General features: G+C 35.9%; 3 protein-coding genes across 4 annotated transcripts; all 3 read left to right on the top strand.

Annotated features, from left to right (window-relative positions):
- The first annotated feature begins 311 nt into the window (after window positions 1-311).
- Window positions 312-51378, top strand: LOC122106841 (transmembrane protease serine 11D-like). Its single transcript, XM_042678370.1, has 12 exons — window positions 312-319; window positions 10815-11052; window positions 20705-20796; window positions 26349-26470; window positions 28412-28530; window positions 32569-32636; window positions 36441-36598; window positions 41332-41370; window positions 43625-43802; window positions 45725-45984; window positions 46396-46538; window positions 51217-51378. Exons 1-12 carry the CDS (start codon window positions 312-314, stop codon window positions 51376-51378), a joined length of 1587 nt encoding a protein of 528 aa, XP_042534304.1.
- Window positions 51379-65536: 14158 nt separating this feature from the next.
- Window positions 65537-108003, top strand: LOC122106931 (transmembrane protease serine 11C-like). The gene is made up of 10 exons (XM_042678499.1): window positions 65537-65592; window positions 73318-73433; window positions 76811-76929; window positions 79830-79897; window positions 83563-83726; window positions 96230-96268; window positions 99929-100100; window positions 101342-101601; window positions 103431-103573; window positions 107842-108003. Exons 1-10 carry the CDS (start codon window positions 65537-65539, stop codon window positions 108001-108003), a joined length of 1299 nt encoding a protein of 432 aa, XP_042534433.1.
- Window positions 108004-113532: 5529 nt separating this feature from the next.
- Gnrhr (gonadotropin releasing hormone receptor) lies at window positions 113533-128829 on the top strand. 2 transcript variants are annotated; one of them, XM_042678347.1, is made up of 3 exons: window positions 113533-114054; window positions 123387-123606; window positions 128585-128829. In XM_042678347.1, exons 1-3 carry the CDS (start codon window positions 113536-113538, stop codon window positions 128827-128829), a joined length of 984 nt encoding a protein of 327 aa, XP_042534281.1. In that variant the 5' UTR covers window positions 113533-113535. The 2 variants fall into 2 exon arrangements, with proteins under 2 accessions (XP_042534281.1, XP_042534282.1); XM_042678348.1 differs by having other exon boundaries at window positions 123515-123606; window positions 128585-128720.
- Window positions 128830-137162: the final 8333 nt, after the last annotated feature.

Raw genomic sequence — 137162 nt, 5'->3', positions numbered from 1 at the left:
GAAACAGTCCTAGAATTTTGCAGAATGCTTACCATGTACATTTGTGCTTATTTACTAGAATGCATGAAATCCTTACTGATTTGTGAGATACCCTGTCTGTTTCTGTTTTGGATCTACAAGTCATCCTATTGGTTTAAGTTGACTCCTTCAGACTTGTTTAACAAGTTAGATTTTAATTATGTGGGATTTCCTCCTGTGACTGCATTTCCTTCAAAGGTACACCTAAGACATAAGAGTGGTTCATTTGAGTGGGAATCTCAAAGCAGTTGGACAGGCAGAGAAAAAGGATCACGTTGTTATTTGGGGTTAAGATGTATCGGTAAGTTCTAAAGTTTTTTTCCTGTGTAGCTTTAGATTTACTGTACCTTAGAACATGTAAAAACTGTTTAAAAATGTTAGCTGTATCCAGGAATTACTTTTTTGAAAATTTCACAGAAACTCCTAGATATTGTTTAAATAGTATTTTCTTATTTGAAGTTGCCTAAATAAGGTACTGGGCTGCTCAGCTGAATATTTTATGAAATAAACAATATTAAAGAGATGGATTAGTATTGTAACATATCTTTAAGGAAGTGTTTTGCTTCTTAAGGTTTCACTTTTCAAGAAGTGATTTGTGGGTACTTTAAGATGTAATCAGTACAAAAATTCCTTTTTTGTTTAAGAACTTTTTCATAACTGTATTTTCATGTCTATTATTGTATCTCTATTGGCTATTAAATATGATGTAAATCCCAAAGTCTTCTTTAAGAAAGTAAAGACAGTATTTCTCTATATTTTATACAGTTATAGAAATGTACTCACTACCTTACTTAGGTAACTGTAACTCTTATGTACATCACCTTGGCAATAAAATTTAAATTTAAAAATTAACTTTTCATACTTTTTTTTTTTGGGGGGTCTGGTCATGGGGCCTGAACTCTGGGCCTGGGCGCTGTCCCTCAGATCTTCAGCTCAAGGCTAGCGCTCTACTACTTGAACCACAGCGCCACTTCCGGCTTTTTTCTTTTTGCTTATGTGGTGCTGAGGAATCGAACCCAGGGCCTCATGCATGCAAGGCAAGCGCTCTATCACTGAGCCACCTTCCCAGCCCAACTTTTCATACTTTTGCATAAAAAGGAAACACTGTGGTGTAAGGCAACATCAGATGACACAAAACATGAAACACATGAAAATCATCACATAATGTGATGTGTTGATATGGGAAACTGAGTGTGTGTTGTATGCATTGTTTTTCTATAAACATAGCAAAACAAGATACTGGTAAGTTGTGCTGAAAGAGAGATAACTAAAAGCAAGGACAATGTGAGGATATGGTATAGCTGAATTTTATTTAAAATTTCCTATACATTAGAAATTATGGAATCAAAATTTAAGCCATTAAAAACATAAACATCTATGTGATAAGCTCATTTGAGTAGATATTTAATACCATGTGACAGTCTAAGTTTTTATCAATGGCATAAAATAAGCTAAATAACTTCATATTCATAAAGTAGGCCAGAGTATACTGCTAAAATTTATGAAGGAGTATATATACAATGCATTTGTTTTCATTTTACATGCAGAAAAAGATGCTACAAAGTTGGAACTGACTGATCTATTTTCAACTTGCAAAGACATACATGTAAAAATGCTTGATAAGGAATACAAAAAACTGATAAGTTTTTGGTTACAAAGTAGTACTTCTGAATTACATTCTATTATTTATGAATTGTGAATTACATTTAAGAATATTATATTTGTTAATATTTATTATGGATATTACATATATTTAATGAATATTATTCCTAAAATTTTATTGCAGTAATCTTCTTTTAGTAATCATTACATTTTGAAATATAAATGCTGAAATATTTTCATTTAAAGAAAATTTCTCTGACTCTTAAAACAAATGGATACATGTATGCAGCTAAATGTACCCCTAAAGTCATTAAAGGAAAATAATGGAATATATAAGTAATGAAATAGTAAAGGAGATTAGCAACTTTAGCTGTCCTCAGTCAATCTAATTTGGCCAGTCACAAAGGTCATTTCTTTAGTATTCTGTTTACTGAAGACTTTTTAGTACATTTTAACTTGTAGGCTACTACCACTAATAATAACCAGATTTCTTATTTTTGTTAATCCAAAACATCTACGATGCTTGATTCCTTTTTATAGTCTGAGTCACTAATTTTTCTGAGAACAATATAGTGAAACTTTGAAAATGATTTCTCCAATAATCTTAACACTATGACTGAGAAATGATGTATTCTATCAACCTAAATCAGAGTCAGAATTTCCAATGGGAAAGGAAGGAGCACATTCCAATGCCCTGAAAAGTGTTTTCAAGTTTCAACTCTTCCCAATTCTTCAACATCAGCGTACCTAAACCAGGCAGGGGAAACAAGCATGGAATTGTAATGTATGAAATTTACATAATTCTAGGTGATGTATGTCTAATTTTCCTTAAAGCTGAAATAACTTTAATTCAGAATGGGCTCCCTTGAATGGTTCAATTGCTTTTCTATCAAAACTTCTGGGCTTCTTTCAAGTTGTCCACTCTTAAAAGTTTCCACAAAAAAGTATGTTCCTTTCCTTATCCACCTTATTCTCCTCTTTTCTGAAGATAGATAGTCTACCACAAGACTCAGAGACATGTTATGGTATGATAATTATTCACCTGAAAATCCTGAAGGAGTTCAGAATTTCTCGGGTACACCAACAAAATATCCTTATCTACCATATTACACTAAAAATATGTGGCAAAAGTTTGAGAAATACAACTGAGATTCATAAGCTAAAATTGAGAATGCCGATTAAAAAAAGATTTAAAGTGACTGAGCATATCTCAGTTCTGAGACAAACCTAAGCATGTCTCCTCCTACCACAACAAACCTGATTTCTACTTTCTCCCCTTTGGTCTGTGTTTAAGAAATGATTAACTGATAATAGAAGCCATGCCTCAGACTATCAGATGCCCTGCCTTGCAAAAGCCCAAAACAAGAAGAAACAACAGTTTAAAGGAAAAGCCATCACTGTCAAAATAGGTATCCCAAGCAAACAGTCCTGCTGTTTCAAGCTTGATATTTAGATTATTTTGTCCCTCAAAAAATGTTTAAAATTGAAATCATTAAGTAAAGGATATAGATCTTCATGGGAAAATCAGATGGCATCGATATATCTTCATAGTCCAAAATAATGCATCTAAAGTACTACCTTGCTAAGTCCACAATGGTTTTATCCATACTGAACATACATCGACTTTGTTTTTCTTGTTGTTCCCTAAGAAATACAGTATAATAGCTACTTAATAGCATTTACATTGTATTAGGTATTATAAGTAATCCAGGGATCATTTAAAGCATACCAGAGAGGATTGCATAGGTTATATGAAATATTAAACCATTTACTTAAGGGACTTGAGCATCTATGGATTTTTGTCATGCTCATGGGACTTGGATTGCATAGGTTATATGAAATATTAAACCATTTACTTAAGGGACTTGTGCATCTATGGATTTTGTCATGCTCATGGGACTTGGGAACCAATCTCCCTCAGGTACTAAGGAATAACTGTGCATGTTCTCGCCTACGTGCACCTGAGACCACAGGCACTACATTCGACTAAGATATTTTTTTTTCTAGTAGTGGGATGGATGCAGGGAGTGAGGATGTCATTATAAATCAGGAAGACTGCATGTCATCTATCATCTGAGGTTACATGTTTCTAGCACATATTCTCAAATCCACGGTCAACTTGTCCACCAGAAAGCATGTCCAAGTTATCTTCTCAGAGATTTATTATTTTCCTAAATATTATTCTGCTCCCAACTGGACTATGGCTAGCACCCTTAAAATAAGTCATGAAGAAAAAAAAATACAACATCTACTGTTGTAAGGAAATATAAAGCCATCCAATCTGAAAAGGCACTGCTCATATTCAAAGGATCCTGTTCTCTTGAGGAAAGATTCATCATAATTTCAGTTTTTAAGATGTTTAGTTTTAGATCTATATTTTTATTGTTATTATAAGAGTAATGTACAGATGGGTTATAGTTACATAAGTTAGGTAATGGGTGCATTTATTTTTTAACAATGTCACCTCTTCTTAAGTATCTCCCAGTTTTTCCCTCCTGTCCCCACCCTTAAGTTGCATAGTTCATTGTTAACATAGTGCCTAGTGAGTATCACTGCTGCCTTTGTTCACAGTGTGTCCAACCCTTTCTGTGACTCCCACCTTGCCCTACCAAAAATAAAACAACATCAACAAAGAAAACAAAACAAAAAACACTCGTTTCCATTTCTTGGAGTTCATTTTGATAAATATTTATTTAGCACATAGCTATTGAGACATTGTGATCCTCTCCTATGAATATCCCCCTTTGGCCTCATTGTGTGTCTAGAGACTTGTATAATTTATCATGTCCCAGTGTATTTTTTGTCCTTTAGCATCCACGTATTTTACTTGAGGATTTATAGTCACATTCTAGCTACCACAAATAAAGGAAACTATGCAGCTTATGTTTCTTTGTGTCTGTGTTTCTTCACTTAACATACTTTGTTCCAAGTCTTTCTTTATGAAAAACTTTTTTAAAAAACTGTAAAAGAAATAGAAGCAGATCTAAGGAAATGGAAAATTCTTCCATGCTCTTGGTGTGTGTTTTTTAATATTTTTATTGTAAAGGTGATAAACTGGAGGGGGTACAATTACATAAGTAAGGTAATGAGTACATTTCTTTTTTATGATTTTTATTTTTTTATTGTGAAAATACTGTACAGAGGGGTTACAATTACATGGGCAAGATAATGAGTACATTTCTTATCAAGCATTGTAGCCTCCTTCTTTGTTTCCCCTTCCCATCCCTTCCCATCTTCCCCCCTGCCCCCCCAATCCTCCCCGCCCTCCTCACCCTCCCCCAACCAAAGTTGTAAAGTTTGTTTTTGACATAACGACTTGTACATCTCATTGTTGCAATGGGTCCACCTGTATCCCTATTTAAACGATTTGTTTTTCCCTTTCCCCTCCACAAATTATACCGACATCAAATTTCTTTTTAAGCAATGTTACCCCCTCCCTCATTTTTCTCCCACTTGCCCCTTTCATACTCCCCTCTCCCCCAAGTTATAAAGTTCATTTCCAACATAGTGTCTAGTGGTTATCATTGTTGCATTAGTTAATCCTTCGTTCTGCTGTTTCTGTGATTCCCTTTCCTTTTCACAGATAAGAAAAACTTATATACAAGACAAAGGGTACAAAAAATTATAACAGAAAAAAAGAAATAACTGTATACAGGGCATAATAAGAACCTCTTGTTTCCAATTCGTGGAGTTCATTTTGATACATTTTATTATATATGGTCCTATGCACATAGCAACTGAACTATTATCATTGCATGTTAAGAATATCATAGACATATTCTAGTTATTACAAATGAGGGAAAACATGCAGCCTACTTTTCTTTGGGCCTGGCTTGTTTTGCTTAATATAATTTTTTCTAGGTAATTCCATTTCCTTACAGATGGGGCAATGCCATTCTTTCTGGTGGAAGCATAGAACTCCATTGTGTACATATACCACATCTTTGTGATCCATTCAGCAACTGAGGGGCATCTGGGATGATTTCATATCTTAGCTATGGTAAATAATGTTGCAATGAATATGCTTGTACTAATAATTAAGGAGAGCCTTATTTGTGGTCTTTGGATAAATGTCCAGGAGTGGAATTGCTGGGTCATAGGGGAGCTCTATGTTTAGTCTTTTGAGGAACCTCCACACTGCTTTCCAGAGGAGCTGAACAAGTTTACATGCCCACCAACAGTGTAGTAGTGTTCCCTTTTGGCAACATTCCTGTCAGAATCTGTTGTTACTAGATTTTTGATAATGGCCATTCTAACTATAATGAAGTGAAATCTCAATGTGGTTTTGACTTATATTTCTTTTATGGCCAGAGAAGTTGAGCATTTCTTCATGTGTCTATTGGCCATTCTTGTATCCTCTTCAGAGAAGTCTTTCTTTAAGTCTTTAGCCCACTTGTCCATGGAGTGGTTGTTTCTTTGAGTATTTGTTTGGGGGATATTTAATTTTTTTAGCCTTGACCCTTGTCCATTGTATGGCCAGTAAAGGTCTTTTCCCAATCTGTGGGCTTTCTATTGATCTTACTAGATATGTCCTTTGCATGCAGAAGTTCTGCAGTTTAATGCAATCCCATTTATCCAACCTTTCTTCGATTTGTTGTGTTTCTGTGTCTTTTCTTAGGAAGTTTTGATCTGTGCCAAAGAGTTCTAGTGTTTCCTCTATTCCTTCCTATAATATTTTTAGGGTATCTGCTTTTGCTTTGAGATCTTTGATCCATTTGGAATTGATTCTGGTGCAAGGTGATAGATAAGGATCTAACTTCAGTTTTCTACATGTGTATAGCTAATCTGCCAGCACCATTTGTTGAAGAGGCTGTCTATCTTCCATCCTGTTTATTTTTGCTCCTTTTAAGGGTATTCTTGGAGTCTAACATTAGAACATACTCAGTGCATGTAAAATACAGTCACTATCTCAAGCTTGAAGTCATTCACTGGGTAACATTCTAAAATGGTTGGAAATAGAACTGACTTCTTAAAAAGTACATACTGATGAATAATTCCACAGAGAGGCAATGGTAGGTCCCATTGTATATTTATATCTTTGCTAGAGGTACGAAGAAATGTGTCAGCATCAATAATAGGATATTTAACTCACAGATTAAGTCTGCGGATCAAAAAAAGCCACTGGATATATTTTTCTTAGCCTAGACAAGTTTTTAGTCTAGTACTACTAGATCTTTGGCAAGGTACTTGTCTGACTGTAATATTTGCAATGAATAGGCCAGGTGTGATGATTTATACCTAAAATATGTAGTATCAGCTACTTAGAGACATAGAAGGATTGTTGTCTAAGTCCCACCTGGGCAAAAACATAGGACCTTATCTGAAAACAAAAGCAAAGAAGGCTAGTTGGCTAGTTTAAGTAGTAGAGCACCTATCTTACATGCACAAGGACATGAGTTCATATCTCCATTATATATATACATTTATATTCATATATATGTATATATGCTTATGACCATATATGTACATATGTGCATATTCTTCTCTTGAATATTATTCCTTTTCTAACTGTATTGCCTCACTTCTGTTTTCCTTTTCCTAACAGAGAGCACTCTTATTTAATTTAAATTTTATTGTAAAAGTGATGTACAGAGGGGTTACAGTTATATAGCTCAGGTAATGAGTACATTTCTTTTCTGAACTGTGTTACTCCTCTTCCCCTCCCTCATTTTCTACTACTTTTTCCCTAAAACACTTTGACAGGTATTTTAAACCCATTATCTGTATTGTTAATTTTCTCTTTTCATCCTATCTTCTTTTCATGCCATTTTTATTAGCAACAACTCATTGCAAAAGAAGTTTCATTTTAGCATGTTCATTTATGCTTGAAACTTTAAAAATATCACAGGAAAAAATGTGAAAAACACTAGAACTTATTGGCATGGGCAGTAACTTTCTGAATAGAACTCTAATGTATCAACAAAAAGAAGTGCAGATTTACAAGAGGAATTGTATCAAGATCAAAAGCTTTCTGCTCTGTAAAGAAAGTAGCTAGCTTGAAAGTCACTAAACTTAAAAGACAGCCTCAGATTGCAAGATCTTTGCTCACGATTCATACGACAAGATACTAACAAGCAGAATATTCAGGGAGTCCAAACAACTAGAGTCAATGACCCAATTAGCATGTGTGTGAGCATGAATAAAACAACACTTCTCAAAAGAAGAAATGCACCAGGTACTGGTGGCTCATGCTTGTAATCCAAGCTACTCAGAAGGCTGAGATTTGGGGATAGCAGTTCAAAGCCAGCCTGGGCAGAAAAGTTTGTGAGACTATTATCTCCAATTAATCATCAGAGAACCAGAAGTGGCACTGTGGCTCAAGTGGTAGAATGCTTCTTGAACTCAGGGACAATGCCCAGGCCCAGAGTTCAAGCCCTATTACTGACAAAAAGAGGAAGGAAGGGGAAGGAGGAGAGGAGGAGGAGTTGGAGGAGGAGGAGGAGGGGCGAGGGGGAGGAGGAGCAAAGGAGGTGGAGGAGGAGGAGGAGGAGGAGAGGAGGAAGAAGAAGAGGAAGGAGAAGGAGAAAAGGGAGAAGAAGGAGAAGGAGGAGGAGGAGAAGGAGGAGAAGGAGGAGAGGAGGAGGAAGAAGGAGGAGGAGGAGGAGGAGAAGGGGGAAGGGGAAAGAGGAGAAGGAGAAAAAGAAGAAGAAGAAAAAGAAGAGGAGGGGGAAGAGGAGGAAGAAGGAGGAGACTAAAAACATATCTAGTTAAGATACAAACGAGCTACCTGCACACTCATGTTAGTCACAATAGGCATTTTTTTTTATAGAAACAGCCCACATGTCCTACCATTGATAAATGGATCAAGAATACACACACACACACACACACACACACACACACACACACACACACACACACACACACACACAAAGAATTGAGTATTATTTACAAATAAAGAAGAATGGGATTATGTCCTTGCAGCAAAGTGGATGGGTCTGAAACCCATCATATTAAGCAAAGTATATCAGGTTCCAATAAAAGGTCACATATTTTCTCTTCTATGCTTATAAAAGATAAACCTAAGCACATTCAAGATTGTTTCTTTGTGTGTATGTGTGATCAACTTGATTATATTTTGCTATGGTGAAATCATTTTAGACAATTAATATTCTCCTTAACAAAAATGAGTACTAGGATGCCGACACATGCCCTCTTGGGTATAGGTGCTAGGAGAGGCAGGAAGTGAAGAAAGAGGGTAAAGAAGGGCAAATAAGGTAAAAAGAATTCATGTACATGTGTGAAAGTGGAACAATAGAACTTCCCTCCCCTCATTGTATCTAAGGCAACTGCTCTCTAGCAAGGTAATCTTAATTCTTTTCACTTTTTTAAAGCAAAGTTGAGAACTACTGGTTTTAGACCAATAGCAATTTTTAGTAATTTTAGTAATTTTACAGGATGAGAACAGTTAGAGAAAACAAAAAGATAACATCCAGAGAGCTCACAGAAAAACCCTATGCACTATATTTTAAAGATTAAAAAGAGGAAAAAAATCAAACTAGGAGAGAGGGAAAAGGTGATATTGCCCAAAAAGAAATGTACTCTTACCTGACTTATGAAACTGTAACCCCTGGGTACATCACCTTTATAATAACAAGAAGTTTTTTAAATCAAAATAAAGGCTAAAAAGAGGAAATGCATCTAGCAAAAGATACTTAAATCCAAGTGCCAGTGACTCAGGTTTATAATCCTAGCTACACAGGAAGCTGAGATCTGAGTATCCGAATTCAAGGGTAACCCAGAAAGGAAATTCCATGAAACATTTATTTCCAGTGAAGCACCAAAAAGCCTTAAGTGAAGCTAAAGCTCAAATAGTAGAGTGCTAGCCTTGAGGAAAAATGCTCAGAGACTTTGCCCATGCTCTGAGTTCAAGCCCTAGGGTTCACACACACACACACACACACACACACAATTAATTGTTTCATACACCATGAAACTCTTCATTTCATTATGATACAGAATTATCCTGGGAAAAAGAATACTGAGTAATAGCTCAAGACTTTCTTCTACTTCTAAAAACAATTTGGGCAAGAAGCCACTGCTACATTCAGAAAGGGCTGAGTACAAGATGTTTTCATAAAAAAGATATTGATGCTACTAAATATTACCCAAGATCATTTGAAACAGCTAAGCTGAGGTTGGCCCATGATTCATTAGAAGCCACCTGTTCGTTCCTTCTGTGAGAACAATCATCATTTACTAGGCATAATAATTAAATAGAACTCTCCATGACGAGTAAGAATGGGGCACTGATTCAGTCTCCATTCCTCTCCACTAAGTTATTGGTAATAACCCTCAAACACTGGCCCTCACAGAATAGTTCCAGTACATTTCTGGATTCCCTTTTCTAACATCTTCTCTGACAGTTTCACCAAATATATGCTGAAATGTCTTTTGTGCTTTTAGGCTCTTTATAGTTAGGATTTTATTTCTAGAGCTTGTACATCTAGTGATCTACTTTTGTGTATTTTGACTCTATAACCTATAGAACCTCCCTTTTCACTTTTGTATTCTGTCTCCAACATTTAATATTAAAACTAACATTACAATCCTGGTAAATATCCTTTCTTTAGAATTGAATAGTCTTGTCTTTAGGGAAATTGTTATAACAATTTTTATCTTTAGGTATATACATAGCAATTAAATCAGACATGAGATGATGCACGTGTTTGGGGGGGGAAGAACCCTGAAAACCCACTTTTACTGCCTAGACATTAAGAAACAGAAGAACTGCTATACTTCAATAAAATCTTCTGTTTTATCTCTGAACTAGTGTAATTATATCTGAAACCTTTCCTATACAAAATGCTCTACTTGGACACCTGAGCGGTTGCTAAAGAAAAAGCTTCATAGAAATACAGACCCAGTCATTGAAAATTTGATTTCAACAATCTATATGTACATTAAAGTGTAAGAAGGTAATGAGTACTTCTCTTTTCAAGCATTGTTACTCTCTCCTTTGTTTTACTCCTTTATACCTTTTCATTATCTTACTGATGTAACTGTAACCTCTCTGTACAGCATTTTTACAAGAAAATATATTTTTAAGTGTAAGAAGTACCAGAATAAGTACTTGCAATATAAGGTATAAGGTAGTCTGCGAAGACTCCAAAATGGAAAGAGAGGAATACATCATGTAGGAGCTTGCTTGTGGATTTAGATGGGTTTTCAGTTTTCCTGTTGCTCTCCTACAGAAACAGTCACCACCTTGTGCCATCCCAGCTGGCACGGCAGCATTCCCTTGGGGTTCACAAATGCCATGTTCCTCGGAATGCCATGTACTTCACAATCGGACATTTCTGTACTCAGATGAGTTTGGGAAACAGTGCTATCTCATCAGTTCTGGCTGCAGATGGGAAAGGAAAAATAGGGGAACTGAGGAATGTGAAAAGAATGATGGGATTGTTGTTGTTGTTATCTAGCCGTTTGCAGGTAATCAAGAGTTATACACTAGGTCTGTCTGGACTTTTTTTCCACTCTGATGCATCTGATAAAAATATGTGATACATCTATATAGGAATATTTGGGTTTATAAACAATGCCCAAAGCACTATTTGTTACTCCACCCAGAAAAAGAAAATGCAAGTGAGTGGGAGGAACATTGTCCTAGATTTAAGTACCTTAAATTATATAAGAAATAAATCATTTCAAATCTCCCATGCTTCTATCATGGCTAACAAATTACTGGCCATCAATAGTAACATACCTCCTATTTAATGTTTCATTAAGAATTGCCTTGAGGGCTGGGAAGGTGGCTCAGTGGTAGAGCGCTTGCCTTGTATGCCTGAGGCTTTGGGTTCGATTCCTCAGCACCACATAAGCAAAAAGAAAAACAAGCCGGAAGTGGCGCTGTGGCCCAAGCGGTAGAGCACTAGCCTTGAGCTGAAGAGCTGAGGGACAATGCCCAGGCCCAGAGTTCAGGCCCCATGACCGGACCCCCCCAAAAAAAAAATTGCCTTGAAATGCCATCGAATACTGAACTGAATGGATTGTTGACTTTTTTCTTTTTTGTTTCTGGAAGTTGAAGGCCATCCTCACTGTCAATCACTCCCAGAAAGTTTGATAGTCTTATTTTTATAGTAAGTTAATATTTGCTAAAAGAAAAACTAAATTTTCACTAGCCTAGTGAAGTATATCTATAGGTCTTAAAGTGTGAGGTTTAATTGTGTTTGGTGTATCTATAGAAATGTGTACTACCATTAAAATCCAATTTCAAAACACTTCACCACAGAAGATATTCAAAAAACTTAAAACAAATCACTGGCACAAATTTTTTTGTATCTGTTCCAGGCCTGGGACTTGAACTCAGGGCTTGGGTGCTGTCTCTGAACTATTTTGCTCAAGGCTGTTTTTCTTGAGCCATAGCTTCACTTCCAGCCTTTTTTTTTTTTTTTTTTGGTGATTCATTAGAGAGAAGAGTCTCAGGGACTTTCCTGACCAGATGACTTCAAACTGCAATCCTCAAATCTCAGCTTCCTGAGTAGCTAGGATTACAAGCATGAGTCACTGTGCCTGGATACTGTCATTGATTTTTATTTGTAATTTATAAATACCCAGAAAAGTAATCTTGGTGACATAAAAGGTAAAAGAACATGTTTAGTTAAAAATAAAGAGGTATGCTAGAGGTATGGCTAAAATGTGGTGCAACTATCTAGAAAATTCCTCCAAAACTTTCAACAAAAGAGGGAGGAAGAGAGAGGAGAGAAAGAAAGAAGAAAATTCACCTATTAGGAAAGTAAGTCAGTCCTAGAAAGACAAAAGATGCATGTGTTTCCTTATATGTGGGAGCTAGATTTAGTTTATAAACTAAGTATGTTTACTCATTGGATGGCATACAAGTGTATACAAATGTACTAATCCAAATATGATAGATTAAAGGGAGAACTCAAGCAATGTCTTCCTTAGAAAAGTGAAGTCAAAATTTAACAACATAAACACAGGTACTTGAAAGGGGTACCGTAGATATCAGGGGGAAATGGGTAGATGAATGAAGAGAAGAGGGAGAGAATGCAGTCGAGAATTCAGTGTAAATGAGGGAAGAGGTATGTAGAGGAGAGGTGGGTGAGAGTGTTGAAAGGGGTGACATTGATAAGATGCTTCGTGGGCTGGGAAGGTGGCTCAGTGGTAGAGCGCTTGCCTTGCATGCTCGAGGCCCTGGGTTCGATTCCTCAGCACCACATAAGAAAAAAGAAAAAAGCCGGAAGTGGCGCTGTGGCCCAAGTGGTAGAGTGCTAGCCTTGAGCTGAAGAGCTGAGGGATAGTGCCCAGGCGCAGGCCCAGAGTTCAGGCCCCACGACAGGACCCCCCCCCATCCCCCCCAAAAAAGATGCTTCCTATTCATAAACTGCTTTGTTAAACGGCAACTACTAAAAGGTCATTTTAAAAAATAAAGAAAAACATAAATCCCAGTAGGAAAAATGCTACTTTATCTACCTTGAGGAAAACAGGAAAAGATAGTGTCATCAACTAATTAATTGTTTCTTACTTTGAAACTAGTATGGATTCCATGTCTATCAATAGCTACTTTCTAGAATTTACAAAGCATACTCACACTGAACAACAGTGCCCCCTAGAGTATGTACATACACTCCTCAAGCTTACAAGACTGATGGGCACGAAGATTCCAGGCATCTACAATCACCTCTTTATCTGTTATAATTGTTAGTATTAGAACATTGTATTGCCCCATCACTCTGAAAGCCTGATGACATCTAGAACATTTCTTTAAAACATTAGCATGCTAAATTTTCAGAAGAAATACATCTACTTGTTTTGCTGTTCTCAAATTGCCTAGGAAGGCTCACCTTTGTCAATGGTACCATCTTTGACCATAATTCCATTGTGACCATTTGCAGACAGGGAGGCTTCAAAAATCTGTTACAAAATTGAGGATCCACCCTATGTACAGCAGGACTGAGCCATTCAGTTGACGATTGTGTATTGAGGGTGACAAAAAATCAAAATATGCCTAGAAATCATTAACTACCCCTTCACAGAAATAAGTAGAGGTGTCTTCAGACACCTCTAATAATTATTACTTGAGGCTGAGTAATAAGTAGTCTTGAATAGGGGTACATGTTGAGTGTGGGGAAATTTGGCAAGCTTTGCTCAAGTGCATCAAACAGCATCCTTTAAACACTCTATGGCAGTCCATGCTATAACCTAGCTGTATTATTTACTTGCTGAGGCCTGAAGTGACACCACAGATATATCATCCCCATCCTTAAAGAGTGATATATTTGAGGTTAGTGTGAATGAGATTGTTTACCTAATTTCTTTTTCAGCCTGTTTGTTACTGACATAGAGAAAACTACTGTTTTGTTTTGTTTTGTTATATTTTGTCTTTGTTTTCTGCAATTTACCAAAAAGTTTGGACAGATCTAAGTAGAAGATCATGCCATCTACAAATATGGGAATTTTTACTTCATATTTTTTGTATCCCCTTTATGTCTTTCTCTCTATTGCTTTAAAAATTCAAGTACTAGAATGTGTAAGAGAGGAGAGGATGGACACCTTTTGTCTCATGGCTGACTTTAGAGGAAATGGTTTTTTCAGTTGGTGTGATGCTGTTTGTCATATACTGCCTTTACTGTTGAGACATGGTTCTTTTATCTCTTATTGTCTCAGATCTTTTATCATGAAATGTTGAAATCTGTCAAAACTATTTCTGTATCCCATAATTTTCCCCTTTACTCTGGAATATGCTATATTTGTTGATTCCAGTATATTGAATGGCCTTTGCATTTCTAGAAGGAAACCATGGTGAATGATGTTTTTACTGTACTAACTGGTAAACAAGTGTTTTATTAAAATATTTTCTGTCTATGTTCATCACAAAAATTGGTCTGTAATATTCACTTCTTATTGTTTCCTTATCTGCTTTAGAATGATCATAATGATGATTTTACAGAAGGTGTTGATAGAATTCTTTGTGTCATTCATTGACTAGTTTGAAGAAAATAAATCTTAAATGTTTTTTTAAAAAAAATTTCAGCACAACCATGTTCATTGCAGCACTACTCCCCAGCCAATATACAGAATCAGCTGTGATGCCCTTCAATGGATGAATGGATCAAGAAAATATTGCATATATACATAGTGGAATTTTATTCATCCATTAGAAAGAATGATATTGTACCATTTGTAAAGAAATGGAAAGGCTTGGGAAAAAATTACATTAAGTGAAGTAAGTCAGATCCCGAGAGACAAAGGATGCATGTTTTCTCTTATATGTGAAGTGAGATTCAACTTACAAATGCAAAAAGAAATACATTGGATGGTATGCAAGTGTATACAAATGTGTTAACTGAAATACAGTAGACTTAAGGGAGATCTCAAATACTATAATTCCTTAATAAAGCAAAATCAAAGTTCAGTAAAATAAAACCTAGAAAGTGGGTTCTCAAAAGGGGTGGAGTGTGATCCAGGGGAAGGGATATCTGAATGAAGAGAAGAGGAGGGAAATGCAGATGCGAATCCAAGGTATATCCTACAAAATTAAGAAGAGTGAGAGGAGGGATGGGGAAGGGAAGGAAGGGTGAGAATGTTGAAAAGGATGACAATGATTGCGATATATTGTATTCATAAATTACTTTGTTAAACAGAAACTCCTTTGTCCGACTACTTAAAGATAATTATTTAAAAAATTAACATAAAAAGAGAGAAAATGTCCAGTAGAATTTAACTGTGGACTTTCCAGTCCTGGCTCCCCACCCCTTTGGAATACTGCTAATCACGGCTTCAGTTTCATTGCTTGTCTGACAAAATACCAAAAAAATTAAATGTTCATATGTTCGTTAAGAATCACTTTATACCATAAGATACAATCTAATTTGAAGAACATCTCATGGGACACCAAGAAGAATGTGTGTTTATGTCATGGCTCTTGGATGCAATATTGTATATCAGTCTATTATATCCATCTAATATACAGTTTCTTTTAATTTTCAACTTTCATTATTATTTTGTGGACAACCTATTTATTGATGAGATTGATGTGTTAAAGTCACTCACTACTGTGGTGTTGGGGTATATTTGGGAGTTTTATGTGTAGTAGGTGTTTGTATATGAAATTATCATGGTACTGGTGCATATAGATTTATAATAGCTATATCCCCAGCTGGACCGTTGCTTTTTTTTTTAATTGTGAAAATACTTTACAGAGGGGTTACATTTACATGGGCAAGATAATGAGTACATTTCTTATCAAGCATTGTAGCCTCCTCCTTTGTTTCCCCTTCCCATCCCTTCCCATCCTTCCCCACCCCCACCCAATCCTCCCCCCAAACCCCCCCCCCCCCACCAAAGTTGTAAAGTTCGTTTTCGACAGAACGACTTGTACATCTCATTGTTGCAATCGGTCCACCTGTATCCCTATTTAAATGATTTGTTTTTCCCTTTCCCCTCCACAAATTATACCGACATCAAATACAGTGAAAGCAGGGGTTATACTGTGGGGGAGGGACATACAAAGCAACAAAGAAATAATCTTATAAATGTGTTAGAAACAATTGCATGAAAGAAAAAAAACATTTGAATACATATCTTAGGGTTCATTTCCCAACACATAAAATTATCTGACCTTTTCTGCTTGACTCAGACATATACTAGATATTGCAAATAAGGAAAACCATGGGACCTAAGTTTCTTTGGGCCTGGCTTACTTCACTTAATATAATTTTTTCCAAGCCTTTCCATTTCCTAACAAATGGGGCAATGTCATTCTTTCTGATGGAGGCATAGGATTCCATTGTGTATATATACCACATTTTCTTGATCCGTTCACCTACTGAGGGGCATCTGGGTTGGTTCCATTTCTTAGCTATGGTAAATAATGCAGCAATAAACATAGTTGTGCTGGTAGCTTTTGTGTGGTCTTGTTTGTGATCATTTGGGTAAATGCCCAAAAGTGGGATTGCTGGGTAATAGGGGAGCAGGACCGTTGCTTTTATCAATACAAGTGATTCCTTTATCTCTTCTGACTAATTTTGGTTTAACCTATACTTGTCAGATAAAAAATCTAGCTCCTACACTTGTTTTTATGATGCTGTTTGCTTGTAAAACATTTTTCTGTCCTTTCAGCTTTAAGCCTGTGTTTGTCTTTACCACCCAGCACACCAAATGGTTGGGTCTTGCTTTCAGTCCAATATGTCTTCTAATTCAATAACTGAGATTACTTTCTAAAGCGGAAGATTGTCTCTCCTCTGCTACCTGACACTTATTCATGGATGAGTCAAAACAGTGGATGCTTGTAATCTACCATTCTGCCCTGCCCCCAAACTCTCTGCCACTTCTTTTTTTTGTTTTTCTTTTTTGTTTTTTGTTTTTTGGTCCAGTCGTGGGGCCTGAACTCTGGGCCTGGGCACTGTCCCTCAGCTTTTCAGCTCAAGGCTAGCGCTCTACCACTTGAGCCATAGCGCCACTTCTGGCTTTTTTCTTTTTTCTTAGGTGGTGCTGAGGAATCAAACCCAGGGTCTCAGGCATGCAAGGCAAGCACTCTACCACTGAGCCACCTTCCCAGCCTCTCTGCCACTTCTTAATCCCTGGAGAAAGACACGTAATTTAGGAGGCTTTAATTCTCTGCAAAATAGTAAAGCCAATAATAATGGAACAGAAGGGGGATATACAACTTTAAATATACTAGATAGAAAGGTCTCACTGAGAAGATGTCAAGTGAATACAGAGGGAGCAAGCCCCGTGAAAATATTTTGAGAGAAGAGTATTCCAGGCAAAGGGAGCAACCAGCACAAATCCCTGAGCTAGGATTTGTTCCAGACCTCTTACGTTTGAAGAGTCACTAGGATACCAAGTCCTGGAGTAAAATAAGGAACTAGAGTAGAAAAATGCTAAGATTCAAGCCACAAGGAAATATTGGACCAAATTAGAAATTCCTGGAAGGACTATCAGCAGAATGTATGAGAATGTAAGGTGCAAAATTGTTACAAGATTGAGGTAGGCATGGTAGTACATGACTATAACACTGGGTTACTTAGTAAGCTCAAGGACTGTACCATAAATAAACAAGCAAACAAAACAAGAGAAATATCCGGCACTTTTCTAGATGTCTGGTAAATATTCTGTGTCAGTAATTTTATCCTTGTACATCTTAGTTAATGTCAGTATATGTCAAAAAAAGTTTCTCCTCAGCGTGATGCCCTAAGTAAGTAATATGGCTTTTTGCCAAGATCACTTTGTTTAATTAGATATTTCTATCTCTTTCTTTCTTTCTCTCTCGCTCTTTCTCTCTCTCTCTTTCTTTCTTTTTTTCTGATAGAAGAGGAAAAAAGACTACAAAAGGAAGGCATATTTGCAAAGGAAAATAAGGAAGTTCTCAACTTTAACTGTGAAGTAGTGAAAAAAAATATCTATCCAAAGTTAAACTTTTGACCTTAGTCTCATTAGACCACTCCCTATGTACCTGATGTAATCAACTACTGACTGATGCTTTAATGAAGCTGGTGTGGTCCTTCTACTAACTGTTTAACCACAAACTTAAGCACTCAGCATGAGTAATTATTAGCACTCAGCATGAGCAATTATTTAGAATGTTTTACCTCCACTTTTTAAAAGAATTACTATAAGCTAGAAAAACAAGTTCAGACCAAATTTTCTTTTTTCTTTTTTTTTAATTTTTATTTTTTGTGAACACACTGTACAGAGGGGTTACAATTACATGGGCAAGTTAATGCGTACATTTCTTTTTTTTTTAATTTAATTTAATTTTATTTGTGAACATACTGTACAGAGGGGTTACAATTACATGGGCAGGTTAATGCGTACATTTCTTATCAAGCATTGCAGCCTCCTCCTTTCTTTACCCTTCACATCCCTTCCCAGCCTCCCCCCCCCCCCCCCCCCGCCCTCCTCCCCTCCCAACATTGTAAAGCTCATTTTCGACATGACAACTTGTACTTCTCATTGTTGCAACAGATCCACTTGTATCCTTAAACGACCTGTTTTTCCCCATCTCCTCTACAAGTTATACTGACATCAAATATAGTGAAAGCAGGGGGTACTGTGAGGAAGGGACATACAAAGCTACAAAGAGATAATCTTATAAATGCGTTAGAAACAAATGCATGAAAGGAAAAAAAACATTAAAATACATATTTAAGGGTTCATTTTCCTAACATCACATTATCTGACCTTTTCGCTTGACTCATACATATACTAGATATTGCAAATAAGGGAAACCACGGGACCTATGTTTCTTTGGGCCTGGCTTACTTCACTTAATATAATTTTTTCCAAGTTTTTCCATTTCCTAACAAATGGGGCAATGTCATTCTTTCTGATGGAGGCATAGAATTCCATTGGGTATATATACCACATTTTCTTGATCCATTCATCTACTGAGGGGCATCTGGGCTGATTCCATATCTTAGCTATGGTAAATAATGCTGCAATAAACATAGTTGTGCTGGTAGCTTTAGTGTGGTCTTGTTTGTAAACATTTGGGTAAATGCCCAAAAGTGGGATTGCTGGGTCATAGGGGAGCTCTATGTGGAGTCTTTTGAGGAACCTCCATACTGCTTTCCAAAGTGGTTGAACAAGTTTACATTCCCACCAACAATGAAGTAAGGTTCCCTTCTGTCCACATCCCCTCCAGCATCTGTTATTGTTAGAGTTCTTGATTTTTGCCATTCTAACTGGGGTGAGATGGTATCTCAATGTTGTTTTGATTTGCATTTCTTTTATGACTAGGGATGTTGAGCATTTCTTCATGTGTCTATTGGCCATCCTTCTTTCTTCTTCAGAGAAGTTTCTCTTTAAGTCTTTAGCCCACTTATTTATTGGGCTGTTGTTTCTTTGAGGATTTGTTGTTGGGGGATTTAATTTTTTGAGTTCCAAGTATATTTTAGATATAAGACCCTTTTCTGTTGTATGGCTGGTGAAGATCTTATCCCAATCTGTGGGCTTTCTATTGATCTTGCTAGCTATGTCCTTTGCCATGCAGAAGCTCTGCAACTTCATGCAATCCCATTTGTCCAACCTTTCTTTGATTTGTTGTGCTTCCGGGTCTCTATTCAGAAAATTTCGGCCTGAGCCAAGGAGACCTAGGGTTTCTCCTATTCCATCCTGTAAGGTTTTCAGAGTGTCTGCTTTGACTTCGAGGTCTGTGATCCATTTGGAGTTGATTCTGGTGCAGGGTGATATATAAGGATCTAGCTTTAGTTTTCTACAAGTAGTTAACCAATTTTGCCAGCACCATTTACTGAAGAGGCTGTCTTTCTTCCATTTTATTGTTTTAGCTCCCTTATCGAAGATTAGATGGCTATAGGTCTGTAGGTTCATTTCTGGGTTTTCAATTCTATTCCATTGGTCCTGAGGTCTGTTCTTATGCCAATACCAAGCTGTTTTGATTACTATGGCTTTATAGTAGAGTTTGAAATTTGGTATTGATATTCCTCCAGCAGTGTTCTTTCCGTTGAGGAGCGTTTTTGCTATTCGGGGTCTTTTATTGTTCCATATGAATTTTTGGATTGCCTCTTCTATTTCCTTGAAGAATGAGGTTGGAATTTTGATAGGTATCGCGTTGAATTTGTAGATAGCCTTGGGAAGTATTGCTATTTTCACGGTGTCAATCTTTCCAATCCAGGAGCATGGGAGGTTTTGCCATTTTCTAAGTTCTGTTTTAATTTCCTTTTTCAAGCTTTTAAAGTTTTCATCATAGAGGTCCTTCACTTCTTTGGTAAAGTTAATTCCTAGGTATTTTATTTTTTGTGGGGCTATTACAAATGGAGTTGCTTTCCTAATTTCAGCCACACTTTTCTCATTGTTGGCATACAGAAAAGCCATTGATTTTGGGGGGTTAATTTTATACCCAGCTACTTTGCCAAAGTTTTGAATCAGCTTGAGTAATTTGGGAGTGGAGTCTATGGGATTCTTTAAATACAAGATCATGTCATTTGCAAAGAGGGAGAGTTTTATTTCTTCTTTCCCAGACCAAATTTTCTATTTCTTTCTCTTCTCCGTATAAGCCACAGTAAATTTCATTTTCCCTGCGTTATGAATCACAATAACCTAGAGTCCTTTTCTTCTCTAGTAATTGTTTAATATAACCTCATGTGTATCTCTTAAGTAGACGAATCCAGTAAAAATATTTTTAAGTCAAGGAGTAATTATTATAAAGCATCTTGAAACATCTTTTAATGATAACAATAATAAACAGGAGAAGTATGTTAGTGGAATTCATAATTAGAACGAATTAGCTAATATCAATGAAGTATCAATAGGCAAAGAACTTATCCATCTCCAAATGATACACAGGCATTTGTTCTACCATGGCCACACTATAAGCTTAAGTTCCAGAAAGGATAAAGCCAGCCTATAGAGCAATTGGGCTTACACTCAGGCTCACTGGCAACAGGTTTTCATGAAACATTATAAACTCTCCTTATCTTAACTAGTACACCTCACACATCCACACGCGCGCGCGCGCGCATACACACACACACACACACACACACACACACACACACACACACATAACTAGTCAATTCTTCACATAACTTCACAAACTTTATCAGATAGTAACCCTATGTTGGCTTTCCATACAAGCAGCACATTCCAAAACTTCAAAATCATTTCAGCCTTGCTATCTACAGTCTCACAGTTTGTGCAGTAATAATAATAATAAATGTGTGGCTCAAGGGAACACTGGGAACTGAGATGGAGTCATGCTTCCTGCCAAGCTACAGAGGTCCCAAGTGACACCATTTTTAAGGTCTCTGACCTTTTGTTTTTCCAGTCCTGGGGCTTGAACTCAGCCTGGGCACTATCCTTGAGCTTCTTTGGCTCAAGTCTAGAGCTCTACCACTTAAGCCACAGTGTCACTTCTGATTTTTGCCACCTCCGACTTTTTCTGAGTAGTTTATTAGAAATAAGAGTCTCCTGGACTTTCCTGCCCAGGCTGTGGGCGGGCTTTGAACAGAGATTCTCAGATCTCAGTCTCCTGAGTAGCTAGGATTCCAGGTGTGAGCCACTGGTGCCCGGCTCAAAGAGTTGCCTCTTTAAAGGTTTTCACAAAAGTTTGATATAAGCTAGCTCAATTCCCTTACCACATGCCCAACTTCTTTCTGTATCTACATGGACTATCGAGTGAGATAGATGGTCAAGAAAACTAAAATATAAATCTTAGCACTGTATAATCTCTACAGCCTGCTTAGTGGTAACAGTCTTCATAGAGTTAACAACACTGACAAAAATAGAATAAACTAGATTAAATTAGGAAACATTTTTATATACTTCATAATTCGAATATATGATGTTAATATACATATACTTAAATATGTTCATTTGTATATCTTGAAATACAAGCGCTATCATTTTTCTAATTTTCCCTTTTCCAATGTCAGCCATAAGGTAGTAATGTGATATGAATTAATAACATGAAATTAGAAGAAAATCTCATCCCACCTGATATATGCATTTGCAATGTGAACTTGTTGACATAGGAAAGTTCTGTCTCTAGCTGAGTAACTTAATTGCTAAGCCTCCCTGTTCTCATCTGTAAACCAGGGTTTTTATGAGGATTAAAGGAAGTGAGAAAGGAAGTGAAAAGGAAGTAGAAAAACTTAGCATGGTGCCAGGTATATGCTAAGTGTTTAATAGATGGCTAGAGATGACTTCTACTTGTCAGCATTTGAAGTAAGAACATACCATGTGAACTTTAATTTTAAAAAACTCTCTGAATTATTTTAAGTTATCTTAAAATCCCCTTTGGAGAGTAATCTATCAATGTTCCCATAATCTGGTGTGAATTCTGTCATGGGTCCTGTGCCAGTAATAGAGTACCAGTGACAGCATTAGCGCGTTGGGGGAAGGCTGCGGTCAAAAGACACCCAGTTCTCTTTTGAACTATTCATTTATAATAGTTATATAGCGTCAATAACATATTCAGTGAATAATTAAAAATGATATAGTGGACCTCAAACAAATATCTGTATTTGGGGCTGGGAAGGTGGCTCAGTGGTAACGCGCTTGCCTTGCATGCCTGAGGCCCTGGGTTTGATTCCTCAGCACCACATAAGCAAAAAGAAAAAGGCCGGAAGTGGTGCAGTGGCTCCAGTGGTAGAGCACTAGCTTTGAGCTGAAGAGCTGAGGGACAGCGCCCAGGCCCAGAGTTCAGGCCCCATGACCGGACCCAAAAAAAAAAAAAAAAAAAAAAGAAATATCTGTATTTTAGTAAGTGTGCTGTTTATGAGGATTATACCTATAGTCCTATCTATTCAGGAAGCTGAGATCTAAGGATGGTACTTCAAAGCCTGCTCAGATCTGAAAGTCCATGAGACCCTTATCTCCAATTAACCACTTCTCCACCCCCCCTCAAAAAAAAAGGCTGGAAGTACACCTGTGGCTCAAGTTGTAGAGTGCTAGGTTGGAGCACAAGAGTTCAGGTACAGTGTCCAGGCCCTTCATTCAAGTCCAAGTCTACACACACACACACACACACACACACACACACACACACACACACACACACACACACACACATTATTCTAGTTAGTATTAGGTCTGCCCAGGAGAATAGCCCTCCCCTGCTTCCTCTTCATGAAAGATAGCATGTAGCCTTACCTGAAACCATTAATCACCTGACTGTGAGTCAGCAAAGGACTCCAGACTCTGAGGTCACTTTCTGGTCTGCTGAGGTGACTTCCTGAACTACCTAGGTCAGGCCTCCTGGGGACAGTGAGAGGTTCCTCAGGCTCTGAGATCACTTCTGAATCTGTTGTGGTTACACCTCCTTCCTGCCTTTCCCTTATAATCCTGCGTAACCAAAAGACCTGGCTCATCTTCTTCCCTCTTTTTTTCTCTTCTCTCTCTGCATGACTCCATCTTGTGCTGGCTAGCAGTTTGCTCTCCCCCCAATAAACTCTTTTCTGCCTGAACCGTGTGGCAGTCTCCTTTCCCAGAACCCTGCACTTAGTGCTTGCTAAAACCATAGCAAAGAATAGGATCGTTGAAGAATACACAGCAAAAGAGGACTGTGACTAAATCTTTACAATAGCATACCTGAAATCTTACTTACCAAGATGCTCTAAAAGTCCTGAATACAGATTCTATGTGAATCTAAATGTATAATTACCCTGCCACTGATTCTTCACATTTTATAGATAATGGGATTTGTTGCCATTAATCAGTTGAAAATTATGTGTCACTCTGTATCAATCACAGAAGTCAAACGTGTCTATATAGATATTAAAGTATACTTTCAAATTAAAATAAAGCCACTGTTCATGTTATTGGAGTCTTAACATGTGTAAAACAAAAGCCGAGACATTTAAGAAGCATTCAGTAGGTTTCCACACCCATTCCATCTCCTAAGTGAAATGAGATAAAGACATGACCCCTAAAACTTCCTGTTCTCATAGCTAATGGCATCATTTGAGGAAGGATATGACAAAGACTTCATATTCCTTGATTCACACCTGTTTGGTGAGGTCAGCCCTGTCACACTTGATAATCATATATTACTTAGTCTCTTCGCCTCATTTTCTCATATTCAAAGCAAAATAATAACAAAGACTTTAATATTAACAAAGACCATTACTGGGGCTGGGAAGGTGGTTCAGTGGTAGAGCGCTTGCCTTGCATGCATGAGACCCTGGGTTCGATTCCTCAGCACCACATAAGCAAAAAGGAAAAAAGCCGGAAGTGGCACTGTAGCTCAAGTGGTAGAGCACTAGCCTTGAGCTGAAGAGCTGAGGGACAGCTCCCAGGCCCAGAGTTCAGGCCCACGACTGCACCCAAAAAGAAAAGGACCATTACTTTATGAAGATTGACAATATACACAATATACGTGTATAATGCCTGACACAGAATCCTTCAAAATAAAAGTTAGAGACAAACTCACCGTGCATGCAATGTTTTTAAAAAGGGGAGCAATAGGTTGGGGCAAACAAATTGCTTTTGTTATTTTAATACAAGCATGCAGAAAATCCCACTGATCAAGATTCTGCATTAAAAACAAAATGCTTTCTTGTGCAGTTTTCAACTGGGTTATGAAGTCAACATTCACTGTTTCCAGACACATTTTCTGTCATAGTTTACAAAGTACATAGTGTGCAGAATTTGGTTTTGTGTTAACATAAGCTTTATCATAAGGAACTAGGAAAGGTTTAATGTAAATTGCATGTCAACAAGAACAGCAGATATTTCCTCAGATGTTTTTATGGGGTGGAACAACAGATTCTTATGTAATTATAGCTTATGAGATTAAGGTAATTTAGGTTCCACACCCTTTGTTTACTGAGTCATACATCTCTTGGTGATTTTGAGCCATTGAGTTTAAGATATTTTCAGTGAACTGGAAACATAGTTGGCTGAAGAGTCATTCCTAGTGGGAGCACATCCCAAAAAAGCTTATGCTGACTCTCCCTTTTATTTTGTATTTCTGGGGAGATTTTTCACCTCCCATCTGAGTCTGTATTTTTCAGGACTTCAGAATGTCTCACTCCACATCAGATTTTATCTCTAGAAACATAACTAACCCTTCGTTACTCTTGAGAAGGTTGATCCATTGCAGACATATTTATCCCTTTGGGTTTTCCCTTACCTTCAACAGTGTCTCTCAACAACTCAGTAGGCACTAATGTTTACTGAACTGATAAATCAGACACTTGGCATTTTTTATGATGCCTAAAATTGGCACAACAACCACAAAAGAGCTAATGGAGACTCCAAAATTAGCAATTAGCAAAGTGCCAATTTTCTTCTGTGTGTTGGACTCTGGTCCATCAGAGAAAGTTAATTTTTACTAGTAGAGTCAATAAAAAAATAATGAAATAAAGCTAATGTAATATAAAGATATGATGGTTAAAATTGCTTAACTCATTTCTTTTTTATTCTACTTTCTATTTTATGAGCATGTTTGAGCAGGCTCACTATTTTTAATGTATAATATATTTTATGAAGCAACCCTTTTATGTAATGTCCAGTTGAAATTTTGTGAAATGTCTCCCCAAAAGTGCCTTTTATAGGTCTGTACGATGCGTAGAGTTCGAATATGAAAGATCTCACACCAGGCAACTCTGCAGACTACTGACTTTAAAACATTCCCATCTCACATCAAAATGTGGGCAACAGAAAGAATGAAAGTCCGATTATCCGGCTAAATGTAGCTGCTTCTAAACTCTGATAAGGCTTTAAATGCTCAAGTGTTAACACATAAGACAGATACTTATAAATATTATAAATAATTGCAGAATACCTACACATACCAGGTACTATGGTGCTACAGACACCAACATGAAAAGCATTTTTGGATTTGAGGTATTTGCAGCTTAGAGAATATCCTATATAACTAGAAATATTTACTTTGGGGTAAGGTGTTAAACTGTTATCCTAGATACTTGGGAGGCAGGGCAAAAGTGAGAGGCCCTCTCAAAAACAAACTGAAGTGAAAAAGACTGGAGGTATGGTATGTATGGCTCAAGGGGCAGAGTATCCACCTTGCAAGCTCAGAGCTCTGACACTGATCCCCAGTACTTCCCCAAACAAAAACCAAACCCAGAACTATTTGCTTTATGATGCCCAACTTAATCCTCAAAAGAGTCTTGTGAGGTAGAGGGGCTGGTTCAGTTCAGGCTCATTTCCAGGACTACTTTTTTATACTTATATCTATGTGCAAGCTGAGCAACCACAAAGACAGATAGATGACCAGGAATGGTAAAATGGTGGATTTTTCTAGTGAAGCGAGTCAATTTTACTTTTCTTCCTTTTCTCAGGCCAGCACGGGTGGTGTCAAATTCAAGATTTCTGAATCCATTTGTTGTCGCTTTTGTCGTGATTGCAGGGGTGGCGATTGTGGCAGTAGCCATAGGTTTACTTATTCATTTTCTAGCTTTTGGTAAGTATCAGTGATTATCACTTTTCAGATTAAAAAATCATAATTTCAGATTAAAATTTTGATCTTCTCCGTTGTGTTAGTACATTTATTTCTGAACATGAGGAGGTCATATTAGAGCTTTTCTTTGAATATATGTTCATATCTATTTATCCTTTCTATTGGTATATTATCCCTCTTTTGATATAAAAAACATACTTTCTAATAAGTCAAATATGGTTATCCTGGCAAAGACTATTGCAGACAAATGAAAAGTCTTTTTATTTCCTGCTCCTTGGCTGCTAATATTTGGTTACTATTGTTTTTGTTAATATTCTTGATTACTTCTTCATCCAATAAACTGACAAAATCAAGAGTAAAATATTTCAAAAACAAGCATGTTTCATAACTCAGAATTAGGAAATACCTAATTACTTGTTAATTCATGCTCATAATACTTAAAACACATATATTTTTACAGTGGTGAGAATAATCAATAGATAAATTTACACTTGAGAAGTAAAAATGGGTAATGCTGCAAATTTTGAAAAAGATTATGAGCTTTATTTGTTTCTCTTTTTAATTTTTCATATTGCCAATAAAATTGGAAAGCATAAACAGGAGAAAACAATATAAAGAGCTTATAACAAGGAAACAAGATAACATTTGTATTATTATTTATCTTATCTTATTATTTTTATTTTGGATATAATTATTTAGATCCTATGTATATGTGTGCCCTGTGATATGAGAATGTGAAGAGAAAAAAGAGAAAGAACAGAATTTTTAGAATGTCTTATTGTAAACAGGAAAAAATGACTAACCATATAAAGTTTGAAAATTTCCAATGGTACAATAAAAATACCAAGATAAGAGAAAAATAGTAATAAGGAAGCAACATCTAAACTGATCAAACGTTGAGAATTTGTCTAAATTTTACTTTTGATAACAGTTTGTGTTCTAATTACTTTAAAGTAACTATCCCTAAGATAAATTACAGAGTAGAAAAAATGAGGACATAGAGTTTGAGATTAATGGATTTATTCTGAATCACATTGTAACCTTCCAGTTAAATACAAGATAGAAGCCAAGTAAATCTTGCTCCAATTGTAGTCTATTGATCATTTGTGGACCAAAAATTACTTGTTTGCCCCTGCCCTAATAAAGAGGATCACCTTCCCCTTAGGGTTACCAACATCTTTCTTTAATTAGGATATTTTTATGCAAGTAAGTGATCAAATGAAAGCACGATCTACTAGTTTATGTCCATATTCATGATGCTTCTTAGTTGTGCACAAATGCATTTTAGGGATTTCTATCTCATTTGTCATGATGAAAAATAATTCATGATGTACAACCAGATTAAATATGTTGTCAGTTATTTTCTAGTTTAGTAAACTGACAACATATCTAATCTGAAAGAATACTATTTAGAATACTATTTAGAATAATTTTAACTATGACTTAAATTCTTCCTTAGTGATAAATGACTAATATATTACAGCTATTAATAAGTACTATTGAACCAATGAACCACAAATATCCCTAAGATGTAATGTGAATAAAATTAGAGCACTTCTGGACAGTTTTAATGTTTCAAATAATAGTATTACTAAGATTTTTTGCGCATTCTTAACAGGCCTCACTTTAGCAATAATTTTAAAAACTTAAAAGAAAAACCAGTGGGGTAGTGAATATTTGCAATCACAGCACTCAACAGACTAACTAGGGGAGTTGAAAGTACAGCCTGAGATAAACAGTGATATCTTGCCAAAAGAAAACTAAAACAAGACAGAGAGAGAGTTTTATTATACTTCCATTTCTGTTGAATATGAAATTTTCTTTTCTTTTCAGGAAAGCAAATTTAATTGTGCAGTATAACTTTCCACAATCCTGAGTATATGAAAGATTAAACTACTTAGTACTTAGTAATGAACACTAATCATACTTTTTCCTTTTTTTCAGATCGAAAAGCATGTTTTTACCGTAGCAGCTTTCAAATATTAAATGTTGAATATACTGATGAGTTAAGTTCACCAGCTACACAGGAATATAGAACTTTGAGTGAACAAATTGAGTCCATGGTACATTAATATTTGCCTTTATTTTTCCCTTATAACATTAATACAGTTATATACCTAGAAGTATAAGATATATTTTCAATTGGTAGAAGTTCTGCATGCTTTCTTCCTTTTTTATTATAATGATGATGTACAGAGGGGATACAATAACATAAATCAGTACTGTGTACATTTCTTTTGAACAGTATCATACCTTCCCTCATTTTTTCTCAGTTTTTCCTCCCTCCCTCCCCCCAGTAGTAAAGTTCTTTTCCAACACAGTGTCTAGTATCACTGCTGAATTACTTCACCCTTTGTCCCACAATTTCTATGTTTCCCCTTCTCTTCCTCAAATCAGATAAACTTAAGGTACAGAAATCAAATACAGTGAGAAAAGGGAAAAGAAATAGAAAAATGCAAAAGTAAGATGAAAAACTCTTATTTCTACTTATTGGGGTTCATTTTGATATGCATCATTTTTATATGACCATTTGCACATAGCTATCGAGCCCTTGTGATCCTCTCCTAAGAATATCCTCCTTTGGTCTCACTGTGTGAATGTTTAGAATTCTATTTAATTAGTCATATCCCAAGTGTGATTTTTTTTTTTTGCCTTTTATTATCCATTGGTTTACTTCCTCCTTTTGGGGTAGAAAAATGTTTTTCTCTGTACTTTTGCTATTGTAAAGGCAAGGAAGAGGGGGTTACAGTTACAAAAGTCAAGTAATGAGTACATTTCTTTTTGAACAGTATTATCTCATCTCTTGTTTTCTCCCAGTTTTTTCCCTCAAGAACCTCTCCCTCACAGGTTGTACAGTTCTTTTTAACACAGTGTCTAGTGAGTATCACTGCTACATTAGTCTCTGTACCTTTTCTTTGTCTTTTTATTTATTTAATTTAGTATACTCTCATTTGAACTCAAAGCCTTGGAACTTTCTTTTCTTTTCTTTCGTTCTTTCTTTCTTTTTCTTTCTATTTTTAGTAAGTTTTTATTGTGAAAATACTGTACAGAGGGGTTACAGTTACATGAGCAAGGTAATGAGTACATTTCTTATCAAGGATTGTTGCCTCCGCCTTTGTTTTTCCCCTACCATCCATTCCCTCCCACCTCCACAAATATACTCCCCCCTTGGGACTTTCTATGCTGATTCTCTACCACTTGAACTACACTTCAAGCCTGTTGGGTTTTTTTGTGATTAGTCTGGAAATAGAGCGCAATGGACTTCTCTTTCCTTCTCTCTCCAAGCTGTTCTCCAATGATGACCTTCCAAATCTCAGCCACTTGAGTACCTAGGATTAAAGACTTGAGCCACTGGTGCCTGGCTTCTCTGTACTTTTTCTGAGTCAGTTTTTCTTATTCACATTGTCTTATGCTATGAGTGAAAATGGTTAGCAGTGCTATGAATAAATATACATTTTATTTATTTAGGACTTCAAAATGGGATGTCTTTCTCTTTTCTTGATTTTTTTTTTTGTTAGTTTTCTGGTGACTTCAATTTAGGGCCTGAACACTGTCTCTGAACTTTTGTGCTCAAGTCTAGTGCTCTATCACAGCTCCACTTTCAACTTTTTGGGTGGTTAATTGGAGATAAGAGTCTCATGGACTTATGTCTGGCTTTGAACCCCACCCTCAAATCTTAGCCTCCTGATTAGTTAGGATTACAAGTGTGAACCACTGGTGCCCAGCTTGAGAAGTCTTTCTTAAAAACTGTCATTGATTAAATAACTGTTTGATTGTAATTGATTGAATGATCTGTGGGTCATCAAGGGAGTAACAGGAGTAGATAAAAAATTTCTAGAATTAATTGAAAATGGAAATATAACATATCATAACTTTGGGAATATAACACAAGTAGTACTAAGAAGCAAGCTTATATCTAAGAGTACCTGCAATTAAAAAAAGACAGATGAGGGGCTGGGAAGGTGGCTCAGTGGTAGAACGCTTGCCTTGCATGCATGAGGCCCTGGGTTCGATTCCTCAGCATCACATAAGCAAAAAAGAAAAAAGCCAGAAGTGGCACTGTGGCTCAAGTGGTAAAGTGCTAGCCTTGAGCTGAAAAGCTGAGGGACAGTGCCCAGGCCCAGAGTTCAGGCCCCACGACCAGACCCCCCCAAAAAATAATAATAAAATAATAAGTAATAAATACGGGAAAGGAAATAATGACAAATATGAAAATAAAGTCAGGTACCAAACAAGAGTGTCCACTCTTTTTGTTCTTATTCACTATAGTGCTTGAGTTCTTAGCAACAACAACAAGATGGAGGAATAACTAAAATGGAAAAAGAAGAAAACTAAATCTATTTTTGGATGTTATGAGGCTGTAAAGACCACCAAACATTCATAGATTCCTATGAATCTACAAAGAATCAATTAAACAAAATGTTAGTTCTTTGAAAAGATAAAACTGACAATGCCTTAGCCACATTAATCAAAAGGAAGGAAAAGATCAAAATTTTAAAAATTATAGATGATAACAAATACCAACGAAGAAGCTCATTACAGATTAATTTCCAGTATATTGTAATATACTGGAAACTCTAGAAGAAATAGAAAATATTTATGGATAAATTCGTGTCAACCACTTACACTGGCCTATAATAAGCAATGGCATTAAATTAGTTATATAGTCTCCAAACAAACAAAAGAAATCCCAGAACCGGATGGATACATTGCGAAATTCAAGCATTCAATGTATTATGATCAAATTTACCCCATCTATATTGCCATTCTTTCATTTTCCCCTTCCTTTTTAGCAAGTTTGTTAGGTTTTATTATGCTGTCTTTATACATATATATATATATATATACATATATATATATATAAAATGTACTTCTATAATATTGACCCTCAATAACTTTTCTATGTGCCAGAAACAAAGAGGCAGAGAAAGATATATATTTTTTTAAAAATCCCATTCATAATAGCTTCAAAAACAATTTCAAAGCTGGGCGCCGGTGGCTTACGCCTGTATTCCTAGCTAGTCAGGAAGCTGAGATTTGAGGATCATGGTTCAGCCCAGGCAGCCCAGGCAGGAAAGTCCGTGAGATTCTTATCTCTAATAAACAGCTAGAAAATTAGAAGTGGCACTGTGGCTCAAGCAGTAGAGTGCTCGCCTTGAGCTGAAGAGCACCGGGACAGCCCCACGACTGACAAAATAAAAACTTAAAAAACAAAACAAAAAACCAATTTCAGCTTCTATATTAGCTTCAGATTAGACATGAGCCACCAGCATCTGACTTGGTTTTATTAGTCTTATTTCTATTTAAGGTTTCTCCAGAAAAAAAAAATACTTTTCAAAGCAACTGATCTGATATTGGCCAACAAATTGGAATGGCTACTGATAAATTGTCATTTACTAAATATTGATAACCTTGACAATCTCAAGAAGAGCGAACTTAAAGTGCTATCTAAGTATAATATTCAGCACACTATTTAGTTCCCCAGTTTCCCATTTCATGACCATCTGATTCCACTCATCTTTATTTTATTTTCTGAAAATTATTATTTATTTTAAAGGTGATGAACAGGGGGGTTACAGTTACATAAAGTAATGAGTACATTTCTTTTTAAACAGTTATCCCCTCCCTCATTTTCTCCTGCTTACCACTCCCCTCGTTCCTCCCATCAAGTTGTAAAGTTCATTTCCAACGTTCTACTTATTTTTAAAGCATCTAGTGGAAATCACATTTATTGGATTGTATGAGTGGACTTTTCTTGTAGTGACGTGACTCTTGTCCCCAACCATCTTAGTAACTATCATTATGTGATATCACATAAACTCTTACATAGTAAAATACCTGATGCAGTTAGAATGGCTTCCAGTAAAGACTCATCTTGTCCAGGATCATCTCCACTTAATAGATGAAGAAATAGGCAGCAATTCAAGGGGTTATATAACCTGCTTGAATCAATCCCATGCTTTGTGATGAATCTGAGCTGAACTCAGCTGAAAACTTATTCTCTATTCTTCATTAAGAGAAGCCTCAGGTTGCAGAAAGCTGGGAGAAAAGAAAGGAGCAACTGTAATTACAGAGGTTTCTTCTCTTCCTTCTTTCCATAGATTACTAATGTATTCAAAGAATCAAATTTAAGAAAGCAGTTCATCAGAGCCCATGTTGTCAAACTGAGGTGAGTGAAACTATACTAAAAACTATGTAAGCATAGATGCAATTTGACACGCTTGACTTTGGTTCACAGCAATGATAATAAGTGACATGCTCATGCAATATAATATAATAGTATAAAATAACATGAAAATAGGGCACCTTAAAAAAATGTTAAGGGGCTGGGAAGGTAGCTCAATGGTAGAGTGCTTGCCTTGTATGCATGAGGCCCTGGGTTTGATTCCTCAGCACCACATAAGCAAAAAAGAAAAAAGCTGGAAGTGGCGCTGTGGCTCAAGTGGTAGAGCGCTAGCCTTGAGCTGAAGAGCTAAGGGACAGTGTCCAGGCACAGAGTTCAGGCCCCACGACCGGACCCCCCAAAAAAATGTTAAGCTGGACACTGATGATTTATGTCTGTAACTCAAACTAATCCAGAGGTTGAGATCTGAGGAAAGCAGTTTGAAGCCAGGTTGGGCAGGAAAGTCCATGAGATGCTTATCTCCAATTAAATACAACACACACACACACACACAACTGGACGTGGAGCTGTAGCTCAAGTGGTAGAGCACTAGCCATAAGCAAAAATGCTCAAGGACAGCACCCAGATTCTGAGTTCAAGCCCCAGGACCAGCACAAAAACAAATAACAACCAAAAATAATGTCAAAAATACCATGTACAAAATGAGGGAAGAGGTGACACTGTTCAAAAGGAAATGTACTCATTACTTTATTTATGTAACTGTAAGCCCTTTGTACATCACCTTTATAATAAAAGAAATCATGCATGATTTATTTGGCTACTAATGTAAATAATCATATATTATTTGAGTTCTTAATGGGAGAAAAAGCAGTGCAGGGAAAATTGAAGTGATCGCTTGGTAATAGAACCATTCTATTATATAAAACCAGTGGGTGTCACCCACAATGCTGTCTTTGTAACACTGCCTAGTGGAGTTGCACAATGCTCTGGCCTTGGGTGGTTTCATCCAAATCAGGACACCAGGGCCAACTCAAAAGCAGCTTTCAGATTTCATCTGCCTTGAATACTATAATAAAAGGACATATGGCTAAATCCTTGACACTAGTGATGGACTAATAATAGGAAGGAATAGTAGAATGAATTCCTTACAAGACTTTGCCATTCCTATGTTAATTAAATATATACTTGTTCATTTGATTTGATGAAATAATCCTTCTCAACTAAAATACTCACCTAGATTGAACCTCCCACAAATGTCCTAAATTTCCCACATTGTTTGATCTTTCAATTAAATTATGAAAAAGTTTTTTGGCCAAGAGTGGGATCATATTCTTTCTCAAGTATTAACACTACACACACAAAAAAAGTAGCTCTTGTCAAAATTCTGGTGAAAATTTATACAAATAGGAAGGATCTATGGGAAGATTGTTTTCTAAAACATATCAGTTCAATTCATATTCCATTTAGTACTTTACTGTGATTGGCTTTGTGCTAGCTCCTAAAGCTCAGTGGTTTAAATTTCCAAAACTTTAAGACCAAATGAGCTACTTGCATCTTCTTTCCTTTACTTCACTTCATATTTACCCTCCATCCATGACAATCTGGCATTTGATCACACTACAAAAAACAAACTGCTTTCATCTAGTTCAACAACAGCATCCAAAACACAAACCCAAAGAAGCCATATTAGTCCTCCTCTTAGATTTCTCAATAATATTTGGCACATTTGGTCTATCTTGGAAATATTTCTTGTTGGCTATGACAGCATACACCTCTAATCTAGCACTTAAGAGGCAATGACAAGAGACCTGCTAGTTTGAGGCCAGCCTGAGCTAAAGAGCATGTTCAAGATCAGAAAGAGCTACATATTGAGCCCTTCTTGCAGAAGAAAGAGGAAGGCAGAACGGCAGGAAAGCAGGAAGGCAGGAAAGCAGGAAGGCAGGAAGGCAGGAAGGCAGGAAGGAAGGCAGGAAGGAAGGCAGGAAGGAAGGAAGGAAGAAGGGAGGGAGGGAGGGAAGGAGGGAAAGAGGAAGGGAGTGGTCTCATGTTTTTAGGACACTATACGTGTTCCTCTTCTCTGGCTACTTTCTCAATTTCCTTGTGTTCTCTGTACATTCCTCAAATATTGAATATCAATGTATGTTGTGAGCCATACATATTCTCTCAGTTCACATTTTCTCTTCTCAGGAGTTTTACTCCATTTGGGGCCAGTCAGACAGTCCTCTTCGATCTCTAGATGTGACTCTACAGACCCATCTACTTGATAATCATCGTATGGATGCCTTTGAGATAGCTCAACTTTAATATATTCCTTAATATTTCCCAGCTCTGTAACTTTCTTATTGTACCATAATACCATCGTCCTTCTGTCTTCTGGGCCATAACAGCCTCCTAACAAATTTCCTTAACTCCAGTCTCACCCCATTTCACCTTCTACATAGCAGACAGAAATACTTTTTAAACAAACTCCACACAGAGCATCTTCCAGTAAGTTTGCTTAACATTTCTCTATGTGAATCCATGTTAATGTAGTTAAATCTAGGTGATTCATTTTAAAGACTGAATATTCATTTATTATTGAACAAACATACTGTTCATCTATTCAGCATTTTATTTTCAATACTCTACTTAATTGTCCAACATTCCTTACATGTGCACACACGAAAGGATTTATCATGAAGATATACCTAGAAGTACAATTCCTAGATCTTGAGATTTGAGAATCTTCAACTTTACTAGATATTGATAAAGTACTTTCCAAAGTAGTTATGAAAATTTACATTTCAATTGTAAAGACATTATTGCTCAGTATCCTCACTAATATTTAATATGTAAGCTGTGGCTTAATTCTAAACCTGCCAATAGGTGGTTTAGAATAAAGGATAAAGCATATACTCTTTGGAGTCAAACTGCTGAAAGCCCATTTTCAAGTGTTGATTCTCAAAATCTGTGTCACTATGGACAGGTTATTGACATTTTGTGCCTGAGTTTCTTCTAATATCACAGTGCCTCTTTGATGGGTCAATTGGTATTAACTGGTATAAAATAATACCACTTGAGCATTTATTTGTAATTTTTACCATTTGTTCTGAATCCCTCATCACATGTTCTCATCTTTTCTGTTTTTCTATTGTATACTAGTCTTTTCCTTATTTATTTATGGGAACTATGTACTTACTACAGGTTCTAATCTGAGTTGTGATTATATTTTTCTTGTGTGCAAGTCTTATTTATAGCATCAGTCATTATCAATTATAAAATTTCTTTTAAGAATCCTTTCTCCCCAAGTTTATTTTTGTTAGAATTGGCTGCTTTAGCTAGATAAATGGATCCATATACTAGAAATTTACCTCATTTCTTACTCATATTATTTGAAACCTCATCACATTATAAGTTTGTTTAGAGATGAGGATTTTTGTCAGATTGCCAAAGTCTAATACTAGCTAGAATTTATTGTAACTCTTATTGTATGCTATGCACTCTTCCCGCAAGTCATCTATATATTAATTCGTACAATCCTCATAACAATTCATTTTACATGTGAGAACACCCAAGAGCAGAGAGATTAATAAACTTGGTTACCTCAAAAAAATCAGAGGGTTAAAATGCTTGGGCGTCAAAGTCAGCTGTGCTGTATGATGGGTGGAGTACCATGTACACTGAAATCAAATTTGGGATATAGCACTGCGATCTAACATTGCAAATGCATACATCATTAGGTAGATCTGTTCTGCAGGTCAAGTCTTCTAGGGAATTCTTTTTTTTTGAGAAATGATTGAATCAAGAAGAAAACTTACAGAATAGAAAGCCATCATAATTATCCATTGCCTACATCTATACAATTGACAGACAGTCTGGCAGTGGGGTGACCGCAGATGTTGTCATGAAGTTCCGGTTCAGCAAACGTAACGATGGAAACTCAATGAAAGGCAGAGTTCAAGCTGTCTTACAGAAAATGCTGAATAACTCAGGAGGCCTGGAAATTCACTCCTCACCTGGGATAACAAGCAAGTATTTTAAGATTTTTTTTAACTCCAAATATTATTGTATATTTTTAGGCATCTTTTTTTCATAAATTGAATAATTTCAAAGTAGGAAGTGTTTCCTAGTGTCCATGTGAGGGCAAAGTATTTTAACTTACTTTTTGAATATTTTTATTATCTTTAATTGTACAAAGGAGTTACCATTTTCAAAAGCAGTTTATGAATAAAGTACATCTCGATCAATGTTACCCCTTTCAACATTCTCACTCACCCCTCCCAATCTACCCATTCCCTTACTTTTCTTAATTTTCAGATTATATATTGAATTTTTTGCATTTTAACAAAGCAAATGTTTTTGTGGGATTTTTTTTGTTTTTGTGTTTTTTTGGGAGGGTGGTGTATGTGTGTGTGTGTGTGTATGTGTGTGTGTGTGTGTGTGTATACTATTTTGCTTTGAGTGCTGTAAGTGCAAACACAAAGAGAGATGCAAACTCAGTATATAAACCAGGTTGGTCCTTTAAGGCAATGAACCTAAGATGTTCAGCTTTAAGATTTTTGGTTTTAGTTTTCTCCCCTTATAAAATGTTAATAATAATTCTTGTTTGGGTTATTCACAAATACATAAGGAAAGTGTGAAAATGCTTTTAAGTATAAAGATGTGGGGTGTTTTCTTTTTTCAATTCACCTATAGAAACAACACCTATATATAGGATACAATGGGATTTCAATGTATGTATATACAGTCAGTGATGAGAGCTGGGAAACTGGCAAGCCTCTCACCTCAGACGTATATTTCTTTGTGCTGGAGATATTTAAAGTTCTTGGACTAGCTCTCTTAAGATACTCATTTTGTTATCACCACCTATGGTTACTCTGTCTTTGCTGGATGACAAGTCATTTCCCATCTTCTCTTTATCCTTCATTTTCCCACACCTTCCCAAATCCTGTTTATTTTAAAAAAAAATGTTCTATTCTCTTTTTTATATCTTCCACATGTAAGACAAAGCATAGAGTATTTGTCTTTGTGTGGCTGACATATATTCACTTAACATAATGTTCTCTAGTTCTATGTTGCTGCAAATAGAATTGTGTTCTTTCTCATGGATGAATAAGTTTGTTGTATTTATATACTCTACTTTCTCCTCTCCTTTCTCTGTAAATGCCAAGCTTGTTCCTTATCTTGGGTGTTGAGAAAGTGCTGTAATAACATAAGATGATGACATCTCTGTTACAACTAGTTTCTTTTCCTTTGGACATGTACCTGGTAGTAGGAGAGCTGGACCACGGTAGGACAGATAACTCTACATTTTCCACCATGACTGCGTTAACTTACATTCTCATATTGTTCATATCCTCATCACTTGTCAAGTTTTTGTCCTTTTGATAATCATCATTCTAAGATTTACAGACTAATCCAACATTCCTATGACAAATTTTTATTTGCTAAAAATATTCATTCTTGATCATCACTCCAACACTCTTTATGAGAGATGCGATTATCAGATGTTTATTCTGCGGACCTTCCATAGGAAAGGCAGATAGATGCCCAATGTCAAAGAGCAATTTAATTAATGGCCCATCATGTAGACTACATTCTCCTTCATCACATTCATCACAATTGAAAATGAAATTAATTTGCATAATTGTTGTGCTGGCTTCACCCTACTCTATAAGCATCCTAAATACAAGAACAGCCATGTCTTTATTCACCTACTGTCCTATGACATAGTATCTAGTTTATAACTGAGGTTCAGTAGCTAATTGTTGCATGAATTTCTTAACAAAGGATACTCTTCAACTTTACCATTTACTGCTAGTTGAAGAAGCCACACTTTCATCATAATAAACTCAAAATTGGAAGGAGTTTCATGACTCCAGCACTAAACTAGTAGATGTGTGCTATTGCAATACTAGTTCAAATATCTGAATGCTTTCTTGTTCCCAAAGCTTTCTTCCTAGGTTTTCTGAATGTCGCCTTCTCCTTTCCCAGCCTCCCATTTCCCACCCTGCAACTAAAAGTTGATGCTTAGCAGGAAAGAACTTCAAGAGAACATTCCAACTCCACATCCCTCAATGAGTTCTGGCTGACAATGCTCACAGATTTTATTAATAAACCTTAGGTTTATCAAATAATGGAGTAATAACTCTGCTCCTACATGCCAAAGAATTCTTCCAAAGGTACTTTTCAAATGCTTGTTACTTGTTTAGCATTGTGCTAGACAAGCTGGCAATACAGGGTCTTATAATTTAGTTTAAACAAAAGATACCTGAATCACAAAATAATGATTAAGATAGCAGAATTGACAGCCAAGAGAGTTTATGATGGCCAGGTGCCTATGACTCATGAGGCTGAGACATGGAGAATCTCAGCTTGGGCAAAAAGTTTTCAAGACTCCATCTCCAATTAGCCAGCACAACATTGGTCAGAAGGTGTGGCTCAAGTGGTAGAGCACCAATCATGAGCAAGCAAGCCAACTGTGCATGAGAGCATGTGGCCCTGGATTCAAGCCCCAGTACCAGCTACCAACATGAGAGAGAGAGAGAGAGAGAGAGAGAGAGAGAGAGAGAGAGAGAGAGAGAGGAGAGAGGGAGGGAGGGAGGGAGGAGGGAAAAAGGGGAAGAAGAAAAGAAAGAGGAAGAGAAGGAGAGTGGGAGAGAGAAGGAGGGAAGGAAGAAGAAGGAAAGGAGAATAGAGAGAGAAAGAGAGAGAATGTATGATCAAGTACAGTGAATGCTACAGGAATCCAGGAGAAAAAATATTATATTATAATCTTCATATCTCTCCATGAAAGAGAATGAATAGACTGACTCTGTAGGATAAGTAGGATGTGAAAAGAGAAAGAAAATTGCAAAAGATCTTCAATAAGCATAATGCTTAGCAGAACAAGGTAGAGAGAAAAGCAAAAGTAATTGTAGACTTTTTGATGCTATCTTTATACTCATCACTCTCATTAAAACATTTCTTTGAGAAAAAGTTCCACATTTTCTTGGTAGAACTTTGAGTGCCTTTTGTGCTTTATTTATTTATTTTTGACCTCCATTCAATTCTTGCTATGATATCCCAAATTGTCCTCATTAAAGAGAAGGGTAATTGTCCAGGCCTTTCTCCTCCCTGTCTTTCTCTCTCCCTCTCTCCCACTCTCTCTCTTTCTCATTCTCTCTCTTCCTCTCTCTCTCCCTCTCCCTCCCACCCTCATACTGGTGGTTCTTCCAGGGTATGAACTCAGGGCTTCATGCTGTCATGCTCAGTAAGCTTGCTTGCTCATGAGCAGTGCTCTATCCCTTGAGCCATACCTCCAACCAGTATTATGCTGGCTAATTGGAGATGGAGACTTGAAAACTTTTCTGCCTAAGCTTTTCTGCCCACTCAGCATGGGCAGTCAGGAGCAATCAGAATTCAAACTCATTTCTCTTTTTCAAAGAATAAAACATGGTCAGCTCTTCACTTTCTGTTTCTGAAAGGATAAATTGGTTCACCAATACTTATAAAGCAAACGCATCTTTGTGAGAATTTCTACCTAAGAAAAATGTTGAATTAATTGATTTTAAACATCATGAAAACCTGTCATTAGAAATTTAGATTTATTTTTTAAGGAATAAGAAGATTGGTTTCTCACTTCCGAAGCTCAAATATGAAAGGATATAATTTGACATACATGTTTTTTTGGGGAAAAAAATCCTTGTAAAGCTTAGGTAGATGAATTATAAAAGCAACCAGGTACTCAGGGGTTATTATCACAGCACTGATGTGGAATGATGAAAGCACTCCATAGCCAAAGGGAAGAGGATGGAGCTAGTTATAAGGAGATAGAAGCCATAGAACCTGGAGACCAGGTAAAAATGGTAACAGAGGGGAAATCTTACACCACTTTTGTCTGCCTGTGGAGGTGGTTCCGTTTGCTAAAGGAGGGAAACAGAATAAAAGCAGCAAATTCTGGATGAAATTGAATGTGAGATGAATTCTGGACCTACAGAGAAAACTGTGGGGCACAGACCTTGAACGGGTCTACACAGACTTTCTTCACGAAACCTTTACATGGTTTCCTTCCCAGGCTTTCCACAGTGCCCCTACCAATAGCATGTGTTAGTGCACTACACTTTCTATTTGGAATGGCCTTGTGCCTTCCTGTCTGTCTGAAATTTTCCTTTTAAGTTTTCAACATACAGTGGAAACTTTACTTTCTCCATCTCAAATGTTTCTTCCATTTTAACTGCACTGGTACACTCCTGTAACATTGTTACTCTTTTGGTATTGGAATTTATTTGAAATGATCTTGTCGGTAAAAGGTGTGTGTACAAACCTCCTCCCTTTTGCTCATTGTGAAATTTGGAGCATTTAAGAGGATCAGTAGAGTTAATATCTATATCAACTTACACAAACGGGAGTTTTCTAACAAATGTACAATAAACATCACATAATATTTATCACATTGCATCTCAATGACTTGCATATGGCTTTCCTTTTCCAACTAAAATGACTTGGGAGTAAGAAAATGTTTCACGTGTTTGGTTAGAAATTTTGAGTACCAACAACGTGCACAATAATAAATTGTGAGGCAAAATGGTAACACAGACTTCTGGGGTACATGACTCAGGTTGCTTTAACTGGTTCAGGATGGAGCCTAAGACTAGGAATTTCAAAAAATACTATTGGTTCTGATTGCAGTTGTTTGAATATTCCACTTTAAGAAATCAAGTTGAAATGAATTTTAGTTCATATTCTATTGATCATCTCACTCTTTTTTCTTTAATAATAGCAATTACATCCCAGGATACAGAAAATATTTTCACTCAAGGTAAGTTTTTAAGTTATTTTAAAAATACACTTTGGCAAAGTATAGAGTTTTAAAGTCCAGGCCTTTTGTGTTTCTTGCCAAGATAAGAAGCTATAAAAGTAGAGCCTTTATTCTGAGATCACTCATGTGTGTTGTAAAACAAGACACTGCTGTCTCAGGAACAGGTAGTTAAGCTATTTTTTTCCTCTTAAAAAAGATAATGCGTTGAAGTAAATTGTAAAATAAACATATAAACAAACAAATATATAAATAAATAAAAATAATGAATTTGAATAGAGTCCCACCCATATGATTCTTAAGATTTACCTTATGGAAATATTCTTGTCAGTTTTGAGAAGCATTTTCTGCCTGGGTTCTGTGGAGGTATTTCTGTAAACTTGTAAATTATGCTTAAGGATACAAGTTAGTAGCTTTTCCTAACCACCACAAGATCTTGCTTTGTTGTAGGTTTGGGTTAGTCAGAAAGTCAGCTTGAGAACCAATGCCTAAAGGGGGAAAAAAATCACTGTTTTCTAATGTCATTCCCTATATGATGACAGGATACCAGAAATAAAATCTCTAGAAAAATCAACTTACCTCTCTAACTGAAAAGATGAAGCAATAAGTTCAGTATGCCTAGATTGCTAGTCTATCTTAAATATTTGAGCTATTTTGCAAGGTTATGTTAGCCTAATGGGCACAATTTCATTTTATATTTAATTCATGCTTACTTTGAATAAAACTGTGTTTAATAGATCTATCAGGGAATTTGTCTAGGGAATGCAACAAGAGAATTTGTGTTCCATGCATATTCTGTTTATTATTGTTATATCATCTTCAAAAACTTATACAGAGGTTCAAATTAATGTGTCTATTTTTGTGTACAATGTATATGTATCAGACTCATCCTTTTCATCATACTGCCCTGTCCAACTATACCATCCTCACCTGTCTCAAGTTTCCTAGTTCTATTTACACGTATGTACATTGTATATTAAGACTATATTCAACTACTATTGCTCTCCCCATTCATCTGCACCCTCTTCCTGTTATGCTCCACCCTTCTAAGTCAAGACATATTTCAGCTTCCTAATATTTATTTTCTTGAATTGTTCAAAAGGGTTATACCATGAAAACCCACCCCTGTGTATATAGTACACTTTAGTCAGTTTGATCATGTATGTATATACATATATGTATGTGTGTATGTATACATGTGTATATGCCTTTGCCTTAAATATGCATGTGTTTATAATTTAGACCTAACAGTCACATAGCCACATATGTTCTGAACTGAATTCTGATACTCCTCCATCTGAGAATTTTTTTTTTGTCTTCCGTGGGGGCTGAACTCTGGGCCTAGGCGCTGTCCCTCAGCTCTTCAGCTCAAGGCTAACACACTACCACTTGAGCCACAGCACCACTTCCAGATTTTTCTGCTTAGGTGGTGCTGAGGAATCGAACCCAGGGCCTCATGCATGCGAGGCAAGCACTCTACCACTGAGCCAACTTCCCAGCCCCAAAATTTATTTTTTAAAATATGCCTGCAAATGGTTGGAGGCTAGTCAGCAATAGAAATGTTTATTGGTAGTTTACCTCTGATTTTTTTTAGTAAAAACTGAACAAGAGGGAAAAGAATGATAGGAATTGAAATTGATAGGATTTGAGTGCTTAGCTCACCCCACCCCCACCAACTGCAGTGTATTAGGCTTCTTAAAGCATTTAAATAAACATAGATTCTAGAAACTAAATACCTCAAGTTACCCTAGCCTACAGAATATTCAGTGGGACTACAGCAACTCCATTCCAGTGAGGGCAGAGGGTGAATTTGACTCTGAGAACTGGAACCTCCATGATGAGCTAAAATATCTTTAAGTCCAGGTCTCCATGATGCTACTTTTTCTCCAACTTTAAGGTGTATGCACCTTGCAAGTCCTAAGAGATAAGCAAAATTTCCCAGGAGTCTGTGGCCTAAACTGGCAACTTCAGCACTGACATAACTTAACCTCATCACAAGACATTCCAGATGTCTCTAAAGATGGTGTCGAACTTGGAGCCCCAATGCCAATGATGTTCAGAAATATTTTCTAGAATGAAATCAATAGGCAACTACAGTGAGCACAGATGTACTCTAAAATGATAACATGTTGATCGTGTCTTGGGGGAAAAATACATAAAAGACATTAAAGTGTTAAGTGATGGAGAAACTGTCACAATCTCCCTTACATAAGGACATCATGGTCTTCCCAGAATGGTAATATCCTTTTGTCCTTAGCATGTGGGGCCCGTCCAGACCTGTTAACACTGTCAGAAGAGAGGATCATTGGAGGCACTCTGGCTGAGGATGGTGATTGGCCCTGGCAAGTCAGTTTACATGTCAATAACGTCCATCACTGTGGAGGTATCCTGATCAGTAACACGTGGATCCTGACAGCAGCTCATTGCTTCAGAAGGTGTGGCTGGCCACAGCATCTCCCATCTGGGAAAAGTTAGAATAGACATGGATAGAATGACTTCACCCATCAACCTCAGCACTAAACATAATTGGAATGAGCCAGGAAAAATTCTGTGTCCAAAAGTCTTTTCTTCCTATGCATGGAAGCAAAAGTACTGTTCCTTAACTTATTAATTTGCTGGTAGCTCTCTGTTTCACATAATAATATACCATCATGGTATACAATACAATTACACACACACATATGCATTCATACACATGCATATGCACACACACAGGCATGCACATACTGAATTTCACATATTCTTACATACCCATACATACACATGTGCACACATACACAGGTTCGTGCATATGCATACTCACAGATACACATATACATATAAACAAAACCTTCATGCATGCCTTTGTATAACCTAATGGAACTTTTCCAAGATATGTACCCATAAGTTCATGCATACATATTCAGATAAGTATATCAAAATACTAATGTTTACATCTTCATCAGTAATGAAAATGAACACATATTCCCCCCTACCAACAAACACTTGATATTTTTATCCTGTTTAATTTTTATGATTCATATTAATATACGTTAGGAATATTTTGTTATAGTTCCTATTTCTTGACTACCAGTGAGTGTAAGTTATAGTTATAGGTCCTATTTCTTTGTTATGGTTCCTATGTATTGACTACCAGTGAGCATAAGTAGTTTCCCATACATCCAAGGCTGCTTGATCTTTCTTTCTATGAATTTCCTGTGAAAATTAGTATACCAGACTAGATTCTGGGCCCTAATCAAACCCAACTATCATTTATGATGGGTTTTCTTTTTACCATTTCTTATTGGTTTACAGACATGTGTGTATATTCTATAAAATATTTTAGGTAGTGAACATTATTAATATTTTCTCATGGTTTCTCATTCATCTGAGTATTATTTCTTATTTTTAATGAAATTTATTTTTAACCTTATGGTATGGGCTTTGAGGGTTTATTTTAAAGTTCAATTCCTAACATTTTTATGTTAGTTCGCTCTCTGTGTCTCTCCTACCTTCTCTTTCTCTATATACATGTATATCTCCATAAATATAGTATATACACATATAATAAGCATCAGTGTTAGTACAGAAAATTATTCATTAATTAATAAGATGCTTCTTATTATCACTACTAAGCAAAAAGAAAAAAACAAAGGGGAAAAATGAAAATAGAAAATAATGTGTTAATTCTGGATATGGTAATAGACAGCTACAGTTGCAACAATTGGGGTCGAGAGAAGGAGGACTACAGTTTGAGACCGGCCTGGGCAAAATGTCAATGAGCCTTCATCTCAACACATAAACTCATACCTGTGATGTCAGCTATCCAGGAGGCATAAGCAGGAGCATTATGGTCTAAGTCCTAGTCCTGATACTTTCTGAAAAATAGCTAAAGTGAGGGGAAAATAAAAGAAAGGAAGATAATGGAAGAAGGGAAAGAGAGAAAGAAACAAACGAAGGAAGGAAGGAAGAAAGGAAGGAAGGAAGGAAAAAAACAAGTTGAAATGAGAATGGTAATTATTTCAGAATTCTTAGTTGCTTGGTTGGGGGCATAGAGAAGGGAGCCATCAAAGTAGAGATTATATATTATACTAGCTATCTTAACAGTATTAGGATTTCCTGTTGGAATATGAAAAATGCCATGATAGTTATCACTCTAAGACACGTTTTCTAACATCTCTCTATTTAGGTACATGAGCATCCCTCTACCAGTAAAAAGTTCATTGAATTATGAACTTGGAGTGCAAGAAAATATAGCACAAATACAGTCATCAAATAGTGCCTAGACAGTGGGGAATGGCAAATACAAAGCTCAAATACCGGAAGTGCTAACAAATACCCATTTGAATAGAATGTTTTCTTTTCTTTCTTCTTTTAGCTACTCTAATCCTCAACAGTGGACTGCCACCTTCGGTGCTTCCACAATATTTCCGAAACGTCGAGCAAGAATAAGGACAATTGTAGTCCATAATAATTACAGATCTGGAACCCAAGAAAATGATATTGCAGTTGTGCAACTCAACACAGCTGTAACATTCACCAAAGATATCCACAGCGTGTGTCTCCCAGAACCCACAATGAATATAGTGCCTGGTTCCACTGCGTATGTAACAGGATGGGGAGCTCTTACTTACGGTGGTAAGTGTGTCAGGGAAAGTGAAACCAAGTAACTTAACAACAAAAATATTCTTTTCTTAGCCATTATGTAATTTTCTTAATTAAGAAACATGTAAAGGACAGGTTCTTCTAGATAGAACCATCCTGTGTTCTGGTTAGACTTGAGCTCTGTTAGCACTGAGTTTCCTCAGCAAAGGACTAAGGATCAGTGTATCACAAAATTGGTGCCAGAGAGGGGAAAAGAAACATTCATCTACGTAAAGGGACTTTCCTTCTCCCCAATGGGAACCATTGCAAGGAAGACTCTTCCATGTATATCTAACATTCTAGTTAGGCAATAATGTTAGGTGCATGTTTTCCTTTCTGGAAATCAGCTGAATCGCCAATTGATATGTTTTGAAATCCATTTTACTTCTGCTTTTGTGTTAATAGGCTTCACAGTCTCAGATCTACGGCAAGGACAGGTCAGAATAATAAGTAATACTGTGTGTAATGCACCAACTGCTTATAATGGAGCTGTCCTTTCTGGAATGCTCTGTGCTGGGGTACCTACAGGTGGAGTGGACGCATGCCAGGTAAGCTCAGAACAACCTGTCAGTATCATAATCTGGGGAGATTATAAGCATTTACTAACATGATGCAGTAAATAGAGAGCTTGATCCTCAAGAAAATTTATGATTAAATTTTAGAGACAAAATTATGAATTTTATCTGTCATGAAAACATCCATTTTTATTTTTATTTTCACATTCAGAAGTATCAAGGTTTGAACTCAGGGACTCACAGGAGTCTCATTGAGCCATGCCTCCAGGCTGGTTTATACTGGTCATTTTTAGGATAGAATCTTGACTCCTGAACTATTCCTGAGCTGTGATTTGCCTATGTTTAGGTTTCCCATTGTTACTGGGATAAGACAACCCATGTCTAGGTTCCCTCCATGGAAATGAGTCTCACAAAGTTTTCTGCTCAGGGGCTGGGAAGGTGGCTCAGTGGTAGAGCGCTTGCCTTGCATGCCTGAGGCCCTGGGTTCGATTCCTCAGCACCACAGAAGCAAAAAGAAAAACAAGCCGGAAGTGGCACTGTGGCTCAAGTGGTAGAGTGCTAGCCTTGAGCTGAAGAGCTGAGAGACAGCGTCCAGGCCCAGAGTTCAGGCCCCATGACCGGACCCCCCAAAAAAAGAAGTTTTCAAAGTTTTCTACTCAGCCTAGGCTTAAACTATGATCCTCCTAATTTCAGTCTTCACCGTAGCTGGAATTATACGCATGAGTCATGGGTACTCAGTTTCACTTCTAATCTCTAACTGCTATGAAGGGTTAAATAAAGCACTGTTGCCTGTCATTATATACATTATATAATATGTATATAATATACCTATTACCTAAAATAGAGTTCTGTGCATTTCAAAATTCCTGAGAGTAAATTTTCAATGTTATACTACAAAAGTTAGGTATTTTAAAATAATGAAGAAATTACCCAGTTTGACTTAATTATTTCACATTGTGTCCACAAATCACAGCAGAGTTTTATCAATTTATTATCAATTCACATTGACTATAATTCATGAGATTCATAGACAACAATTACATTATAAAATAAAATAATTCTTATAGTACTTTGCATAGAGAAAATTTGTACAAAATCCTAATTATTTGAATCATATAAGCTCCCACAATAGTGTGATAGGACAAATGGAAAATAAAGGAAAAGAAGTAATTATTTGGATATAGCCTGTAATTCTTAACTGAGTATATAAAGAAAAACAATGACTTTTAAACACTTATTTTACAGTAATTATAATAAGGTTTAATATTAAATTTTTTAACTAAATTATTTTAAATCAAGCAAGAACACATATCAGCTTCTTATAACAAGTAACAGATTTATCCTTATTTATGAAATTCAACTCCCATAGAGTCACAAGAACAAGTAGTCAGTGTAAGTAATTAAATATTCTAGATTCCATCTCTTAAGGAATTGCCTACTGTTTTCCTACATGAACTATATACAAATAGATAAGATTTATTATTTGCATCAAATGTTACTGAGTTTCATAATTTGCACTCAGTCTTTTAAAAAGTAGACAAGAAGTGCTATTTATAGTTCATGTAAGGAGTTGTGTACAGCAGCAATTTGTTTCTCAATTTCAAAGATTTTTTCAGTTCCCATTCACTCATTTATCCCCTGTAAGGAATAAATCTTACTGTAACAAAGCCTTAAGTTTTACCAGCTTTCTAAAGAGAATTCAACAATCAAATAATACACACTGACAATTTGAGATCTGCAAAGTGAATAAATTATATGATTTAAGAGCATCCATGAGATATAAAAGGCTTTATACATGGAGTACATGATATATTCCAAGTATTTTGCATGTTAAACAAAGGTTTTATTCACTTAGGCTTCTACTTCTATCCTGTGTATACACATTCTACTCTTCCTTTGAGCCCAGTTCCTTTGAAACATAACTCATCATGAAATTTCCATAAGTTGCCTTCAGGCTTAACTGGTAATTAGGTACTACAATGAATACAGTTTATGTACAAAAAAAAAATGAAATAAGCTTGGCACTGGTGGCTCATTCCTATAATCCTAACTACTCAGGAGGCTGAGATCTGAGGATCATGGTTCAAAGCCAGCCCAGGGAAGGAATTAAACACCAGAAAACCAGAAGTGGTGCCATGGCTCAAGTGGTAGAGCACCTGTCTTGAGCTGAAGAGTTCAGGGACAACATCCAGGCCCAGAGTTCAAGCCCCATGCCCAACACACACACACACACACACACACACACACACACACACACGAAATACTACAATGAATTCAGTTTATGTACAAAAAAAAATGAATGCCTGGCTTATGCCTGTTATCCTCAGATCTGGAAGATCAAGATTTGAGGCTAGTCCATGCAGAAAAGTCTGCTAGACTCAGGCTGGGAAGGTGGCTCCGTGGTAAAGCGCTTCCCTTGCATGCATGAGGCCCTGGGTTTGATTCCGCAGCACCACATAAGCAGAAAAAAAAACTGGATGTGATGTTGTGGCTCAACTGGTAGAGCACTAGCCTAGAGCTGAAGAGCTGAGAGACAGTGCCCAGGCCCAGAGTTCAGGCCCCACGACCGGACCCAAAATAAAAAAAGAAAGAAAAAGACAAGTCTGCTAGACTCTACCTCCAAATAACCAGCAAAAAGCAGGGCTTCAACTGTAGTGTTCAATCCTATGGAGTGGGAAACTCTGGATTCAAGCTCCCATACAACAACAACATCAGTAAATGAATAATGTTCTACATTTGGTCTTACAAGATCTTGTTTGTCTCATTCTTTCATTTGTTGATTCACTCATCCAAAAATCATTGTATTTATTATTTTCTATGTTCCATTCATTGAGCCCATGTAAAAAAAAGCATTCTCGGTACTCACCTAGTCTATGGTCCAGTAGAGAGAACAGAAGCTCAAATGTCCATGGTCAGGCAGCAAAGCTGGCTATACATAGGAAAAATTATATTCCTCTCTTAATTGAACATTTGTTTTATAAGATATCATATTGAAAATTTTGTTACTAAATCTAGGCATATTAGTTTAACCCAGCTTCTTGGGAGACAGAGGCTAGCAGAATCATAGCTCCAAGCAGGCCTAGGGCAAACAAGTTATAAAAACTATCTTATCAAATAAGACAGATATTATTGTTTGTGCCGTGGTTCCATCTATGGGGGGGGGGGAGGTAGAGGCATAGATTGGAGGATCAAAGGCTAAGGCCAGCCATGGGTTAAAAAAATAAGACTGGTCCTATCTGAAAGTTAACTAAAGCAAAAAGAGCTGGGATAAAGAAAGACACATGTGATAGAGTAGCTACCTGGCAAGCAAAAGGCCTTGAGTTCAAAAACCCCAATTCTTCAAAATTAAAATAGATGTTTTTGACTATTTAGATTGTTTAAGATATTTAGGTAATGACTAAGAACTAAGAATAATGATAGGTAGGTAATATATTGGGACTGGTCTTTTATTCTATTTTACAATAGTAATAAAATGATATTTGTAATGATTATGTAAAATTACTCTTGATTAGTATTTGAATTTATAATAAGTGATGAACATTTTTAAATGATAAAATAAAATAAAATAGATGTTTTCACCAGAGAAAAAATAACAGAAACAAGAAACAAATCACAATGATGGGTAGTTCTGGGAACAAGTTCACCCAAGCACACGTGCACCATGCAAAGGAGGTAGCATTTAGCATGCAACTTCTTGCCATATAGACCAGTAATTAAGAAGGCATGGAAAAACTAACTACTAAGAACAGCCAGATGAGTAACTAACTTTTACAGATGCATACTTGGTAATAATAGCTAATTTTTATTAGTAGTGAATCACCAGGCTATATTCAGGCTACTTTATGAATGAAACTCATTTAAACTAATAAAACATTATTTGCTGATAATGAAATTGAGGCATAGAGAGTTATTAAATAGCTTATTGAAGCTCACATTGATGATAAGCAGTTTCAAACCCAGGTAATCTAGCCCCAGAGCTCACAGAATTAATCTATCATGCTAAATTTAGCATGTTTTACATACAGCATGATAGATTAATTCTGTGATTAATTCTGGATTAGCACATGTTTGAATATTTGCTGGCCAGTTGAAGATTATAATTGGCTGGTAAATAGCCCATAAAGAGTGTTTTACTTGCTGCCATATACATTTCTTTTCCATTATTCACCAAAAGAACACTTGGTGACATACAATTCACTAGACCTCATACAAGATGGTAAAGATAGCTAAAGAGGTGAGATACATTCATGTCCCCAAAATATCTGGGAATCACATCTCTGTAGAAGCTTGAGTGCCGTCAGTGTTCAAAACAGCATTTCCTTCTCTCTATAATAAAGAGACCAGGCCAGTGGACTAATGGACTCCATTCTCTAGCTTTGGAGTAGAAGAGGTGAGAGTGTGGCAGAAAGGAGCAGGTCAGAGAAGTCTTCTGAGGGTTAGTAAAAGCTTTGATTAGTAGGTAAAGCCAGGCAGTAACCTGAGAAAAAGTGTGGGCAATGAATGGGCTTCTCATCTTCTCAGAATTTCTAAAAGAATATGCTGTTTTACTTGGAAAAATTCAGTAATTTTTCCATGACTTGTTAGGATCATCCCAAAACCAATGGATACAATGAGTATGATTTCCTCTGTTGCTATTGGAATGATCAAATTCTGGGGTAGACTCAAATTCCAGCCAAGGCCCTTAAGTAATCAACCATTTTATCTCCTTCAGGGTGATTCTGGTGGCCCACTAGTACAAGAAGACTCGCGGAGGCTTTGGTTTGTGGTGGGCATCGTCAGCTGGGGCTATCAGTGCGGCCTGCCAGATAAACCCGGTGTGTATACCCGAGTGGCAGCCTACCGCAACTGGATTAGAGAACAAACCCGCGTGTAGTCCAATAAACGCATCTGTGTTGCAAAGTCTGTATGCAAGTGTGTCTGTCTAAACTTCTGAAGTTTTACTTTCCAGCTGAAAAAAAGAAGAGATGCTACCTTTTAGCATGCTTTTATATAAAATACATCTTGGCAAATGCTATTTAATCTTTATCACTATGAATTTAATGTTTTCTCAAGAAAATGACAGGATTCTTGTATTCTGTAACAGAAGAGACATAGCTTTAAGAATGTAATTATACTTGTGTTAAATGCTAGTACTAAGAAAAGTAGGCACTTTTCTAGTGCATTCTAAAATGATCATCATCATCATCATCATCATCATCTGGACAAGTCTAAAGGTCACAGTGTATCCCTGAGGAAGTCTCATTTAAGCTGAGAAACAAAGAAAAGTGTTGAAACCGAAGAGGAACAGAACAGCATTCAAGATTCAAGATAGAAAGAACTATTTGACCCAAGAAAATTAGCATTTATTTAAAATCCCTGCTTACTCAGTGTTTTGTGGGATGTGTGAGTCCTGAAATTAGAAATGTAAAGTCATTGTACTGACCCACAGCAATCCTAATTATCCTGAGCACACTCCAGCTCCTATAGGTACTCTCTGAAGATACTATGAAATTCATCACCAGAACCAAAACAATTCAGTCCTCTGAAGGACTGGAATAATCCTAGCTTTGATGGTGACTTTCATTTTAAAATATTGTAATCTGTATCTCCTCCAAAGACACGCTGAAGAACTGTGCCTTCACAATCTTCTCAACACCTTTACAGTACAATAGAACTTCTTAATGACTAAATAATAGCAATTTTAAAAAGAGATTTGACTAACATGTCAGAATTTCCTGCTAACAACTCCCTACCACCTGTAGTTATTTTGGGGAGTAAAAGGATGATTAATATATAAATCTTAGTAATCAATAGAAAGTTAAAGAGAGAGTAAAGGGGGAAAATTTTGAACTACAAAGAGAAAGGGTAAATATCTAAATATCAATAAAACTATCTCAGAGAAGCTGGGCACCAGTGGCTCACCTCTGTAATCCTAGCTACTCAGGAGACTGAGTTCTGAGGATCAGGAAAGTCTGTTAGCCTCTTATTTCCAAAAAAAAATAATCAGAAAAAACTAGAAGCCACTGTGGTTCAAGTGGTAGAGTGCTACCCTTGAGCACAAAGAGGCTCAGGAACAGCGCCCAAGACAGAGTTCAAGTCCCAGGACCAGCAAACAAAAACTCTCAAAGAAGAAAATCAATCTCTCTCTCTCTCCTCTCTCTCCCTCTCTCTCTCTCTCTCTCTCTCTCTCTCTCTCTTTCACGCACATACACACACACACACCACCACCACCACCACCTACCACCATTACCCGCCATCACTATCACTAAGGAGTATAAATAAAATAAAATTCATTAAAATTTATGGCACTGCAGTGTATATGATCTGAATCACAAAATGTTCTGAGTTTTTACAGGCTTCTAGTGTAGCTGAAGTTTGCTTACGCATGATCTACATGTGTCGGCTTCTTCCTACAAGCTAATTCTCTATGCCTTGGTATCAGATCATTCCAGGTATTGTGAGGAAAACTCTTTGCGTTTCCTGATGTAAAAGTTTGAAGAGACTGACATCAAAGCAAACTTTTCGGAAAGAAAGTTCAAAATGTAAGCAACTTTTGATGAAATGTACAAACTTATCTTTGGTACACTTCAGCTCATCAAATAAACTCTTTTACAATCTTTCCTTGCCATATGGTTTATGGAAGTTATAGTTGCTGAAGGTCCATGTATTTAATTAGTTTTTCCAGTGAGAGAACTGCCGGCCAGACTCGAAAGGCTTGGCACTTTTGCTGCCTTATAATCAAGCTCTATTAATGGGGCAAGCGTCCAGCATGACCACTCCCTGGTTGAGCCCTGTGAAGACAACTTTTAAACTGTTGGTCTAGAGTAAGGCTCAAGAGGAGGGTATCTTTGTCTCTGGCTGCATCTGTGTGTTTGTAAATGTGTTTTCACGTGTGCCCTTGTGTGACTACAGACACTGTAAGTCAGTATGGATGTTCACAGAAAACTAGCACCACAAACTAGTTGGGGAAGGAGTAACTACTGTCAAGAAGAATTTGGCATATAGAAAGCAAACATGTTGGTATAATTTGGGGAGGGGAAGGGAAAAAACAAAATGTTTAAATAGGGATACAGGTTGACCCATTGCAACAATGAGATGTATGGGGGTGGGGGAGGATTGGAGGGGGCAGGGGGAGGCTGGGAAGGGATGTGAAGAGTAAACAAAGGAGGAGGTTGTAATGCTTGATAAGAAATGTACTCATTATCTTGCCCATGTAATTGTAACCCCTCTGTACAGTATGTTCACAAAAAATTAAAATTAATTTAAAAAAACAATGAGATGTAGAAGATGCTTTGTTGAAAAACAAAGTTTACAATTTAGGCAGGGCGGGGGGGGGGGGGGTGGTGAGTGTAGTTGTGGAGGTGGGAGGAAAGGATGGTAGGGGAAAAACAAAGGAGGAGGCAACAATGCTTGATAAGAAATGTGCTCATTATCTTGCTCATGTAACTGTAACCCCTCTGTACAGTATTTTCACAATAAAAAACATTAAAAAAAGAAAGCAAACATGTTAGCCAATTTTTAATGAAAATTAGAGTGAATATTGATATTACAGCTAATCTGAAAATGGTAAAGAGAAATATCAAATACAGAATTATCTAAGAAATCTTAGTGCAAACAATTGATTATTTATTGTACTAACTACAAATCTTAATTATGTCATTGATTTAAGAAAGGCATTGAGCTCTTCCTGGTCTCTACTAGGCACAATTGAAACAAAGATAAATAAGGCCTAGTCTTTACCCTTCATGAAAAGTGCTGTTGAAAAACATTATGTGATGTGATGTTGAAAGTATCATTTTAAACATTTATTACAGGATAGAAAATTGTGTAGGAAGACCCTTTAAAAACTGATGGAAATCATATTTATTTTATTATACATCAAAAGTTAGTATTCCATAAGGTCAAGTTGCCATGAGCCATATTTATCCTGTGGTTAGAGGAAAGAGAGATATGAACCTTTCAGATTATAGGTATAAATCTTTCTTAGGTTTTAGCTTTCTCTTCCTGATGCTAACTATGAAATAATTTGGAGACCAACATGAATTTTTCTTCCTGTACTTTTTATACACATACATAACCTAAGTGTTAAAACTCAATCCTTTCTACTCCTATATAATCAGTTTGACTAGTCAACAGAGAAATTTGATCTTCTTTCTAATAGTTCATTTCAATAAGAAGCCTGTCTTGAAGGAAAAAGTCCACTGTCCATTTTTAAGCAAAAGCTGAATAATTACCTTCATTTCTGTGATGAGTTTTGTTTTAAAATCAGATCTTTGCCAAAGTCCCTTCCAAGACTAAGATGCCACCAATAGTAAACAAATAACTTTAAGAAACACAAGATCTTCATGAGAAAGAGGAGCTGGAAAATGTTGGGATGTTTGTTACTGATGCACAACCACAAAACAAATCATTTAAAGAGATCAAAGCATTCAAATGAAATAACAATCCATTTTGGAGGAGAATTCCAATGAGTGGAATTAAAAAAAGAACAGGATATTCTTTTTTAAAATTTCATTTTATTGTGAAGATGCTGTACAGAGGGATTACAGTTACATGAGTAAGGTAATGAGTACATTTCTTGTCGTTGAACATTGTTACTCGCCCCTCCAAAGTTGTAAAGATCATTTCCAATGTAGTTTCTGGTGAGTTTCATTGTTGCAGTGGGTCATCCTCTGACCTTGATTTAGCATTTTGTTATTCCCCTTCTCCTCCCCAAATTAGATAAATGTATATACAAGATGCAGGGTACCACAATCAAATACAGTGACAACAGGGATTATACATAGGGGGAAGAACATACAAAAGAATAAAAAAAATCACATAGTACATTAAAAACAATTTTAAAAACCTTCTTGTGCCCATACCTTGGGGTTCATTTTGCTTAGTATCATCTTAGATGGTCATATGTACATAGCTTTTGAGCTTTTGTAGAACAGGTCATTCTTTTTTTTTTTTTGTGAAAATACTTTACAGAAGGGTTACAATTACATGGGCAAGGTAATGAGTACATTTCTTATCAAGCATTGTAGCCTCCTCCTTTGTTTCCCCTTCCCATCCCTTCCCATCTTCCCCCCATCCCCCCACCAAATCCTCCTCCCCCCACCACCAAAGTTGTAAAGTTCGTTTTTCCACATAACGACTTGTACATCTCATTGTTGCAATGGATCCACCTGTATCCCTACTTAAACGATTTGTTTTTTCCCTTCCCCTCCACAAATTATATCAACCTCAAATACAGTGAAAGCAGGGGTTATATTGTGGGTGATGGACATACAAAGCAACAAAGAAATCATCTTATAAATATGTTAGAAACAATCACCTGAAAGAAAAAAACATTTGAATACATATCTTAGGGTTCATTTCCCTAACATCAACTTATCTGACCTTTTCTGCTTGACTCAGACATATACTAGGTATTGCAAATAAGGAAAACCATGGGACCTATGTTTCTTTGGGCCTGGCTTACTTCACTTAATATAATTTTTTTCCAAGTCTTTCCATTTCCTAACAAATAGGGCAATGTCATTCTTTCTGATGGAGGCATAGAATTCCATTGTGTATATATACCACATTTTCATATTTTTTATTTTTTATTGTGAAAATACTGTACAGAGGGGTTACAATTACATGGGCAAGATAATAAGTACATTTCTTATCAAGCATTGTAGCCTCCTCCTTTGTTTACCCTTTCCATCCCTTCCCAGCCTCCCCCCTGCCCCCCTCACCCAATCCTCCCCCCCCACCAAAGTTGTAAAGTTTGTTTTCGACCTGACAACTTGTACTTCTCATGGTTGCAACGGGTCCACTTGTATCCTTATTTAAATGACTTGTTTTTCCCCTTCCCCTCCACAAATTATACCGACATCAAATACAGTGAAAGCAGGGGTTATACTGTGAGGGAGGGACATACAAAGCAACAAAGAAATAATCTTATAAATGTGTTAGAAACAAATGCATGAAAGGAAAAAATATTTAAATACATATCTTAGGGTTCATTTTCCTAACTTCACTTTATCTGACCTTTTCTGCTTGACTCATACATATACTAGATATTGCAAATAAGGGAAAGCATGGGACCTATGTTTCTTTGGGCCTGGCTTACTTCACTTAATATAATTTTTTCCAAGTCTTTTCATATACCACATTTTCTTGATCCATTCATCTACTGAGGGGCATCTGGGTTGGTTTCATATCTTAGCTATGGTAAATAATGCTGCAATAAACATAGTCATGCTGGTAGCTTTAGTGTGGGCTTGTTTGTGATCATTCGGGTAAATGCCCAAAAGTGGGATTGCTGGGTCATAGGGGAGCTCTATGTGGAGTCTTTTAAGGAACCTCCATACTGTAAACAAGTTTACACTCCCACTAACAATGCAGTAAGGTTCCCTTCTGTCCACATCCCCTCCAGAATCTGTTGTTATTAAAGTTCTTGATTATAGCCATTCTAACTGGGATGAGGTGGTATCTCAATGTTGTTTTGATTTGCGTTTCTTTTATGGCTAGGGAGGTTGAGCATTTCTTCATGTGGAACAGGACATTCTTGAGAGCTGTCTATAATCTACTTCCAATCATACAAATGAGACTGAAATTGCAAGTGCAACTGGTAAAAAAAAAATATTGAGGTTTATTTTTTTCTACAAAAGCCATCAACCTTTCTATTCATTAATTTGTTTTTGTCTATCCACTTATTCTTTGAGTTTTCATAGTTTTTGAACACTTACCATGAGACAGCACTTTCTAGACTATTACCTGCATTTTAGGAAAAAGAGAAGCAAGCAAACTATTCGCATGTATGATGATCTTGAGGTGACAAAGTTTAGAGAGGTTGTTGAATTGTAAGAAACCAATGTGCGGTTTTGCTCAGTGTCAGACTATGTAAAGTTCTTTCTCATAAGAAAGACACCTCTAATTTGAAGACTTCCTTTAAACATACCCCAACCAAAAGGGAGATTGTGTGTGTGTGTGTGTGTGTGTGTGTGTGTATATGTGTGTGTGTGTGTGTGTGTGTGTGTGTGTGTGTGTGTGTGCCATATCTGAGGTTTAAACTCAGGTCATGGACACTATCCTGGAGGTTTTGTGCTCAAGGCTAGTGCTCTTGCACTTTGAGCCACAGCACCATTTCCAACTTTGTAGTAGTTAATTGAAGATAAGTGTCTCATAGATTTGCCTGCCCAAACTGGCTTTGAACTGCAATCCTCAGATATCAGCCTCTGGAGTAGCTAGGGTTGCAGGCATAAGCCCCTGCCAACCGGCTTATATGTTTAATATACTCCCATAGCGAAGCAAAGCAAATAGTTTAATAATTTTTAGGTAAATCAAACAAAAAGGCTTATCCTAACAAGGTTAAAAGATATGCAACAATAAACATGAGAGGTTCCCTTGAGTCTTTATTATAATGTTTGCTTCGTATAGACTTGAGATTAGCCTAGTTGAAAGAAAATATTTTCTTATAGCCAAGCACATATTTTAAGTTGTGTACATATCAAAAAATTCAATGGGACATGATCTTTTTTAGAAAATTATATTTTTGTTTTCTTTAAGTAGTTGCACAAAGGTGTTACCATTCAACAAATCAGTTTATAAGTACAAGGCATCTTAATCAGCCACCCTTTTATCATTCTTCCCAAACTTCAAATCCTCCTCTAATTTTCTTAATGTTATAGGATATTCATTGGATATTGCCACTGCATTCTCCCCTCACTACCTTTCTTTATTTGTCTACTTTCTCTTCCCTGATCTCCTCCTCCCCTCCTCTATACACACAGTGCCAGTTCCTTGGTATTAACTTTGTTGGAATATGAATTTCTCTCCCCCACCCACCCCACCACAGTACTAAGGCTTAAACTCAGGGCCTGGGCCACTTTGTGCTCATGGCTAGCACTCTACCACTTGAGCCACAGCACCACTTCTTGCTTTCCTTAAGTAGTTTATTGAAGATAAGAGTCTTATGAACTTTTCTGCCCAGGCTGACTTTGAACTATGATTCTCAAACCTCAGAGTAGCTAGGATTACAGGTGTGATCTACTAGGCATGAGCCACTTCTGCTGTGCAGAATATGAGTTTCCCTAAAGAATAACACCATTTGATTTCTCCCCTGTAAACACCATACTTCAGTTAATATATTTGTGTACACTTGCATACATGTGTGGTTATTTTATAAATTAGTTCTAGCCTCCATATATGAGAAAAATATATCATTTGTCTCTCTGGGACTGACTTACCTCATTTAATGTAATTTTTCCAGGTCCAACTTTTTCTTGAAAATAATATTTTTCCTAATGGAAGAGTAAAATTCCATTGTTGTATATACCACATTTTTAATCCATTCATCCACTGAGGGTATATGGACTGTTTCCATACGCTGGCTTTGTGAATAGTGCAACAATTGAATGTGGTTGCGCAAGCAGCTTTACTGCATCATAGTTTGTAATCTCTTGGATAAATGCCCAAAACTGGAATTCCTGGATCATAGGATAGTTCTATATTTAGATTTTAAGGACTTTCCAAACTATTTTCCAGAGTGTTTGGACAAGTTTACATTCCCATTTATAGTGCATTAGGGTTCCTTTGCCCACATATTTCGGCCAGCATCTGTTATTGTCTGTATTATTGATGATGGCCATTCTAACTGAAGTGAGATGAAATCTCAGTATTATTTTGATTTGCATTTCCTCGTGACCCAAGATATTGAGCATTTCTTGGTGTGTCTATTGGCCATTTTTACTTCTTCTGAGAAGTCTCTATTTAGTTCATTTGCCTTTTATAATAGGATTATTAATTCTTTGAGGGCTTCGTTTCTGGAGCTCTTTGTATATTATAAATATTAGTTTGCTGTTTGATATATAGCGGGCAAAGATCTCCCATTCTGCAAGTTTCTTTATCACTTGTCAGCTATGTGCTCTGATGTGCAGAAAGTTTGGTGTAATCCCATTTGTTAAATCTTCCTTTGATTTACTGAGGCCCTGGAACTTTACTCAAAAGTTCCTGCCTGTGCCAAGTTCTAATGTTTCTCCTACTCCTTTATGGTTTCAGGTCTTACCTTGAGGTCTTTGATACATTTTGAATTGATATTAGAGACTGATAGGAATCCATTTTCAGTTTTATGCATGTGGATATCTAGCTTCCCCTTATTTGTGAAGAGGCTCTATTTCTTTCATCCTGTTTTTGGACCTCTTACCTAATATCACATGGCTATAAGTATGTAAGTTTATTCTAGGTCTTCTATTCTGTTCCAGGTGCTTGGGCCTGTTTTTGTACCCAATACCATCACTATAGTTGGTAGTAGAATTTGAAATCTGGAATTGTTATACCTCCAGCACTATTTATTTTGCCCTGGATTGCTTTTGCAATCAGGACCTTTTATGGTTCCATATGAATTTTTGGATGCTTTTCTCTCTCAGTGAAGAATGACGTTGATATTTTGCTAGGTGCTGACTGAATTTGTTGATTGTCTTAGGCAGTATTGCCATTTTCACAATATTAATTCTGCCAATCCAGGAACACAGGAGGCTTTTCCATTTCCTAATGTCTTCTTCCATTACCTAATGTTTTCTTCAATGTCTTACAGCTTTCATTGTAAAGGTCTTTTACTTGCTTGGTTAGGTTGAATCCTAGGGTTGGTTTGTTTCTGTTTGAGATTATTACAATTAAATTGCTTTCCTGATTTCACTCTCAATCTTCTCATTTTGCATGCAGAAATCTGATTTTTGTGGATTGTTGTTAAAGCTTGCTACTTTGCAGAAGTTATTTATATCAGCTATAGATACAGGATTTGGGTAGGAACTTTTTATAGACTTCATTTTAATTATTCAAATAAAGTTTTATGTCTAAGAAAGCAGGCACCAGTAGCTCATGCCTGTAATCCTAGCTACTCAGGAAACTGAGGATTGTGGTTCAAAGGCTAGCCCGGGGCAGCAAATTCCATGAGTCTCTTATCTCCTATTAATCTCCAGAAAATGAGAGGTGGTGCTGTGGCTCAAAGTGGTAGAGTGTTAACCTTGAGTGCAAAGGGTTAGGGACAGTGTCCAAGCCCAGGGTTCAAGCCTCATAGCTAACAACAACAACAACAACAACAAACAAGCAGGATATGAATTGTGTATTTACAGGTTAGGTTTTTGCTGGAACTCAATAACTTTTTATTGAAATTTAATGTTTTAATTAAATTTAATTAAATTTAATTGGTAGTACTGGGGGGTCGAATGAAGGTCCTCAAACTTGCTAGGCAGGCATTCCACCACCTGAGTCTCACTCTCCTATTTCAGAGATAGAATCTTGTGTTGTGCTCAGGCCATCCTGGACTGCAGTCTTCCTATTTATGCTTTTTTTTTATAGCTGGGATGACAGGAATGCACCATCACAGTTAACCTATTTGTTGATGTAGAGTCTCATTAGCTTTTTGCCTATCTAGCTCCAAACTGCATTCCTCTAGTCTCTGTCTCCTGAATAGCTGAGATGATAGAACTGAGCCTCCATGCTCAACCCACTGAAATATATTTCTTTTTTAATTTACAAATGCTAAAAACACATGGGTTACAGCTACATAAGCCAAGTAAAGAGTATATTTTCTTCTAGACAATATCACTCCTTTCCTTACTGCCTCCCAGTTTTTCCTTCCCATCCCACCTACAAGTTATATAGGTCATTTTCAACATAGTGTCCAGTGAATACCAATGAAGCATTTGATCACTCCTTGGCCCTCCACTTCTATGCCTCCCATTACACTCACAAAGGCAAACAAACAAGCCAAAAAGAAAAGAAAACAAAAATAGCACATAAAGAAAAAGCCTCTTGCTTCCATTTCCTAGAGTTCATTTTGATAAATATTATTTTGTATGATCAGATGCACATATGGTCCTCAGAGTGTCCTTTGGTCTCATAGCGTAAAATTTATTTTTTAACTGAAATATAAAAATGTCAAAGAATATACATATTTATAGTGTAGCCATTAATGTTTGGATATTTGCACAATGTACATTGTGTAATGTGTAAGTCAGGGTAAATATATCTATCTCCTAAAATATTTCTCATTTCTTTATGGCTAAAGTTATGAATAAAATGATTTTTGGAATTGAGAAGACCTCAAAGTACAAATAACATACATATTATGTATTATATATATATATAGCACACAACCCTACATTAGCATGCTAATAATGCTAGTTTTATACATATATTAGATAAAATTTCAACATAATTCACCATAAATCATCGTTAGTGCATATATGTATAATCATTAACAAAATTGGAAGTACATTTACTAAAATATCACATGCATCTCAGAATTATATCTTAAATTTAGCTTTATTATTATTTTACTTGTTTTTCAGAAAATAATATTTTTAAACCTTTTAAAAATGTTAATTTTGTCTCATTTTTAAAACTATTTTTATTATCTTTAAGTAGTTGCACAAAAGAGTTGCCTTTCACTAAAACAGTTTTTAAATATAATGCATCTTGATCACTGTAAACATTCTCAACCACCCAACCCAACTCACCCCTTCCTTACTTATGAAAATGATGTTTTTTTTCCAGTTATAGGATCAATTTTATTATCAAACCAGAATAAAAAATTTACAGACTAGAAATCTGCATACTAAGATTTATCATTAACATAGGTGCAAAAAGCTCATAGCTAACTGAGATCAGAAGTATAAAAAACAATATACATCTTGACCAAACAGTGCTCATGTAAAGACATGAGATTAGCTTAATAAATCAAATTTATTGAGCGTGTACTGCATCTCGACTATATTATATAAAAAAAGCCGATATGACCTTCTCAATAGATAATTTCCAAAATCCATTTCACAAAATGAAATGTACCTTTTTGGATTTTACAAAACAAAGACTCGGAGAGTTACAAATTCAATGGAATTTCCTAAAGCAAATGAAGTACATCTCCCTTTTTAAAATTAACTTTAAGTAGTTGTACAAAGGAGTTGCCTTTTAACAAAACAGTTTATGAATACAATATATTTTGATCAGTGTCACCCCTTGGACCCGTTGCAACAACGAGAAGTACAAGTTGTTATGTCGAAAACGAACTTTACAATTTTGGTGGGGGGGGAGGATTGGGTTGGGGGGCGGGGGGAGGATAGGAAGGGATGGGACGGGGAAACAAAGGAGGAGGCTACAATGCTTGATAAGAAATGTACTCACTATCTTGCCCATGTAATTGTAACTCCTCTGTACGGTATTTTCATAATAAAAAAAAAAATAATAAAAAAATTTAAAATTTAAAAAAAATAAAGAAAAAAAAAGAAACTGTAAGCCAGGTGCTGGTGGCTCACACCTATTATCTTAGCTCCTCAGGAGGCTGAGATTTGAGGATCGCAGTTCAAAGCCAGCCTGGGCAGGAAAGTCTGTGAGACTCTTATCTCCAATAAACCACCAGAAAACTGGAAGTCGGGCTGTGGCTCAAATGGTAGAGCACTCACCTTGAGCTATACCTCAGCTGGAGGGAAAGCTTCCAGGCCCCAAGTTCAAGCACCACGACCACAAAAAATAAATAAATAAATAAATAAAATCACAAAACCTAGCTACTCAGGAGGCTGAGATCTGAGAATCACCATTCAAAGCCAGCCGTGGCAAGAAAGTCTGTGAGATTCTTATATCCAATAAATCACCAGAAAACCAGAAGTGGTGCTGTGGCTCAAGCGGTAGAGCGCTGGCCTTAAGTTGAATAGTTCAGGGACAGCGCCCAGGCCCAGAGTTCAAGCCTCATGACACACACACACACACACACACACACACACACACACACACACACACACACACACACAAAACAGTATGTTTTTTCTAAATGATTTTTAAATATTGAAATATCTCTATTTTTTATTCTGTATAGTCCCTAATTACCAACAACGTTTCATCTATAAAATGTTTGTTGTTTTAAAGCTGCAAAGGAAAAAACACAGATTTTATTTGTACTTCTAAGAAATTTCATTTAATTTTTTTTCCTGAAATGGCCAAAAGGGTCTATAAATAAATAGGGCACCACATTTTAGACTCCTTCATACTTAAAAATGCATGTGTGAGCAGTATAATAATACCACGAAGTGATTTTAAACTTTTTCAAACAAATCTATAGCACTACTGGCAATCATAATATTTTCCAAATTCTCTTTCAGCTTTTATCCAAATACATATATACCTTAGTCCATTTGAAATCATAATATACAGCAAATCTTGTATTCAAACTTTTTATTTTATATTTTATACTTATTATCAGTCTATGCTTATTTGTGATAATTATCCGAGTGTATAAATTTACATGCCATTTACATTTACATGCTAATCTAATATACAGTTTAGTACTAGCTATTCACATTTTCATTTCAATCCAATGGTTCATTGACTAGCTGATTTTAATAGCAAATACTTTTCACTTTTGAGACTATCCTAGTTTACATGATTACAAATGTTAGATTGACATAGAGGACATCTTCAAGCATATAAAATTAGGGAGTTTCAGAGGAATCTTGGAATTACCCTTTTCTATGATATGTTCCTATGCCATGTTTTTTCCATGAATATCATTTAAGGTTTTTCCTTAACAACTTCAAACATCCCATTCCCTGATTCCCATCCACAGCTGAGGGATTAGGTGTCACTTCTTGTGTTCAAATGATTATTCACATTTGTTCTATCTAGTGTTTACTTCAGTTTCTTTTTATTGTCAGACCATTTGACTGCCTTCATCGAAAGGTGGCAAGCATCTAATTCTGTAGTTAGCATAGTTCCAACTCTACAGAAGTTGTGCAACAGTTGTTGTGGTGGTTGGAATTTTTATATCAGTGAAGGAAGACAGTATTCTGTATCAAAACTTCATTTTAGACAGTCATTCAGGATGGTTTTCATCTGGTCTCTTATCTAATATGCCCAAGCCCTGTGTATATTGTGTTGCAAGATTCTAGGAGTTTATTACAGTTTATGAGCTTCAGATGATAAAGAACTATCCTTTGAGAAACCCACATGAAAAAAGTTAGATTGGGAGGAGCCTTGAAGGATGAATAGGACTTATAGAGATGAATAAGGATGGGAAGAATACACTATATATTTAAAACACAAACACAACCATTAAATGTAATTAATTTATAATTTTTGAAGAATATAGATATAAATTATCACAGTCCTATTAATAACTGGAATATCAACTACAATTGTGATTCTTTTATCATAATATTTGATTTTGGGAAGAAAGGAAAATGCTAGAGACCTTAATAAGCAGAGTCTCTTTAACAAAGACTTTTAGCAGGAAGCCTTCTTTCCCAACATAAAAAAAGAGAAACTTCTTTCCTGTAGTCCTTGGCCTATGACAAATTCTCTTTCATCTAGGTAGGTGAACATTAAGGTGTGTCCCATCTAATTTCCACACCAATATCAAAACTGGGTTCTGAGAACCAGAACGCTATCCAAAACTGTGGAAAATTACTGGTTAAATCCATAAAAATGTTTAATTAAAACTGAACACACTCTGTAGATTTCAGGGTATCAAACATTCTTTAAAGAGTACTAGTATTAAAGTAGCAGTAAAAATTCCAGGGCAGAATGTTCATGAAAGGATGATACATGATTGAAGGAGACAGAGAGTTATGAGTTGGAGAAGATTCAAACCATAATGGAGGGTTCGAGTTGGAAGAGCTATTTGTTTTCTGTTAAAGAGCTAAAAAGAAGTTGACATAATTCTCAACGTGGATTCTAGGTAGTAAGAAGAGCAGCTGCTCCTCTTCCAAAACCCTAAAAAGGTGCAACATCCTTTCCAAACCAGGTGAGATTGTGGTGATTCCTGAGTCAACACAACTGAATTTGAAACTTTGCCCCTACTTACGTCATACATTATTTATTATTTATGGGGGAGCATATGCACAGCTCACATTTTACTAATGTTTTTAAGTGAATTAGTAAATGCTAGGAAAGCACTTTGAAGCTGAAATATTGTGTAAGCTCTAAGTATTATCATTATGCCATTATCATAAAACATATTAAAATCAGAGAATTTTGTACGCTGGGTAGGTAGAGAATGACTGCGCTGCCCATCACTCCAGGGGAAGATGGCAAAGGGACAGCCACGGCAGAGACAGGAAGAACGGGCATCTCTGCAGGATGGGTAAGTTGAAAGGGGGTAATGCAGGAGAGTTTGCCTTGGTTCTTGAGGTAACTTTTCTGAAGCAAAAAAAAGGTCAAATTTGTTAAAGCTACTTAATTTATACTTGAATGTTTTTAAAGCGTTCTCTCAACTTTTCTGTAGCAATAGGAGCAATACAAATCCAAAACGAAAATGATTAAGATGGGTAGGTTTTAATCATGACAGTCTATTCTGGTTAATTCCGTTGAGAAATTTTTCGATTATGATCAGGAAGTATAAAAATGTAATTGCCCTAATTTGTAGGTGTTTGGGTATTTTATCTTAATTTCACTAAGAACATAAAAAGGTATAAGGATGTATGTGTATTTCTAATGATGTATGCTAATATAGAGACATAAATACATTGGCAACATGCTGTGGTCTTCGGTTTTAAGTGTTGAGATATCACAGGCTCACTGCTATGTCTTTTAATGATATGATTTAAAGTTTAATTGGAAACAGGAGTGTTTCTTATTAATAATATCATATGTTTACATAGTAGTTGGCCTGACAGCCAAATAAAGATGCACATACAAATGGAAAAATAATTTTTACATTTTAATCCTTAAGTCAAATTAACAGTGTTCACACACACATTCACCTTTCCTAACAATGTCACAAAATGAATTTTGATAATCCATTGAGACTGATACCTTAAAATAAAATTTTACATGAATTGTTTAGCTTGATATCATGCCAATCATGATAGAATCATCTAGATTCTAAGTGAGCAGTACAATATTTGACAAGACAAAACTTCCCAATAAAGTTTTAATAACGTAAATTTTGGTACTCACATTGCATTTAACTTAATGTAATTTCACATTACATTTCTCTCAATTGTAGGGGAAACACTGAAATTTTTTCATCAAATTGTTATTTTAATTCTTTCGATTTACAGTACTCCAGCAAAATCTTCATTTCTGTTTCCAAATCTGTTCTATGTCCTTCATAACAACTTAATCAGTTACTTATGCTCCATAAACAATATCTGAGAAATAATATATAGACAAATAATGTATAGACAAATGTATAGATAATAATGTATAGAAAAATCCTGGTTTCGTGTCAAGGAATTAAAATTTTTTGAAAACAATTCACTAGTGTTTCTAAAAATCCCTAATTAATTCTTATATCTCTCATTACCATATTATTTTTTAACATTTAATTGGTTTTTAACATTTAAGTTTATTGACACACACTGTGAGTCAGTAAACTCATATAGAAAATTAAGATATGATGTGAAAGCATAGTAGGTTTTTCTTTTTTGGCTTTTTTATTTTTAATACTTTTTCATTGTAAAAATTCTGTACAGAGGGGTTACTGTTACATGAGCAAGGTAATGAGTACATTTCCTATCCAGCATTGCTACTTCCTCCTTTGTTTTTCCCCTACCATCCCTTCCCTCCCACCTCCTCAACTACACTCTCCCGACTCCTTGCCTAAATTATAAAGTTCGTTTTTCAACATAGTGTCTTGTACATCTCATTGTTACAATGGGTCAACCTGTATCTCTATTTAAGCATTTTGTTTTTTCCCTTCCTCTCCACAAGCTAGAGAAGCGTACATACAAGATGTAGGGCACTGACATAAAATAGAGTGAACATACAAAGAAACAAAAAAAATCACATGGTACATTATAAATACATTAGGAACAATAGCAAGAAAGAAAAAAAACACTTGTGTCTCTACTTGGGGTTCATTTCGCTTAACATCATCTTATCTGGTCATACATACATAGGTTTTTCTATTCCCCATATCAACTCACCTCAAGGTGCAATTTCTATTCAACATTGAGTGATTTTTTTAACCAATATTCTGCCCAATGCTTTAAAAAAGGGGAAAATAGAATTAACATTTCTCATACTGCTATTAAAGAATGATGTAAAGAAAAGCATCTGAATATGGACAAAGTTGAATTTTTTAATTTAGGGACATACACAGAATAATCATTCTTCAAATCAATAAAACCTTTTAAAATAAGAATATCTGAATCTGAAAGAAGAAATTGAACCCCAAATGGAACCCCAAATATATTAAAAATAACCAAAGGACAAATTGCTACCTATATTTCTAATCTTCTCTAGACTTAAAATATTGTTTAGTTTGTCCCTTCTGTAACATTTGGAAAACAATACAAGTGATTGATTGTAAAGTTTTTTCCAACTTCACACTAGGAATTTCTCTCACTCTAGGAAAAATGTTCTAAGGAAGGTTGAAATCAAATAATGCAAATTATTAGACAAGAAGCACATTTTACCACCTTGCAGATAAATTGGAAGGGAAAACAATAAACAAAGGCTTCTGAAGACACATAGACTGAATTATTATAAAAATTCCAATATTCATTTTATTTGATTTAATAATACAAAATTTTTTCTATGGTTCAATTTATTAGAAGGGCACAGTGGAGGAATTAAAAAGTATTCCTCAAATATTCACCACATTAGACTTCTCATTTATTTCTCAATTTTCATTAGTGCTGATCCCATGCAAATTATATTGAGTATAGGCAAATATGTAGTTATAATTATGAGGGACATTTTCTAAAAATACATACTCATGTGCAAGAAACTAATTTGTCAGGATTTACCTTACCAATCAGCTGATTTTTTTTACCCAGACCATTAAACATTGTTTTAGACTCAATAAGTGAGTTGATCAAATTGGAAAAGATATTTTCAACTCCTGGGCAGTATTTCCTGAGCCCAGGAGTTTAGAACTAGCCTGAATAAGACAGCAAGGTCCAATCTTCCCCACCCAAGAAAAAGTTCTTTTTCTCTGAGCTTTTACATATATTTTAAGGTGCGTTTAATACACCAAAAAGTGTGTGGACATCATATATTTATAGAAGTATTAATATACTGACTTCTAAATGGTCAGCATGGTTTCTTTTTAAGTAAAACATAATTTCTAAAGTAGTTAAGACTTGGAAATTTCAACTGGCTTGGAAATCTAGCAAATAGTGTATGTTTAGTAAAACTCATATATTTAGGAAATTATCAATAATTAAAAGAATAAACATCCTGATAGACATTTGATTCTGTTACAACAAAATTAAACTACTATAGGTATTAATGTAGATCATCCAAATTAAACAATAGTGTAATCATTTTAATGTACAGATTTTCCATATATATTAAAATACTTAGATATATATGATATAAGCATACTATTTTGTTTGTAGATATATACCAAATAGCACATAAAATACAGTATGTAGAGTACACAGTACATAAAATGAGAGCATATATTGCTTCTACATAAATATGAAATGTTGATATATATTCAAATTAATCATTAATAATATGATATATAAATAAAACAAACTATATTTTGATCTGATTTATGCCCTGCCTCAGACTGACATCATAAATCCTAGTGTCTCAGAATGTAACTGAATTTGGAGATAAATCCACAGAGTTCATTAAAGCCAGGAGCTGGTGGCTTACACCTATAATCCTAGCTACTCAGGAGGTTGAGATCTGAGGATCATGGCTCTAAGCCAGCTCTGGCAGGGAAGTCTATGAAACTCTTATCTCCAATTAATCTGCAGATAACCAGAAGTAGCACTGTGCCTCTAAGTGATAGAGCACTAGCCTTGGCAAAAGAGCTCAGGGGCAGAGCCCAGGCCCTGAGTTCTAGCCCCACAGTGAATAAAAAGAAATAAATAAAAGAGGTCATTAAAGTGAGTTTAATAAGGCAAACTCCAATTGTTGTCCCTATAAAAGGAAGAAATCTAGAGTTACATGTGTACAAAAGGGAGAACACAGGGATTTGGCCTCAGGTGGAAAAAAAAAATTCTGCCCAAATCTTAATCTCGGACTTCTAGACTTCCGAACCATGAGAAAATAACTTTTGGCTATTGCAGTTACTCAGTTAGTGAGAATTTGTTATGACAGAACTACCATATATAGCATATAAAACAAAAATTTTTTGTGGTTCTTGGATTTCATATTTATTAGCAATCTTGATCATCACGATGCTCCTCTTCCCTAGTATGTTTTATCCATAAAAAATGTTCAGCAAACCAGGTGCTGGTGGCTTACACCTATAATCCTAGCTACTCAGGAAGCTGATAGCTGAGGTTTGCTGGTGAAAGCCAACCACTTTGGAAAGCAGTATGGAGGTTCCTCAAAAGACTCCACATAGAGCTCCCCTATGACCCAGCAATCCCACTTTTGGGTATTTACCCAAATGTTTACAAACAAGACCACACTAAAGCTACCAGCACGACTATGTATATTGCAGCATTATTTTCTATAGCTAAGATATGGAACCAACCCAGATGCCCCTCAGTAGATGAATGGATCAAGAAAATATGGTATATATACACAATGGAATTCTATGCCTCCATCAGAAAGAATGACATTGCCCCATTTGTTAGGAAATGGAAAGACTTGGAAAAAATTATATTAAGTGAAGTAAGTCAGGCCCAAAGAAACATAGGCCCCGTGGTTTCCCTTATTTGCATTATCTAGTATATGTATGAGTCAAGCAGAAAAGGTCAGATAAGTGATGTTAGGGAAATGAACCCTAAGATATGTATTCAAATGTTTTTCTTTTCATTCATGCATATGTATTCAAATGTTTTTTTTCATTCATGCGATTGTTTCTTTGTTGCTTTGTATGTCCCTCCCCCACAGTATAACCCCTGCTTTCACTGTATTTGATGTCTGTATAATTTGTAGAGGGGAAGGGGAAAAACAAATCGTTTAAATAGGGATACAGGTGGACCCATTGCAACAATGAGATGTACAAGTCCTTATGTCGAAAACAAACTTTACAACTTTGGTACGGGAGGGGAGAGGGGGAGCGGGGAAGATTGGGTGGGGGGACAGAGGGGGGATGGGAAGGGATGGGAAGGGGAAAAAGGAGGAGGCTACAATGCTTGATAAGAAATGTACTCATTATCTTGCCCATGTAATTGTAACCCCTCTGTACAGTATTTTCACAATAAAAAAAAAAACATTCCAAAGGAAAAAAAAAATAAAGCAACCGGTTAATAACTGGAAAAAAAAGAAAGCCAGTGCAGGCAGGACCATCCTTGAGACTCTATTCTCCAATGAATCACTAGAAAACCAGAAGTGGCACGGTAGCTTAAAGTGGTAGAGTACTGACTAGCTTTGAGCTAAAAGAGCTCAGGGACAGCTCCCAAGCTCTAAATTCAAGCTTCACCAAAAAAAAGGAGGGGAGTGTATAATGTGAGTACAATAAATTATTTAGTTAACTTCTACTGACATTGCCTGCTCATCTTTTCTTGTCAAAGTAAAACATTACTTCACTGCATTAGAATGAGTACATTAGAATAAAATTTTCTCCTTATTTTACAGTTGTATACAGATCTATAATTGTCTCAAAGTAAAAAATTAAGACAGTGTTCTTAATAATGTTGAAAAGTCAGTACCACAAAGAAGAAAAAATAACATAGAAGCTGTTCTAAATTAAAAGAGACATAAGAAAGATAACCACTAAGTAGAATGAAGAGATTTGGTCTTAGCCTGTTCAAATAAAAACTTATGAATGGTATTTTGAAGACAAGGGTATTGATTTAAATGTGAGCTTGGTATTAGAGGATTTTATGAAATTAACACTAATTTCATCTAAATATTCCAATAGGCATGGAAAATGCTCTTATTTTTCTTGGCATATGTTATTTAAGAGTTATTTATTAAAGATGTTGAGATATGATTACTTTATTGTAACTATCTGAAAATCAGAAAAGCAGTTGAAATAATGTAAATACATAGTAGATCTGAAACCTATGTGAAGGTATGATATAGCCCATTAACTATATTGTCTACTTTAATGTATATTGAAAACTTTCCATGATGAATTATAAATCATTTTATCTCACTTTCTCTACCATATATAGTTCCGTTTCTTTGTTGTTTGCTGCCAGCTCATTAGTCAATGGTCACTTTCTCTAGTCCTTCCAATTTTATTCCCTTTTAAACTATTTCTAACCAGTTGTTCCCTTCCCATTCCTAAATAGTCTTTCATCAATATCACCAGTCATCTCTATAGTGCTAATCTAGTGGTTTCAATACTCATTTGCTTATTTTGCTTGAGCTATCAGATCATCTCCTTCCTCAACCTTGACACATTTCCATTAACTTCCAGAACACCACTTCTCTTGGCATTCTTCCTACTTCACTGATTATTTCTCTCAACATTCTTGGCTAGATTCACCTCTTCTTATCTTTTAGTGAGGGAGTACCTCACTATTTTGCCCTTTTCTACCTATATGTACTCTCTTGGCAATTTCATCTAATCGTAGATCAAATTGTTTTTTAGTCTTTGTTTTTTAGTCAATGTCAAATTTTTATAACCAACCCACACATATCTCAAGCTGCAGATTTGTATATTCAATTCACATTTCCATTGAGATGTTCTGGTGGACATCTCAAACATAAAATATACAACCCTGCATTTTACAATCATCCCTCTAAGCCTGTTCTATCCCTCTCACCCAAAGACAACTTTAAAGTTTTAAGTTTTACAGCTGAAAATCTAGTAACCACTCCTCGATCTCCTCTTCCCGCTGACGTTGTACACTCGTCCATCAGAATAACCCAGACTACGTTACATTCCAAGTATATCTAAACGTCAACCTCTTTAATCTCCTCTACCTTTACAAACCTAGTTCAAGCCAACATCATTTTCTTTTTTTAATACTGTGAGCATTTACTAACTTTCTACTTGGTTTCAATTTTTACCTTCTTAAGTTTAAACTTCCCAGCATCCAGAGGTATTTCATTAAGACATTAGGTTAGATGATCATAATCTTCAATGTGCTATATTACTTGGAGAAAAACTAAAGTTATTATCATGACTCACAGGGCTAGACAAATTTCAAGCCTTGATAACTTGCAGCCTCAGTTTGTTACTACTTTCCTCTCATTTGGTGCTTAGCAATTCTGCTAGCTTACCCAAGTGTGTCATTAGCACAAGGCCATTGTTGAGTTGGCCCTCTAGAATATTCTAGATATCCATCATATCTAGATTATCCAAGCATCTCACCTGTTTGAAATATGCTCAGATTTCACCTTTTCAGTCCATGCTAATGGCCTTATTCAATGCACATCCTGCTATTACTTCCACCTATCACAACACTTGCATCTCTGACCTGCTTTGCCGAGCTGTACTTTACCTGTGACATTTAACAACTTGTGATTTGTTATATGTTTTATTTGTTTCTTATGTTTTTTGTTTGTTGTCTACATCAGCAAAATATAACCTCCATAAGAAAAGATATTTATTTTTTCTACAGTAGCACCTAACACATAGCAAATCCTCTACAAATGTTTTCTTTTTCTCTTTCTTTTTTTTTGGGGGGGGGGTCCAGTCCTGGGGCCTGATCTCTGGGCCTGGGCACTGTCCCTCAGCTCTTCATCTCAAGGCTAACACTCTACCACTTGAGCCACAGCGCCACTTCCAGCTTTTTTCTTTTTTGCTTATGTGGTGCTGAGGAATCGAACCCAGGGCCTTGAGCATGCAAGGCAAGAGCTCTACCACTGAGCCACCTTCCCAGCCCTAGCAAGCCAAGTTCTATAGTCACTAATCCAGCACCCCATCTTCTAAGGTCACTAATTCACCAACTCCATAGATAAATTAATACCCTTTTATACTGTTCATCAAGTTTGTATTTTTCTGAGGTATCTAGCTCATATTAACACTTGCTTTCCCATTTGTTTTACTCAGAAGAGCAGAGTCAAAAACAAAAGTAAAACTCACTAGATGTGGAAAGATCACCCTGGGTATCTTAACGACAGTGATTGCTGCCTTACTGATTGGCCTCATTGTCTATTTTGTGGCTTATGGTGAGTACTCATTACATTTGGCTTTTTAAGAACATGGATTTGTTGATACTATGTTTTAAAAATTAGGATTTTTGAGATTTGAAGAAAGAAAGAAATCAGGTGAGTTTTTCCATAGTTGCTAACATTCATCTGTAGCATATTTTTTCATGTTTTTAAAAGTTTTACTGTGCTATAATTGAACAACAGATACACATTTAATGTATATATTTTGACATGCATTTTACATCTATGATTAATATGTATATATTGAAATATGCAGACACCAATGATACCATCATCATAATTAAAGTATTGAACATTTCCATCACTCCCTCCAAGAAATATAATCCTTTGTGTTCATACTACGTCCTTGAGCAATCATCAGCTTAGGGCATTCTAAAACTAAAATTTAGTATAATTTTTAATTTTTTTATGAATAAAGTAGACATGGGTTAGGAAGGTGGCTCAGCAGTAGAGTGCTTGACTCGCATGCATGAGGCCCTGGGTTCGATTCCTCAGCACCATATGAACAAAAAGAAAATAGCCAAATATTGGAGTCATAAAAGAAAAATAAGTCAATTTTAATTCATTCCTTTCATATACATTGTACATAAATTAGAAAAATTATGGATCTTCTCAGTTTAATTTTTCTTAAAAATAGTTATGAATGCCAATATCTATGTTTTGTTTTTATTGCTTAATTAATTCTTTCTTAACCTTTCTATAATACAGAATTATTTCACTTGTATATAATTATGGAATATAATGAAATAATTTGATACATTTCAGAATTATATAATAATTAAATCGCCATAGCTACCATATACATGTCCTTATGTAGCCATCATTTCTTTGTACTGAAAAGTTTCCAATTCTCTCTTCTCTGGTTTATTGTAAAATACATAGATGTACACTATAGTCAATTAAGTTTGCTATGGCAACTATAACTTACTTTTCCTAACTCTATTCAGGTAGTTCTGACTCTATTTTCCCTTTCTTCTTATGTTTTCTATCCTGAAGTAATCTCCAGTCTATTCACTACTTCTATTCAGTCAGTCTTAGTTTCCACATATCAGTGAAAACATATAGCATTTGTCTTTCTGCATGAAACATCCTATGAGGGGATAATTACTTGTTAAGGAAGAAAACCATAAAGACTAATAAATATTGTAAATGTAGCCGTATTTTTAAATTAACTTTGTATTTCATTGCATCTATCTATGCTTACAAACAAAAACCACATCCATGTACAAGAATCATTATTTAAAAGGCCGTAAGAAGGTTTAGGTGATATATGTGTGTGTGTGTGTGTGTGTGTGTGTGTGTGTGTATTTCTCTTGGATTTGTCTTCTACTACCACCATGCTCCCATTCTATGCAATTCATACCTCATAAATTAGGAACTGTTGCTTGAAACATGGCGTTGTTTTCTGAAAAAAATATAATAAATAAATATATCTAAAATAATTATAAATCCATTAAAAGCAGTTACATGTATTTAGAATCAATCTAATCATATCAATATCTATTTTGATTTATAAGGGGAAAAGAACATTGACATACACAGAAATAAAAAGTATGTGAGGGGTAGAGTAATGAGAACTAAAGGTTTGCAACTGATTCTTACTGAGTTACATATATCCTCCTATAGATACAGGCTGATTGCTAACATGACCATTAGATAGATCATGATGTCAGCTGTTACCAATAAGTAAGCTATTTTGGGGGCTGGGAAGGTGCCTCTGTGGTAGAGCGCTTGCCTTGCATGCATGAGGCCCTGGGTTAGAGTCCTCAGCACCACATAAGAAAAAAGCGGGAAGTGGTGCTGTGTCTCAAGTGGTAGAGTGCTAGCCTTGAGCTGAAGAGCTGAGGGACAGCGCCCAGGCCCAGAGTTCAGGCCCCACAACCGGACCCCCCCCAAAAAAAAACAACAAATAAGTAGCTATTTTTTTGATTTTCCAGTTCAATCCATCATATAGTTTCTAATTTCTTTTTTTTTTTTTTCTTGGTTGGTTGTGGGGCCTGAAATCTGGGCTTGGGTGCTATCCCTGAGCTCTTCAACTCAAGGCTAGAGTTCTACCACTTGAGCCACAGCACCACTTCCAGCTTTTTCTGCTTATGTGGTTGAGGAATCAAACCCAGGGCCTCATGCATGCAAGGCAAGCACTCAACTACTGGGCCACCTTGCCAGCTCCAGTTTCTAATTTCTTAACATTTCTTTACAGACTTCATTTTTAAACATAGATTTGTCTGGACACATTATACTGGGAATAAATTCTAAAAGAGGAAATCATTAAATGAAAAGATGAGAATATATTTCAGACTTTTTATATCATCACCAAATTTTCTTCCAAAAATATGTTCTAATTAGCATTAACACTGGCCAACTGTAAGAGCTTCTGGATTTTAATTTTTTTTAATTTTTTTCATCTTTGTTGATTTAATCCAAACAGATTGTCTTATTTTACTTTTCATTTCTTTATTTTTGAAAGCACCTGGAAGATTAACCAATCATAATTACAATAATAATAATGAGGAAGTGGTTCTATGGCTTAAGAAAACTTGCCTTGAGCTGAAGAGCTCAGGGACAGCTCCCAGGCCCAGAGTTCAAGCCCCATGACCGACAAAAAAAGTAATAACAATGATAATAATGATACTAATATGCCAGTGATAGGAAGATTACTTCTTTCCCTATCCATTTTTCTTCTTTCTCTTTCTAGTTATTCTTTCTCCTCCTCTTTCTTCTCTTCCTCTCTCCTCCCTTCCTCTCCATTCTCAATCTTGCTCTGGCTCTTGCTCTTACTCTTACTCTCTCCCTCAACCTCCTTTTCACCACTCTCCTCCACCTTCTGCTGTTAGTCTGTAGTGTACAAAGGGACCTGGAAAGTTAGTAAGAAAGAATTTCATTTTCTATTAGATTATTCATACAGTTCAGCCTAGACCCCACTCCATTTCCTTTGCTTTACTTTTCTAAAATCATAGCCTTCATTTATTCTGTGTAGTCATTAGCATATCATATTTCTTTTTTCTCTTTCATTTATTCATTTTGGTTTCCTGGGTATTTTGTGAAGAATAAACCTTATGACTTTACTGATTTTTTTTTCTAAAATGCAATTTGAAGTGACCACAAAGACTAAAATGATTATTGTATTTTAATGTGAATACTTTTCCTCATAACACATTGGTCTCCAAATTACCCAATTGAAAAATTAAAGCATTACATTGAAATTATTGAATTAATTTTTGAGTAAGGTTATACTTTAGCATTCCTTTGTCCAGGAAATTTCAACCATTTAAATGTCAAGTAATATGAAATTTCACAAGCATATGCTGATCCAATGGTTTCCTTGGAAAAATCAGAATTTGCCATGTGACAAATATTTCTTCTTGCTTTCTCAGGAAAGGTGCCTTTCTACTATCACATCAGCTTTAAGGTGAACAACATCAACTATGATGAAAAATTTGCGAAGCCTTATTCACAAGAATATATGGGCTTAAATAGAAAGATAGTAGCTTTGGTAAGTTAAATTTTTCTCTGTACATTGTCCTTTAAATACTAGGCTTCTTTAGGTGCTACAACTGTTGGAAACCATTTCTAATCATTACCTTAGGTCTAGATAAAGGTAGTTAGTCAATTAGAAAACATGTACAGGAAAAAGAAGGCATAAAGGGACACATTTGAAGAACACCCAAGAAATGTGGTACATGAAATACTTAGTATTTCAAATAAATTAATATGTCACATAATGAATATACATATGCCACCAAGATACATGAGTAAGACCATCTTGTTTCTGTTCCTGACACATGAAGGCTTTTGAAGAATAGCTGGTCTGAGAGAGAACAGAGGCCAAAATAAAGATCATGTTACAGACCCTAAGACTTGAGTAAAGATTGTAAATCATATTGCTGAACACTATGTTTCAAGTTAAAGTTTACCAGGTTAAAAATGCAGCAGAGTCTTGATGATGCCTTGAACAGATTCTTCCATTATCAGCAATAGCACTATAACTCACATAACTCAGTCAACAGAATCACACTCTGTCAGGAGCAGTAGATGCATCTGTCATCCCCACTTTTATTTTATACAAGTTTGAAATAACTTACATTTATACCATTAATGTAAAGTACCCCTTCTTCATAATTATCAGCAACAGGTATTATTACATTCTTTGAGAAATATGATAAGTGTGTGTCATTCAAAAACTCCAATGCTGATTTTATTTCAGGGTGTCCACCAACATGAGTGAGCTGAGTTCTTCCAGTGACCTATGCTGCCTTCTTTGCAAGAGGCTCTAAGATTGTTCTCTGGGTTCTTAGTTGACCTATAGGAAATGAGTTCTGTATAATCTCTCTCTTTTTTGATTCTCATTCATCTCAATTACATTGATTCCCAGAGAAGCAGATATATTATAATTAGGAACCAAAGAAATATTCCGTTTAGTTATGATCATTTCAAGGTGTCTGCATTTACTGCACTTAAAAATAACATCCAAACTCCTCACACAACCAACGAGGCCCTCTGGAAACTCACCTCTACCTTCCTGGGCAAGTTCAATTCCTATGCTTTCTCCCTTGCTTACTTGAGACACAGTTACCCTGATTGTAGGCCCCAAATAACCAGTCTTATTGTTAGCTAGGACCTGCTGATCCTCTACGTAGAAAGCTGTACATTTCTACTTTTAATGGTTGATTTCTCACCAATCAGGTCTCACAGTCAGTTCTTCAAAGAGGTCTTATTTGATTAAATATTACCCTGAGCCACTCCATCTCGTAATTTTACATTCTTCATATTACTCAACACTATCTCAAACTATTATGCTTATTATCTGTATCTGCATATTTATGCTTCTTTCCTTCATTGAATCTACAAAAAAAAAGTCTGATCCATCTCGTCCATAGTTTCATTTCATGAGATATGTATAAAATGCAATTCCAATTGTTTTAGAGCAGAAGGGAAAATATAAATTAAACCTTTGCCAATTCCAACAAGTCATCTTGCCCAAGTAAAAAATGTGGAAAGTGAAATTTATAGTCTAGTGATACATTAAGGCACTGTTGTAAGAAATCATCCATTCAACTAGAGAAAAGGAAATTAGCAAGTGTGAGAGAAGGAGATTATTACATAACTCTTTAAAAGATTATCATCTCTTAAAAAAGGAGAAGAAAAAAATAGATTGCTGTTCAGGAATTATAAGGTCTGCAGCAGCACATGCACATAACTTATGCATGTGTGAACACACACACACACACACACACACACACTAAAAGGGTAGGATTATTATGAATGTATTATTACTATGCCTAGAAAATATAAGCCTTGCATTTAAACATACTGCCAAATTTATATACACGAAATATTCTACCTTATCATGTTGTTCCCCACAATCTAGAAATAGCTGACCATGTTTTATGAAATTAGTGAATAATTATTGTTTTATTATTATTATATTAGTGAACAATTATTATTTATTATTGTTATTCTCTTATTTGCTTTTATATATATATTTGAAGTTTCAAAATGAGAACTTAGAAAGAAAAATCTATCAATATCCCTTCTTTTTCCATGACACACATTTTAGAATCTTTATTCATCTCTGACATTTAAGAGCTGTGTGGACTACCTTTTTTTTTTTAATTGTGAAAATACCGTATAAAGGGGTTACAAATACATGGGCAAGATAATGAGTACATTTCTTATCGAGCATTGTTGCCTCCTCCTTTGTTTCCCCTTCCCATCTCTTCCCATCTCACCCCCCCCACCACCACCAGCCAAAGTTGTAAAGTTCATTTTTCGACATAACGATTTGCACATCTCATTGTTGCAAAATCAGAAAAAAACAATAGATTACTGTTCAGGGATTATAAACTCTGCAGCAGCATATGCACATAACTCATACATGCGCAAACACACACACACACACACACACACACATACACACAGACCCAGTCTGAAAAATAGCTAAAGCTAAAAGGGTAGGATTATTATGTACATGATAGAGCACCTGCCTAGAAAATATAAAACTTGTGTTCAAACATACTACCAAATTTATAATATAAATGAAATATTCTACTTTATCATGTTGTTCCCTACAATCTAGAAATAGCTGACCATGTTTTATGAAATAAGTGAATAATTATTGTTTTATTATTATTGTTATATTAGTGAACAAATATTGTATTGTTATTGTTATATTAGTAAATAATTATTATCATTGTTATTCTCTTATTTGCTTGTGTATATATATATATATATATATATATATATATATGAAGTTTCAAAATGAGAACTTAGAAAGAAAATCTGTTAATATCCCTTCTTTTTCCATGATACACATTTTAGAATCTTTATTCATCTCTGACTTTTAAGAGCTTTGTGAATTTATATTCTTCTTTTCCCCTTCCTTGTTTTTAACAGATAAATGAGACATTTCATGAATCTAGCCTGAGAAGATACTATGTCAAATCGCATGTTGTACAAGTCAGGTATGTTCTGAGACATAGATTGGCCCTTTACCTCTAGATCTCACACTCAATAGAATGCTTTTACTTGCTTACAATTCAAGAATTAAGAATGTGGAAGTGGTGCTGTAGCTCAAGTGGTAGAGCACTAGCAGTGAACTGAAGAGCTGAGGGACAGCACTCCAGGCCAGAGTTCAAGCCCCACCACCGACAAAAAAAGAAGAAGAAGAATTAAGAATGAATTACGAGTAATAAAACTCCCAGCATTTCAAGTGTGAAGAAAATATTTAGGTTCTGTTAAAAAAAAAATTATGAAACCACAACCAAGAATTGCAGATGTCTGTGCTCATGAGATAGCTAAAGGAATTTGGACTTTATTTGAAGACACAAAGTCAAAAATCGAATCTGAAACTAGACTATCATTTAAACATAAAACTTTGAGGGACAAGCCGGGCGCTGGTGGCTCACGCCTGTAATCCTAGCTACTCAGGAGGCTGAGATCTGAGGATCGCGGTTCAAAGCCAGCCCAGGCAGGAAAGACCATGAGACTCCTATCTCCAATAAACCACCAGAAAACCGGAAGTGGCGCTGTAGCTCAAGTGGTAGAGCGCTCGCCTTGAGCTGAAGAGCTGAGGGACAGCGCCCAGGCCCAGAGTTCAAGCCCCACGGCCGACAAAAAAAAAAAAAAAAAAACTTTGAGGGACAGATAAATGGAGAGTTAAATATCTGCCTAGAATAATAATATTCAATGTTCATGGATGGAAGTGGGTAGGGTTTGGACAGATGGAGAGGAAGGGGCGATTAAGATGCATTGAACTCATAAATTGACATGATGAATTGAAATCTCTTTGTACTGTTGCTTAAGGAAAATAAAATTAGTTAATTTAAAAAAAAAAGTAAATAAACCTTCTAAAACAGCAAGGGAGTTTTGGACAGAATGGCTCAGTACTGACAGATTAGTAATCAATAAGCAAAATCTATCTTACAGTGGTATTTTGGGCTTGTACACACATTTGAAAAATATGTAGGTAGAAAGGTCATCTCCATGGTAAGAAAGCCATCTCCTTGATGGTTACTTTTCAAAGAGATGGATTTCAAGACCCTGACAAAGACATTTCCTAGATTGGAAGAGCAAACTGTTTTTAGAACATCAACACACACTGCAAAGGGATAAAGAAATGGTTGCACACTTTTTGAAATAGAAAGCTGAGGGCCTGCAACCAAGAAGATGACTTAAAAAGTAGCACAGCCAGAGGAACCATAACAGGCAATTACACTTGCTCCTTTTTGAAGTGCTCCATTTCGAAGTGCTCCTTCTCTAGATCTCAGCATGACTTCCTTATCAGTATTGTCCTACTTCAAAAAGATGTTCCCTGAAGCTGTCTTTACTCCTAGAATGTGTGTGTGTGTGTGTGTGTGTGTGTGTGTGAGTATGTGTGTATGTGCACACGAGCACTCAGGGGTTGGGTGTCAATGGCTCATGTGTGTAATCTTAACTACTCAGAAGACTGAGATCTGAGGGTCACAGATCAAAGCCAGCCTAGGCAGCAAAGTCCATGAGATTCTTATTTCCAATTAGCTACCAAAAAGCTAGAAATAGTGCTGTGGCTCAAAGTGGTAGCAACTAGCCTTGAATACAAAAACTCACAAACAGTGCCCAGGCCCTGAGGTCAAACCTTAGGACCAGCAAAACAAACAAACAAACAAAAAAAGTAAAATAATAAGTTTTTAAATAGTGAAATAGCTTGGCATGTAGAACTCAACTATATTGCATAAATTAATATGCATTTGTTAAATGAACAAATGAATCAGAAGTTCAGGAATGGAAAGTAAACTGCCTAGAGCAAAGAATTATACCTATTTGTCATATAAAACTACTGATTATTTTGTGAATCAAGAAAAGGTAAAAGTAAAATAGCTTTTAGTATACATTTTCAGTAATAAAGGATCCTACAATCCTATGATATCAGAATAAGAATTCATATGGCTATATTTAGTTTGGTTTCAAATTGTGTTTGACCCAGGAGACAAGTTCAGAGTGACATTTCTGATTTGACAAAATATTTGCAACAGAGTAATAAAAATATGTCCTCATCAGTTCCATAAGAAACAAAGGATTGTTTCTATAGGTCATACTAGAAAAGATTACTGTACCTGGGGAAAACATAAAAGGATACGAATACTGAATAAACAGCCATATAATTACTAAAATCACTAATTACTATTCAAGGGAAATAAAAGTGTAGTATTCATTTATAGCCCCCAAAGGAGGGCATCTAATATATACACATTTTAACAGGTGGCATAGAAATTAGTATTTTTAAGTTATCCTAGAAAATAATAGAAATAATAAAGAATTACAATCACTGAGAACATTCTAGATCTTAGCTATGGCCTCTGTTTCTGTTCATGAGTACTTTGAAGGTTTGGAAGTGATTGTTTTCAGTCTATTCTTAGGCTACACAGAGTTCTGGGTTGTTGACTTTCAGAGGTACAAATGTGGAGACATCCCTAGAAGGAGGAAGAAGGAAGGGATATGCACAAGAGAATTACCACAGAGAAGCCTCTGTGTACAATTAATATATGATGAAAACAAATGAATCCCCGGAAACTAAAACAGGATATATTGGAGGAAATAAGGGGCTATTAGAGAGAATGAATGATAGTGAATATGGTTGAAGTATATTATATGCATATATGAAAGAACTTTATATGCATGTAGATGAAAGAACTCTCCTTGTATCGTGTGAATAAACATTTTTTTGAAAGAAATAGAGTAGTACAGGGGTGGGGAAGGTAGCTCAATGGTAGAGAGCTTGCCCTGCATGCATGAGGCCCTGGGTTCGATTCCTCAGCACCACATAAACAGAAAAAGCTGGAAGTGGTGTTTTGGCTCAAGTGGTAGAACGCTAGCCTTGAGCTGAAGAGCTGAGGGACAGTGCCCAGGCCCAGAGTTCAGTCCCCATGCATGACAGAGAGAGAAGGGAGAGAGAGACAGAGAGAAAGAAAGAAAGAAAGAGAGTAGAACAGAATAGATATTACATCAAGTTACTTCTTTGTAAAACTTATGGCTCATATATTTGCATCTTTAAGACAGAATGACAAGGAAAGTAAGTCTAATCTGACATTGCTGCTCTTGTCCTGATTTTCAGCAAGTGAGAAACATCTGGCTCACTATTTTAAATTGTGCATCAATTTTAGAGAGAAAAAAAACGAGATAATAAATAAATCCCTCATTTTACATTTTTTTTTCATTTTTGCTGTCTTCTATTAGTCTGCCTCACAGAGTCCATACTGGAGTCATAAACAATTTTTGTTAAGCACATTGTGATTTTCAAAATATTTTTATATTCACATCTACAAGATACATTTAATCTATACTGATTTTATAATAACTAAGTAAAGTAAGATTATTAAATTGGTAGTTTAGAGATGATGAGGAAACGTGTACAGAGAATATCAATATGATGCCAAACAGTGGATTAAAACCTAAACATTCCCCTGAATCTAAATCATACTTTCTTCACGTTATTCCACTATAAAGTATTTCTACTCCTTTGTGATAATTAACAATAAATTAGTATACTACTTTACTGTCTTACCCTCCGCTAGTTTAGAAATGTCCTATCTCTCCAAGTAAGAATGATACAGGCTCAGTTATAAAAATTTTATTTGTTTCTATTTTGCAGTCGAGCCAAAGGGAAATCGGTGATTCATGTTGTGCTGAAGTTTAAGTCCTGTTGTAAAAATAATGCAGCAAAATTTTGGGACAAGATTGAAACTATTTTACGTCAAAAGCTAACAGGACAAACTGGGTCACTATTTATAGATGCTTCCTCATTTAAATTTTCAGGTAAGAGTATGTATAGCTAAAAATGGCTTCTTTCTTTTAATTTAAATATGACATCTTGTTACACAAATGAAAATGACATTATTATTTTAAATGCCACTTAGTATTAAATGATACCTACTTTTATGCACAATTAGAGTAACCAGGATCTACAATAATTTTTTTTTTTGCAAAACAAGACTTCTTTAAACTCATGACTTATTTAGTGGATCATTATGTTAAAGAATGCTTCAAAAATCTAGACTTGTTGGACCACCTTTGACATCAAACTTACTCTTAATATGACTTTAATGATACTTGTATCATTCTCATGTCTTTTTCATTCTTTCTAGTTCTTATTCTTAGTCACCTTGTAATATTGTGAAATATGGTCACCAAAAGGTAGAGACTACCATCCCTCCATTCCCAGCACTATGACCATCTTTCAGTTCTTGATGAAAGTACAATCAGTAATGAATTGGGCTATCCACTCTCTGCCAAACTAAGTGAAGCTCAAAGCTGAACTGTAAACTCACTGCTCAACAAGTTTCACCTAGAAGTGCTGCTTCCTCTAGAAGAAACACTGAGGTTTGGGAAGAAATAATGTAGTCAAAGCACTCAAAGCACTCATGTACATTCAAGGGATCAAAAAGCAAATAGTGGACTTCTTTCCTGGATTAAAAAGCCAGCATGTTCTTAAAAAGTGGCTCTCCTTTAGCTGTGAGATGATCTCTAAGAACCTATCTTCTTTCTCAGCTTACTGTGTATGTAGCAACCTAAGAAAAACAGAAATAAAACAGCCTTCCATTGGTACAGAATTTGTTTCCATAGACATATGTTTTAGAATCTCATCTGCTAAAAAACATAAACTCAAATGTAAAAAAAAAATAGCATTACATTCCCAGCACTCTTCCAAACTTTAAGACCATTATGTAAGATCCCAGGAAAACAGAAGGTCTAGGGGCCTCTTCCAGATATACGATTTTTCTCAAAAGTTTTGTTACAATGCCATATTGCAATTTTATGAAGAATGGAGACTGTTAAATGTAGCTTGTGTATTGCAGATTATGCTTTGGTATTCCCTTAACCTTTACTTGTTTAAAAACTTCCTATCCCTCATTCTTTACCCTTTATTAGAAGCTAGGTGCCTCATAAAACTGACTAAGGTTTCACCTATCTGGGAGCAAACCAGCTGCTGACAGTCCTTCAAAACCATATTGAAATTTGTTGACACTAAGCAAAAGGAAAGAAATGTACATATCACCTAATGTGGAAGAAATAACTGTATTGTCAAAGCTCATGGAACTCATAAACCTTACAGACCATGATAAAGACAATTTGCCCCATGAAGGTTAGAATATGTTTGTGACTTTAATTAAGTATCACTATCCCATAATACTGTGAAATTTGTGAAATCTGTGTAATCACTTAATCACAATAAAAAAAATGCCTTAAAAAAACCATACTGAATGGAGGTTCCTCAAAAGACTCCACATAGAGCTCTCCTATGACCCAGCAATCCCACTTTTGGGCATTTACCCAAATGAACACAAACAAGACTGTACTAAAGCTACCAGCACAACTATGTTTATTGCAGCATTATTTACCATAGCTAAGATATGGAACCAACCCAGATGTCTCTTAGTAAATGAATGAATCAAGAAAATGTGGTATATATATACACAATGGAATTCTATGCCTCCATCAGAAAGAATGGCATTGCCCCATTTGTTAGGAAATGGAAAGACTTGGAAAAAATTATATTAAGTGAAGTAAGCCAGGCCCAAAGAAACATAGGCCCCATGGTTTCCCTTATTTTCAATAACTAGTATATGTCTGAGACTAAGTTAATGTTAGGGAAATGAACCCCAAGATAAGTATTCAAATGTTTTTTCTTTCATGTGATTGTTACTAACATATTTATAAGATGATTTCTTTGCTGCTTTGTATGTCCGTCCCCCATGATGTAACCCCTGCTTTCACTGTATTTGATGTTGGTATAATTTGTGGACGGGAAGAGAAAAAACAAATCGATTAAATAGAGATACAGGTGGAACCATTGCAACAATGAGATGTACAAGTCGTTATGTCGAAAAATGAACTTTACAACTTTGGGCGGGGGGGTGAGAGGGGAATGGATAGGAAGGGGAAACAAAGGAGGAGGCAACAGTGCTTGATAAGAAATGTGCTCATTATCTTGTCCATGTAATTGTAACTCCTCTGTATGGTATTTTCACCAAAAAAAAAAAAAAACCATACTGAAACAAGGCTTACACTCTTGACATCTCTTACAAGATGAAGGGTTCATCATCATGGTTCAGCAAGTAAATAGATCTGTGCCAGAAGGGAATCTGTGAAAGTTATTTAATAATCTAAAGCTGCCATTATAGCATCTTAACTATTTTGGCCTCTTTATCCTGACTGGTTAATTTAGAAGCAAGGTTTTATCTATCAATTGACTCATCCACTTATCTATCTATCATCTATCTATCTATCTATCTATCTGTCAAATTAACTTGCAAACCCACAATCCTTAGCACTCTCCTAAATTTGTCAAGCTTGTAAGTTTCATTTTCGTCCAAACTGTTCAATGTAGAGGAAAGTCACTATTTCCTATGGCTATGATGTAAATATTTTTGGCCAAAACTATTTACTACAATAAATATCTGACTGTAACCTCAGCATCCTATATTTAGAACACAGTGGCTATTGTCATGGATTTTTTCAACGGTCAGATTGAGAGTAGAATTTTAGGCCTTATATGTATTAGGTTTATGTAGAAAGGAAATTTATTTTATGAAATCTACTTAATATTTTGAGAAATTTACATAATGATTTGGTGACTCAATCTAAACTATCTCACCATAGGAATGATAATAGAAAAAACATTTCCTAAGGTTGTAATGAGGCTTTCTAAGACCTAGTACATTACAAAGTAATTTTGAGACAGATCTGATATAAAGTGTCATTAATTGTTGAATTTTTCACAAGATGAAGAAAATAATCAAAATGTACATCTTAAGATTGTGGATTTTCAAGTTAGATAGGCAGATAGGTAGGTAGGTAAGTAGGTAGGTAGGTAGATAGATAGATAGATAGATAGATAGATAGATAGATAGGTAGATAGATAGATAGATAGATAGATAGATAGATTACTCTCTGGGTGAATGAGAAAGAAGTAGAGACATTTCTAAAGAATAGACTCTACCTTAAGCTCCCATAAAAAATATCACTTTATCTCAGAGTCTTAGTTTCTTTATGTTTAAAAGTAAATTAGGGGCTGGGAATGTGGCTCGGTGGGAGAGTCCTTGCCTTGAATGCATGAGGCCCTGGGTTCCATTCTTCAGCACCACATAAGCAGAAAAGCCGGAAGTGGCACTATAGCTCAAGTGGAAGAGCACTAGCCTTGAGCTGAAGAGCTGAGGGACAGTGCCCAGGCCCAGAGTTCAGGCCCCACGACTGACAAAAAAAAAAAAAAGAAAGGAAAGGAGGATAGCGTAGAATTATAGCACACACATCCAAAGCATAGGCATAGTATTTGGCCTAAAGTAAATAAATATTTGTAGATGATAAATATAAATATATACACATATATAACAAAGAAATATTTTCTTATTTATTCTGATAACAAAATCCTGGGTCACTGCACAACCAACTGAATATTAAGGAAAATACGCATTTGGATTTTTTCTATAGTTTCAAAGCAGAACAATAAGTTCACTGAATATTTTACAAGCTTCAGTGATCAAGTAAACCAGGGATAAAAAAAAATTATTGCTCTTGTAGGAATAAAAGCAGTTAATCAAGTAGAGTCCATTAACATTTCAGCACTTAATAAATATACCTACCTTAAGAAAAAGCTTTATATAATTCCTGATTATTATAATATTAAATCATAACAAGGAAAGATTTAAAGTTCTCATTGGTATTTTTGCCCATTTTTAAATAAATATGAATTGAACACTGACTATGGCTTTGGAAATTAAAGTAAAATTCTGGCTTACCAATTATTTTTAATCTATGATAATATTAAGTTGATTTTCTCTTCCTATTCATATTCCAAAGGACTTAAAAACTCATAACTGGGAAAAACTCATAGCTTCTCAGGAATGACTAAAACTAAGAACCAAACACAAATATTTTCCATTTATAGTTATATGCTTCATAATAATGTGTATTAACTTATTTACCACAGATCACCAAATATGAGTATCAATACCAATAATTAATATTAGGCATACTGAAAATAGGTTATTGACATTCAGTCCATCCATAGAAAACACATTGCTCATTTCACATTGGGCATTTAGCAGAACTTAGAATTGGAGAAAACCTTAGAGATCTCTAATCTGGTTGACTTCTTTAAAGACAAAGAAAATTAAGATTCTGTAACACCAAATAGTTCTTCTTGCAAAGTAAAAAAAATTACATAATGGAAGTGAAATGGATTAAGAGAAGGAAAAGGAAGGAGGGAGGAAAAGAATGTAAATATTCTCACAAGCCAAATAGGTTGGTCACATAGCATGATGCACTTGACAATTACTACTGTAAAACATCCAGCCAGTAGCTAAAAAGACAATTCAATATCAGGCCAAACATACCAACTACAAAACTGCAAAGACAACCATGTGACAGCACTCTTAGGACAAAAATCCAAGCTGATCCTTGTAAAAGAGGAAAGAAGAATCATGCTAGAGTGAATGTTTTCAATAATATGCCCTATATGTTGAATGGTTCTAACTTTAATGGGCAAATTTAAGAGCATGTTTGTCACTTGTTTTTTAAAATAATGATCATAAACATAATTTATAGATTATGGTACACCCAAACCAGTGAATTGTATAGGTATGAAACATATTTTAAATACCTACCCTAAATCATACTTGGTTAAAGTAAAATTTAAAATTATATAAAGGTAATAAAAAAGAATAATAACAAAGATTGTCAGGCACAAAGATGGTAATCCTGACTCACTGTCAAGAACTTTACACAAAGAATAGTGAAGCTGGGCCTTGCATTTCATTATGAGCAGCTGGCCAACATTGGGGTGGATTATGTTGGCATAATACACATTTTTCATGTGATGTGATCTTGAAAGAAGGCATTGCTTCATGCCATTAACTGAATTACCCACTTACTCTTTGATAAATCTTGGAAGAAATACTTTAAAGTGCAGTTGCTGCTTAGTGTGTATTTGTTACCAAGAATCAACACTATAAACCTGTTGTATTAAAAAAAAGTTTCTTCAGATATTCTAATTAGTGTTAACTCCTTAACCAGTTATGGTAATTATTTATCAAAAAGCAAATTTACTAAATAGTTCTTATTGTATCATTTTGATGAAATATATGCTTTTTAATATTCTAATTTTACAAAAGTCCTCAAGTGTAACATGAACTTTGCTGCATCACTCCAGATGTCCATTAATATAGAAAGGATATTGTGGTGCTTCCAGACTTTGAGGGAAATGTAAGATTACTGGCATCTTCAACATTTGAGGTTTTGAGTTCTTGTGGTGTGTGTGTGTGTGTGTGTGTGTGTGTGTGTGTGTGTGTGTGTGTGTGTGTGTGTGTGTGTGTGTGTGTGTGTATGTGTGTGTGCTGGAGTTTGAGCTCCTGGTCACATATTCTTATTCAGCTTATTTGTTCATAGCTGGCATTCTACACCTCCAATCTAGCATCCTGCTGGTTAATTAGAGATAGAGCCTCCCAGATCTTTCTGTTGGGGCTGGCCTGGATCTGTAATCCTTTGGGTCTCAGGCTCCAGAGTACCTAGCATTTATAGGTATGAGCCACCTTTGCCCAGCTTCATATCTGTTCTTTACATTCTATTGCTGTTCATCCTCAGGGTCAGCCAAAATAGCTACTGTCACTTCTATTTTCTCAGAGCCATTTTTTAAGACATGTTTTCTAACTTTTTTCAGTTCAAAGTATTTTGTAGTAACTATTACATTAAAATTAGAAAAGCAAATTGACTTTTAATGAAAACGTGTTGGAGCTTATTTAATTCTCTAATCTCCCATACATTGATTTTTTTTTTTACTTCCCAGATATTCTTGTTGCCTGATTCTTGACTACATTAGAGACAAAATGGTATTATCTCCCAAATATGTGGACACTTGTACCTGTTGGTGTTCCAGAATATCTTTCTACAAAGATAATATTTCTATTTTTGTGCTCTTAGATTCTAGTTTCAAATTTTATTTATTATTACTACTACTATTACTGCCATTATTATTAAGTAGTTGTACCTAGAGGGTTCAATTCCATAAGTCAGGGCGTGAGTATAATACATCTTGATCCATGTCACGCTATTTAAGTATTTTTCAAATGTAGTCTTCAGTTTACATTTTGAAATATTTATTATTAAAAAATGCAAGCACACATTAGGTACTGTCAAGATGCTTTAAGTATAAATGATAATATGGTCATAATAATAAAGGGGATCATTATCAGTAGGGTACATGAAATACACATCCACAAAATAAAAATGGCCTACCAAAAAAATGGCCTACCACATTGTTTTCTTATTTTTTAATAATTTTCTTCTTTTCTATCACAGGAAAAAATTATATAATTTTGCAACAGTTATGTCAGTCCTTCTCTTCTACCCTCCTTCTTCTTAAAACAATTTCAGTAAGTCTCACTGTTTAATTTACATATATTTGTACAGTATACTACAGTCACAGTACATTCAATCTTTGTCGGCTCATAGATGGTATCCATCCTGGCACTTTGCTAGTTAATTAAAGGAGTTTCAAGCCTTTTCTGCCAAGGCAGGTTTTGAATCTCGATCCTTCAGGTCTTAACCTCCTTAGTATCTAGTATCACACTATAGGAGTGCGATCTGCTGACATCTATCATTCATTTTTTAAGGACCAGTTTCCTCAGTTGAGAGATCATGTATTATGGCTCAAGTGATAGAGCAAAAGCTCTGGATTTAAACTCTACTACTACATATTTTTGTAAGATCTAAAGAAAGCAATAGGGGCTAGGAATGTGGCTGGATGGCAGAGTGCTTGTCTAGCATGCAGGAAGCCCTGGGTTCAATTCCTCAGTACCACATAAACAGAAAAAGCCAGAGGTGGTGCTGGCTCAAGTGGTAGAGCAGCCTTTTGCACTGCTTCTAAAGCAAAGAGCCACAGTGGTTTGAGTTATAGAAAAAGCATATATAATAAAACTAGATATCCAACAAAAATTAATATTCCTGCCAGTGGCTCACACCTATAATCCTAGCTACACAGGAGGCTGAGATCTGAGGATCCGCGGTTCAAAGCCAGACTAGGCAGGAAAGTCCGTGAGACTCTTATCGCCAATTAACCACAAGAAAACCTAAAATGGTGCTGTGGCTCAAGTGGCAGAGCGCTATGCTAGAGCTGAAGAGCGCAGGGACAGCGCCCAGGCCCAGAGTTCAAGCCTCACAACTGACAAAACAAAAACAATTTAAAAAAAGTTTAAAAAATGGAAAACAGTTCCATTGTTAAAACTACCATCCGTACTCACAACTCATCATTCATTTACACTGACCTAATATAAATGTTACGCTTTTCTCTTTCGAAGTAGTAACTAAAGGTATATGCTATTAAAAAAAAACTAACCTCCAGCACGCTAAGAAATGACAAATGATATGTAATTCATGACTAACCACAAGGACATTTTCCATGCAATAAGAAATACAAATAAACGCATTTAGTGAGGGCAAAATATTCAGTTAGCTGATAAACAAAACCTGAAATGAGTGAAAGATTCAGATTTTGTGCAACCAGAATTTAGAGCCAGCTCTGTTCCTGTGCTTCTTCATGCAGACTGGCCATACTATGCTCCAGGGGAATTTTTTTTTCCAATTCATGAAAACATCATGAATAAAGACTTATGGAGGAAGAGGATTTCTGTGCTTCAGGATTTTTCTTTTCAGAAGTCTACCCATTGAACACTTTAAATGTCTTCTATGTTCTGTAAGAGAATGAAACTGAATTCTTCTACATTCTTTCATGTTATAACGCTAAGAAAACCCTATGAGAAGTACAATTAATCAACAAATTTAGCATTTGGACTCACACGAAGAAATAAATTTACCTAAATACAGATAAGCCTATAAATATAAACAAAATTTGTGATAAATAAATCAACACTACTGTTAAGTTCTTCCCTATTCTTAGAATAGTATAGCTTAATTGTCATTGTTTCAGATTTTTACTTTCAAGGAAAAAAAAAATGTCAGCTTGAAGTTAGCTTGAAATCAGACTTTTGGGGGAGCACTCATTCTTATAACTACATCCAAGGTTGCATTTCTTATTTCCGAACTCTAGTCATGGACCTGCTACACTACAGACTTTACAACATTTAGCATTGTTTTCCAATCCAATATTTCATAGACTGTGAATGATGTCTACTTTGCCATGTAAATAAATGTTTTGACTCTCTTCCAAAGGTATATTTGTTATCAGCATTTTGAGTTCTTTTATCTTTATGCTAAATGCTTTTGTTTGGTTGTGCAATTTGTTATGCATTCTTCTATAATAGCATTTATCACATTGATTTCAATTATCCATTGGGCTGTGTTTCTTGTTTGCCAACCTCTAAATTTACTGAGGGCATATACACATCTAATCATTGATACATCAATAAAAGAAAAGCAATATGTATTTGCTGAGCTTTTTTTGGTTTTGCTTTTTGTTTTTTGTTGGTCGTGGGGCTTGAACTCTGGGCCTGGACACTGTCCCTGCGCTCTTCAGCTCAAGACCAGCGCTTTACCATTTGAGTCACAGTGCCACTTCCAGTATTCTGGTGGTTAATTGGAGATATGAGTCTCACAGACTTTCCTGCCCAGGCTGGTTTTGAACTATGATCCTCAGGTCTCAGCCTCCTGAGTAGCTAGCATTACAGGCGTGAACACGAACGCCTGGCTGAGCTGGGTTTTTTGTGTGTTTTTTTCTTATTATCCACTCCCGCTTTCTTAAGACAGGTTCTCACTATGTAGCCCAGACTCACATCAAACTAAATATCTCTCTTTTTTTATTGTGAAAATACTGTACAGAGGGTTTACAATTACAAGGGGAAGATAATGAGTACATTTCTTATCAATCATTGTACCCCCCTCCTTTGTTTCCCCTTCCCATCCCTTCCCATCCTCCCCCCTCTGCCCTCCCACCCAATCCTCCTCCCCCCACACCAAAGTTATAAAGTTCGTTTTTCCACATAACGACTTGTACATCTCATTGTTTCAATGGATCCACCTGTATCCATAGTTAAGTGATTTGTTTTTTCCCTTTCCCTCCACAAATTATACCAACATCAAATACAGTGAAAGCAGGGGTTATACCATGGGTGAGGGAGATACAAAGCAACAAAGAAATAATCTTATAGATATGTTAGAAACAATCACCTGAAAGAAAAAAACATTTGAATACATATCTTAGGGTTCATTTCCCTAACATCAACTTATCTGACCGTTTCTGCTTGTCTCAGACATATAATAGCTATTGCAAATAAGGGAAACCATGGGACCTAAGTTTCTTTGGGCCTGGCTTACTTCACTTAATATAATTTTTTTTCCAAGTATTTCAATTTCCTAACAAATGGGGCAATGTCATTCTTTCTGATGGAGGCATAGAATTCCATTGTGTATATATATCACATTTTCTTGATCCATTCATCTACTGAGGGGCATCTGGGTTGGTTCCATATCTTAGCTATGGTAAATAATGCTGCAATAAACATAGTCGTGCTGGTAGCTTTAGTGTGGCCTTGTTTGTGATCATTTGGGTAAATGCCCAAAAGTGGGATTGCTGGGTCATAGGGGAGCTCTATGTGGAGTCTTTTGAGGAACCTCCATACTGCTTTCCAAAGTGGTTGAACAAGTTTACACTCCCACCAACAATGCAGTAAGGTTCCCTTGTGGCCACATCCCCTCCAGCATCTGTTGTTATTAGAATTCTTGATTATAGCCATTCTAACTGGAGTGAGGTGGTATCTCAATGTTGTTTTGATTTGCATTTCTTTTATGGCTAAGGAACTTGAGCATTTCTTCATGTTTCTATTGGCCATCCTTCTTTCCTCTTCAGAGAAGTTTCTCTTTAAGTCTTTAGCCCACTTATTTATTGGGCAGTTCTTTGAATATTTATTGTTGGGGAATTTAATTTTTTGAGTTCCAGGTATATTTTAGATATGAGACCCTTGTCTGTTGTAAGGCTAGTGAAGATCTTCTCCCAATCCGTGGGCTTTCTATTAATCTTGCTAGCTATGTCCTTTGCCATGCAGAAGCTCTGCAATTTCTTAGAAAGTGGCTAAAACTCCCATGCTCTTCGATTGGAAAGATCAACATCGTGAAAATGGCAATACTTACCAAGGCTATCTACAAATTCAATGTGATACCTATCAATATTCCAACCTCGTTCTTCAAGGAAATAGAAGAGGCAATCTAAAAATTCATATGGAACAATAAAAGACCCCAAATAGCTAAAACGATCCTCAACAGAAAGAACAGTACTGGAGGAATATCAATACCAAATTTCAAACTCTACTACAAGGCCATAGTAATCAAAACAGCTTGGTACTGGCACAAGAACAGACCTCACGACCAATGGAATAGAATTGAAAACCCAGAAATGAACCCACAGACCTATAGCCATCTAATCTTCGACAAGGGAGCTAAAAAAATAGAATGGAAGAAAGACAGCCTCTTCAGTAAATGGTGCTGGCAAAATTGGTTAACTACTTGCAGAAAACTAAAACTAGATCCTTATATATCACCCTGCACCAGAATCAACTCTAAATGGATCAAAGACCTCGGAGTCAAAGCAGACACTCTGAAAACATTACAGGATGGAATAGGAGAAGCCCTAGGTTTCCTTGGCCCAGGCCGAAATTTTCTTAATAGAGACCCAGAAACACAACAAATCAAAGAAAGGTTGGACAAATGGGATTGCATGAAACTAAACATCTTTATAGCTCAGCTTCCTCAGTGTTAGAATTATAGGTGTGTGCCACTATACTCAGCCTTCTTGTTATCCTTTATTTCCTATGCCATTGTCTTCTATTTCTTCCTTCATGTGGTATAGCAGGAACTATGTATCTTGGGATTGTACTACTGAATTCTTGATTCAGAGGTAAACCTACAGGTGTTCCAGCCTGAGCCAAGGGACTTAAAAGGCAGGAAACCCAACAGTGAAATCACGGTTAAGCCCAAAAGGATGATGGTATAAGTCATCTTCCTATTCATGGCAGCTAGTCTGCTACCCACTCATCTATATATGTGCATATATATATATATATATATATATATATATATATACACACAAACACACACACACACACACACACACCTATAAACATACATATGTATACACACATCTTTTTAGCTTTGCTGTACTGGGTATTGATCCGAAGCCTTCTCATATGCCTCTATCCCCCAAATTAGTATATTGCATCAAGCATAAAATCTTCAACTTTAAACTCTAAAATTATCAAATCAAACAAAAAGCTTCTGGAGGAATCTGTGAAGAATAGGATGAAACTATACCAGCTTTCTGTTCAAGTAGGTGTGTCTCATACCTTTTCAGCCCAACTGGCTGCTGAATGATTCTTGTCTTTTTGTTTAGACAGGTAGACTTTCTGGTGAAGGATTTTTATTGTCTCTCAGATTTTATTGTGCAACCTAATCTAAGAGTGTGTAACTATAATAGGCATGTACGGCTGGATACTCCTTCCTAGACTTATTGAAGTCAAAGAGCATATTAAAAAATAAACCTGCATTGACATTTATAATTTGCAATTCATACAACACCCAATGATGCTTTATTGAACAACTCTTAAAATACAAAAAGCTAGTGAGTTTACAGTGTGTCTAAAATTTAGAGTATGACTCATTGCTTTGTCTCCTTTTTCATATATTTTTCACATGAATTCAAAAAGTTTAAAGACCACATAGCAAAATTGTATGTATAAATGATTTCATTCTATAATATTCCCTAAAGTGATATATCTATCTAGGAAAGAGTTGATAATATTCAAGTCTGCCTCATTGCTGAATTACATTCTTCTTAATCCCAAAAGAATGGGACATGAGAGTCACCAAATAATTGAAACCTAATCCGCAAACAGTACTAATAGGACTATACATAGAGGGAGACGCATTTATACACACACATACACACACACCCAAAATATAACAATTTAAGTGTTTTTGTCCTATTACTAGCATTATTTGTTAAGGTACAACCTTGTATACTGTCAATATTTCTCGTATATTTCAGTTACTTTTGACAATCACTCTTCTTTTTCAAATAACTGACAATTAGGAACTTGAGTCGTCTAAGGAATAAATAGAAGAATGAATTCAAGGATTTTATTACTTTCTCCACTAACTTATGAATGTACAAATGTATACCCAAGATAAAATAAAAACATTCTGGTTATAAAACATTTGTAAAAATGAATAATTTGTAAAAATGAAATGAAACTGTCAATATTAATGTAACCTATTTATAGAATGTAGCTATTTTAATTTTCCTCTCCCTTGTCTTTTAGACATTGCGATGCCAATAGCAGAAAATCTTCTCCATACATGTAAGTTCACCAACAAAGAACTCTATTTTCCTTGAATGCCAAAAAAGACTTCCACCTGCACTCTGTGTGATATTCATAAAGGCTATTTTGAGAAACTTGTATGATGCTTACCTCAATTGACCTTAACTTCTCTGATATCCTGAATTTAAAATGTGGAACTCATTATCACATACTATGATGGCAGAGAAGACCTAAAGGCAGGAAAGGCTAGCACAGAACCTAAAAAGTATAATCAGCTGCAAGTGAGTTTTGATTCAGGTGTGTGAGATCTAGCACACACTAACTGAATAAATTTACATACATATATTTAACTTCCCAAAGCCTCACTTCAAATTGCTGTGAAGGTAGGGCACACAGTAAGCACATAGTTGGTACCAGTCATTTATATTTTCTATATATTTTCTATTACTTATGAATAATATGGGCCTACCAACTGAGTGGAATTCTAATCCTAGCAGAGATCTTGAAAACAGTAGAGAAGAAAGCTGTCCATTATGAAAAAAGGGTCTTCCTTTCTATGCAAGGCATTGTGCTGCCACTTTCCTACTACCTGTCCTGGAAATAGGATCCCCTAGATTACTGGGAGTAGAGCCAGTGGTAAGGAGAGTGATTGTACCTACTGGATTCAATGGCTCTTACAGAGACAGGAGACACTGACCTCACTCATTCTTACTCAACCTGGATCACAGCATAATTATGCTGAAGATACCTGGGCAAAAAACACAAAGCTGTCTTACATTATTTTTCTCTCTCATAGATTTCAACTGAACCAATCCTCAAGCAATTTAATGGTATTTTAATGTGAATTATTCCAAAGAATATCTAATACTTGTAAAAACACAATAATTACAAATCTGGAAGGGTCATAGCAGATACTTAAAAAGAAGCATAAGGTCAGGGATGAGAAAAAAATCATAGACTTGTATATTTACTCAGCCTGAATACTGAACAATCCTTTATATTAAGAATTCAGAATGACTTGGCTTATGATTGATCTGATAATATTTTAAGTGAAAAAAAAAAAAACAACAACAAGGGGCCTGGTGTGTGGTGACTAAAGCCTGATATCCTAGCTAACTTAGAGACTGAGCTCAGAGGAATTTTGTTTAAGGCCAGCTGGGGCATAAAAGTTTTCAAGACTAATAGCTGAGCTCAGTGGCACACACCTGCTAGGGGGAAGCACAATGGTGGTACATGCCTGTCAGCCCCAGTGACACAGGAAGAACAAGTAGGAGAAACATAATCCAGACTAGAGCATGCGTAAGTGAAACTATACCTTGAAAATAAGGGATTGGCGAGTGGCTCCATTGGGAGAGCCTCTGCCTGGCAAGTGCAACGCCTTAAATTCAATCCCTAATACCACCACAAAAAAGCAAGTTAGGCAAGAAAAAACAAAGTTAGAAAAATAGAGTTTCTGTATGGCACAATAAAGTACATGAAAATGGAGTGTAGATAAATAAGAAGGGCAGAAAGGCAATAAGAGTTCTATAGATCTGGTCAATGTTTCTGAAAAGTGTCAACAAACAACCTTCATTATATTCTTTAAATTATTGAAATTTACCACATAATTTCTTTTGGTGTAAGTAAGCTATGGGGTACTATATTCCACAGATGTAACAACAAACTATCACAGAAGTGGTGACTACAAGCTTAACCAACACTACCATCATGAGTAAATGAGAACTTAGAAGTTAACCCAAGGGTAGAAATTAAGTGAGAATTCTGAGTAAGTGCTGAAACAGTGAAGTCAAGTTGCCGAGGGGAAATTTCTATCCCATAGAGAAGCATCTTTGTTTTTATACTGCTCTGAAGGAAGTTGGGTAAAAGCCAACTTCCTATAGGAGTTGCCCAGGTAGGAGGGAGGATAGGGAGGAAACTTCTACGCTGTGGATTGTTTTATCCTTGGTAAGGGAGGGAAAAAAGAAAAGAAAGGGAGTTACATTCAATGAGTCACGGTAAGAGTTCTCATCAGTATTAGTAGCCACAAAGGCTGTAATTCAGCTTTAACATCCAGAGATTTGGGTGACTCGAAAATAATATAAAGTTAAAAACAATGTATAAACCTAGCCAGGCCCCGGTGGCTCAAGCCTGTAATCCTAGCTACTCAGGAAGCTGAAATCCTCAGATTGCAGTTCAAAGCCAGCCTGGGCAGGAAACTCAGTGAGACTCTTAACCACCAGAAATTAACCACCAGAAAACTGGAAGTGGCACTGTGGCTCAAGTGGTAGAATGCTAGAAGAAGAGCTGAAGTACAGCGCCCAGGCCCAGAGCTCAAGCCACACAACCACCACCACCAACAACAACAACAAAAATTGTATAAGCCTAAGGTCTAGTTTCAAGACTTTAGTGTGTATGACTTCTAATGCTTCTCCGCCCTCAGGAAAGAATATCACTAAGTGTATCTAAACATATGTAACTAACATTTCTGTGACATGTGATGCCATTGACTATCTAATTTTGTAACTTACTTATATATTCTCACTTTCTAGTACAGGGTGCCTCATTCTTTGAACACTATTTAGTTGAGGCTAGATCATTTTGTTTCAGCAGCTCTCATGAGTATTTTAAGATATTTAGCAGCATCCCTGAGCTTTCTTAATGGATAACGTAGCCTCCTCCACACCTAAATTTGATAGTAAAAAAGTTTCCAACATTGCCAAGTATTTCCTGTAGAGATGATGTACAAAACTGTCTCTGTATGAGTCATGTGTAATATGTTCTCAGTAGTAGGTCCTGAAGACAGGGTTTCTGCTCTAGTTAAAAGGTACCATAAGAGACAAAATAGGTGCTTTAATCTAAATAAAGCTAGGTCAGTCAAGGTAATCAGAGGAAAAAGGAGAAAATCAAGTTGTATAGTTAGTGTGGACTTTAAAGTCCAGCACATTTTCTTTTTTTTTGAGGGGGGTAGTGCCTGAACTCTGGGCCTGGGCGCTGTCCCTCAGCTCTTCAGCTCAAGGCTAGCATTCTACCACTTGAGTCACAGCACCAATTCCGGCTTTTTTTTTTCTTCTTATGTGGTGCTGAGGAATCAAACCCAGGGCATGCATGCATGCAAGGCAAGTGCTCTACCACTGAGCTACCTTTCCAGCCCCAGCACATTTTCTGAATCTAAACAGACATAAAACACACAATCCAGACTGATAGAATCACATAACTTCAGAAGCCATTTGATTTGTGTCATTTCTTTTATCCAAATATTGTGACTGGAGTGGACCCCATTTCTTTCTACACTGTTGACAGTTCTCATTCAGTTTCATGTTCACTTACACTTTCACCTTAATATTTTCGTAGCGCTCCCTGCTTTACAAGGGCTTCACATTATTTTAAAAAACAACATTTCCCTGGGTAACTCAGTATCATACACAGTTACCATCTTTTGAAATCTAACCTACAATTCTCCTATCCCTTAAATTATTTTATAGTAAGAACAGAGACAGAGAGTATAGGTGAATGATAGGTTTAGAGTAAAATGTCAATATATTTTGAATGAACTCTCAGGAAATCTCATTTCATAATAAATCTATCCTAACTTCTCTAAGACTATGAGATTTTCCTCAGTTCAGAGTTTATAGGGTCACATACGGAATTTTAGGGTGTCTGTTTACTATATTAATATGCACGCAAAGAAATATTCATAGCAATGAACTCTATTTTGAACAGGTTGTGGACAGCGCACAATTACTCCTTCTGGCAATAAAATCGCAGGCGGGCAGAATGCAGAGGAAGGAGAATGGCCCTGGCAAGCTAGTCTTCAGCAAAATCATATCCACCGATGTGGAGCTACACTCATTAGCAATAGCTGGCTTGTCACTGCTGCTCATTGTTTCATAAAGTAAGCTCTCAAAGGCACACAGTGCTCAATCTAGTATCTTTTAGCAATATGGCTACATAACTATGCTTCCAACTGCTGAATATATTGTCACATATCACCTCAAAGTTACTTACTGATTAATAAGCAAAGTAGGCCATATAGTCAGTCTAGAGCATGGTTTGTCAAGAGTGGTACTACAGGACCGGATAAGTAACTCTGACAGTATTCCTGCCCTCTCTCACCATGAACCTTTCTCACTATCGACAGCCAAGTTTTCCTCAAATAATGCCAAATGTGGGGGGACAAAAATGACCTAATTGAGAACTATTAGTTTAGAGTCATGTACTTGAATATTATCTAAAAACCTTAAATCTCAAATTAAACACGGTCTTCTATGTCTTCCTCACATTATTACGGTCCACACATGTTCAGCCCTATTTAAAATGAAGCTTTGTGATCACTAATCTCAACCTCTTCTCACACACACACACACACACACACACACACACACACACACACACACACACACACACACACACACACAGAAGCTTAATTTTTTGAGACAAAGCCATCTTTTCCCAGATCACCTTGAATTCTCTCTGTATTCCAAACTATTCTGTTCTTGTCTCCTGAGTGCTAGGACCACTGGCATATGCCACCATGTCTAGCTGAAGTGATAATGGTTTTAAAGGATTTATTTTCACACTCAACAGTTGCTCCATTTTGCTTAAAATACTTTTTAATAACTTATAATTGTTATCTTCATTAATTCCATTGTTTTTCTCTCTAAAATCTTACTTGACTCTATCACATTAGTAGAAAGTTTGAATTTTTTCTAGCAGCACTATTTTTCAGTACTACATGTACAAATCTTTAAATAATAAATACAAATTCCAAAGTATTTTCCTCATTCTTTTCAAAGATTAAAACAAATAAATAGGCTCTTTCTTTAAATTTTCCTATCTTTGTCTGATTCTTATTTAATCTATTTTATGTTTGTCATATGAATCTTACCAAATCCGCTTTAGTATTCTCTGTTGAAACCAAGAAATAAAATATACTTTCCATCAGATATCTTTCTCAGCAGAGCTTATTTTGCTTGTTCATGATAACGTTTTTATTATTTTCTGTTACACACAGCTTTATTATGAGTACTGACAAATGCTACAGGAATTCAAATATAACTATTTTTAAATGCTAAGAAATTAATTTCTGTAACTCCAATATAGAGGATTTTTAATAAGCATATCTATTCTCTTTAGTGCCAATGATCCCAAAGAATGGAATGTTACTTTTGGGCTTCTTTTGAGTGCTCAACGAACACAAAGAGCTGTCAAGGATATTATAATTCACGAAAATTACCATTACCCTGCACACGATCATGACATTGCTGTTGTGCGTCTATCTTCACCAGTATTATACACAAGTAATATTCGAAGAGTATGTCTTCCTGAAACTAATCACACATTCCCACCCAATTCAGATGTGGTGGTCACTGGCTGGGGAACATTGAAATCTGATGGTGAGTTCTGAACCATCCTCCATTACAGAAAAATGGTTGTTTGTAACTTGAATTGCTGGGTACGGTGGGCCATGCCTGGAATCTTTGCTACTTTGGAGGCTTAGATTTGAGGATTGCCATTCGAAGCCAGCCTGGGCAGAAAAGTCTTTGAACTCTTATCTCCAAAAGCTACATGAAGGTCAGAAGTGGAGCTGTGGCTCAAGCAGTAGAGGCACTAGCTTTGAACAAAAAAGCTCTCGGCTAGTGCCAAGGCCATAATACAAGCTCCAGGGACTGGAATCAAAAGGAGGAGGAAGAGAAGGAGGAGGGGAAGGGGGAAGAGGGGAGGGGAAGGGGAAGAAGAAGAAGAGCAACGGAAGGAAGAAGAGGAAGGAGGATGGGGGAAGGGGGGAAGAAGAGGGGAAAGGAGAGGGAGAGGGGGAGGAGGAAGGGGGAGGGGGAGAAGGAGGAAGGGGGAGGAGGAGAAGGAGGAGGAGGAGGAGGAGGAGGAAGGGGGAAGAAGAGGGGAAAGGGGAGGAGGAGGAGGGGGAGCGGGAGGAGGAGGAGGAAGAAGAATTTTTTCTGATTTTCTTAATCATTTTAAAGAGAATAATGTATAATGGACTGAAAATCACCCATGGGATCATTAATGCAGAAATTACAATTTCCAAGAGCTGTTAGCATAATTTTCCTAACAAGGGGAGCTTTTACAAATATTTGTTGATCCACTTCATTTGTCTGCTCATCCATATATAATAATCACAAAAATAATCACAAAATGTAAGAAACATGTAAATTATAAATTAAGCTTTATAAATAAGTAAATTATAAATTAAGCATTATAAATTATGCTTTATACCAAGGGGTGGGAATTTGGGAGAGTGAACTGTTTTGGCTTGCTTGTTTTGTTCTTTCTTTGTTCCTTTTTCCTTTCCTTCCTTCCTTTCTGTCTTTCTAGCTTGAACTCAGGGTTTCAAAACCGGTACTCTACCAGTTGAGCCATGCCTCTAGTATGGCTTTTTGTTAGTTAAAGATGGAGTTTTATGGACTTTTCTTACCAGAGTAGGTAAACTTATAGATGTGAACCCATGATGCAAGGTGGATAAAGCATTTTGATCAAACAAAACAAGAAACTCCTGGTTAGGATGCAATACTTAATTGAGTAAAGATTGTATATGAGTATGTGGGGGGGGGGCATCATAACCTTAATAATGCAATGGCTACTTAAGTTCATAAAATACTTTTTTTGGGTTGGTTGTGGGGCTTGAACTCTGGGCCTGGGTGCTGTCCCTCAGCAATTCAGCTCAAGGCTAGCGCTCTACCACTTGAGCCACAGAGCCACTTTCAGCTTTTTCTGTTTATGTGGTGCTGAGGAATCGAACCCAGGACCTCATGCATGCTAGGCAAGCACTCTACAACTGAGCCACCTTCCCAGACCCCTCATAAAATACTTTTCAAAATATCTAAATTAATTCCAGGGTGAAGAATTACAGTAACAAATTTAGCTAACAACCATGAAGCATGTTTCCATGTTATGAACTTTTTATTATTTTAAGGAGTACATTTAATAAATATAAAATTCTAAGCTAAGTTAAAGGCCCATTACATTTGGCTATATGCATTAAGTATTTCTAAGTATGACACTGTTTAACAATAGCTTAGAGTGTCCATAAGCACTGTTTGCTTCTTTGTTACAATGTAAGGAGAAAACATTAAGTTCACTTAAGAAACATATTTTTACATCGACTTAGAAATTGAAAGTGCTAAGTTCAGATCTTAATGACCTATCTAGAAAAACTAAAATTGAATTTTAGTAAAAAAAAATAATGCAATGTAATTTTTTGTTTTAGGAAAAACTCCTAATATACTCCAAAAAGCATCAGTGAAGATTATAGATAATAAGACATGCAACAGTGGAAAAGTATATGGTGGAGTCATCACCCCTGGAATGCTGTGTGCCGGGTTCCTACAAGGACGTGTAGATGCCTGCCAGGTAAATCTGCCTCGTCTATATTCAATATATATTTTTTGTTTTACGATTACAATTGTTTTGTTTTTCTCAGATTTTTTTAAAATATTGATTATGGTTGGTTTGGTCCCATCATATAATTAAAACTATACCATTAATATAAATTTCATTAATGTTCTGACATTTTAAATCATGCTTCCTGTTATAAGAAGCTTTGGGTATTGGTAAGACCCATTGTGTAAGCAATAGAGAGATGAAGTAGAATATAATGATTTTTATCTTTCACTGAGAAACACATAGCTAATACTAATACCAAACCAAGCAACCATGGAACATTCACAATCTGGCTCCAGCATTCTAAGTATTTTCTTTATCTAACAAACTTTAGATGGCATCCCTATGTAACAGGCACTCTTTTAAGCTCTTTACAAATATTGATTTATCCTAGTAGTGACCATCTTCTACAGCATGTGTTGATGGTTGCAAACCATCCTCAACATGCTACACCATGTGCTTGTAATTAGCAATTGCACTGGAGCTAACAAAATACAAGTACTGTTATCCATGGAGGCAGAATTGGTGGTAAATTAAAGAAGAAGCTTATTTTATTTGTTCATTGTTACAGATCCTGGGTTATATGTTGGGAAGTTAAAATGAATAGTGCATGTTCTTGCAGTCTAGGAGCCAGCAGACATGGAAACAACTACTTACAGTACATACTTATCATCTCTATATATTTCATTCCTTCCAATTGTCTTCTGTCTAAACCATTCTTTGATATCAGGAAGAGCTTAAATCCCCAATCCTCTCAGCTCATCATCCTCAGCCTCATAACTCCTTACCTTACACAGGTAGACACAAGTGTTTTATTATTTTTAAATACTCTGTAGTACTCCCAATGACTTCATCTATCCTAAACATTTTAATGATATAGTTATTTATCAGCTTTATTTGATTCCTTATGTAAATTATTGAAAAAAGTTAGAAGAAATCTTGTTTACAAATGGCACAAATAGACATTTTTCCAAAGAAGACATACAATTGGAAAGCAGGTATACAATTAGAAAGCAGCTCTCAATATCATGCTCAGAGTAAAATATTAAAACCATAATGAAATATTATCTTACAGCTGTTATGAAGGCTACTATCAAAAAGACCATGAATAATATTTTCAGCAAGAGTGTGAAGAAATAGGAACTCTTGTATATCGTTTTTGGAAATGTAGATTGTTATAGTCATTATAGAAAATGGCATGGAGGGTTTTTTTGAAACAATAAAAACAAAACTATTATATAATTCAGAAATTCCATTTCAGAGTATATATGCAAAGGAAATAAAATTAGTATCTCAAAGAGATATCTGTACCCTATGTTTATTGTAGCACTACTCATCCTAGCCAAGGGATGGAAAAAATAAATGTGTCTTTCAACAGATCAATATCATACTTTTTTTATTGTGAGAATACCGTACAGAAGAAGTTACAATTACATGGACAAGATAACGAGTATATTTCTTATCAAGCATTGTTGCCTCCTCGTTGTTTCCCCTTCCCATCCCTCCCCATACTTCTCTCCTCCCCCCACCCGACCCTCCCCTCGCCCTCCACCAAAGTTGTAAAGTTCGTTTTTCCACATAACGACTTGTACATCTCATTGTTGCAATGGGTCCACCTGTATCCCTAGTTAAACGATTTGTTTTTTTTCCCCTTCCCCTCCACAAATTATACCAACATCAAATACACTGAAAGTATGGGTTATACTGTGGGGGAGGGACATACAAAGCAACATAGAAATCATCTTTTTTTTTCTTTTTTTTTTTGGGGGGGGGGTCCGGTCGTGGGGCCTGAACTCTGGGCATGGACACTGTCCCTCAGCTCTTCAGCTCAAGGCTAGCGCTCTACCACTTGAGCCACAGTGCCACTTCCGGCTTTTTTTTCTTTTTGCTTATGTGGTGCTGAGGAATTGAACACAGGGCCTCAGGCATGCAAGGCAAGCGCTCTACCACTGACCCACCTTCCCAGCCCTAGAAATCATCTTATAAATATGACAGAAACAATTGCATGAAAGGGAAAAAAAAACATTTGAATATTTATCTTGGGGTTTATTCCCCTAACATCAACTTATCTGACCTTTTCTGCTTGACTCAGACATATACTAGTTAAGTAAGTTTTTTATTGTGTACAGAGGGGTTACAATCAAATTAGTAAGGTAATGAGTACATTTCTTATTAAGCATTGTTGCCTCCTTTGTTTTACCCCTACTATCCCTTCCCTCCCATCTCCACAACTACATCCCCCCCCCACAAGTGAATTATAAAGTTTGCTTTTCAACATAGCATCTTGTACATCTCATTGTTGCAATGAACTCCAAGATAAGGGCACAAGTGAGTTTTTTTTCTTTCTTGCTATTGTTCTTAACATATTTATAAGGTACCACGTGATTTTTTTGTTGCTTTGTATGTCCTTCCCCCATGGTATAACCCCTGTTTTCACTGTATTTGATGTTGGTATAATTAAAATATCATATATTTTATATATCAGTTATGCATGATATACATATCACATATATAATGTATGTTACATTATATTTTATAAATTGCATTACAATATATAGAGAGAATTTTACGTATAAAATAGGAATCTTGTCACTTGTGATATCATGGACAAATAGAGAAAACATTGTGCTAAGTGAAATAAGTCAGACATAGAAATAGAATTACTGCAATTACTTCCCAATTGAATCTTTAAAAAATCAAAGCCATCAAAACAGAATACAATGATAGTTGTCAGTGGCTGAGAAATAAGAAAAAAAAATGGAAAAATGTTCTTGAAACAGGAAAAACTTTACTACAAAATTAATAAGTTTGGGGAACCTAATATATAACATAGTAACTTAATAATAATGTGTTGTATGCTTGAAAATGCTATGAAAATGGACTGTATATATGCTCATACATAAATATGTGGAGTAATGAATAACAATTCTCTTGACTGGAGTAAATGTATGTTCTGAGATATATACAAATGAACAATGGAATATTTTGAAATATATATGTGTGTGCTCATTTTAAACATTAACAATGTTTATTTGTGAATACTTTCCTCATTTTTTTAAAGCTGAACTGTATTGATCTAAGGAGAAAAATAGAAACAAATATGAGCTAATATTAAATGAGTTCAGCCACAAGTGACAAGGCAAGGAAGGATGGGATTGCTGTTACCTTCTGCTTATTCTCAGAATCTGAAATTAGTACAATGGGCTGTGAGTGACAAAAGTGGATTCTTTTGAGTTGTGAAATCACAAGAATTCTAAATGACTGACTAAAAAGTGATAAAAGAAAGTTCACTCGTAGCCAGACACACTAAAGACGTTGTTAGGTGATAATGTTATATGATTGTATTTCCCAGTGTAGGATTGAGTCCAGGATGATAAGGAGCTAAACATATTATGGAGAGAATAGTGGTATGGGTAAATTAAGGAATGTATCCTACATAAAGTTGTGAAAGAAAGGAAAGGAATTTGCAAATTGGCATTCGTGGTAAAGTTGAAGAGTAGGTGCCTAGTAAACTAGAACAAGTAGAACATGAAGTCATCACGCTGAGTAATGGTATTTCAAAAGTAGAGCAAGTAGGAGATGACAAGAAATGGTGACATGGAGTTATTGAATAAAAATGTGGATGATAAGAGTCAAGGAAGCAAAGAAATTGTGGGCTAAGATGTTAACTGTATCATCCCTATAGATGTGAAAATTATCCAGGATGATGAGGATTAGAGCAAAGGAAAATCCATTGAAAAGGTTCATCTATCTGGGAAATAGGTGTAAAGGTTAAAACTGTGTTGATGAGATATAGCCAGATTACACAATTCACAAAATTAGAACTATGTTCATGAAAGAAGGATGAAAATAATGTAGTACTGGTGTTAGATGAATACAAACCTCCCTTTTCCACAACCCCTACCTGAAAATAGGGGTTTGGGAAAAGCATTCCTCAGTATACTGATGATTATTTAAGCAATATCTTCTTCAGTGGCTCTGCTGAATGAAAATTTCAGTTGAAATTTTTCATGTCTGTTTTTCTTCATTATAGTATTATATCCAAAAACATATACTTGCATCTTGGATTTAAGTTAATGTTCATAGGACATGAAGAAAGTTCTAGGTTAGTACCAATGAAGTATTAATGTATCTAGAGGTTTTTGCCTGCTTTTCTTCTCTGTATGTACTATAAAAGAATAATATCCAGTGTTTAGCTTTAAATTATAGTGATTGTACATTATTCTTTTTCCCTCTAGGGTGATTCTGGTGGACCACTGGTTAGTGCAGATTCTAAAGGCACCTGGTTCCTTGCTGGTATTGTAAGCTGGGGAGATGAATGTGCTCTTCCAAACAAGCCTGGTGTCTACACTCGAGTGACATACTATAGAGACTGGATCATGTCCAAAACTGGTCTCTAGAATAGAAATCTCTGCCGATTAAGGCTCAAAAGTTATATTCACACTTTATGTTATCATTCCCTGGCCATATTTAACTTACATATCACTTCTTATGCACATTTAATGTTGTAAATCAAAATGCATGTAATTACTCTGATAATTTTCAGATTTAGAACTTTTGGGAAATCTCAAATAGATGTTAACAAGAAGCTGTCTTTGAATATATAAAAAAGTCTTCTGACAAGCTCATATATGCCACTGAATTCATATATTTTTCAGTTGTATAGTAAGTTGCAGAATTGCTCAGGAAATTTTATCTGCTTCTTTTCTTTCTGGCCCATGTGTCAGTGCTAATTTCTTCTCTACTTATGTCTTGTCTTCTTTGGTGAGAGAAAACAGCATGACAGACCCTGAGGTGCACTGAATAGAACGGGATGCTTGTTGCCTTGTCTCATTCTCTTCTGAATGTGAAAGTGAGGCAAGAAAATGATTCTCACATATACACACAATAAAAATGCATCCTCATATCCATGGGTTTTGTTTCAATATATGGATTGAATGCAACATGCAAATAATGTCATCCTGTTTATATCCAAATTCCTTCAAGTTCTCAATAACACAAATTACTAATTAGAATAAATAATATGCAAATGTTGCTTCTACTTCTCATTTTTTTGACTTCTAGAGAAACAACCTGGTTGAGGTCAGAGATGTCTATAAATGTGTTGCTAGCCTGTATGCTGTCATTTATCTAAAATATTAGCTCATTGAGATAGTTTCTTAGTAACTCATCAATGAATCTATAGAAAATAGTCCTTCACTTTCTCCTCACTCCATTTGGTAGCTACTACAAATAGCCTCTATCATAATGAACTTTTCCAATAACACCTCCAAAAATAGTAGTTGGCATTCATTGAGTTCTTACTATATCCCAGAAACACTTTGTTTCCAGGACAATGATCCTCTTGTTGTTGCAGTCTCTTTGGACAAGAAAACGAAAGTAAGTAACTTTGTAAAGATCAAAAAGTAATTAGTTGACTTCTCTGGGATTCAACATCAGATAATTGTATTCTAGGCATCACAATTTTATCAACTACGCTATGCTATGTGATGTGATCATAACTAAGTTCTACTTAGTAATGCATTATAAAGCATAGCATTTGTCAGAAACTTTACAGATAAATTAATGCAGTAGCTTTATTATTTAGCTGACTTTGAAATACTTTGACATATTATTATAGTTTTAAAAATCAACATTTTTACAATTTGGTATCCTAGAGATTAAGCTTAAATAAGATAAAACTAGATAGATAGATAGATAGATAGATAGATAGATAGATAGATAGATAGATAGATAGATAGATAGATTGACCTAGCTTGCATCTAGGTACAGGGTTTATTGTAAGGGAATTTAAGCTCTTGATTGACAGTCCCTCAGATCAGGTAGGGACATTTCTAGAAAAATAAATTCTTGGTGGATAAAGTAATGAGTATCTATCATCCAACAGAAAATGTGCTACCTTTTGAGTTGGACTATTCAAAGAAATGTAATCCCACAATAAGCAGATTCTATATTTTCATATGTTTATAAGTCACAGATTTTACATAGATTGTGATGGAGAGAAACAATATGGACTGTTATTCTTCCTTACTTCATTCTTTTATGCAAAGACTATAAAGTTCCCATATTAAAAGTACAAAATATTTCATTTTGATTTAGAAAAAAATTTCATGTGAAGTCAGATATGCTAAATTTGCAGTATTTCAGCATGTGCCTCTAAGTAAAACTAAGTGAAGCAACCTGCATGATGATGAACTGTACAGTAATAGATTCCCTTATCCTCTCTCCAACCAAAAACTGTAAGTAAAAACATTAATAATACTATCTCCCTTCCTGTACACCAGTGTCATAAGCACTGGGATTCTTCAAAAACAGGCATTTCTACTATTAATATCAGGAAAGAGTTCACAATGAAAACACTTATCTTACATCATAGACAAAAACTCTACATTAAGTAAAGACTTAAATAAGATCTAGAACTGCAAAATTCTTATAAGAAAACATTGCTCATTGATATTGAACTGTGCAAGGGTCATTTGGCTTGAACATGAAAAGCACAGACACCAAATGCAAAAATAAATATGCAGAACTATTTCAATTAAAAAGCTTCTTTAGTGTAAAGGAAACAATTAACAAAATGAAAAAAAAAACTATAAGATATCTGGAAACCATATACCTGATAAGTATATAATTACCAAATATAAAAATATGTAATCAACTCAAACCACTCAGTACAGAAAACAAAACAAAGAAAAACAATAATAATTTGAAAATGGCCTAAAGACATTTTTCCAAAGAAGGTATATATATATATCTATCTATATATATATATATATATATATATATACACACACATACACACATATATGTATATGTATATATATATTATGTATAGATATATATATATACACATATATGTATATATGCATATATATGTGTGTGTATATGTATACACACACACACACATATACACCTACAGGCATATGAAAGAAGTCCAAATTAAAATGACATTGAGGCATTACCTCACCTTTGATATCTGTCATTAAAAAAAAGTGGGGTACAGCCGTTGTGGAAAAACATTACCAGAGAAAAGAAAGGCGAAAGGAGGGGCTCTGCTGTTCAATTATCACATGATTCACAAGGATGTGAGATTCACAACAAAAGCACCTTGAGGAATCTCACAAAAAGGAGCCTTATAAGGTGAAATTTTAGGTTTTATTTTAGTAAAATAGGATAAAATAGAGAGAAAGGGGGAAACAGAAGAAAAACACCTGCTTCATATGTAGATGAGGGTGAAGTAGGATTAAATGAGCTATGTATCTGTGGGTTTTCATGTTGAAATCCCATCTGGACATATCTGGCCATATCATCTAGTAACTTGTAATTATTTTGCTGAGCTTCTAAGAATCGATGGTAAGTTTAAGGTAGTCTATTACCACAATGGAGACAAGTCCTCAAGGTTTACCCAAAACATGAGGACAATGTGTATCTTTATAGTATCCATTTTGTTTTTCACTTTTCTTTGAGACAGGGTTGTCTTTTCTGATTCTGAGGCTGGATTCGACAGCAATTTAGGCTTTCCACCATAGTTGGAATGATAGGTACACAGGCATGTACAGCCTAGTTTTTAGCTGTTGAAATGGGATCTCACCAACTTTTTTGACTAGGCTGGCCGAGCCCCATGGTCCTCCCAATTTCAGCCTCCTGCACAGCTGGGATGACCAACATATATCATTGTACCCACCTAATGGTTGAGACAGGATAATTCAAACTGCTTAACACTGCAATCCTCCCAATCTCTTCCTCCCAAATAACTAGGGTAACAGGTCTGAGCCACCTGTGCCAGGGGAGTTGTCAACCTTTTATTTATTTATTTATTTATTTATTTATTTATTTATTTATTTATTTATTTTTGTTGGTCGTGGGGCTTGAACTCTGGGCTTGGACGCTGGCCCTGTGCTCTTCAGCCCAGGGCGAGAACTCTACCACTTGAGCCACAGCACCACTTCTGGTTTTCTAGTGGTTTATTGGAGATAAGAGTCCCATGGATTTTCTTGCCCGGGCTAGCTTTGAACCGTGATCCTCAGATCTCAGCCTCCTCAGTAGCTAGGATTACAGGTGTGAGCCACTGGCGCCTGGCAAGTTGTCAACTTTTTAACACCTAAAAGGAAGATGGTAACTTGCTCTTTGTTCTATGTCTTCCTATTAAAGGAGATGTAACTTTATTTCAGAACTAAAAGGAAAGGGAACATAAGAGGAAGAGGGCTTGCTGCTCTGATTTTTCAGGTTTAATTTCTGATTCTGTTTTAATCTTGAGACTGGCCCTATTAGGAAAGAAGGAAGGACGGAAGGCAGGAAGGCAGGAAGGCAGGCAGGAAGGAAGGAAGGAAGGGAGGGAGGAAGGAAGGGAGGGAGGGAGAGAGGGAAGGAGGGGGTCTATCAGAAGATACTGAAAAAAGAAAATATATGGGGAAATTCAAACACAATGGAATATTAATCTGCCATAAACAAGTAAATCCTTCCAATTGTGATGACATAAATGAACCTGGAGGACATTTTGATATAAATAAGATAGATCAGATACAGAAAACCAATCCCAAATGGCATTTCCTACAGGTAGAATGTAAGAAAGCTGAGCTCACAGAAACAAACAGTGGTTGGTTGTGACTGGAGTTTGGGAGAAATGGGCTATCCATGAAAGGATACCAAGTTCCAGTTACAAGAGAAACAAGTTCTGGATATCTAAAGTACAGAGGGAATCTAGAAGAAAAACTGACATATAAGATGTGCTCAGTATACTACCAAATCTTCTCTAGTATAAGGTCCTGAAAACCCCAGATGTTCTAGTCCATTTTTACCACTGACAAAGATAAGTGTATTATATTTAATACTGCCACAGCTCTGACTGCTACAGAAACAAACTAGTTTGTGTCTAATCAAATCAAACTAATGATTGAATAAATTCCAATGTCAGCATCATGAAATACCATAATCAATCATTCTCCATGCAACTTAAAGCAGTGATACAAAGGTTCCAAGTGGTTCTAATGCAAGAATGCTCACGTAACATGTAAAAGGTCATATCATATATAAATATTTGTAAAAGTGGTTAGTTATTTTTGTAAGTATCTGTTCCTATAACTACTTTCCCTGTGATATTTTTGTCATAAAAATGGCTATACAATATCCAAACAATTATAAAAATCAAGGCAGTAAAAACAGGTGATGGTGACTGTCTTGCTTTTTCTGCTCTCTACCACCTTTAAAGCTTCTTTCTTGTTGAAAATGCAGAAGTAGACTCATAAGGAGAAATGGAAAAAGCTTTCTAAAATGAAGGTGCTCTTAAAGCATTTTATTCTAACATAAGCGAGATATTAAAACTGATAAATGATAAAATTTGTATCAGACAAATTCTTCTAAGGATTAAAGTATTAATCTAGTATTTTGTATAAAATAGTTCTAAATTGGCATAAACATCTAATGAGTGCTTAAAGTATTTGAAAAAGAAAACAAAAAAATTTTAACAATGTCTTAAATTCACCGATTTTAAATGGATCAGGCCTTTTTTATATAATTTCCTTCATTTCATTTTGGATCTCTCTATTTAATAGAATTATAACACGGAGGATTTTCAGAAAATTTCTTCATTATACTGAGTTGAATAATACCACCAGAGACTTTAACTTTAGGCTCCAAATATCCTTCACTCAGGAAAAAGTGTTGTGGAAAGCAGGCCATCTGCTGAGGTGGTACAGTTACATACGACCTTCAGAATGTGTTTAGCAGCCTCTATTTTAGCACTCTGTTGAATTACAAATCTTCAAAACAAGTTTGCCTTGATATTTTACACAAGCGTCAAGTACCTTGGGGAAAAAAAACTGACATAAATCTAAACCTGTGACGTTTCCATGTAAAAAAGGAGAGAGAGAGATAAAATAGGACATCAGGTATCCGAAACAACACAGGTCTTGAAGCTTTATTACTGGGGAAAGATGGCGAACAGTGCTTCTCCTGAACAGAATCAAAACCACTGCTCAGCCATCAACAACAGCATCCCGCTGGTGCAGGGCAACCTTCCCACCCTGACCTTATCTGGAAAGATCCGAGTGACGGTGACTTTCTTCCTTTTTCTGCTCTCTACCACCTTTAACACTTCTTTCTTGTTGAAACTGCAGAAGTGGACTCGTAAGGAGAAAGGGAAAAAGCTTTCTAGAATGAAGGTGCTCTTAAAGCATCTGACTTTAGCCAACCTGTTGGAGACTCTGATCGTCATGCCCCTGGATGGGATGTGGAATATTACTGTCCAGTGGTATGCTGGGGAATTCCTCTGCAAAGTCCTCAGCTACTTGAAGCTCTTCTCTATGTACGCCCCAGCATTCCTGATGGTGGTGATCAGCCTGGATCGCTCGCTGGCCATCACTCGACCACTGGCTGTGCAAAGCAACCGCAAGCTAGAACAGTCCATGACTGGTTTGGCCTGGATCCTCAGTTGTGTCTTTGCTGGACCACAGGTAAACCATTGTTCAAGTGAATATAGTCATATAGTATATTCTATACTCTATATAAGATATAGTCTATATACTCAATATTCTATATTGTCTAGCCTGGACTCAAATTCACAATCCTCCTTCCTACCCCTGCCACCCAGGCGTCTGTGATTGTAGATGGCCTCCATTGAGCCTAGCTTCTCCTGTTTCCTATTGTTGATGTGGATTTAATGGTTAATTAAGTCCATTTAGGGGGTATGTGAAATTTACATAGGTAGTTAATATACCGTTCCTTATTTGGGATTTAATGCTTGAAAAATAAGAATTTTCTGTCTATGAAAGTGAGGGAGAATTACCTTGATTAGCAAGTAGTTTCCAGCTCACTGACCTGCAGAGTCTGCCTTTCTAACAATCAGATCATTGAAGGAAAGATGAATAAACTCTTGCAAATAATGAATACCTTATTATATAACAAATGAATAAATTGTCTCTATGCTTGTAAATGTACTGTAAGATAAACCCAGGTACAAGAATGTGCTAAGTAAAGTCAGAATCATGAGGGGTCCCAAAAAACTTGCATCCCAAAATGGAACTTTATCTGGATATACTAAATGGGCCAGATGTTTTTGTTTATTTTTGTCATACAAAACCCACAGAACATTGAAAAAACCTAAGTATAGTATGTGTTTCATAAGAGGAGAAATAGGAAAAACTAAAATGATTTGATTTCCCTGTAAAAAGTATATTATAATTATTCTTCATATGCAAGATTAAGTTTCAGAAATAGGTTACTTGAAGTGAAACTACTTAGCTAAAGCTTATGCTCTTGAGATTTCCATTTTATTTCTTTAAAGTATAAGTGCTGTTCATTGGTCAGTTTTCTGAGAGAAGCTAAACACAAATTAGGACCCTACTAGAAGCCTGGTACTAATGAAACAAAAAATAAACAAAAACAACAAACACAATCCTCAGAGAAAATGTAATTCATTTGTGGAGAAAAAAAAACTTACATAAAGTGAATACAGCTAGATACTAAAAAAAAAAAAAAAAATTAAACCTACTACAAGTACAATAAACCAAAAGATACATTTGGTGTAAAATAGTAAGGTTTGGGGTAAGGAAAAATTAGTTGCGTATTTAATCCAGAATGCTATATGTATGTTATATGCTTTTTAATAAGGGTCTGAAAGAATGACTAATTTTAATAAAAGGGGCATTTGGGGTTGAAGTGAAGGAGGTAAAGTTAGTAAGAAACTAGATCCATTGGTTGCCCCTTTTTTCCTTTTGACATCCCAATAGAGGGAATCAATCGGAGGAGGCATTTACAAATGAACAACAATAACAAAAGAAAAGATTGATAATAAATTGGCTCTAATGAATAATACCATCAAGGAAAATAATGCTCCAGTCTTTTCTGGACAAAAAATTTAATAGTAAAACCACTGAAATAATCAAGTTGGAAAAGAGTGTTTGATTATCTACCTTTATGTTTTCAGGGAAAAGCAAAGAAAGTTATGGAAAGAAGGACAATAATTTGTTTTATGACATGAACATTAATAAGATCTTTACTTAAGCACAGTTACCAGGAATAGTACTTATTAATTTGATGTATTAATTTAATGCATTAACTTCAGGTATGAAAATGCAAAACAATTATATAAATAAACCAATTTGCAATAGTAACTGAAAAATATACCCATAGTTCTGTTGTCCTTAAAAAAAAAATCATTCCCAGAAGTGCTAAATAAAAATATCAGCTTAATGATCCAGTTACTTTCTTTTAAATATATCATGGCAATAATAGAAATATAATGTCAAATACTGACCTATCTACACACTGCTACAGCATAAAAAGTATACATATATAGATGCAGCAAAAAAAGACATATATAAGGTTAACTTTGAATCATTTAGGACCAGCATTGATAGCTTATACATACATCCCAGCTACTCAGGAGGAAGAAATCAGGGAGATCATGATTCAATGTCAGCTAGACAAAAAGTGGTCCAGACCCCCACTTCAATGAGCATGTCTGGCATTGTGGTAAAAGGCTGTAATCCCAGCATACAAGTGATAGAAATAGTAGGATCATAGTCTGAGACCAGCAGCACTATCCAAAAAACAGCTATTGCAAAAACAGGCTAGAGACATGGCTGACGTGATAAAGAAACTGAGTTCAAACCCCAGTATGAAAAAAACAAGCTTCAGAATTTCATGTAATAGTCTGACCTCAATATATTATCACAGTGATTCATGCTACTATTAACCACAGATTATGATACTATGTTATTTTTGTAAAACAAATGACTTATCCTTACATTTAACACTTCTAAAGCTTATAAAACACTTTGCTGAAAGTTCTCAAAAAAAGTTTCATGTAATTAATCACCTATATTATTTACATTAACTCTGTGAGGTAAATATGAGTTATTATTCCATTTTCACATAGAAGATGACTATATAAAGTCTAACCTTTGAAAGCAATAGCCTTCACATCTTTGGGGCCATAACTTGACTTAAGAAATACATATTACTGCCAGCCATCAGTAGCTCACAACTGTAATCCTAGCTGCTCAGGAGGCTGAACTCCAGAGAATTGTGGTTCAAAGCCAGCTTTAGCAATAAAGTCTATGAGACTCCATATCTAAAACATCCACCCAAAATGTAGGCCACAGGTGTGGCTCAAGTTCAAGTAATAGAGAACAAGCCAAGCAGGCCTCAGGCCCTTAGTCCAACCCTGATACCAGTAAAAAGAAAGGAAAATAAAGAAAACTATACAAAAAGTAACTATTCCCTTCAGATCTGATTCTGTCTTTTCCTTTCATATGTATATAACATAAAAAATTCATGATACATTGTGTTCTCTTTTGTTTTTAATGTTTAGCATACCTCACTGATGGACATATCTTCACAAAACAGTTCATTGGCTTTCCCAATGTTACTGGGCCTATTGGACTCATTTCCTTTTTTTAAGCCTCATGTTTCTCTTATTACAGCTGTCAGCTTTGAATAAAAGAGATCTCAACCATATGAGTAATGTAGCATAGGTGTGATAGAGACAAGAGACACTCACAGACAACTCTGTGTTACCAGAATGTGACTCAGAGTATGTGTCATGCTTCACCACGCACCACGGATAAGCCCACAGACACAGTCACATCCACTTGTGGCAAATTTACACTTAAAGGCTTACATTCATCTTCATTCTTCAGTGCCTATATTAATTGGTTGTTCCTTGAGTGATTCAGACCTCAGTCCAAACAATAACAAACTAGATACATCACTCAAGCCTCAGAATCTGGAAATTTACATTTTCCTAAAACTGAGAATAATCCATTTTAAATTGACCACCTTTACCTGCCACCTTCACGATTGTCAGTAAATCTCAGAAGTTAAGTCCTATGGTAGTTGGGGGATGTGTACCTGATGAACTTTAAGCTTGGTATAAGTAACAGAATCCTCTCCCACCCAGCCTTTTTTAAATAAATTCCATGTGGAGTCCTAACAAATTAAACAGATATAAATGAAGTGGCTCTGTTTCAAATAAGAATAAGGAGAGACTACTACTTTTGGCTGTTCACTCACTCCTGTCACAATCTCTTTATTATTTTTTAATTTTTGATTTTTATTTTGTTCAATAGTGGTTGACTGGGTACTTTGAGGTATCTCTTTTTTTTTAATTGTGAAAATACTGTACAGAGGGGTTACAATTACATGAGCAAGGTAATGAGTATATTTCTTTCAAGCATTCTTGCCTCCTCCTTTGTTTCCCCTTCCCATCCCTTCCCATCTCTCCCCTCATCATCCCCTCTACCCCAACCCACCTCCACCCCCACCCCTCACCCCTGCGCCAATGTTGTAAAGTTTGTTTTTTGAAATAACATTTTGTACATCTCATTGTTGCAATGGGTCCACCCTTATCCCTATTTAAACAACTTGTTTTTTCCCTTCCCCTCCCTAAATTATACCAACATCAAATACAGTGAAAACAGGGATTATACTATGGGGAAGGGACATACAAAGCAAGAAAAAAATCATCTTATAAATATGCTAGAAACAATAGCAAGAAAGAAACTCTTTTTGAGTCCTTATCGTGGGGTTCATTTCGCCTAACATCAACTTATCTAACCGTTTCTGCTTGTCTCCGACGTTTACTAGTTATTGCAAATAAGGGAAACCATGGGACCTATGTTTCTTTGGGCCTCTGTAGTTATTCAGATTGGCTTTCCTTTATAGGTGACAGATCTTTTCTCCCTGACAGCTGTAAGGATCCTTTCCTTGGTCTCTGTTGATCTTGTTTGGATTACATTACCTAATTAACTCTGTTGGGCAGAAAGACAATCCCACTACTTCATTAATTCATTGTCAACTGTTTCACTGGATCTAAGAACTCAATGTAAGACTTAGTTCATAAGATAAAAAGAATTTAAATTTATTACTTTTATACTTATATAAGGATCTTCAAAAAAGAAAAAGGTCAAAGATACAGTAAAATCAGGATACTTTTGTGAATTTTAGATAAGGAGTTAAGGAAGAAAGGACAAATGGACATTTAGACATACCTGGGATGCTATTAATAGATGCCTGTGGGGTCAGGGGATTTAGAAGCTAGTGGAAGGAAAGCATTACTTCAAAGGGATGCTCTATTTAATAACCAGCCTCTAGTGATCAGCTCAGTTTCCAGCCTTGGAAAGATGTTTCTCCCCAAGTAACTTTTATACCTTGCTGCATGGAGGTAAAGTCAGGCTAATAATCCTTTCTGGAGTTAGAGTTCCTCAAGTGTTTGCCTCAACGTGAAATAAAATATATGTCATTCAGCCCATTTTGCTTTAACTTCTTTAGCCCATAACTCTAGCTTTTAAGCATTGTACTCTCAATCATTATTTGTTTTGGGTTTTTTTGTTGTGTGTTTTTTGGTTGTTTTTTTTTTTTTTTGGTCGGTCGTGGGGCTTGAACTCTGGTCCTGGGTACTGCCTCTCAGCTCTTTAGCTCAAGGCAAGCATTATAGCACTTGAGCCACAGTGCCACTTCCAATTTTTTCTGTTTATGTGGTGTTGAGGAATCTAATTGAGGGCTCCATGCATGCAAGGCAAGCACTCTACCACTGAGCCACCTTCCCAGCTCCTCTAAATATTTGATATTATCTATTTCTTAGTTGTTTTCCTGTAGGTAGCCTTGTGAACGGTAAGAGCTTAAGGTAAGAATCAATGGTGAAAAAACACCAGGACAAAAAAAAAAAGATTGAATGTATTTAATAGATATAAGAATCAACATATATGATACATATCAAATGTGAATCCCAAATTTTAATAATAACAATTAATTTATGCAAGGGTCTGTACAAGCAGTATTCCAGCTATTTTGCATATAATATTTAATTGACCATTTACATGTCATGGCCAGCCCCTAGAGGTAGATGCTGTTATCATTTCCAATGCCTAGCTGAAAAAAAAGGGGGGGAAAAGGAATGTTAAGATAACTACTTTTGGAAGAAAAATAGATAATGCTGTAATTGTGATAAAAGTGGGGGTTAAGAATAATATTCCTAGAGGTAATGAGTACTTGCAATTGTCCTCAAAGATGGAAAACAGAATGTTCTTGTTTATTGCAAAATAAAGCAAACTCTGATGAGAACAGGAGGCAGAGATTAGAGGGGAACAATATAGAGAAATCAAAGAAATACAATCCAAGGACAAAGGACTCACTGAAAGCAAAGTGAATCTCTCTATTAATCAGTGAAATGAACATGGCCTTGGAGCACAAAATAAACAGGACCAAGACAATAATTAATTTACAGACAAGCAATAATCTGAATTTCCATACATTTTGCTAGATTTGTTTTTTAAGACTTGCCAGCCTGTTTTGTATTACTGGTGTCACACAGATCCTTTAATATTCCCTACTAAGGGGCTGGGAAGGTGGCTCAGTGGTAGAGCCCTTGCCTTGGATGCCTGAGGCCCTGGGTTCGATTCCTCAGCACCGCATAAGCAAAAAGAAAAAAGCCGGAAGTGGCGCTGTGGCTCAAGTGGTAGAGCACTAGCCTTGAGCTGAAGAGCTGAGGGACAGCCCCCAGGCCCAGAGTTCAGGCCCCACGACCGGACCCAAAAAAAAAAAATTCCCTACTAAGTGTCAAATTCCCTGATGGATAGGTTTGGATCATATTTTATGGCAGAATAGATACAAATACTTTGCAAAAATATACAGAGAGAATCTGGTACAGTTATTTGTACTAAAGATTGGCTCTATAATCAACATTTGTTAAATAGAGATAATAGTATAAAATTTCTTAAAATATTGAAGTAATAATGTGATCCAGTTACACTTTGGTCATCTGATCCCATGACCTTTTGAGAGATGTGGAATAAAGCAGTACAACTTTTTTAAAGTATAGCAAAAGACTTCAACTCACATTTTTTTCAATTTTAAAAACTAAGTTTAAATAATAGTAAGTTGGGAGAAAGTAAAGGTATGTCAAGATTCTCCTTTAATGTAGAGAAGGGTTGCTTTAGATCATAAAATGAAAAGTGCTCCCTACCTCTTTGGGTCCTTGATTTTGAGATTGTCAAATATGATCATTAGTCGCCCTCTAGTGGATTCATTTAAAATAGTTCCCCAATTCATCTTTTTCTCCTTGAGGGAGGGAGGAGGGAATACCTTAAAAATAAAAATAAACTCTTTAACTACAGATATGACACTGAATTATTTTCTACTCTACAGAGAAAAGGTGATATTGTATAGTACTTTCTTGAAAGACATACTCCAGTCCTATTTCTATAATTCCCATAATGAAGAAACTTTTGGTTTCAATGGAAACTTTTTAAAAATAAAAAAACTACCCTACAACAAGAGTATTTTGTTAAAATTTTATTGATATCTGTTTACAAATGGTGTGCTCTTATCTGTCTATTTTAACAATGTTTCACAATAAACCTTGGAGATAACAATAAATGTGGAAGAATAAATAAATGTCAACTAGTTACAATGTTCATTAAGAAGTAACTTAATAGCTGGGTGCCAGTGGTTCACACCTGTAATCCTACCTACTCAGGAGGCTGAGATCTGAGGACCATGGTTCAAAGACAGCCTGGGTAGGAAAGTTTGTGAGACTCTTATCTCCAATTTACCAGAGTACTGGAAGTAGTGCTGTGGATCAAGTGGTAGAGTGCTTGAGCCTTGAGCAAAAGCAGTCAGGTACAGCACCCAGGCTCAGAGTTCAAGCCCCACAACCAAAAAAAGTAATTAAATTTGCGTCATGAAGCTTTTAGACTATTAAAATAAAGTTTCACACTCAGAAATAGTTTGCAAGAATCATGCAGAGATATTTTTAGATACCTTGCACCCAAATATTTACCAAATATTAGCATTTTCCTGCATTTACTTATTCGCTCTTCTCTCTAATGCAGAGTTTTTGTTTAAAAGTTGGATACTTCAATATGTGTTTAAGACTTCTCACACAGAGCCATAAAATGAGTTCTAGAATCAGGAAATTAGAATCAACATGATACTATTATTTGACCTATTCAGATCTCACTATTTAATAGCTTAAATTTTAGGCTCTTAAAAGAAAATCCAAGAAGTAGTGGATTTAGCTTATGCTTCTTTTTTAGCTGGAACAGTTCAACTGTTTTCTTTCATGCATTTCATAATATCGACATTTTTTAAGAGTGAAGGCCGGAAGCTTTTGTATATAGCTCCTCAGTTTAAATGCATCTGACATTTTCTCACATCTAGATGATATACCTCAAACTGAGCTATTCTCAGTGCATTATAGGTGAAAGGATCCACCACATCCATCCCAGGGGACCACTCGGAGGCAGGCAGGCACAGGAGAAAGATTATTACAAGGTTTATTAGAGGACCCATATTTCTCCTGGAGAGAGAGCACATGGCATTCTCTACTATCTAGGTAGCAGCAGGGTCTGGGGGTAGGAAGTGAGGTAGTGGGATCTCAGGTGGGTCTAGGTGAGAGAGGGAGGGGCCAGATATGGGGCTGGAACTCCAGAGAGGAGCTCAGATTTGGGTGGAGCTGAGGACCAAAGGTGGGCATAACGTTTATAATAGAGAGCCAGATGGTTTCAATTGCCCCATTGTTGGCAGTGTGTTAGTTATGTGGTTATGCCTGTTCTGTAATTGGTTCACTCTTTATAATAATAGTACCCTGCAGATAAATACTTTGAGATTTCATCAATATTCTTTTCAATTTTCATTCCCCATTGACTATTTTTAGTGGCACTAGGTATTGAACTCAGAGCCTTATAAGTACAAGGCAGATGCTATATGACTTAAGTCAGGCTCATACCATTACGGATTCTTACCTGAATCACTTATTATCATAGTAATTAGTTTCCCCTTCCTCTACTTTTTCTTCCTTCCAGTACTCCAGGCTAATGACTAGGTTTTCTCCCTCAGTTGGTTAATCCAGATGCCATATGTCTCTAGAAAGATCCTCACAGAGACATCAAAAATACACTATTCCAATTTTTTAAACATCTCTCAACCTAGTCAAGTTGAAAACTAAGATTTACCATCAAAATGCATACAATGTATTTGTAGATATGTTAATTTCTCTATAATGATTGTACAAATGTGTATTCCCACTAGTAATGTATCTGTTTGGTTTGGGGGTTAGTTTATTTTTATCAAAGGCCTTGGCTTTTTTGTTTAAGTCTGGCACTCTACCACTTCAGCCATATCTCCATTTCTGGCTTTTTGCTGGTTGATTGGACAGAAGACTCATTTAGATTTGTCTGCCCACACTGGCTTCAAACCTTGATTCTCAAATCTCAGCCTCTTGGTGTGTGAGCCACTGCCACTTAGCTAATAGGTCTTATTATGAATAAGGCTGTACATATTATCTTAAGCTTAAGAGCAACTTCCTTATGCCTTTTGTATAATGTTTATGTTTTGACTATTTTAATAATCATTTTTAATATTTTAATACAGCTTTTGAGCTCTAAAATAATTTTTAAATATGTATGTGTTGGTACTTCTAAGTGCCAAACACCGTCTTAACCACTGTGGATATATAATGCAAAAAGTTTATTCATTATTGTATGTGAAATTGAAGATACAAATAAGTTTTAAGTCCTTGGGGTAATGACTGTTCTACAAGGTTGAATTAATACCCCTGAAATCCAAAGTCTTTATAGTGTCACTCACACTTATTCAAATATATTTAAGTGAGGATCCACTTAGAAGTTTTCATAGAAATGCCAAAAAATAATACAAAGGAGCCTTAGAAATTGTCCCAGGTAACAATATATTAGAAGGATAGTAGAATATAAGAAAGAAAGTCTTCGCATACTTTTGGGGGAAAAATTACCTAACTTTTGTATTTTCTTACGTTCTCATACAGCTATATCTCTTCAGGATGATCCACCTGGTGGATGTTTCTGGGCAGACAGAGGTTTTCTCTCAATGTGCAACACACTGCAGCTTTCCACAATGGTGGCATCAAGCCTTTTATAACTTCTTCACCTTCAGCTGCCTCTTTCTCATCCCTCTTCTCATCATGTTGATATGCAATGCAAAAATCATCCTTACCCTGACACAAGTTCTCCATCAGGAGCCCCACAGTACGTATCCTTTTACATTGATGCTAATTGTGGTTGCAAGCAACTTTAAACAGCAAACCTGAGGCAGAATGACACTTGCTATGTATCAAATACTACTATAGGGAGTTTGCTAATTATGTATTTACAATCACCCCCACAAGGTAATATTTTTATTATACCCCCATTTACAAATAAGACCTGTTAATGACATGATTTGCATTTTTTTTCATTAAAGAAAAAAGGACAATTATTCCACTAGAACCCAGGATAAGCACTGAAAAAACAAACATCTCATATCTAGAATATAGAAAAAGATGTTTTATCTCACATTCATAACATAGTAATACTCTGGAAATTATTTTCACAAAATAATATTTAACATTTCCAAAAGAGTATATTGCAGCTGGGTGCAAGTGGCTCACATATGTAATCCTAGCTACTCAGAGGCTGAGATATGAGGATCACAGTTCAAAATCAGACCAGACAGACAAATCTAAGAGACTTTTATTCCCAATTAACCATTAAAAACCATACTAGGAACCATAGCTTAAGAGACAGAGGACCAGCCTTGGGCAAAAAACCTAAAGGACAACTCCCAGGCCCTGAGTTCAAGCCCCAGTACTGGCACTTAAAAAAAAAGAGTATATTGCAAAAACAGTATGCCTCTAAAATGGTATCTAGGAGAGATATAGTTACATCAGAAATATCTTAAAAGGGCAGAAGAGGAATAAAATAGGAATTAATCTGAAGAATTATGAGCAGTGTAGAAGCAGAAAATTTTAAAGGCAGATGAAGGTAATACACTTAGTGTTTTACTTCTTTTCTCAGCTGAACTTTGCTGCTGGAAACTGTGCTTGGTGAGATACTAGAAGTAACAAGTCTAACAACTACTCTGCTTTTATAGCAAGAGTAAACAGTAAACAATCTAGTATGAAGGCATTTCCAAACTGTCCAAAGCACAGCATGCTGTTTTTTCATATGCAATCACTTGCTGAGTCAAGATTTAATGTGTTCATTCCTGATTGTTACTTTTTTAAAAAAATGACTCTAATATTTACAAATATGGAGGATCCATTGAAATTCTGTGGGTAATGTGCAAGACCCAAAAAAAAGCATGTTTGCAATGGGCATTATTTTTGTCTCACTGAAAGTCCATGAAGAAATCTTTATTTATCCTGACTTACCTACTAGTTCCTAAAGGGATAGAGGTCTTAAGTGGAACTGACTCAGCTCTGATCATTTCTAACAGCTGAAATCCTGGAGATTATTAATTCCATGATGATTCTAAAGGAAGTATATTGTAGAGGAGAACATTGGCTTCTAAGCAAATTAATTTTAATTAAGTTGACTTTTAAAGAAACTCTTATTCTTAATTTCACTTTTAACTAGGAAACAAATCAAGTGTCTTCATATCTTAAGGTTTGTTTTTGTGTTGGGTAAGTCAGAAGAAATCTCACAGTGTCTGAAATAATTAATACTTCCAGGGAATTCAAATTGATATGTTTCTTACATTAACCAATCTGTTAAGAAGCTTGATGAAAATGATTTTTAAAAAATCACAGTGCCATCATTCTGTAGGATTTGTTTTAAATTGAAGCTTTAAAATAATTAAGTAGTACTTGAACTGGAAAACTCTTTTTTTTATATTTTTTATTGTAGAAATACTGTACAGAGGGATTACAGTTTTATGAGTACGGTAATGCATACATTTTCCCCTACCATCTCTTTCCTCCCCACCTCCAAGTTGTAAAGTTCATTTTCAACATAGTGTCTTGTACATCTCATTGTTGTTACAATGGGTGGACCTGTATCCTTATTTCAGCATTTTGTTATTTCCCATTCCCTCCCCAAATCAGACAAGATACAGGACACTGACATCAAATACAGTGAAAACAGGGGTTATACCATGGGGAAGAACATACAAGAGAAACAAAAAACTCACACAGTACAATTTAAATACATTAAAAACAATAGCAAGAAAGAAAAAAAAAAAACATTTGTGTCCCTATCTTGGGATTCATTTCACTTAATATCACCTTATATGGTCCTATGTACATAGCTTTTGGCCTTTTCTGCTTGCCCTAGACTTATACTAGTTATTGCAAATAAGGGAAACCATAGGATATATGTTTCTTTGGGCCTGCCTTACTTCACTTAATATAATTTTTTCCAAGTCTTTCCATTTCCTAACAAATAGGGCAATGTCATTATTTTTGATGGAAGCATAGAATTCCATTGTATAAATATACCACATTTTCTTGATCCATTCATCTACTGAGGGGCATCTGGGTTGGTTCCATATCTTAGCTATGGTAAATAAGGCTGCAATAAACATAGTTGTGCTGGTAGCTTTAGTATAGCCTTGTTTGTGATTATTTGGGTAAATGCCCAAAAGTGGGATTCCTGGGTCATAGGGGAGCTCTATGTGGAGTCTTTTGAGGACCCTCCATACTACTTTCCAAAGTGGTTGAACAAGTTTACATTCCCACCAACAATGCAGTAGGATTCCCTTCTGGCCACATCCCCTCCAGCATCTGTTATTAGATTTCTCGGTTACAGCCCATTCTAACTGGGGTGAGGTGGAATCTCACTGTTGTTTTGATTTCCATTTCTTTTATGGCTAAAGAAGCTGAGCATTTTTTCAAGTGTCTATTGGCCATTCTTATTCCCTCTTCAGAGAAGGTTCTCTTTAAGTCTTTAGCCCTGGAAAACTCTTCTAAGCAATTGCAGACATGATTTGATTCTTCACACTTTACAAAGCTTTCAACATTTTCTCCAGACATACCCAAACCAGTGTAGGAGAAAAATCTATGTCTATTTGTCTATGCAGATATATAATAACATACATATTATATCTTCTGATCTCTTTCAGAATGGATAATAACTTCAGCATACTTTTATCTTTGTGCTTAAGAATTCCTATTCTGTGCACATAATATTAAAATTTTTTTACAAAAGGGATACTTTGCTGGAATTATGTACTTGTGGAAGGAATAACGAATTTGATGCTTATGGTTTGGTAAAGAGTGGTAGAAACATTAAAAAGAATACCCCCAAAAAAAATCTCAGGTCACTTTATATCAGTCCCCATATAGCACCTAATCTTATATGTTTAGATGCATGTATATTTAGACGGTCTCAGATGCATTAATGAATAAATTTTCAGTTTTAAGTTATGAAAAAAATCTTTTTTTTTCATTTCAATTTAATTTTATTTTTTTTGTGAACATACTGTACAGAGGGGTTACAATTACATGGGCAGGATAATGCGTACATTTCATCAAGCATTGCAGCCTCCTCCTTTGTTTACCCTTCACATCCCTTCCCTACCTCCTCCCTACCTCCCCACCACCCATTCCTCTCCCCCCCGCCCCGCACCAACGTTGTAAAGCTTGAAAAAAATCTTTATTCAATAAATTTTTAACTTTTGTAATAAAAACTTAATTGCATAATTAAAATATGGTGAATGCTTTTATCCATATTTCAACTCTTTGGTGACACATAAAAATGGAGTTACAAAATGACTGTTTCTGAATAGTATTTTTTTCTTTGAAAAAATGTCATGCTTAAAAAATTATTATAAAATAGCAGTTCTGGATTAGTAAATAAGACAAAATATATGTACGAAGGAGTTGCTGTTAAACAAAGCAATTTATGAGTGCAATGCATTTTGATCAACATCAGGCCTTTGGTCATTTTCACCCATCTCTCCCCTACCCACGCTTCCCTTACTTTTCTTAATTTTGTAGGATTTACATTGAATTTGTTACTGTATTCTCCTCCTCCCCTATTCTTCTCTTCATTTGTCTGAGAATAGATTTTTTTTTTTGAGGAGTTAAAACTGTAGCTTTTCAACTTTAAATCTATATCCTTAACTTCAGAAGGCAGCTTGACCATTAAAGTCAGCTATTACATTAATTTCAATAAGTCTCCTCACAAAAGTAGCTTATGAACTTTAAACACATATTTCAAACATCACAGAGAGAGGCTTATAGCTACAGTGAAGACTTTAAAGTAGCATACTTACACATACATGAGTCTACTACCTTTAGTGGTAGAGATAATTAATAAAGCACAACCCAACTCAATTCAAACTCTGTCTGCTATCGTAAATATATTTTTTAATTATTTGAGCACTTCAAATATCAGTTTTTGCTTTTTAAGAACATTCTCACTTTCAGTCTTTGTGTTCATTATAAAACATAGTGGGCGATTTAATAATAAGAATGTGTTTTCTATTTGAGACAGGGTCTTATCCCTGTGTAGTCCAAACCATCCTTGAATTCACTGTCCTCCTTCCTCAGCCTCCATTGTGTTGGGACTACAGGCATGTGCCACCATACTCAATACAAACATAAACTAAAATAATAAACTTGTTTTTATTTAAAATTTAATATTTATTAAAAATATTTAAGTGAATAAATTTTAAGTGAATTTACTTTTATTAAAAAGTTCTTGTGGGCTGGGAAGGTGGTTCAGTGGTAGAGTGCTTGCCTTGCATGCTTGAGGCCCTGGGTTCCTCAGGAACACATAAGCAGAAAAAAAAAAACCAGAAGTGGTGCTGTGGCTCAAGTGGTAGAGTGCTAGCCTTGAGCTGAAGAGCTGAGGAACAGCGCCCAGGCCCAGAGTTCAGGCCCCACAACCAGACCCCCCCCCCCAAAAAAAAAGTTCTTGTTAAACATCTCTCTTCCTTTATTTTTTTCCATTCTTACTTTTTTGCCAATCCTGAAGCTTTAATTAGGACCTAGGTGCTGTCCCTAAGCTTCTTTTGCTTAAGGCTAGCACTTGAGTAATTGAGCCACAGCTCCACTTCTGGCGTTTTGGTTGTTTTTTTATTGGAGATAAGAGTTTCATGGACTGCCTGGACTAGCTTCAAACCACAATCTTCAGATCTTAGTTTCTAGAGTAGTTAGGATTAAAGGTCTGAGCCACCAGTGCCTAGCATATGTCTTCTTTTTTGACCATGTTCGTTAAATGCCTATGTTTCTCTGTCTAATAGAATTACAACTGAATCAATCCAAGAACAACATACCAAGAGCACGGCTGAGGACCCTGAAGATGACGGTTGCATTTGCCACTTCATTTATTGTCTGCTGGACTCCCTACTATGTCCTGGGAATTTGGTACTGGTTTGACCCTGAAATGTTAAACAGGGTGTCAGAACCAGTAAATCATTTCTTCTTTCTCTTTGCTTTTTTAAACCCATGCTTTGACCCACTTATATATGGATATTTCTCTCTGTAAATCACAATTACAGGGGAAACAATATAAAGAAAGGTGAGGGAATTAATTTCTCCAATTAATAATGATAAACACAAAACTTGCCACATATTGATGTATAAACAAAGTGGGATTTAAACTTACCATCCTTAGTCTTTTAGAAAGGATATTGTTAGAGTATTGATTCATAGGTTTAAAAGAAAAAAGAACTTCAGGAAAAATCATCAAATTTTTCTTCTAGTCATAAGCATCAAATTAATATCTGCCCTCTTATCTTACCTATTACATATTATTGGGTTTCTTTCCCTTTATAATTCCTAGAGCACTGACATAGTAGGACCCATGCCCATAAGTTTATTTTTCCCTTCCATGATTAAAAAAGAAAAAAAAAGTCAAAGGATCCAATTTTCTCTTGGCTTCAAAAGCATTCTATAACTTACAATACTCAGTGATCAATTTCATCATTCACTCCAGCAGCCTAGCAAGAATATTCATATGACACAGATCATTCTATCCCACTTATCTAGTACAGGTTATAAAAGTGCCTCTGGGGCTGGGAAGGTGGCTCAGTGGTAAGAGTGCTTGCCTTGCATGCATGAAGCCCTGGGTTCGATTCCTCAGCACCACATAAGCAGAAAAAGCTGGAAGTGGTGCTGTGGCTCAAGCGGTAGAGCACTAGCCTTGAGCTAAAGAGCTGAGGGACAGCGCCCAGACCCAGAGTTCAGGTACCATGACTGGCAAAAAAAAAAAAAAAAAGTGCCTCTAATCTAAGGTAATACTTTAGAAGGGTTAGGATTGCGACAGAGGTTTAGGATATTCTGGTAGGCTGTACATTTGTACAGTTTATAACTAACTTCCTTAAGATTGATTTTAAATACAATTAAAAAAAGACATATGTTTTATGTATTATGTAATTATATCCTCTAGTGTAATATTATGAGATTTTTATGTCATTATCCTTCTAAATCCATAATCATCACCAAAGAAAGTTACCCCCAAATCAAGCAAATGTACAATCAAAACAATGTTTGATATGTTAAATAATTCTGTCAATCTGCATAATAAAAATGCCCACAGAGAGCAATATTAGGGAGCAGATAAAGAAAAAAAAGCACTCTATAAATGTAAAAGTAATATCTACTGATGTGTGCTTCCTAGAATTTGTCTGCATACCACCACATTGAAAGGAAGTAATATAATGGAAGTATAATATCCATGAAGAGAAATATGAAGAATTTAAAACAAATTTAACAATTAACATTGTTAAATTAATAAAATATTACTATATTCACATAAACTGTGTAATACCACATAAAAGATGAAAGTAATTTCCAAATACTCAGTGTACATGAAATTGTGGGAAGTAAACCAAAGGTAGGTCCCTTCTTCTTTTTACCCTTTATACTTTCAGTTTTGTAATGCTGCTGTGGTCATGGGTTCTAACATCAGAGTCTGGGTACTGACTCTAAGCTTTTTTGTTCAAGGTTAGTGCTCTATCACTTGAGCCACAGTTCCATTTGGAACTATTTTTTTTAACATCCCACTTTGTTTTCCAAGTCTATCTCTACTGAGATCATTCCTTTTACTTTTTTATCTCTTTGTTATTCAACTTATGTTTTTAACTAACTAATCTATGTCCCAACTCTACAGTTGAGTTACAGGCTCTAAATTTGTCATATGATGAGTGTTCAAGGTTTGTATATATACACATACCAAATCTGTGTAGTGCAATTAGATGGCACTGGAATGTAGATACGTCAAAACAAAGCCAATCTTCACAAAGTTTCTTATTATATTCTTATTCATAAATTGATACTTTCATAAAATTTTGTCTTGGGTTGGAAAGCAAAAATAACCAAAACACTAATGTGGCTAACATTCATGGAGTGAATCACATAAGCTGCTAGCTGTCAAACACCAGTGGCTCAAGATGCAACTTTTATACAAAGGTTTTATTTAAATATGAGAACTGAAGCTACTATCATTTTCCTAAAATGGGGAAATGCATCTAAAATACTTACTGGTACTTTTGGGAGGGGGGAGGGTCCGGCTTTTTTTTTTTTTTTTCTGCTTATGTGATGCTGAGGAATCAGACCCAGGACCTCATGCCTGCAAGGCAAGCACTCTACCACTGAGCCACCTACCCAGCCCCACTTACTGGTACTTTTAAAAGATAGCAATTTAAAAGGGTGATAGCAGTGGGTACGTGATATTTTTTTAAGGAACGTTGAAGTTACAGAAAAAAAAAAAAACCTGAGACCAAAAGTGTGTCATGATTATTCAATTAAAGATTTTCATAGATACCTAAACTAATTTATGTGATAAAACTACCAAGATCCAAGAATTAATCATGAGAATGCATATCATAAAAGAAACCAAATAGTTCCAATCCTTATAAAAGTCATTGTCTCAATGACACTGTTCAGGGCTGGGAAGGTGGCTCAGTGAGTGGTGGAGTGCTTGCCTTTCATGCATGAGACCCTGGGTTCCATTCCTCAGACCATATAAGCAGAAAAAGTCAGAAGTAGCACTGTGGCTCAAGTGGTAGAGTGCTAGCCTTGAGCTGAAGACAACCAACACTCCTCCCCCCCAAAAAAGACACTGTTCAGTGTTCAAAAGGCAGTTAAACCTTTAACATTAACAAGCATCCTATCTAGAATATATAACATATTTGTTGTATATTTTTGTATATTTTCAAAGGCGCCTTTGGCTTTGTTTCAAATACTATCCATTGTTAAAAAGCAAGTGACATGTTTTTAATCATAGTCATATGGCCAGATAAATGGTGCTATATCAAAGCTAAGTGCCAGCTTTACCCGTGACCAAGGACCTATGCATAATTTGGCATGTATGTAAGGGTTTAGTGCTCCAATTTACCTGACCAAGTTCTTTTTAGAGGGGAGTTAAAGGGAATTGATTGTGGTATGTTGGCTAATTCCCGAGACTGTGTGCAAGCAATCCTGTATATAACTAAATTTACTATCTGTAGAAAATTATTGACACACAAAAATCAACACTGAAGTAAATATGCTCTTCAAATAGTATTGAGTATTCAGAGATGGGAGTGAGAAAAATACCTTTTGTGTTTCAAACCTCTATGCAATAATATAGACTTGGATAAATAAAATGTTCATAATTTTGATTACTTCTACATAGTTCTTTAAAGAATAGTTTGTTCCTTTCAAAACACTAAAAGGCAGCATTCCATCATTACAGTTGAAATACCAACCAAAAAAACCCAAAATAACAGACATGTACAATGTAAAAATCTAAGGGCTCTATTATAGATATGTTTAATGAACATATTTCACTTGATTCTTACGAGTTTAAGAAATTTCTACTTAAGTATTTCCTTATACATTTTTTAGTACATTTACTGGAGGGCTATTCGAAATTTGGATGTAGGGGTTATAAGCAGAACTATATTTCAATAACTTTTTGTTTTATTCCTACTCATACCCTTTTATGAATGTTAAAATGTTAACTAGAGACAAGAGTATTTAGAGTACAGCAGACTGCCAAGAAAAGGGGCATGAAATAAAGTTAAACATCCTAGCTTGATTTTGTGTATTTATAGGATTTATAATAAAAAGTTATCCAAATGTATTTATGTATGTGCATAGTAATATTAAATATTAAAACTGTATTGCTTCAATATACTTTTATTTTGCCATTCCTGGAAATTGAGCTTAGGGTCCAGGTTTTGAGATTTTTTTGTTCAAGGCTACTTCTGGCCTTTTGGTAGTTAATTGTAGATAAGAGTCTCACGGACTCTTCTGCTCAAGTTGCCTTTGAACCACAATCCTCAGATCTCACACTCGAGTAGCTAGGATTACAGGCATGAGCCACTGGTATTCAGCTTAATCATCCTTTTTAAGCTGAGAAACTTCTTTAAGGTTCAACATGCTTTAAAAAACTTTACAAGAAGTGTTTCATATCAGCATTGTGGTCCATAAATTATAATATGGCCCATAAGTTATAAACTAAAATTCATAGCCTAAAACTTAAATGTGGCTTGTAAAAGATACATCACCTAGAGTAATTCATATCTAATATTACATTTGTTTGTCCTATTCCAATTGTAGCAAAATATGAAGGTTCTTTGTAAAAATAAAATATTCTGCAGCATGAACCCAATATGTCAGACAATTTTGGTTTTATCTTCTTTTAATTTATCAAAGTAGTTAAAATTGAATTTCATTCATAAATTCAGTAAAGAGGTGACACAGGGCTGGAGTGTGGCTCAAATGACAGAGTGCTTGCCTAGGAAGCATAAGTCCCTAGATTCAACCACAAGTTGTTCCCTCCAAACCAAGCAACAAAAATGAATAAAAGAAAATTGAACAAAGTTGACATTCATTCATTTTCAGCCTATCAAGCAGAGAAATTATACCTAAGAAAATACTTTGGATGATAAGAAAATAGGTATCACAAACATCTTTGGGAGAGTAGAAATCAGCACAAATGAGTAAAGAATTTCCTTAGAATGTCCTCATGTCACATCACATGTGGTAGTCATAAAGAAATAACAGTTTGTGCTTGCCTAGAGAAAAAAAGAAAAACCGAAGAAAATAAAAATTCGTTTTAGTAGTTCAGATTTTCATCTATTTTATCTGTGGTTAAGTTTCAAATGTTGAGCCAGTGCTTTGGGCTTTGATAACTACTATACAGTTTTCTATATGAAGAAAAGAAAAATGAAAATAAAAAATACAGTCCAATTTATCTAGTATTTATTATTTCTAATATTTATTACATTAAAATTAAATTTAAAATAATTTGTCTAATTTTAGAAGTTATAGAGCATACAAAAATGCATGCATTGAACCATATATACATGTAAAATGTTGAAATCTTTATTGCTGAGTTGGTTTTAAAACATTTTCTTCCTTGTTTGTAATTCATGTTTCCTCAAATCAACATATGTTGCTTTTATAATGAGAAAAAAATCATGAAAAATGTTACTTTCATGTGTAAGACTATATCACTGTTTCTGTTAGAATGCTTTTCAGCTGTGAGGAACTACCAGGAGCACTGTCCCATCTGATGTCATAGGATGTTCCCAGGTAGATAGGCAGATCTAGTTGAGTCCATTTCTTCACTTTCATTAGACTTTTCTTTCCTATTAGAAGGTGGTTTCCACCTGTAAGTCTCTGACAGAAAAATAAAAATGGTAGCTCTCATTGTCTATCACCCTTTCCTAGAGGCTTCAGAATTTCTTAAATTGCCCCAAACCAGAATTTAAGATGTCTTTAAATCAATCAAGTAAGGAGGAAACTCTCCTGAACAGTTTAAGGGATGATTTATCCTGTGCATGAGGACTCAATTTCCCTTAATACTTGGTGATCTAGTGGATGGGAGTGGGAGAAGGAAGGCTGTCTTTTGTGCTTGTGTGTGAGTGTGTGAAAGGGAGAGGGGAAGGAGAGGGGAAGAGAGAAAGAGAGGGAAAGAAGAAGGAAGTCAGAGAGAGACAGAGACACAGAGAGAGATGCCTTTTCGGTCAGAAACAGCACTACCTGTTGTAATCACCACAACTAAGACTAAAATTATACAACAAAGTTCTGTAACATACTAACTGTACAATAAATGTAGCTCTAAGGGAGTTTTAGTATTTTTCATGACCTAGATTTAAGCATTTTAAACTTTTGTGGGTGAAACACTCATCTGATAAAAATGATACATTCTTCCTAATTACTGGTTTTCTTGATAATTCTTTGTTCTTGTTTTTCTTCTTAGCTAAGCCTATTTGTCTGTTTATATGAGTATTCCACTGGTTAAGAAAATTTTAATGTTTTCAAATGTTTAAAAATAATTTGAAAGTTGCAGCCCTCACAAAACTAAGGAAACATAATTTCAAAGCTCTTCATTTATTCAACTCACTCCTGAGACCTTGGAAAGATATTTACACAGTCACATCTTTGTTGCTGCTTTAATTTGTGTTTTGGTGGGGCTGACGATTCAACTCAGGGGTTTTACACTTAGTAAACAAGTATGCTGCCACTTCACATACCTATCCAGGCCTTTTTGCTTTAGTTTACTTTTCAGATAGGGGGGCCTTTTTGTTAGAGGGCTACCCTTGGACCACAATCCTCTCACCTGTGCCTTCTGACTAACTGGGAGTAGTACTAGGCATAGTACTTCTTCAAATAGTCATGGTTCTAACTTATCTGGAATAATAACAGGAGAATTTAGAAGCAGATGTCTATATATCACTGAGAACTATGTAAACTGTAGTAATAGGCAACAAGTCTAAAATGCACAGAGTTGCCATGAGTTGGTGGCTCATCTCTATAATCCTAGCCATTTAAAAATATATACCAAGAACTGATAAATACTAAAAGGAAAATAAACGTTATATTTGTTTCTCTCTTTGTAAAATTCTCTTCTGCTAGCTCTTCCCCTAGTTCACATTATTTAGGTTTAGGCTCAAAGGCCACTTTCCCAAAGAGGCCATTCATGATTATTCCATCTAAAATTGTTGCCTCTTCTGGGTGGGTCTTCAAATTTCTTTCAATGTCATTGATTTTATTTTTGTTAGGTCTGCCTGGGAAAAAATCCCTTCCCCGTTGTTCTCTCTAGGTGCATTGTGGCCCTTTTCCTAGAAGCATTTTTTGTTTGTTTTTTTGTGTTATCTTTCCCCCAAGCTCTGAGCTCTTCACTCCGGTTATACTTCCTCCCCACCCTCTCACTACAGACAGATCAGTGCTAGCCTTTGTTTTTGCACCTTGGCCCCCCTTCCAGGTTTTCCTTGTCCCTCCTTCCCACCCCTTCCTTTCCCTCTCCCTTGTCCTTGGAGTATTATCCCCACCTTTGGTCCTCAGGTCCACCCAGACTGGAGACCCTTCCTGCCCTAGAGGTCCCACCTACAGCTGGCCACGCCCTCTCTCCACCCAGACCCACCTCAACACGCACCTAACTCACTTCCAGCCATGTGTTCCCTCTCCTGGAAAATATGGCCACTCTAATAAACCTTATAATAATCTTTCTCCTGTGCCTGATTGCCTCTGCGTGGTCCCCTGGGATGGATGTGAAGTATTCCTTTCACTGCATGTTTTGCACCCCCTGCATGCCTCCATACTGCAGGCCCGCAGTATGCTCTCCGCCAATGAACTCTTTTCTGCCTGAGCCATGTGGAGGTCTCCTTTGGGCTGAACCTTAACAATTTTCATTATACTTGCCACTTTCTGAAATTATTTTTCATTTGTTAACTTTAGAATACTGAGATAAGACAGAGGATTAACTCAGTGTTCGAGCAGTTACTTAAAGTAGGAGATAAATTCATTTAATGGTTATATAAAAAGTTTAAAAGAAAAAAAAGGACTGAGTGACAGTGGCTCACAGCTGTAATCCTAGCTACTGAGGGTGAGATCTGAGGATCTCAGTTCAAAGTCAGCTGAGGCAGGAAAGTCGGTGAGACTCTTATCTCCAATAACCACCAGAAAACTGGAAGTGGTGCTGTGGCTCAAATGGTTCTGTGGCTCAAGAGCACTTACCTTGCGCTGAAGAGCTTGGGGACATCACCCAGACCCATAGTTCAAGCCCCACAACCAAAACAAAAACAAAAAATTCAAAACACTTATCCCATAGGTGAATCCATGATAGCATAGCTGAGTAAGTATTCCAATTATTCACAAATTTGCAATTTTGAAAACAGAATGGAAGGACAGAAAGGGCACGTTTACACATTCCATGGGTAACTCCTCTGAACAATTAGTTAACAGTTTAACAAAATGAATGAAAGGAAGAGAAACCTTTTGTTGTGTTGAGAGGATAGGTTTTAGGGTTATGGGGAGTAGTCAACTGGAAAGAAGAATGCTGGACAAATGTAGCCATAATACTTAATGTACCTATGTGAAAATGGAGCCGGGTAACTTGAGAATGGAGCTAGATAGATTGGAAAGATGGGAGAATGATGGAAGGAGGGACACTGATCAAGTTGCATTGTACTCATAATCTGACTTGTGGAATGGAAATCCCTTCGTAAACTACTTTCTTTGTACAAGTGTATATATATATATGTGTGTGTGTGTATGTATATAATATATACACACGCATATGTAGTATATATACTTTTTGAGTTTTCATAAATGTTAAATATGAATGAAATGCATATTATATAAATATTATGCCATTGAGTTCACTTTTCTAGAAAAGGTGAACTGGGGTCAACAGGAAGAGCATTAGATGAGCTGTGTACTAAGTCATAATAATGGAAAATACTTTCCCCCTTGCTGATAAAGTGAGGGGATAAACATTTGTCTTCTAAAAAAAGATTTATCAGATGGGCTGGGAAGGTGGCTCAGTGGTAGAGTGCTTGCCTTGCATGCATGAGGCCCTGGGTTCGATTCCTCAGCACCATA

Source organism: Dipodomys spectabilis, unplaced genomic scaffold (assembly GCF_019054845.1).
Source record: "Dipodomys spectabilis isolate Male_0828 unplaced genomic scaffold, ASM1905484v1 ptg000043l, whole genome shotgun sequence".
Taxonomy (NCBI): Eukaryota; Metazoa; Chordata; class Mammalia; order Rodentia; family Heteromyidae; genus Dipodomys; species Dipodomys spectabilis.
Note: the sequence above shows the minus strand (reverse complement) of the source record. Positions and strands in the feature narration are given on the sequence as shown.

Excerpts from the sequence above, each read along its gene's own strand:
- LOC122106841 (XM_042678370.1), top strand. Across the intron at positions 41,371-43,624 it reads AGAAAATATTTTCACTCAAG|CATGTGGGGCCCGTCCAGAC; the intron begins GTAAGTTTTTAA and ends TTTTGTCCTTAG. Across the intron at positions 45,985-46,395 it reads GGGAGCTCTTACTTACGGTG|GCTTCACAGTCTCAGATCTA; the intron begins GTAAGTGTGTCA and ends TTGTGTTAATAG.
- LOC122106931 (XM_042678499.1), top strand. The coding sequence starts at position 65,537 with ATGGCAAAGGGACAGCCACGGCAGAGACAGGAAGAACGGGCATCTCTG. Across the intron at positions 65,593-73,317 it reads CGGGCATCTCTGCAGGATGG|AGCAGAGTCAAAAACAAAAG; the intron begins GTAAGTTGAAAG and ends TTTACTCAGAAG. Across the intron at positions 76,930-79,829 it reads ATAGAAAGATAGTAGCTTTG|ATAAATGAGACATTTCATGA; the intron begins GTAAGTTAAATT and ends TGTTTTTAACAG.
- Gnrhr (XM_042678347.1), top strand. The coding sequence starts at position 113,536 with ATGGCGAACAGTGCTTCTCCTGAACAGAATCAAAACCACTGCTCAGCC. Across the intron at positions 114,055-123,386 it reads GTGTCTTTGCTGGACCACAG|CTATATCTCTTCAGGATGAT; the intron begins GTAAACCATTGT and ends GTTCTCATACAG. Across the intron at positions 123,607-128,584 it reads TCTCCATCAGGAGCCCCACA|AATTACAACTGAATCAATCC; the intron begins GTACGTATCCTT and ends TCTGTCTAATAG.